Raw genomic sequence first — 144,179 nt, 5'->3', positions numbered from 1 at the left:
TGAACTCTACGAGGTCATGGAAAATGCTGGAAGCGTTATCAGATGCTATATGCATCGAACAAGTAATATATATATATATATATATATATATATATATATATATATATATATATATATATATATATATGGGGAGAGAGAGAGAGCAGAACCATCAATATTGTTGTCATCATTATGTGATTCTAGAACGTGACTCAAGTTCTTTAACCCATCTCTACGTGGTGGGAGAAAATATAGGGTTGCTCGTCGCCTCTACCGTACCTTTAGCCAATGCAATTTATTCTCGTTTCCCAGTGTTAACAACAAGCTGACCTTGTGCAGCTTCTATATCTTGTGCGAGCAAGAAGCCTAGCGTACAATGTTACCACAATATGGTACTTCATTCTTCCCAACCCCTTTCTCTGTCCGAGCCTCAAGCGTTATTTCTTTCGGCGTCAAGATGCTGCAGAAGACCGCACTGAACCTCGTTTCCCATGGACCACCCATGGACCTCCACCACGCCGTCACTCGACGGCCCATACATTCCTAACAGAAGAACGAGTGCTCAAGGGTGCCTCGACACGTACCACGCGCCGCACCAGCTAAACAAGGCGTATATAGCCAGGCGCGTCCGCATGCAGCCCCCCTTTTTGGACGAGGACCGTGCGCACGCGCGCCGGGCCCAGCATCAGCGGCGGGAAGCCGACGCGGCTTCAACCGCGCCGCTGGCTCCGGCGCTTCTTTCGGCGCGCCGCGCTTGGCCCCTTTTTCCCACACAAATCACTCCGAAGCGAGGGCCCTTCCGCGGCTCTGACAAATATTTCGGGCCCATCGGAGTCGAAGAGCCGAGGGCGAGGCCCCGGGGAGCGCGGGCGCAGAATGAGGTAAGAAAGAGGAGGAAACTGGGGAAGGGAAAGGATATATGGGGAAAGAGGGGGAAGGGGAGCGTTCGTGGTGCGCTGGAAACCGCGGGCGAAAATCAACGCCGCCGCAGGAGAAAGAGGAAAATGCGGGGGGTTGGAGGGGGATGAAGCTTGTAGGTGGACGCCGCGGCATCCACTCTGGAAAGAGAGCCGAGAGGTTGGGGGGGAGGCGGCGTGAGAGATAAATAATTCCGCGGAGAGGTCAAATGGTCTGCTTCGGTAACGGCTAACACACACACACACACCCGCGAACGCGGCACCGTTATGGCAATAAAAACCGGATTTATGGCGCCGTAAAGTCTCCGCGGCTGCACAAGCTGTGTGTGTGCCAAGAACAAGAAGGAGAAAAAAAGCAGGCGCGGAGCAACTCCGCGGCGATTTGTCTCCCCGGCTCCGCGCCTGTTTCTCGGCCGGTGCCCGGAGTTGCAGCCGTGTTCTGCTGCTACACGGCACGTACGTGTGCTTAGTTTCCGAGCAGCGGCTTGCCCTCTTCTTTTTACTGTGTGCTTTCCGGCCTCAAGTGGTTCCCTCTGAAGGAAAGAAAGGTATCAATACTACTGTGGCAGGGCTTGCTGTCCACTGTAAAGTCCAACTTGCATTGTTAGTGATGTCTTTTTCGAGTATGTAGATATACTGGGAGCAAAAGAAAATACTTTTCTGGTGTATTTATTACAGCGAATTCGAAAGCGTTATCGAAGACAGCTTATCATTTATCGGCCTGAAGGTGACGTTATCATTGCTGTGATTACTTGCTGTCGTATGTGTGTTCATTGTGATGTACGATACGGTCACTTGAAACTTGTGCTAACAGTGTGTGGGCGGGATCCTATGTACATTTATTTGCCTTTTATTATTATTCACTCGTTACTTTCGACCCGGCCTAAAATTAATACGCACTGTTTGACTAAGCGTAAATGAGTAATCGGATCTCAAACTCTCCTTCACATACATAAATAAAAATATCGATGATTGAACATCTTAACTCTTAAGTGGCCGCGCAGGTAAATTGGCAGAAGAATATGGTCATTGGTATGATGCGAAATGTCGAATAATGTGCACGTATACATTCAATGTACGAACTGCATGCTACATGGGGCCGCCTATACATGTATAACGTTTTTATTTGCCGCCAGGTTGTTTGGAGTGCTTGCTTTTATCCATTCTCACCATAAGAAATACGGTTTTAGGCCATAACGGCATTATTTTGCTTTATTATTCCTGTTGCTGTACTGCGATTATTCTTGAAACCATTCAGATCAGCCGAGAGTACCAACTTTCAAACGTATGCATATGCTTAGATAAGCAAGCGCTGTGCCTTCGAATGCTAATTAATGTTATAGCGCTTAATAGTATGCCGCAAGCGGTATTTTGCTTTAATGCTATGTGGACTCGCACATCGAAGCCACTTAAGTTCATTTATAGCTAACCCTTATCCTCCCCTATACTCGTTTTGTTGGACTGCCTACATTTGCAACAAGATCTTGGGCCACTTGTTAGAAGACGTCGTGTGACGCTCAGGTTGTAGCAGTGTACTGCTGAGTAAGCGTGATTGTACAGGCGTGCACAGCGTAAACCATACACCTGTCGGAACCCTTATTACAACAATAACCTGTGTATGCAACAGAAGTCACGCAGTAATGCAGAGGTGTGTGTGTATGTTCAAGGACAGTCGCTGCGCCCGCTATTCGTCTCTCTCCTTATATATCTTTCTTTCTCCCTTCCCATGCGTGTACCCTAGTCTTTCGTATATAGAGTTGTCAGACACGGCACGCGACGACGGAAACAAAAATGCAGCTCCGTTCTGCTTTTGTTCTCCTACATGGCCCATGGGGGAGCGATGTTGCGCGCCAATGACGCGTATGCGTTATGTTCTGTGGTGTTATTTCTCCCTTTTCTTTCTTTTTCTTTTTTTTCTTTTTGCTCCCTTCCTTTTATGTAAAGCAAGTGACTTGCGCGGTGGGGCAGGAAGGCGAGCCTGCGTGCTCGCGCTGCAGCTAAATGGAGCGTGCCTCATGAGCCGCGGTGAACGGTGGCGATGCTCGCGATATGTTCTGCGTCTCTTGCCTGGATTGTTGCCTGCCGCCCGCGCGATCCTCACATTGTGATGTGTTTGTCTCCGCTGCTGCGGCTGGCTGTACGCTGTGGCGCTGTGGCGCTGTGCACGCCTATTGCCGTGTGCTCTACGTGGCAGTCTCTGTCCCCCGGTGGTGCGGCGTGGGCTCGCAAGTGGCACGGTTGACAACCCTTGAAGATTACCTTGAGGCAATCTATAGATTGCCTGTGGATCTCGTAGACGTCTTGCTTCGCTTACGAGCAAGCGTCATTACACGTACTGAGAGGAACACTTGTACTGTTTAGACAGTACAAGCTCAAGCCCTCAGAACATACTTGGTATTCCAAGGAGAGCGCCTTCTAATGCGACTGTCGGAGATTACTCTATCGAAGCCTATATGCAGTGCTGCTGTTGCACTGAGAGCGCACATTCGGGCACCTTAAACGGTTTCCCCCCCACACCATCTTGCCTGCCTGCAAGCGACAAACTTGCATAGGACATCAGCCAGGATAATTTATGAAAAGCATGCATATTTGCCGTTCCAGCGCAAGCCTGCTACACGATCATTGTAGCAACTTTGTAGCACCTCATGTGTAAGGAAAAATCCTGGGGTGCCTAGCCAACCACCAAAGCAAGCTAGTCCACAACGTTTCCACGACGTGCACCAAGTTCATGAACATAATTACACATGCGAATTTGTGATAAACATGCAGCTGCCATCATCATTCCAGTGACGTCGTCTGAGATCAAGTCGACATCTTGATCTTGCGTTGCTGTATACGTAGATTACAGTTATGAACTCACTGCACTCCGTGCTGTATTTAGGTCATCCGTCAGGAGCTGCCTCAAATATATGCCGTTTCCCGCAACCCTTAATTTAACGAATCATTTAAAAACCTACGGGCTGTGCGCCGCTGACCCATTGAACAGCTTGTGTCGGATGTTTCAGATTTACTGCGGCACAAACGAAAAAGGACATCAGTATTATGACGCATTCTTTCACCGGCTTCCAATAGTATCAACGCTATCAGTGGGAATGATAATGCCGATCAAGCTTCCGGATATGCACGCAAGAGCTGCCGGTGCGTTATGATTCGGCATGATTTCGCTAAATAACGGGGGAGGGCGAACGTAGGGGGCACATAAAATTTGTTTGAATGACTTTCTACGATAATTTCCTTTCCCTTCTCTACCGTGCACGCCCACAAAGATTTATATGCACCAACAAGCACTGCCGCAAAAAATTTACAGGCGCCACGTCGTGCAAGCTCTGGGCACCGGCGGCGACGAGAAACTATAGCATCGAGACTCACATCCATGTAGCGTGGTCCACGCTCGCAGGCATGTTTGCCCAGCGCGCCCTGGGAATCGCGACGATGGCCGCAGCATTGAACGAGTGAACGCGAGAGGCGAACGGGCAGAGGGAGAACGCGATCGGCGTCCAGCCTCCTTTTGTGCCCATCTGGCAGGCCGCGCCGTCCCGCCGTGGCCGTTATTAATGGTCCCGGCTCGCAGTAGGAGGCCCGGGGTCGGAAACGGCAAATAAAACGCCGCCGCTCTATCTTTCCCGCGGACGAAACGCGCTGCCGGGCGGCAACTCTTCGCTCGAGGCCGCGTATATTGTACACACAGAATCCGCCCACGGTGTACCGCTCGAAAGGCTTCGCGGAAAGAGCGCTGAAAGAGACGTTTCGAAGAATTTCAAGTTTAGCATCAGGGGCTCTTAAGTGCGGGTACCCGGAATTCGGAAGGCTGGCGAGTGGGACATGTATCAGCATCTGTCGGCAAGTGCACGTCTTTCCAGAGGTTGGATTTCTTTCACTGCACTATGTAGTACAACAATCTTGCTCACGGTGCTTACCGTACATACAGGGAAAGAAATGAAGAAATACTCTGTTTGGCGCATTGTGGGCATATCGGGGTCTCTGGCAATGCGAGCAGTGTATAGTGCGCCTAGGATTGATACCACCGAACACTTGTAACAACACACGAATTGTTTGTTTGCAAGGAGATGGATGTAATGGATGGATGGTTGGCTTGAGGACCAACTGCAGACGCACGTATACACTGGTTTTCCATCCCCTATTTTTTACACGTCATTCTAAAAGTTAATCGTCAATCTCCTTGAATTCGTTTCACATTCCTCACATGGCCTACGTCACTGAAGGTGTTCTCTCCTATCAGTCACAAGCTTGCTCCTTCGCGCAGCACAGAAGGGACGCCCACCTCCTTTGCCAGCACCAAAATTGACAACGCCGCCTCTCACTATTTACGCCATGTTTACTGGAAAGCCCCATTGCTTTGGCTGCAGGTTGTTACGAACATGAAGCTGACAGCTCATTTATCTTTCTGCAAGCATAGTATGAATATGCTGTTACTGTTTCAAGTTCACGAACTGCGTTCTATTACACAACACGATACAGTGCAGCATTGACAAAAAATTTCCTATAATCTAAAAACAAGTCCGCAAATTAGGTGGGAATATCGGACAACGTTTATGACGTCAGAAACAGGAATCGCTTATCTTACTGCTCCCAAATGACGCCGGCAGTCTGCAGCAAGATGCCCGCTCAGTAGTGGGGGCTTTGATAGGAACTGTGGACAGCGCAGTTTCGCGCTACCTGCAGCTTCTGGTGGCGATGATAGCGTGGCTATCTTAATTTTCACTTCGTTAATTATTGTAATAATCTCTCCAGCAGCACTAGCGCGTCATTATAGTGAACCTACCTTTATAGTGAAATGAAAATGATGACGGGTTGTCCTCCCGCCTGAGTCCCCCAACTTGACACTTGAAGCTTGCGGACTACGTGGATTCGGCATAAGCGATGCCGAGTGTGGCAAATCAGTTCAGCAGAAACCCGCAGCACGGTGGATAAACTTATGTAAGCGGGAAAAAACTTGGCCGTCCCTTTGGCATACGCCAAAGAGGGTGCAGGCGAAAGCCCGCGCGTTCAAGAGACATTCACTAAATTACTTGACACTTGTTTATTACTTGTTTTCTCCCACCATAGTACGTAGGTTCGAGTGCCTTAATTGACAATAGCCTAATCAACTATCTTAATTAACTTTGCCCTAATTAACACCAAAGGTCGTGGGTTCGACACCCACCAAATGTCGAGGGTGCGACTCCCACTAAAAGCCGTGGGTTCGAGTGCCTTAATTAACGTTATATTAATTAACACTGCCTTTATTAACTTCGCCTTAATGCCAAACTTCGTTGGTTCGACTCCAACCGAAGGTCGTGGGTTCAAGTGCCTGAATTAAGTCTATCTTAATTAACTTCGCTTTTCTTCTTTTTTTATGCGCGGCATCGGAGCCATCTATGGAAGAAGACAACGAACGCGCGAACTGGGGCACGAGCGCGTGTCCGGGCGAGGTGAACTCACATGACTTTCTGTACTGCACGCCTCATTTTCCAGACCATCGGAGGCATGAGTCACTTAAGGCTTTAGCCTTAACAAAAACGGCCCGTATTCCAAAAAAAAAGGCCTCACGTTGTAATTTTTTGCGAGAGAAAATGCTAGCCAATCCTGATGCTGGAAATATTATTAGCGAAGGCAACCAGCCAATGGCCGAGCCCCCTTACGAGCGAACAGCTTTATAGTTTTGTGTTATGCTCTCACCCTTTAACAATTGAAACGAGTATGAATCCCTGATAATTCATGTAGTTCCAGCTATTTTCTGTTCACCGTTCCTTATCTGTGAACTACCGATGGAGCGAAATGATCGATAGAGCGATGTGATCGATGGAGCGATGTGATGCCGATAGAGGGAAATGAATAGCCCTCCTGTATATGCATGCTTAGCTTTGGGTGCACGTTATGAAGTCGGGTAACTAATTTATTACTGAGGAGCAACTTCACCTATGCCCTCCCTCCCCCCGTTTCCTTGCACCATCCCCATGTCCCTCACTGGTATCTCTCATAGCCCCTCTGCTTCTTTAGGTCATTGAACTCCATCAATTCAATCCTGCACTACATATGAAGCAAGAACTGATGAATAGATGAAGCAAAAACCCCAAGTGGGCTATTTGAGGTACAAATAAATAAAGGGATACACTTAGCTGAAAATTAATTCAGAAGGCTCAAGCTATGCTTAACACTTAACCAGATGTATACAGCACCACATTATTTAGGCTTAGGTGAAGAACAAAATACTCATTCTGCTGAACTGATGTTCTCACTTTATCCTTCTGTCTTTTTTTTTTTTTAATGCAGAAATTTGGTGTCCTGGCGGTAATTATTCTTCAAGCTGACAATTTACGTGATATGCGGTCCATGTTACTTGATACGAGCCTCCGAAGCTGTCCGTTCGGGCGAATCTGAGTGTTCGGCGACGGTTCGTCACAGCTAGCTTCCCCACAATAAGCGACTTAGAGAGGAGAAGCCCACTTAGTGATTCGCTTCTTTTGGAATGCAATCACGGTCGGAAAGTCGACAGTATTTACTGAGTGTGCGTGTGAACAAAGGCGTTATCACGAGAACGGTAAGCTTCGCTACGGATAAATTGATAATGTCGGTGCACGTCTTCCCAACAAAAGCCACTGCGGCACCGTCAGTGGATGCAAACTAGCGTCTATTCTTCCTGCCGTTACGTGTACCGTAAATCGCTTCCCCTCGCACTTTCTTTTAATATATGGTATTTAGGAGATGTCGCCTTTAATTGGTGCCGGCTACTCTATTTGAAATAGGGATTTAAAAAAAGAATAAATCATAATACAAGATAACGAAATCATAATAACCCGAAGACTAGTCACATAAGTACCCTAATGCCACACTAAAACTGAAAGTGAACTCGGAAACACAGCAACACAAAGTCCAGTCAGACATGTGAACTAAAGTGAACACAAAGTCCGGTCGCATAACCAGACTAAAATCAGGGCCGATAAAGAAAGCACGGATAGATCATATGAAGGTATATAAAACCAGGCATTGAATTGGCCTAAGTCGGGATAAAAAAAGATAGAATGCGCTTATCACATTTAAACGCTGTACTCAATAGTTTCCGAGAATATTAATCGGTTCTACAAATCTTTGAAGGGCCAGTAACACTCGTCTTTGCAATCAGTATGTTGGCCAAGGACCTCTCTCATTTAACCAGTGCACACATACCTTGATACTGCTTCTGTAGCGAGACTTCAACTTATTCCTTTTCTTTTGCGTTCATTTCTGTTGGTGCTCATAGCCTGTCGTGAATGTGTTTAGTACGCGTTTATGACAGGCAGACGGCGCCGTACGATGGCACGAAGAGACATTCGATTTTAGCAATAACGTTGGCAATCTGTTCTGCGGGACGCCGCAAGGTGGAGAAAGGTTCGTGACCCTCGTATGAATGACAATTTTCCCTTTCATGAACCTTTCTCGACCATGCGGAATTCCTCAGAACTGAATGCTAATTTAAGTGTCTCTGCGCTTCATATTGTCGATCAATTAGCCCTCGCACTGCGATTTGTGAGCCTCCTGGTTAGCTAAGACGGCAGAACGACCGCCCGGGAAAGGCGTTGGTACCGGGTTCGAATCCCGGACGAGGACGAACTTGTCTTCAGCGCCGATCCTTTCGTTCCGACAAACCCGTATGGGTTTCCTATGCAGCTTCGTGCTACCCCCGAGTGGATGACAATTTTTCTCTTTCATGTATCTTAGCAAATGCGTCTTCTCGATGTCCAAGTCGCACAGTCAGAGCGCCAGGTTTTGCATCATTGAGCGGTTGATTGATTGATTCGTTGATTTACCTAGTGATCGAAAACATTTAACTTCTAAAACCGAAACAGAGGCTTACGGAATGCCGTATAAAACGCTTCGAATTATTCTGTCCTCATGGGGTTCATTACAAGCACTGAAAACTCGGTACATGAGTGTGTTTGCATACTATATGCGCCACATCAAGAAACTGATGTGGCGGGGATGCGAAACAAAGGAAAGCTCCGCTTTAAAACTGGATCTCGCCTTCAACGCACCACTATCACGGAATGCCAGCAAAATAAAACGGTCAGGATAAGTGTCACCCATTATTGCGAGAGGAGGAGGAGGAGGAGGAGGAGGAGGAGGAATGAATGTTTATTGTAAGAAACAGCGAGAAAGTGTTCTTTCTTCGCCCTTGGTGGGTGGCTCTCTTATTCCAGAAAGCCGTTGGCTAATGCCGCAGCCCGGGCCCGGTCCATCAGACTTCGAGAAAAAAAAATAATAAATCGGACAAGGCTATGCTACCAAAGCACCGAACAAAGAAAAATTTAGTGACACAAAATATGTCCGTGGGAACGCGCCCGACAGGACGGAGTTCACATATATAGTCCATGCGAATAACCAATGGAAGAATTGACGCGCTTCGTATCGTCACACAGTCGTCTCACTTCTTCAAGCCAAACACTGCTGCTATTTCGACACCGGGTTTCGTCTCCTCGGCACTTTATTTTATTCCTTGGACACCTATTTTGCGCCGAGACAGCCCCTAACGGTGCGATCCAGCCGTGCCCATAGCACGCTTTTGCGGGTGGTACGCAAGCAAAAAGTAAAAGCTTGGACATACCAGCCTAGCCAAAATGTAAGTTCTGTCGATTTCACCTTCGGAATATCGGGTCTCGAGAGTATCTAATGCCTCAAGACATAACACAAGCTAGCTAGGGGCCTCGCGTGCCGAACGCAGGCGGCCACATGCAGGGTCTAGTGTGGAAGAGAGAGAGATGCTGATTGTGATTAAAAACTGGCGCTGTTATGGCTTTACAGACCTTAACGAAGCCTTGTGAATAGTTTTATCGTGTATGTCTATGTCGTATGTGCTGTTTGTATGCTTGCGGGACCACTGCGTCTACCACGCCGCACCTGCAGAAACATGCGAGGCGCGAACAGCCAGAGTCTAGAGCATGGGTAGTACTCTAAAAAATGCGTTGCTGCGACAGCGCTGACAGGGAGAGCACGGGTGCAACCACTCACGACTATGAATCGCCGGCAGAAGTTCACTTCCTGTTACAGTATACATGTTTGAGATAATTCTCCAAATTAAAATTTACATTTCCTTCGGCCATTTCATAGGGCGTCTTTGTTCGATCTCGGCAATAGTCACATGCTCAGGAGCGATAAATTGTGACTGTGCACAGTGTGGCGTTTTATGTCTCAGTGGGACACTGACATTGCGTGTGAAGGCGCTGCCTTCACACACCGTATGGCAGCTCCTAGACAGACATTTCTATATCGCTCATTCTTTTTCTTTCTTTCGTTTCCTCTTTCATAGCCATTTGTGCCCTTCCCCACTACAGGGTATACAACCAGAGATATTCTCTGGTTAACTTCCCTGTCTTTCCTGTACATTTACCTCTCTCTCCGTCTTGGCACTGGAAGCGAATAATTTTATTTGTTGCCCAAGCAAACTGCTACGTAAATTATTGCAGTATCTCGCGCTTACTTCGTAGTATTGCGGCTTGGTCATTGACCGCCGCAAACTGCATGACGTTGCGTGGTGCTAGCCATTGTTACATACTTCAGTCCTGACACTCGAGGACAAGATGCGAACTCGGCCCACACCACGCTGGTCTTACGTAAGTTACCGCAATAATAATGTACCCCCACACCAATTATGCGTGCCCAATTTTCTCTCCGGCCATTATTTCTTTCCTGTTGCTGTTACACGCGCTCTGTTCTCCCTTCATGGCATCAACCATGGCGCATAGGTTTCTTATTCCTTTACTTCCTTTAGCGGAACGCATCGTTTTGTTCGGACGTTCGGTACAGCACCTTCTTCGTAGCAGACCACTATTTGCGTTTCCGCCCAAACAAAGTAACACTCCAAGCGTACAACGACTTGCACACCGTCTGTCCGCAAAGACAACGCTGGCAACAATAGTATCGAAGCGAAGGTGGCCCGAGCAGCGCACTTCAAAGCGATTTCGTCTAAGTGCTCAATATGCAAACAGCGGTCATTGTTGTCGCCGTTTCGCGACATTGAAACCAAGCGGCCGCGACGGAAGGAGAGCTGCTTCTGCTCGCAAGGATGGCTCGGCGGCTAACCGGGGCGCGCGTGCTTGCATACACACGCACAGACGCATCTGCTGCTCGTTAACCGCCCGCGTAATTGGCCCAGCTTGCCGCTGTGAACCGGGTCCCATGCGCGGTTTAAGTTGGACGCCCATTTGGAAAGCTCAAAGAAAAGCGCGCACGTGTTTCGAATACGATTAGAACGACCCCTTTCTCTCCGCTTCGTCCGACCCCCCATCTCCCCTTTTTGTTGTGCGTCTAAAAGAAGACTCTTCGCCGTTCCTTCACGACACGGCATCGGGGGGGCTCTTGTTCCCCTCATTTGCCACTTGTCAAAAGCTGACGAACGGCTCCGCTCGTTTCTGACGGAGGAGAAGAGGAACCACGTGTGCACGTTCTTGGCACGGCTTCGACGCGGCCCCCACGGTGTCGCCTTTTTCACGGACAATCCTTCCGTTCCCCCATTTGTTCGTTGCACGCTGCTGCTTTGACCACAACAGGGTTGTGCGCCTATGGCAAGGAGCACAGCACCACGCTCTGTAGGGAGCTTGCGCTCGTAATTTGAGCGATATCTGCAACGAAAACAAACCGTAGTACACAAACAGATGGAATGCTCGGTGCCGACGGGACTTGCGTTTGTGTTGCAGCGACGGGACTTACGTTCTGTTACGCTTCGTCTGTGTGTTACCTTCACTTTGTCTATTGCGCTAAAGTACATCACATTTTGGAACTCGCGTGTTCCCTTACTTTCTATGCTCTTTCTTTTCCTTTGTTTGAAGTCTGCCGCGTCATCGGTTTTCGCTACCAAAGCGTAAGCCTTAGAATAAGTTTGACCAGCCCCGCTTCAGTACAAAGCTACAAGCGAGAGTTTCATCAGCGCACTTTATACTAATCAGGTGCCGCGTGCTTCGAAAATCTGACAAAGCGTTGCTTCGCGACGGTGTAAATGACGCGAGAACCTCGTCGTTGAATCGCCCACTAAAAGTGGGACGTCTGGCTATTGTTCCCTCATTTGCCACATGCATGTCCGAAAATGACGAACGGTCTGGCTTGTTTTGACTAGCGTCGTGGAACAGAAGGCGAACCATGTGTTTTCGCCCTTGCCACTACTTCTACGTGACCCCGGGTGTCGTCTTCCCGATGACAACCGTCGTTTGGCCGTTCGTCGGTATTGCTTTGAATGCGACAGTTGTAAACATCGGGGGGTGAGTCATGGCACTGCTATAGATCACCCGCTTTCGCCCTACTTCTCTCTCGCGTATCTTTTGTCAAAATAAACACGTAAAACCAAGAGAGAGCGTCCACAGAGTGGAGTGCCTGTTTTTTAAAGCGAAGCTTTGTTTGCCTACCCTTCCGGATTTGACATGGCTTGGTTGGTCATTATTCCTGCGAATATATATTTGTGCATATACGGCACATCGTGCAGGCACAAATATATATATATATATATATATATATATATATACACACACACGCACACACACACGAAGATTACATGCATGTCGAATGCAAGTACCAGTGAAGGGGCTCCTATCACGCCAATGTCCTGACCGACGACGTGGTGCCAATAAGCGCACCTATCTTCTGCGCACTAGAAAAATAAATTCTCAAATAATACTTGCACATATAATGTCGACTCGTAGGTATCTTTAAAACACACCGATCTCTTAATGCAGTAGCCCAATATATTCAACGGATTCTTTAACTTATTTCCACTGGAGATGTGCCCTGGAGGATATGTGTCATTGGAGATGTGCCAGTCCTCCAGAATAGATATGTTCCACTGGAACGCAAGAAGTACAGAGTCGCTAAACGATACGGGTTGTACTTTTCTGTGCACACATGCACTTTTCAACTCCGTTCTTTCCTCCACAGGCATCCTATATCGCCTTCGTCCTCGCCACATTGCTCAGTCTCACATTGTCCATCCGCCTGATTTGATATGTGCATTTAGTGAGAGCTTGAGAGAGGTGTAGTGGATAAACATAAAGCATGCATGAGAAAGAAGTTTTGACCTTTGTGGCAGATAAACATAAATATTACAAGAGGTTTCAAGCTGCATAAGATGAAAGTAAGCCGAATTGTACGCATCGCCGTTAGTTGTACAAGATTTAAAACACACCACTTGACTGATGCATCGTTTCACATAGATTTCAACATCTGCTTTGGATCTGCACCATTTTGATCCACTTTATTATGTTGTTGGCCACAACGCGTTTCTAGCAAAATAATAGATGGCTGTTTTGATCTGTAGTATAAATGCTGTTCAGAAATTCTTGCAACAGCTGCCGATTCTGCTTCTTCCGTCAGAGCATTATTGCATTAGGAAACAACAAAATAATGAGACTTATGGGTTAAAACATAGGTACGTCACCGGCGACGATGGCGTGATCATTGCGCAATATTGCTAAAGAAAGAACACATGCAGGCGATATGTAAGGGTATGACTATGTAAAAGGATTTTCAATTTGAAAAGTCGCAATGCCGTTTGAAGCCAGAAGAACAAACTTGAGGTCGTTTACTGTCCATCATTTCCATGCCGACGAAACCTAAAAAAAATTAAAATTAATTCTTGGATTTTGCGTGCCAGAACCACGACCTAATATGAGGTACGTCATGTCGTCTTCGCTACCAGTGTCCGCACTTGTGGGCACGTGTAATAATGCCAAGTACTACTGAGCGAAAAGTTGCGAGTCATTGAAATCATGCGAATTTGTCAACCTGCGTTATGGTTACCCTGCTTTCAAAGAAGGGTGCCATATCTCGTCTCAGACGGTGGCTTAAAAGAATTGTGGCTGCCGACTGCTCACGAGATGATTCGGTAACTTGCGCCCACATTTGTGGTCGCTGCTTCTTGGTTTCAAATTTGCTTTTTATGTCAGACGTTCTTTTTTGTGAGCTCCTGAAATAGCGTGAAATAAAGTTTTAAAGACAGTTACTTATTTCCTTGGCTGCCTTCTTTTTTCGGTAGCGAGAAAGGTGCGGGGAATCCGGATTAATTCTGGCGACCTGCATGGGGTTCTTCTAGTTTACATCTAAATTTAGGCACACAAGCATTCTTTTTTATTAATTTCCCCCACATTGAAGTGTGACCGCAGTGCTTGCAGCTCTTGAATACACTAGCGTCAGAGATCCCTCCAGATTTGTTTTTTGTTTTTTTGTTTTTTTTAAGGGACACTATACTTTATGAGGGCGGGGTAAGTTTAGTGAGCGATTGAAGTTCACGAGCGCTCCGAAACGCCATCCTGCCTTTGCGGTATTCCAGCTAGTAACACGCCACTTGAAGTTCACACGCCACCCGAAGTTCAGACGCCATTCGAAGTTCAAACGCTACTTGAAGTTCATCGAACGACGACGACGACGTCGAACGCGCGTCTAGCAGACCTCTGCATGCAGGCTTCCCTATGCGCGCGTCCGGAGCTCACCGCGGCGCGCAGAGTCCGCGAGAAGGAAAGGAGCGCCGCATCGTCGGCCGCGCCGGAGCTGCCAGCTGCCTTAATTAATTCAGCGTCGGCCGCCCCCATTCATCTCCCGCGAGTCGACATTCGAGTCGATTTCCACTTTCTGAATCGCGGGGCGTCTTGCAAGTTGGGCACCGGGCGTCGCGGGGCAACTCTTCCGCTGAGCAGGGTGGAAGGGCGCCTGGAAAACGCGACTATTCAAGCGATTGTCGGCACTCCATCCGGCATTCTCGAAGTTTAATTAGCGCGCTCGCCGCGCTGTGCTCCGCGGCCCAGCGGGGCGCTTGCTTATCGGTGCCGCCGCCGCCGCAAATTCATTCGCTGGAGTCCGGGGCGGAGGCGCGCATCGTCTTGCACCTCGCAGGGCGCGATGCAAGGAATTGGCAATCACGAACAAAGTGTTGTATCCTGCGCTGTGTCGTCCTGCTCTTATAGTTCTTTACTTCGTAAACTTGGAGTGTGCTGTTGCCTTTTAATTGTGTTATTCCTGTTATTCCTGTAAATCCTTTGCGATATCTTTAGTAATAGAAAGTCCGGTGCAGCTCGCAAGTCGCCGACATATACGCCGTGAATATGTTCAAATCAACAAACGAGTGATTGACACTCACTCACTCACTCACTCATTCTCTCTCTCACACACGCACGCACACACGCACACACTAGCTGATATCTATCGCTACAATAGCGAGTGCGAAATTACGCCTGGATAAATTGAAGCACACGCTGAAGTGCAATAGCTTTCTTTAAACAAATTCTTCCTCTGTCTCACTGCGCATGCCCATCGTAATCGGTGTTGCCTACCTTGCCGCGACGGAATCTTATCAATCACGGTCTTCATTTCCTACCACGTGCGGAGAACCACTTCTTCCTCCTTTCTGGCCGCCATTGTGATCATCACAATTATCATATCTTTTGTGCTGCTGGTAAATTCAACCATTGCTACCTTCTTCACTCAATCTATCTTTATTATTATTAATGAAAATAAAGGGAAACGCTTTTCTCGCTCATGACGGTGAAGGCTATTCCCTTTCATGTAATAGTAATAATTGTAAAGAAAAAAAGAACTTGCAGGACGGTTTCGGGTGTGCGACTCGCCCGAATGTTTAAGCGTTAGCTGCATTGCGGGCTAAGCGTTCTCGCTCTTGATCTCGAGCAAGCAGATTTAGGTCTTGATGTCCTGCTTCTTTATGACATGTCAGTGTATAGCATGTTTTATAGCGTTCTCGATTAAACTACTACGCTCCTCTTGGGTGCTCACGTGATCGCCGGCTTTCTAAGCGTACACACGGGTACCGGCTGCGCATCAGCGCGACGAGCGAGACACTGCCGCTGGCGCTCCCGACGCCGTATAATGTTAAGCGTCATCTGGTTAAAGCAACGCGGCGTCAAACGCCCGCGCCGCCAGCGATCGACTCACGGAGGAAGCGGCTATAGGCGTTATCGCGATGCGGCAGAACTTGCCCGATACCTGAGCGCAATCGGAGCGTTTAGCCGCCCGTGATGCGCGAAAGTCGAGATACAGGAAACGGGGCTCCGCGTCATTTCAGTGAACATTCCTCTCTCATTGGTGGAAACGCGTTCTGACGCCTCTCTGACCTCTCTCGCTTACCTATCTGGCCTGGGGGTGGGGCCAACGGCCCTAAGCGGAGCAACGAGCTAGGAAAAGCTAACGTTTTAAGATATAGCAAATTCAGATGGAACGTCGTAGGTTCGAGAAATCTAGGGTGGAGATGGATAATATTGTAAATAAAGTCCACATCATGCAAATCGCCAATTTGTTTCTCTTTTTCTTTTTTAATGTTGCCATGACCCGCAATTTTTGTTTAAATCGGGAGAGTTTCCATTACAGCCGATATCAGCAGACAGCAGGAATATATTGCGTGTCTTAGCTAGTACGGAGTCACGTCTTGACCTGCTATGAAATTGAACAAGGACGTACAGGCAGCCGTCTTTTGTAGGCACATGAAGGCAGATGTCATAATCATGTTTCCAGATGGGTTGTTTCTCCCCTCTGCATACGCAATACGTGTTGCAAGCACCGCAATAGCCCTGTAAGGGCCGGATTGATGCAACAGCATTAAGGGCACCCTGCCGCAGAAAACTTTAAGCGGGCGTCCCGCGTCTAACGTAGTCATGAATTACTTTGAACCACGTATACCCAACAACGCAGACCCTCCATGGAGCGCAAGGAAGTTACTGAACTAATTGAATTTCTCAAGGTAAACCATGACAGAAAAATCGTAAAGTACAGTTTACACACAACCTACAGACATTATAGCGTCGAATTGTAATGTGAATATACAAGAAACCCCAATTTTGCTACGCGGAAACTCAAAACACGAACCCCTTTTGCAAATCTCAAAGGCCATAAAGCGGTGCGCCCGGTTCCTTGCAACAGATTCAGATGGCGCTCGCCTCCACCGCATCGCGGCCCACGAAAGAGGCCACCTTTGTACCAGAAAACTCGCCTTCGTGTATAGCGTTCTCCGCCAGCCTTTCCCGGTAAAGATTACGGTTACATTAGCTGCAGTTGCCGGGAAGCGTGAGAAGCAGTCGGGAATCTTTGAATGTTATCGCGTTCAACTCTTAAAGGCGAAGCTTAAGCGTCCTCCAAACTCTTATTGTTGTTTTCGTACAGTTTTGTTCACTGCTTTATTATCCGTCTCACCGAGTATTCAATCTCTGCTATATGGGGACGCGGCTTCGTGCGAACTAATGGCGAAAGGCCAAGAAATGGCAAATAAAAATAACCCTTACATTTTTGCTGAGAAAACCTATGTTGGCGTTATTAAATATTCCTTTAAGAACACATTCGGGTACCATGTAAAAACCTGTATGTCCCTACGTATCGTATGAGGCGTGTCTCATATTATACCAAAATTAATACATGGGTGCCCCATAAAAAACCCCGTATGTTCCCATATATTATTTCGTATGTTCCCATACGGAGTTTTATATCGGTTCCCCATACTTTCATATAGTCATACCGGTCTTGACCCATATAATATGGGAACACGCGGGTTTTTATGGGACCCTCATATGGAAATAATGGATATAGGGATTATGGGGGTTTTCAATAGTAATAATACGGGGCCAGGGCGCACGATACCACTGACAGAGTTCATGGCCCAGTTGTCAGAGCGCTAGTGTCAAAATGCTGAGGCTGAGAGCTCGACTCCCGCGCCGAAGAGCCAGGAAATTGTGCACCGTCCCCGAAACAGATCTGAGCCACAGAAGATGCACTGTTCCACAACAGTACAGCATAAACACGACCGCTTACAAAGGTATAATTCGAACGCGTAGCGTGAACACGTATATTCGCGCATAAACGCATAAAAAATGATCCCGCGAGTCTACATTAGTGATAGACTCATGAACATCATTACTGTACACCACGAAATCCAGGGGTATACGCATTTTGCAGCACACCACACCTTTCCGTTTTGTTCTGTGGTATCTCGTGACGTTTCCGCTTGACCCTGCATGCTTGAAGCCTGACGTCTAATCTCCGCAGCAAAGATGGGGATTTCTGAATGGCGTCTTTGTGAAGGACGGCGGCGTCGTGCTTTATCTAGCCATTGTTTCGTTCCCATGCACAAAATGGGCACGAAGAAAGGACACAATGGCGGGATGGAGTACGCACCACCATACACGAGAATGGCAACAAGACTGCGTCTATTAGTTGAACCTGAATTCGCATCGCGACACAATGCCGTGATGTGCACTCCCTGGTCGCCGCAGCGTACTGCGTCACACTTGGCGGCAAGCCAGGTGCCACGCAATAAGAAGGAGAAGCAGAGGCAGCCAATCGTCGGTGATTTACGCGAAAATACAGTGATTTTTTGACACTTGCCGCTAAATGGAGGAGGCGCGCCGAGAGATATTGCCAGATTGCAGGGTGCGATACAAAGCTGGAGATGTTGCCGGCCGTTTGATTGTGACGAGGGAGGCGGGAATCCGGCTCTTCTATTCTTCGTGGCACTATATATGCGGAAGGCGTGGTCGAGCGTGAGGTGTGCACGGACGAGCCAGCTGGTCACGCTGCCTTTGGGGACACTCGCTTTCTCGAAGGACAATGCTGAAAGCCTTAAGTGAGCGAGGAAAGTGTTGCTAATCACAGCTTTTCTAGAGTTAGCTGAATGTCGTGACGCTCGAAGCGGACTAATAACACAGCGAAGGCAGGCGTGCTTCGTAGCAACGGTTTCGTATGACGCCGTCAGTTGAGCAACAGGAATGCGTCACTGTTTTGGGAAGAGTCCAGGCCCATTCGTTCAAATTTTCAGCAGCACTTCAGTTCAGTTTATTTCAGTTAATTCATTGTGAATAGATATTGTGCGAAATATATCGTGTAACTGGTGACCATTTATTCCACAATCCGTTTTTGTAACAGTCCTGTTCCTTTTACACTTCACCACTGACTCGACGATCTCTTCGCCCATATGTTAAATAGCTTACCGCAATACTCGTGCAATCAATGTGCAGAATTTAATTAATAAGAGTGGCTTGTTGGACGAGCTGGTACAATATTGCGTGAACGAAATGGGATATCGAGGTTACTCCTTTTGGGGAGTAACTAACCTGCCACAACCATTAATTCGTTATTTTGTGGGGTAACTGCGAGGGGATAGACTGTTGCTCCCCATGCTAGCGCTCCTTTAAGGACTAACAGTTGCTCTATTCCGATGCTCTTCAAAGGAGTAACGGTCATTCCTTCCGATGCTACTCAAAGACGAAATTAACAAAATTAGGCACTTATACGCTCATAAAGATTTTCAATGGAAAAAAAGAAAAAAGAGAACAAAAGGGCTCCAAAGTAGGATTCGAACTCACGTTATCACGTTCACATACTCTAACCAGTATACACCATGGCAGTTCGGTTGACGAGACAGGATACTGAAACAAGGTTAAGCACGCGAACGCAGCTGCGGCATTACAAAAGGGACTCGGCATTTTGTGTATGCTATGCCGGGAGAGTCTGACGTTGTGTGTGTACTTGCAACCGTAAGCGACTGCAAACAGAAAGCTGCCCGATTATTTTTAGGATGCTTTAAGCTGGGACATTACGTAATGCACGTACGTGTAGCGAGCGCAAACTGGGCACGTTAGGCGACAGAGAAGTCGAACTACTCTGCTGCTTAGTGTGTGCCCCGTTTGAGCTGCACATCGCTTCAATTAAGTTTCTAATCTCCTTGGAAAGGAAGGAACTTGGGGACTATTGTCCAAGAACATCTGACAAACATCTGACAAACATCTGACAAACATCTGACAAACAAGTCCCTCAAGTGGTTCCCCGCGCACGTCGGGGAGCTTGGCAGTAACAGCAACAATGACACCAACATTGCTAACGGCCGAAGACGCAACGACACTCCACCCAACCACAACGAGCGCGCCCACCTCGTCGCGAGGCAACTTACCCGCCGCGACGCGGTCACCCAGAGGGCAGCCGCTGCCGTTGTTGTGCGGGACCCCAGCGGAGGAGTGACGGCGACGGCGGCTGCCACTCCGTCTGACGCGGCCGCTGTCGTTACCAATACAACACAAATCGCGGAGGACGGAGCTGGGGATCACGCGGACGCCGACTGCGATGTCAAGGAGTTTCCGGCAACGTACCGAGAGGTGACTGGTCACTACAGGAACGAAAGAAGAAAATATCCACAACCCCACGAGCGTCTAGACAGGTCCCAGGCGGTCGACCTAAGACGGTTGCAGACGGGCACTTTCACCAACCCCTACCACCTGCACCGCCTGTGGCCCGCGCTGCACCCGTCGCCCGGCTGCCCGTGGTGCGAGCACGAACGGGCCGATATGGCCCATGTGCTTTGGGAATGCCAACGCCACGTGGAACAAGGACAACGAGGAAGGGGGAATAGAACAGCGGAACCCTCTGAAGCGGGGCGCCTCGCTGAGAGATGGCAAGCCGCCCTCCACAGCGAGGCACCCGAAGACCAGGAGTGGGCCGTCCAGCGGGCCAGGGCCGTTGCCGAGGATCTCGAAAGATCTTCCTCGGGCGATGGACCCCTGGCAGCCTAGCCCCGGGCACCAACATCAACAACCGTTGGACAAATAAAGTTTATTCCTATCCTATCTGACAATCCATCAGAAACTTGCGCGTTTAATGAGTATCGTGTAGTTATTGTGTGCACATTAAGTGCGTGGTTCTTCACTATCGAGTAGGAGTTTCTTTCAAAAACGCCTACTCATTTCTAATACTATGTGCAACGCCACAAAGGCGCTGGTGCGTTTCTTGAAATGCACCAGCCTGTATGGTCACATGTGACTGACTCAGTGGTGCACGCTTGTGTGCGCAACAGGAGAGACTGTGATCTTGTTTCTTCCTTCTCCTCTTTCAACCCCCTTTCCCGCTTCCCCAGTGCAGGGTAGCCTACCGGGCTCAGCCTGGTTAACCTCCCTACCTTTCCCTTATGACTTATCTCTCTCTATCTCTCTCTCACTATCGCCTTTTAATTTTCACGCAATTTTCTCACTAAGAGGCAAAGTGTTGCTTCGTATGTAGTTCAATATATTGACAGTGCGCGAACTTCAAACTATTCAGGATTTATAGACAATGCTGTTTTCGCCGCATCACTGCATGGCACGGACGAGAACAGCAGAGTGCAAGGGGAGTAGCTGTTGACGTTCGCCCTCCCCTTGCTCACTTTCCTCTCAGAGACTAAACACTTAATCTCCGAAATTTGCAAACGGCACGCACACTCCTGTAGTTAGTTCCTCCATGCAGGGACGGAAGGGCCCGTTTTAGGACTAACTGTCCAGTTACCCCCGTTTTCCCCGGCATTTTTCTTAGAGTATATATAGAATGCCAGCGAACGGGATGGTACGGTGAATGCCATAAAAAAAAAAAAGGCTATACATAACAAAACCATATTGAACCGCTCCTTCTATACGCTAATTAAATCGTTATTTTAGTGTCTGAATCATAAATGCCAGTAAACAAATATTTGCTCGTAGGCAACCATATCAAACCCCTCCCCCCTTCTTTCCCTTATTTGCGACGGAAAGCTTACTGACGCATCTCCACAGCCGTAGTACGAACGCTCGGAAGTATCGCACTCTTGGTACATGCAGTGTACACAGACACCGTCTACATTATATATAGAGAGATTTATGTTGTTTGGGAAGGAAAAGTGTGGTAGACGCAATGCAGTATATGTCTCTCAGGTGAGGACGCCTCAACCACACTGCACCGGGAAAGGTGAATGGTAAAGGGTGGATCTCTTTTGTTTCCTTTCCCTACTGCAGTGGTGTGGTTGAGGAGGCTATACTTACGTGAATAGATATGATTTTGCGGAAAAGAATTCCTCCATCAGTAAAATGACTGCTGTCGAGATTCTTCAACAGTGTTTTCCCCATGTTTCAAAGCATTTGTTGCTGTTTATTTTGTTGTCGTTGTCTGTTGTTGTCGTCGGCGTCAACGGCGACGTTTGTTTGTTTGTTTGTTTGTTTGTTTGTTTGCTTGTTTGTTTGCTTGTTTGTTTGTTTGTTTGTTTGTTTGTTTGTTTGTTTGCTTGTTTGTTTGTTTGTTTGTTTGTTTGTTTGTTTGTTTGTTTGTAGCCGTCTGTCTGTCTTCTTTGCATTGTATTTCTTGTGCCCTTTCATTTTGGTAGACAGTGCCTCCATATCACTGTCATGTTGTCCTGTTCAGCTTTACATGCAAGCGTGCATGTCGAATATAATTAATCATGAAATTACTTGCTTGGGACTCGTCCCTGCGTGTTGTGCGACCCCAAATACCAGAGCGTGCTTTAGTATGCTGGTGTCCGTCGTGACACTGATTGTGCGCTTGTGACTCGCATTTATGTGTACAGTGCAGCTGATGCGATGTCTCCTTTTTCTTCTTCTTCTTCTTTCTTTCTTTGGTACTTTTTCGTCGTTGTGTATTTGTATTTCTTGGATATCGCGCCCCAAAGAGCCCTATCTTCCCATTGTTATGTTTTCAATGAAAGAATAATTACAAAGCAGAGTATAGAGAACAAAAAACAGTATAAACTGAATGACAGTAAAAAGAAGATGTTACATATGATAAAACGTGAGAGATACAATAAACGTCTAAATATCTCTGGAAGAAAACAACAAAAAGAAAATCAGGGAACGGGAATTGATTAGTATTTAAAACTAATATAATAATTAGGATATATTAACTGGGAGAGTAACTGGACAGAATACGAAAATTGTTGACGGTGGAACGAACGTCCGTACTGCTCACTACAAGAGTAGAGGCTCAAGAAGGAGAGCAGTAACTGACATGTGTAAGACAAGTCTGCGGAAAACGCTCATGTATGTAAAAGCGCTCATGGACCGTGCGTTAGGAGCGCGTTAAAGAACCCCAGGTTGCCAAATTCAATCCGGAGCCCCCCACAGCGGCATGCGTCATAATCATAGCGTGGCTCCGGCACGTCAAACATCACAATTTATTTTTTAGGAACTTTACTACTGCAACTATAGCTAGCCTTCTGCGCGGAGTTCCTTTGGCAGCACAGGGACTAAAACGTTTTGTTCTGATAGTGGACGACTGTTTATAGTCTTTCAAGCGCTGTTGCCCCTCGACACTATAGCGTGGACAAAGATAAGGTGTGTGAGTGTCTGGTCACAGCTGCTTGGGTCGTCGCATGCAGCGTTATCGGCCATTCCAATGAGGAATGTTACGGGAGTTGGTAAATGCGACGCCGAACAAAAAACCGTACAACCTGGTACGTACGCATCGTATAGTAACCCAGGAGCCAATTATATGCTCCTCTTGCACCCTCTTTCTATTTAATTGCGATAGCAATTATATGGACACTCCAGTCGCATTTCCGCCGTCGCCATCGGCGTGGCCGTCGCCGTCACCTTGATGTTCCGTATAAAGTCCAAGGGCGATAACATCGTCGCCGCGCGCCGTATAGGCCAGTATAGGCTATGTGTGCGAGTGAAAGCTTGCGACCGTCAGCCGACGATGGCGGCGTGCAAGGAAGGAAAGCGGGGAGGGAGCGCGTCGTCTTCCGTCGCGCGGTAGGCACCAGGGGAAGGGCAGAGATAGGGGGTGGGGGCGTGGCGCGGACGTCCTACTCCGGCGGCTGCTGCGTATGGCGCGGCCGCGCGGGGCCTGTCTGTGTGCACTACCTGTGGTCGACATCCTCCTGTAACCCGAAGACAATTCAAACGCCTAATAGCTTTTCATTTGGGCTTTTATGACCGACTGGCATCTAACGATTGCGAAAAATCGGTTTTCGCTTAACTATATTATGCACAGTTAAATATAAAATGCAAGCATCCCCACGTACGAGTACAGTGTCACCGGCTCCTCATGTTTGCTATAGCAAAGAACCGCGTTTTTTGCCCAAACATACACATGAAGATGTAGCAGCGTATGGTGGTTTACCATGTTGATACTGCCTTCTGGATTTTCATGTGATTTCGCGGTGTTCGAAGCACCATTCACGGTTTCTTTTTGTTGTCTGTGATGAGCCTGATGACACAACATTCTAGATCAAATTAGTATCGATGACATTTGCTCAAGGTAACGGAAGGCTATGATTAAATCGCTTCCGTATGGTTCCAAGTGCATTTGACTTCATGTCTGCAGGTTGCATTTTCCCAGATAACGACGCGTTGGCTCCATTTTAAGAGGACACATGTTTCTCAGGCTTTTCGGGGTTTTATGGCTGCATGGGTAGTGCTGAAAACGTCACTTGTTTAATTTTTTTTTTTACGAAGTGGTGGTTAGCCCAGTCATAGAAACGTCCTTGATGTGCAGTATGCGCCAAAGCTTCCAGGCTGTCAAGAACCGGATCTGTAAAATCTATGTGCAGAGATGGATGTGGGGCAATTGTTTTAATCACCATTGTAGAGGAGAACGTGCATGTAGGGTGCGACCGCTTTTACAGATTTCTACATGTTTTACTAGTTATATACAAAAGTACGAGGTTAGAAAGCAAAAAGAAAAACTGCACTGTGAGTAAACAGTTGCGTTACTCATCTCTAGTTAGACAACAAAGTGTCACAAACACAAAACAACAAGAAATTGTCGCCACAGGACAAAGACAGTTTGCTGGTTTATATAGTCTCTTCAGATGCTGTCTCTTTTGTGAGATTGAGCAAGTAAGTTGAAACGCTCCTTCATGCGTACTAATGAGCGTATTTTTTTCATTTGTTTTATCAGAGCATTGCTTTCAGCCGCGTAAGACCTGCACTGAACCACTGAGTATTGTCGGTTGAGCAACTATATCCAAGTGATACGCGTCTCTGTGAGGATAAGCAAGAGAGACACCCATCACACCGACACGTTCACTCTTCGAATGAGGACCGAGCTAAGCCCTAGCTTTCAGCTAGCTCTCGACTGTTTTTACCAAATGAGACCAGCTGCAGCAACGAGCAGCAGTAATACTACCAGATACACCGACCCCTCGCCCCCGCACATCACTCGGCGGCTAGTTAGAGCCCCGGGCTTTCGGGCCACGCGAGCGCGCGAACCAGGGAGATGGATTTGGGACGGAGGGAAGGAAGTGACGAGTTCTCTCGTGACGACGGCAGGCGTACACAGACACACACACGCGCAGTCAGATCACAGACAGACATTGGGGCTGTGTCCACGCGTGCATCTGTAGCCCAACCCGGCGTGGTACACTGGGGATCCGGTCTCGCGGCGAGATCCCAGAGGCTTGCCTCGCGTGCACGCGAGCGGCGCAGACTAGCACACCGCCAGGAGACAGAGAGAGAGAGAACGGGGCGACAGCGCTGTAGGGACCGAGGCAGAAGAGCCTACAGTTCACACTAATGCATTTGGGGAAAACTCAGGGTCGGGAAAAAACACGTAGTGCTACAGAGGCGTGGAAAGGGAGGAAGCCGCCGCAAAGGGCTTCGCTCGCGTTCTGCCTGCAGTGTGTGTGTGTGTGTATGTAGAGTACGGATAGGGGGGGGGGGGGGGTACGGGAGGGCGCGTGTCTTGCCGTAGCGGCTGCGCGGGTAGGAAGCGTAGCCCGTGCCGAGTGGCGGTTCAAGCGCGTCGTCCGTGTGTGTGCGTGTCAGAGCGCGGGCGGCGCGCCTTGATAGGATTACGGCCCATGAGACACGCTGGCGGCAGCGGCGATGGCAAAGCGTTGGGGAGACCACGCCGAATCGCTGGAACCGGAATCCCAGCCCGCGGCGTCCTCTTCGTCTCTTTCACCCGCCACACTCTGTTCCCGCGTCCTGCGCCCCCGACCTCCGATGCGCGCGAGTTGGAGCCGGCGGTGGGGCGGGGTGGGAGTGCGTCTCTGACGTCGTCTCCGTAGAACGAAGCTACGCTTCGCGGGCTTCGCTACGCCGCGGGGTCGCGAGCAAGCGCTCGATGCGTATTCGACGCGGGGTCCTGTACCGAACGCCTGCTGAACAAGGAAGGCAGTCGCGTTTGAAGAGATATAAATGCGTTGCTCGCTAGGGATATCTTTCAGCCGTTGATTTACAAGCGCTGATGGGGTTGCCGGTGGCAGTGGCGAGGTGAGATGAAGACGCATCGCCGACACCGCCGTCTCTTTAGCGCTGCTGTACCTTTTGTTTTCTTTATATACGAGTTCAATATTGCTCTACTCGACAGACTCACTGCTCTCGACAACTGCGTAAGCTGCGCGTGTAACGGCCGATGAGAAATCGACGGCGAATAACTGTCCATCTGCGCAGAAAGTAGAGAGGGGAGAACTTATTTCGGGAAAAGCAGAGAGGTCGGCTTCAGGTAACAATCTTCTGGCTATCTGCTCCGCTCAGAGGGAAGAAGAAAATGAGAGAAAGAAGAGTATGGGGAGTGATGACGAGGATATACATTATGAGGCGGCTGTAGTATGAACGTTTGTGTTTGAAAGGATCGCATACAGCCTTGAATTAATAATTCAAAATAAATTGTAACAAGTGAAAATAAACTTGGTTTAATTTTAAAAATTCAACAAAGCCTTCTTAGCTCCCTTTGCAATTGATACGATGTCCGGCCAAGGACCCAGCGACAATTCCTAGCTCAACGGTTTGTTGTCAGTTGAAGGTAACGAGGAGGTCAATGCCTACCGTACACATTCCTACCGGAGAAACGAAACGACTAGGCGTTTGTTTCACTGTGTCAGGTACTTAGCACATATCACTCTCTTGGGAGTCGGCGCGTTGAAGGCAAAGCAAATATTGTCGTGCAGCATGCCCGCTCTTAGCCTGTGTAGGAGGCACACATGGAGACGCTCAATACTACATGGCATCGAATTTTCTATGAGAATCGAACCTATAAAGAACCAATGCCGAATACTATGAATGTTTTTTGCTATATCACCAATCGATGACTGCAATAAATGAACATCTTTTCACAAGTAAGCTAATGTGTACAACACATCTTTAAACTACAGTCATTCGCAAGCCACAGTGTGATGATCGCGCCTAATATCTGAAACTTTACAACAGGGCGTTATGTTATCTAACAATATTTTTAAAGGTGTTGTTAATGCGTATATTGCTACAAAATTAAATGAAAGAAAAGAAAACAAGAGCTTTCTGTATCTACTTTCGGCTTATCTTCAACGCCTTGAGTTCTCTTACTTACCAATTGTTGTGTTTTGCAGATACGTAGCAGCAGAACTTGGCATCCTTGTTTTACGTTGGCTGGATCTCCCCGCGTCTGACGCCGACCTCTGAGGAAACGGCAGATTCAAGAAATGGAACACATGCAGTTCATGCTCACATTTTGCGTTCGAAGCTCTGACAAATGTTCACTTTCATGGATTGATTCACTACCTCACGCAATTTGCACGCAGAGCACACTTTTCAGAGGAGATCTTTGGAATATGTCTGTGTTTCTCAGCACTGGCGTAACCAGAAATGTTTACGGCCGGAGGGGGGGGGGGGGGGAGGCAGTGGGAGTACGCAAGTGGCCGGGAAAAGCCACACCTGTAGGGTCACCTGTAGGAAAGCAGCTGCAGATCCACCGCCGTCAAACTCAAAGACAGTTCACGTAGAGGAGGTTGCAATATGCGTTCTGTCATGCACCAAAACAAACAGTTTCGCTATTTAAGAGCAGGAAAAAATTCCACCTGCCTTTTCTTCAACAACCTGTAGTAGCGTTGTGCCATTTCTGCCGTGTGGGAATTCTGCACCATAATTTTTTTCTTGATTGATTATGGGAATTAGCAGACAATTCGCTTTAAGTACGTTGCGTAATACGACGTATCAGTATCATTCCCATATATTAATATATCAGCGTCTTCGGGGAATGATGTGTAACTGCGCCGAGGCACGAAAAGCATGCACAGTTTGGTTCTTGCGGGAGCAGGCCTACACTTAATATGATCGAGTGTATAACCAATACCCACTTTCCCTTCATACGCAACAAAAGCTGTACCACTCGTTCGAGCGTACTGGCTTGCTTTCCGCAGAAACCTATAGTACCTCTGTTTTTTCAGTGGCAACAATGCTTAAGTAAACACCTCACTGCAAGAATAAAAAGAAAACCGGCGAGGAATACAACGAGAAACATCTTAAACGTCCCCGTTCGTATTATCGCCTCCACGCAGAGTGCGCATGGTCGCCACAGTGGTCCCCGCATGGCACAAACACTCACCCCGATTATTTGCAGGCGACCGGCGGTACAGCGGTCAGTCTGTTTCCGGGCACCCACAAATCACGGCCGGACCGCACCCGCTTTCCCCACCCGCCTCCGCCTTGACCAGCGTTGCGCCGCGCCCGGGGGGGGGGGGGGGTGAGGGGGGGGGGGAGGCTGCTCTGAAAAATGCCTCCCATTCCTCTGAAGCCGCGGAAAAAATTGCCGCTGGCCTCGATATAATTCTCGCGGCTCGCGACCGACCTCCACTGGCCCGGCCAATGCTAAATACCTGACAGGGTGATAAGCACAGCAGGATGGCTTTCCGGTCACCTGCTTTGTTGTGTTTCTTCAGCCTACGTGCAGACTGTAGGATAACGGTTTTCTTCTTCTGTTCGTTATTTGAGCCGTTAGCCTACGCACCATCTCTTGAGTTGTCTTTTTACGCGCACACATGTGATGGCATACAGAAGCGGCTCGTTACCTTCAGTCGCATGTAATACTGACTTGCGTGACCATATTCCCAGATGCAACGTTGCTAATATTGCAGAAAGGAAGCTAAAAAAAAGTAGAAAAACATCAGGGAGTAGGCTAATCAGCGGCTCACGTTAAAGTGGCACATATATACTCAGCTGTACAGTTTGCCAAAAATTAGACATGCACGGTCAAAGTGGCGGACGACCGATCAAGCTTATACGCAAACTGTACACAGCCACTGAAAGAATTGGCACGCTTCAAGTAGCGTTACAGACTGCATGCCCGCCGTGCAGGGCGAGGCTCCAATGTCCATGGCTGCAGATACGAAGCCATCACGCAGCCGTCCGAGAGCCGTGTCATATATCGCCTCCGCGCATATGCTGCCTGCATTCTTTCTGAGTGCCTGTGTTCGCCGGTCTGTACATTGTTATTGCGGGGTTGATCGTGCATTGTTTAGTATTTGCAACGTCACTGACACAACAGAGAATGGTAACTGCAACCTTGAGGGGCAAGAAGAAAGCAGTGCGGACGTAGACAGCAAATGGACACGTAGTTTATTCCCTATACTTAAGATTAAGTAGAAGAACTGCGACTGGGTAAATTCCATAATGCGAATATAAAGCAGTCGCTTATTTTCGTGCCACAAAATGGTTAACAAAGTAAGCTAAACCTAGTCGATAACGACAGAGAATCCCGTGTTGTGAAGCAAACAGGAAATTCACATGCATAACGAGGACTCCGCTGATGGTGTACAAGGGTAATTAGAGGTCGCTCGGAGAGGCCTTCTTTTCGCAGTAGGGAAGATGGCTGATGACGGTGGTGACATTATTATTGGCGACCTCCCAGAAAACGCACGCGTGTGCATTTCAGCAGAGCGTGTTTGTTCGCACATCTAAAGGAGGTCACGGCGCGATGACTCCCGACACGTAGACGCAGGTGTCCACGCTACCGCAACAAAACACGCGCTGTGACTGCAGCCACTCTGAGAGAGTGAGTACCAAGGGTGTACGCGAGTCCAGCGGGGCTTTTCTCCGGCGACTCTCGGCAGGCCGCAGCGGGAGCACGCTAGCCGGGGGTGTTGCCAATTAGGGCCCGAACGCGTCGCTTCTTGCTCGTTATAAATCTCCCAGCGCTTCCAGCAGCGTGGGGTGGTGGGCGAGTAGGGGGGTGCTAGGGAGGAACAATCCCCCCCCCCCCCACCTCCTACCCGAACAAGGACGAGCTCAATAGGTTCGGTCATAAATCCTTCATTTGGACAGCGGAAGGGCGCGCGGGGAGACACCGATAGGGATGCGAAGGGGTTGCCGCTCTTTCACGCCTCGAGCACCTCGCGCGTGCGAGTAGTCTCCAGAGGATCGACACTTTCGGGCAATGCATCGCAAGCCCGCCGCGCTTGCACACTCGGCACATGTGTGTGCGTGTGTGAGCGCGCGCGTGTGTGTGGAAGAAGGGAGAAGGGACTCCCCGAGCAGGGCTTCCCTCGGTGAGGGAGGCATCTCGGAATGTCAGCGAGCGCCGCTCTGTGTCTCGGGTAAAACGGGGAGAACCGCGGCGCCATCGCAGTGCGGCCGAGAGAGTCGACTCCTCTTCGAACTCGGTGGTGGCAATGGAGGGAAGGACGAAAGGGTTCGAGCGTGCTCGCGCGCCCTGCGGTTCTATACGAACGACTCGTGCTCGCAGGGCACCGAGTCACCTTCGTCGTCGCCGTCCTCGCTGCGGTAGCGCCCAGCGTGGGTGCACCGCACACGCACGCACACACAGAGGCACACAAAGACGGCGCACCCGTGTGGTCTGTTATTAACGAGCGCTGTATCTGCAGGAGACCGCCCCGGCAGCTGCCGAGTCCCGTGTGTTGGCTGGCTGGCTGGTTGGTGGTCGCGCGAGATTTGGGTCTCCGCTCGAGGTGCTTGTGTGTGTCTGTGTGAGTTGTTCTTTCATATCGTTCTTTGTCGCATTTCTTTTACCCTTTTGCACGTGTCGCTCTCTCTCTCTCTCTCTCTCTCTCTCTCGCTTTTCGCGACTTGTAACCGAATCTGGGAAAGAAAACTTTTTCGCGGCTGGTTTCCCCGGGTCGAGTTAGGAGTTCCCGTTCTCTCGCTCGAGTTGAGCCCGCGAGTCCGACGCGCACTGCGCCGAGCAGCGCGACTTCTCCCCAAGAGTTCCGTGCGGCCGTGCCACGCTGGTGCGGCCGCGACGAGTTGTCTGGGCGCGCCCAGCTCAGTAGGCGTCGTTCTTCCTGCCCCCATTTTGTTCTTGCTTCGGTGCCCCACCTCCAGTCAATGCCACTCCGCGATTTCGGCGATCGACGATGTGCGCTTTCTTGCTGTGTGGATATAACGGATTCTCTTAGCGTAAGTCCATTCACGCCCTTCCTCACATTCTTTTTGTTATTTTTCCATAAGGGAGTGGTGCTCCTTGGTTTGCGTGTTTGAGCATATATATTGTATACGCGGAGGCACGCCGGACTGGTTCCTTTAATACCACATCTCTTTACATTCCATTGCTGATTTTCGTGATGCTCCGTAGTGTTGCAGCTGTGTTCGTCGAACGTACCTGCTTCGTGTGAGGCAGTTGCTTGTTTTTACACGTAATGGCGATAATAGTGATGACGTCATCTGGTTCAGAGTTGGCACATTGGTTTCAGGAGATAACGGTGTATTGGATGCACTAGGATGTTGTCAGTGGAAGCAGCTATCTAGAAACACCATATCATTTCCATAAGAAGTGGCAGTGTACCAACCAGGATAAATATTGGTGTCATTGGGCCTATGTGATATTCGGCACTGTCACATGTCATGGTGCTTTCATTGGACGGAAGGCTCATCTAAGTCTGTGGATTCAAAAATAATTCAGGCTAACCGTACTTGCTAAATGGTACATTTCCTGCGTGTCGCGCCCTCGAATCTGCCAAAATTTATGGAAAATTACTTCAAGGCTGAGACTGCATTCTTAATCGATCCCTTTCGGAGATATCTCTGAAAGGAGTCGACTCTAAACACTCTAAAGCACCCTAAAACAATGTACGCCCCGCGGGACACATCTTGTCCCCAAACAATAATCGTCATCCGTCTTGCTTCCTTTTTTTCGTTATTTTTTTTTCGTAAATATATATGAGCTCGCTATTCACCTGTCAAGAATACTATGCCACGCTGATAATGCAATGCCATCCGGTGGCAAGAAGTAACTGATGCAGAGAGTTAAAGAAAGGAAAGGCATGCAAGACTGATTACGGTTATTCCTTGGGGGCAGGATAAACCCCAAAACCGTGCAAACTTTTCTTCGAGTGTACTTTTAACTAGAAACTGCGAAATACTGGGCCGAATGCGCGGTCGCTCTAGAGCTACGGCATCTACGCAATCGAGAACTATGCAACATGAGGCTATCGCTGATAAGAGAGAGAGAGAGAGAGAGAGAACAGGATGCATAGAAAGGCAGGGAGGTTAACCAGAGGTAGTTCCGGTAGTTCAGCTAAAGCTTTTCAAATGATTTGCATTCTTCTTCAATTGCTTACGAAATATCAGTGACTTCTTCAGAATTTTCACTGGCATTACACGGCTGTGGCTCTTGAAGAGGTGTGTCGTACTTAAAGTGTCTTCGTTCGATAATCGTTTTCTTCAATCTTCTTCTGCATCTTTTTCAATTCATCTACGAGGTTCAATAAGGGTGAAAATTGGAGTGAACGCCTCAAAAATGCATTAACCGCCTAACATATTCAGCCACGCAACCGCATACCACATTCGCGAATTATGCTCAGAACTCTCTCTAGCTATTTGTCACGTGAAATGAAAGCCGCGATTTTCAATGCTCAAAGGAATCAAGACGTACCCTTCGCTTCGTGTAGCCTCGAATTACAGTTTTGTGACTCCATTTCGTTCGCAGGCAAAAAGCTCAACAATTTTTGTGTTTCCTCTGTTCTATAATAACATGTGCATTTCTTGTTCACAACTTTCACATCCAAATGGCCGATGGAATTTGCCAAAATCCCCGTCCATGTTTTCGTGTTTTTATTCTGCTTCTGCAAGTTTACTCACTGTATACTAGGGTTGGAAGCAACGCAACAACATTGAGGTAAATGTATTACAAGTCAGCGGCAATTCGCGGAACCATTGCTCCTCCCCCCCCCCCCCCCACCCCCGTCGCCCCCAAAGATGGACCACGCCAGGGGCACCATCGCAACCAAGCGGGCCACTCCCGTCACCGCTGACTCATCAGTGACAGAGACTCGCGCACTCAGAAATGGGCAGGAAAGCCTTCCTCGCAACACTGTTTGTCCATTGTATTCCTCGCTTGCCCCCGGCTCCGCCGCATACATCCCGAGCGAGATGATCTCTCTGTAAACAAGCATAGTTGATTGCCAGCTTCGTGCAACATCTCTTCCCGTTCGGTCAATCGCCTAGGCCGAGGGTGCTCGCCGCTCGCGCACGCATCGGGCATCCGCGTGGCCGCCATCTCTCTTGCGACTCCATTGCTCTTTTCCATATCATTGATTTTCGATCTTAAGGCGGCGGTTGCAGCCGCACCGACTGCAATCTTCATCCCGGCGCGCGCCTCGCTTCCTCGTACACTCAGGGATCGCAGGCGCACATCCCCCCCTTGCCCGCTTCCCCTCGAGCGATCCTCTTTTCCCCCCGCGTTCGCCCCTCCTTTTTCCCCTCCAGCATCACGCCGCAGACGCCATCGGCCGTGCCAGAGTCCCTCTCATTCGATTTTTCTCCTTCAAAACGGTTACAAATTGTTGAAATCGTTTCGCACTTTGTCCCCCTCTATCTTTTGTCTTCTTCGCGCGCTGATCCTTCGTTCTTCGCGTCGTTTCTCTGTCCCCATCTCTCCTCTTCTTGCTCTGTCTCCGAGGACTGCGTCAAGATACACGCAGTTAAATAACACAACGATTCTACTGTCTGCCCTGTCTCCGTGCTCGTCGGTTAATCTCTAAGCTCTCTCTCACTTCCTCCTCACTCTCTTTCACTCAGTTGCTGCTTCTCCTTTCTTCCTCTTCGCGTTTCTCGCCCTTCGCTCGCCGACTGCTGGGTAAGCGCGTGCGTGTGTGTCGCTGTGCGTTATGTCATTCCTATACAGACAAGCTCGCGTCTCCGCCGCTCCTAGGCGCACGAGCGTCTTCCTCCCTTGCCTCGCCAGCTCGCTCGGCATATACCCACCCTCCTCAGCAGATCCGCGAGTGCCACGCGTTGCCTCGTTGTCAGAGGTTCTTCCTCGTGGCCCATCAATCATGCGTCCACTGCGGCCGAGTATCGCGCGGCCAGAGTGTACTGCCGCGTGTATTATATATATATATATATATATATATATATATATATATATATATATATATATATATATACGGGACCGCTGCTTGCGCATTGCCATTCTTGCCGCGCCGTTCTTTTCTTCCTCCCGCGCAGCAGCCACCGATGCACCGCTTGATTCGGCCGCGCGCTCTCCACAGGCCACCGCGGGCGCTTTCTGCACGGCTACGCAGCCGCGGGCCTTCCCGACACTGCGAGCAGCTTCCGATCAGGCTTCGCTCTTATTCAAGAGCAAGCGGTTTCCCCTGCACAACACAACCCTGCTGCTTCCTTTTTCTTTCCTTTCTTTTTTTTTTTTCTTTCTGCATCGGCAGTGCCCCCCACGTTTGCCGCTGTGCCGTTGTGCCACCGACCGATCTCTCTCTCTCTCACCCCTCTCGGCATTCAGACCAATGATCGTCCGCTCTGCTGAACCTGCGTCGGCGCTGACAAAAAACTTCTGCCATTGGTTGTCGCTCCCTCACTTTTTTCTTTCTTCCCCCCCCCCCCCCTTCGTTTGGCCACAGTCTCAGGACCTCAAGCAATGCCACCGCTCGCGAGCTGTACTGATCCCGCGCAGCTAGGGTTCTCTGATGCAGCTGTATACAGCTCGATCTTCAAGTTCGCTTACGCCGCTCTTTTGTTCCATTCATAGTGTGTATTGCGTCTTTCAAGGTTGGCTTGACTAGACACTACGGCCTCTCTCTATAGACTTTCTCCTGTCCTCGTACTACTTTCATCTCACAAACTGTTTTGTTTCTTTCAATGTTTGTTTATTTGCGGCTGCTTAGACTACATAGTCTTCCTCTATAGACTTTTCCGCTTTCTCAAAATAGCCAGTCTACATCCACTGTAGACTGCACGGACCTTCTCTCTTTCTGGTACTTCTTTTATTGTGTGAGTGATATTTAGGAAGGGTGAAGAGATCTCTCGCAATTGCTTTGCCTTTTTCAAAGTTTGCTTCTCAGTGTCTTTACTAGTTTACACTGACTTCTTTCTTTTTTTCTGCTGACATTCTCCCGTCCGTTACAGTGCATAACTCACCTTCTTTTCGGTCATCCTTGCATATTCACTGTCAACCTTCGATCGCATACCACGTGTTTGCATGCACGCGCTCTCCTTGCCGACACCGTCCTTCTCGAGGTCCCCTCCTCCCGGCTCTCGCCTTACTCTCCAAGCTCCGTTTTATCTCGCCTTGTCTTGTCTCGACTTCGCGCCTCGGTTGCCCGCTAATTTTTCTTCTCGTGACCGGAGGCGCCTCGAATTCGCTTTGTTCTCTTTTGCGGCGCACTGCAGGCGTGTCTCTGCCGGGACGCGCAATTTCTGTCCCGCACACCCCTTCCTCCTCGTTCCGGTCTCCTTCTCTCCCTACTCATCTTCTCCTTTATCTCAATCTAGTTTCTCTCTTCTTTCATTCGCTCGCGACGAGAGAGGGGTGATAAATGAGCTCGTCTTTGATTAATTCGAACGCAGCCTATCGCGCTTGAGTCTTTCGGCATTTGCGCGTAGATGTCTGTAGGCAAATGCGTGTCCCCCTTTCTTTCCTGTCCCCCCCCCTCTATTTTCGTTCTTTTTTTAATCAGGGCATAGTTTCCTTGGCAGCGTCTCTCTGCGCGTATCGTGATGCTAACGCTGGGCTTTTTCTTCTTTGTGTTTTCGACCAATCTGACACGCCGTCGTGATGAAGCGTTCCAAACCACTCACTCTCATCTGCGGCTCGTTGGAGTAACGAAGCGGTAGAAGCGGCGCTGATAAGTCCCGATGACTTCACCCTCCCAGCGCTGCTTGATGCGTCTGAAATAAGCATAAATACTGCGGTTTCATTTTATGTGCATAAAAAAGACGAGACATACAAATGAGAGCTGTTAATATACAATTAGCTGATGACTTTTCGTCGTCCAGTGTACGATTGCAAAGTTAATCCCGCATTTTCAGCCTGGTACTGCTATCTACTCACGTGTGCTTACATTGCTTTACACTGTAAGCACACGCTGCTTTTTACACTGCTTTATAGTGTAAAAGATTTGAATATTAGGGTAGCGACGCAATCAACGTTTGAAAACGTGTTTAACGCGAGCCTGCATAAAACCACGAAAGCAGCACGGTTCTGTTGGTTTATATATATCACTGCTTTCGCATAGGTGACGACATTGCGTCACTGTATTGCGACGCCAGGGCAGTGAACTTCAAGCTGGCTTTTAAAGGCATTTCCCTTTTATGCCTTTGTCAGGTCATCTCACAGAATTTCCTACTCAATGGATAGGTGGTCTTCAACCTGAAATAGCAAGTTAGGCTACACGGTACTCGTAAAGTTCATCCTGCAGAATCCAGCCTGGGTTATTCTGCAATTCACTCCAGGAGTGAATTGATAAATAATCTCGAGGAGGGAGGAGGAGGGAAAGAGATAAGTAGAAGGCAGGGAGGTTAACCAGAATAACGTCCGGTTGGCTACCCTACACCGGGGGAATGGGAAAGGGGCAAAACAAAGATAACAGGGAGAGAGAGGAGGGAAGGAGCGGCCGAAGCTGCTATAGGCACTACAGTGTTAAGGATTGCCGCAGCAGTGCGAATAGCGAAGGGGCGCTTTCTCAAACGCGAGCCTTGCTTGAAACAACAGAAGCGAACCCACTTCGGCTCCTGGAGCGGGAAAGGCACTGCGTCCTCTCCGCCCTTCTTGTCGGTCTCGTCTGAGCGCAAGTCCATTAATCCGCACGATTCACGGCCCGCAGCTATTTATCAAACACAGCACCGTGGTCTCGCACTGATGGTGCGGTACGAAAAAGAAAATACGCAGACAGCCCAAATTGAGGCTGGGCGCGTCAGGTGTATGCAGCGGTTCACGCAGAAAACAAAATATATAAATCAACGAGCACTTACCTCTCAAGCGGAGAGGCAGCACCCTTTTTCTCAGTGCACAGGCCGTGTACTATGTCGGACGCTCACGCCTCTTTATTTCATCGGTGCCACGGTTGTTAGCACACTTCGGCCGAGTCCGAAGGCCTCAAGATTGCGCTGTTTCCAGCGAGCTTGGCCTGAGGCAACATTATGGTTTTGTTTTGTTTTTTTTTCCTTGCTGAAGGTGAAAGGGCAGGAACTTCGTTCCTTCCGGCTCCCATACACACTGTGAAGAGGCATACGGCAGGGCAATAAAATTATTTTTGTGGTGTTCCGAGAACGAGAAAGAGAGAAGGAGAAAAATAAAGGAGGCGAAGAAACACTTTAGAGAAGCCATGGAAACGCAGCGCTGTTCGAAGTACTCGTCATTAGCTGGGATACCGAGTTGCACACAAACGAAAATACTGATGCCATAGAGGTAGAAGTAGAAAAAGTAGAAACTCAGCTCAGAGCAGCCGTCCAGAATCTACTCGCGTATAACATATTCAAATTCTTCCTCCATCGCAGTCTTCTTGTGCCTTATATAGTGTAGAAGGTGCAAGCAACAACGTCGGAACATTTCTTTCTCAGTCTCCCATTTTCGCTCAAAATCTTTCTCTTCGCAGCAGACATGCAGCTCTTTACGGGGAGAGAAAGTGGGTGATTCTCCCCCCAAGCCGCCAGCGATGTAGCTGGGTCGGCGAATGCACTATAAATGCTGCGACGAGGCTAAAACGAAGCAGTTCGGGTGCGTTAAAGGGGGCGAAGGGAAGCGCGGACGCCGGGGGGGGGGGGGGGGGGGGGGGGGCGGGAGGCAAGAAAAAAAAAAAAGAAACCTCAGCATGATGAATTACGTCGGTAGCCGAACGCTGGAAAATGGTGTGCCGCCGCGGAAGGCTTAATGGACGCTCCCCGGTGGCGAGCTACATGAAGGTGAGCATTGTTGAGGCGCGCACTCGAGGGCAGGGCAGACAGTGCGCGAACAGGAGCAAAGATGCGAAGCTCCATCTATAATAACGGCCCCGGACGGCGCGATGGGGCCGTGGAGATTTTTTGAACGTATAGCCACCTGCATGAAACAAGGCAAATTGTGTAATTGAGTTTAACACAAGGCATGCATATACATGGTGTTTGCTTGTCGCATGCCGCTCGAGGCCGTTAGCGCTCATGTGTCAGTGAACGAGTAAATTCCTTTGCGATATGTGCGCATGTGCTTTTCAGGTATTGTAGCTGTTGTAGCGGGTGACAGAGTGACGGAGACGATCCAAGGGCACGTACCGCACTGCTTTATTTCAGTGACGGCAAACTATACATATAGGCTGCTTGCCTATGACGTAACATAAAAGAACGAATCATGTTTGACACGTGTGGCACAGCACTTCATATCAGTAGCATTGCCGCTTCTTCGAGAAATGTGGAAATCTGATTTCAGTAACTTTCGCGCTGATTTCTAAATCTGTAAGCAAATGACGCTCACTTCAGGATGACGAACGAAATGAAACGCATCTCACCGCTGGCTACGCAAACCGGAAGGTTTACTACATGGAAATGTGTCTGTATATACAAACCATAAAGAAAGCAAACATGCTCTTTTAAAATTTATACACCAATTTCCATGTAGTAAACCAATCGGTTAGCTATGCTGCAGTGTAAGCTTCACGAAAGAAAAACACAACCTTTCAGTTAGTAGTAAATAACGCAGCTTGCCTTATCTGGTTCTTTGTGATGGGTTTACAATGCAGTTGTTTCCATCCATCCATTCTTTGTGCTGAGCTTAGCATTTCATGCTGCCGAATCCGTGCCAACCACTTTAGCTAGTCGCGTTGTTGCTTTAGAAAGACCGCAAAGAAAATACAGTGTGATTAATTTCGGAGACAGTATTGCTCTGTATTGGTCATACAACAGCCATCACCAGTTTACGTGAATGGATACTACATTGTCACAGCACTTGAACGCCACAGTGAAAGAGCAATGCGATATTGCATCTCAAGATAAGCGCGGTCACGTATCTGCCACTCGTGGGCTAACTCCACAAGACACCGGTGTACTTCAGTGAAGTAGTATACACGCAAATGATCACGCCTCAGGCACACAAAAATACCCTCCGCTGTAAACTTTCGCGCTAAAGCAAGAGAGAGCGAGAGACAGTCACGAACATAAAGAACCCGGGAGTGTCAGAGTTCAACTAGATCAAACAATTTACTCGCGTATAGAATTGTAATCATAAAAAAAAACGTACTGAAAGTTTAGCCCGTGTCACCGTTCATAAATTAGGAAACGATACGCATAAGTGCACACGGGGACACCTCAGTTTCGTTAAGGCAGAACTTCAGCTGAATATATTATTCTAAGTTGAGTTTGTGTTTGCTCAACGCCGTCCGAGTGGCTTACGGGCTCGCCACAAGTTGTCGACGACGCGGGAGCATTTAAGAGGCTCCCGTGTCCTTCGTAAAGCTGAATAAGCGGATTCGACAGCATACGTACCGAAACTGCTGCATAAAGACTTTCCAACGGCGGTATAGTGTGATATAGTGAGCCGACAGAGATGTCATTCACGTAGGCTAAATACTTGTCTTCAGCCCCTGGTGGTTTCTTCTGTGCGTCTTGCACTAATGAAATTCACATAAGCATAATTTTTTCAGCAACCTGAACCCCTTTCAAAGCAAGCAAATGTACGGCAGTGCAGTGCCCCTCATTGAGCAATCTATTTATCACGAATTTGCATTCTACATGGTTCCGTTCATTAGCGTCAGCACTGGATCAAAATTCGGAACAAACGGGCGCTTCAAAATTTTGTTGGGTTATGAAGACCAGGGATAGAGCAAGATACAAAGAGATTCTGGGAGGTTACCTGTTTCTTTTTTTTTACTCGACGATAAAATAATAGCGTAAGTTTACATACCCTTCCACGACTTCTACATCCAGCTTGTACATGCAGTACTACCCGGCTAACCTCGTGCCCCGGTACTTGAAGCAAGTCACCGCGCCTTCCGCGCAAACACCTTCCATCCTCACAGGTGGTGGCTCGAACTAGCTTCGAATCGAGCAAGCACCGGTGCCGATCTTTTGGGCAGAGACACTTTCCAGCGCCTCTCACCATGAAAAATGGCCGGCAGTGGGACGGAGAAAGGCGAGCCAGCAAGGCACAAAGTATGAGGCACAAAGTGCGAAAGAAAACAGTGTTCGAGCACTTCATCTTTCTTTCTTTCTTCTTTTTTCCCCCTCAAGGCTTGAGTTAGAAGGTGATAAATGAAAGCCGCTGATGGCACGAATTAATGAACTGGGTTTCGTCGAACAGGTGGAACGCACGGAGCTCTCATGTGAGACGAGAGGCGACAGAAACGGAGAAAGAGGGAGAGAGAGAGAAATTCGCGCGAGATCGCGCCACTGACTAACCACGGAGGAAAGCCGCAAAGGTGCGCGCTTCAAGTGCTTATTCGACAGGGGGCTCCGACCTACGGCTGTCTTTCCTTTTTTTTTCCCATTTTCCCTGTATCGTTTTTATTTTTATTTTTTGGCAACGCAGGCCTATTTTGTTTCGCTGCCCCCGTCGTCAATGGCCCGGAAACGATAATGATAGTTCGGAGCGGAACGCTTCTGCGGCGACTCGAAGTTTGTTTCAGAAGATGCATTAGCACTTACTCGAGCTTCTCGTCTATAGCGACTGAGACGCAGCTCAGTTTGAGTTATTCCCATGTATAGAAAAGAGCGCGATTGCTTTCTGGCGCGAGTGAGCGTACAGTTTTTCGGCGAAATCTCTGCAAGGCTTTTGCGACAGACGCACACTTCGCCGGTGTCAAAATATCCTTGCCTCGCAATGTAGGACTGTCGTTAACTTGACGTTGCCATTTGTTACGTGGTGGAAGCTCTAAGCTTATCTCAATCACTCATGCATTAGTTCAGTCTGTCTATCTGATAGAAAAAGAAACAAGAAATGAATTAAGGCACAGAACTATATTACGCGGCAGATAGCCCTTGTAAACTATAGAAGTCCAAGCCATCGTATATCCATGAGTGACATGTTGTTGGTTATTGTATACTGCGTAGTTGAAATTAAAGTTGTATCTTATCTTGAAACCTTGTAAGTTTCGTGACAATCCCTTATCGAATTCTTGGGTGCATTGTATACGATTTTGTTTAAATATTTATGGTGCGGGCGCCCATTAGAGTTTACAAATATCGAAGAATTTACCCCTCCCGCATAGGAAGATCTCGTCTCATTTCAGGAAAATGATATTTGATACATTAGATGGTACCGAGCTTTGTTCCATGTAACGTAGTAACAACAACATAATTCGCAAATGTATAGTACTGATGACTAGTAAAGATATCTGCGAAGTACAAATTAGAAAAGCACATAAGTGTGTGCACTGTGTCTGAAATTATAATTGGTGTTTAGTGATGTTTTTAAGAGCCTTGAATAAGTTAAATAGCCCTGGTTCATCGGCACGTAACCATCAAAAGTAAAATTAGGACTTTATCCAAGTCCGAATACGATAACGTGTTAATAGATAACATGTTAATAAATACTAAAGCATTATAAGACGCACTAGCTCAGCGACAACTTTAACTTTCAATTCCGTTCGCCGTGTCATTCTGTACTGACCGTTTTCGCAGCTGGACTTACGCTTAACCAAAACGTGATCCTTACACGTCATCGCAATAAATATCCCGTATATGCGTACGTAAAACGATTAACGATGTAAAGGGCCAATTTCTCTCGTCGCAAAGCACGTTCGATCTGTCATTTAAACGGGAGAAAATTAAAGGCGTCTGTGTTTGTCATTGATTCTGTGTGGTATTTGAAAGTATATCGCGAAGCTTCATGTGCCATTACTTTGTAGAGCGATTAGTAATCTGTAATGTTCGGTCGCAGCACTCTAAGCTGCACCGAATTGGCCTCTTATTTATACGTGCGCCCTAATTGCTATAGTGTCTTGCCCTAAAGAAGAGCGCAAGTGTCCACATTGCCGCACGTATAGAGAAGAAGTGGCACGCAATGTACTTAGATGGACTATTTAGAGGAAGACGGCGCAACTGCAGTGGACGTGGTTTCGAGATGTGCATGTATAGTTGGCGTGCATGAAGAATGTGCCGAGTAAACTCTATTAGCATATTGGTTTCAAGGTGACAGTGTCATCGATCGATTACGAAGTTGTTTGTACGGGCTCCCCAAGGGCTCCCCAAGAAGAAGAAAAAAAAAACGCGCTCGTGATTTAGACTGAATGAGCGTTCTAAGCGAATGAAGCCAATTATCTGCGTCCATTTAATTCATATTATATAACTGTAAAAGTATTATACACCTTATACTATTTTATTTTGCTTCAAGCTAATTTGTTTGGGAAGCCCCTTAAGGCTTACTCAAGATTTCCATTCAGATTAAATTGAAAAAAAAAAGGAAGGAAGGAAGGAAGGAAGGAAGGAAGGAAGGAAGGAAGCGTCCAGTGGGAGGGAGCGAATCCTATGGAAAATACGAGGTCCTGCTTTCATCGGTGCAACGCCTTATGTCATTGAACTGTGCGAAACAGCGCGCGTGCTCATAACTTCAAGCTGGAGGCGGAGCTGCGAACGTAAACGTGAACATAAAGTGAGAATTACATTTCAGGCTAGACAGAATTTATAGGCGATGTAAAAGACGAGCATGGTTTTCCATTTAAAATACACGGAATACAAGAACATTACCGCATAATATATTGCGAAAGAAACCCGGTACACTGTCGCAACATACGCTTACGGTATCCCTTCGCTGCATCTCATAACCGTTTCCGTGAACCCTACCTACGCATAGCCGGTGCCTCCGAGCACACACTCTTGAGAGGCACCTGAAGCTTTAGCCCATGGAGCGCGTTTTCCGACCCATTCTAGTCGCGCAAACTAATGGAGTTGTTATAATAGGATATTATCGTGGAAGGCGTGTATATGCCATGAATTTTTAATTCAACCGACAACCCCACGATGTACGTTTCCGCACGAATTGACGAGCGTAGGCGCGACCACGCTACACTCTTCGAAGACACTCCAAAAATGGATTCCAGAAGGTTTGCCGGTTAACCGCCACTGTGCTTCCAGTCATCCGTAATCGCGTAACCCTCAAATGAAGGAAAATTTCTCAACGCCGGATGCGCGTGCAGTAACTCGAAGATTAATATCGGCCTCTTTTTTTCTTCCTCTATTTTCTCTTCTCTCTCTCTCTCTCTCTCTCTCTCTCTCTCTCTCTCTCTCTCTCTCTCTCTCTCTCTCATACGGGTGCATGTTCGATAGCATCGCCTCGACTTTCGTTCGTTCGTTCTTCCCCAGGCGCGAGAAACAAGCTCGGCCTCAGCCCAAAAGAGTCCGGCGCAACAACCGCGGGTGCCGCCGCTTCTGGGAAGCGGGCGCATATCCACCGACGCGAGGCGCGGCAGTCACGGCGTGATCACCCCGCGGCGATGGCAGCGCGGCGACCATCACGCAGCGGGGTCCTCTGTGCGCGCGCGGGCCCAGGCGGCCGCGACAACGCCGCAGGAATGCGCCGGGCCACCTCGGGCCTCGTAAAGCCGCGAGCCCAGCAGAGGACAGCGCCGCTCGGAGGAGCGCGCGCACCCGGCAGCTACCGCGGAATCCGCGGCCTGCGATCCATCATAAACGGCGGCGGCGAAGGACTCGCTTCCCGCAAGGAAAAAGAAAAAGAAAGCCGAGTGACCGGCCGCATCTCGGCGGAGCCGTCGCGCTGACTACGGCCGAGCTTTGTTCGCGGTCGGCCTGCAGGCATCCAGGTGAAGGATCTTATCACTAGAGCTGGCGCACACGTGCAGCGGGCGCGAGAGGTGTTGCGTCCACTGCGTTTTCCATACAAAAATTACGTGAAGGAAATCTGGCACTAGCGGATCCACGCGAGCAGCAAGTGCGGCTTCCTGTCCAGCCTGAATGGGAATGGTGAGAGAGAAGAAAAGAAGGGGGCGGAGGACAGGGGTATGACATGGACTTGCCTAAACTGCGCCCTTTTCGCTTTCAAGCGATGTTGTGCATTTGCCAATCGACCACTTTAAACAAAATATTCCGCTGCAGATGTAGCGATACGAAACGATTACTCGTATGCGCGGAAACTTGTTCCCTTCTTTGGTTTCTTAAGAAAACATTTAGAAAAACAAAACAAAGACAGAGCGTAATAAATAACGCCTGACAAGAACGTCTCAAGCCACCAGCACGAAGATACAACAAATCCATCTGCTACGCCCATCGTTCCCGCGGTAGCCAGACGAATGCAGCACCAGAGTTCTCTGTCGTGTTAGCGCGATAGCGTTGAGGGCCCCGTGTCGCAGAATATCCGATGTCGGCCGTCGTTTCGGCAAAAAGGTTTTCGAACCACCCGTACCCTGGCCCTCCATGCATGTGACGCAAGGAAGCTACTGAAGTAATTGAATTTCTCAAAATAACATACCTAGAAAAATCGTAAAGTACGGCTTACACACAACCTACACACATTATAGCGTCGGATCTTAATTTGACTATACGAGAAAACATGATGTTACGCGAAAACTCAAAGAAACTCCTTTTCCATCGTTTCCACCATGCATACACCGGCCACGGCGTCACCATCTGCGCGCGCCGGCGCGTGAGTATCTCGGGGGCCACGGAGCGGTGCGCCGAATCATTCCAATACCTCCAGATGGCGCTTGCCTACGTGGCAGCGCGGCCCACGCAAGATCACCCGTTTCTACTGGAAAGCCCACCTCCAGTGTAAAATAATTTACACCCTTAAAAGTAAAAACATGTGTAAATGTGTCTATAACTCACACCCTTAGGGTGTCCGCTATATAGATCACACCATAAGGATGTGAGATATAGATGCATTTACACACTTTTTTTCATTTTTAAGGGTGTAAATTATTTGACAGTATTCGTGCATGGCGTCCGCGGCCACCGTTTCCCAGTAAACTTTACGGTTACATACGCTCCACTTGCCGGAAAGCGTGAGAAGCAGTCAGGGTTCTTTGAATGCTGTCGCGTTCCACTATTAAAGGCGAAGCTTAAGCGTTCTCTGTCTTTTTTCAGTAGCAAACTGATTGCGTCCATGCTAAAGCGGTTGCACAATATATAACCGCAAGGACTTTCGAGCGCGAGCTTCGTTGGAAGTGGTTTCCTCTAGAAGCAAATGCATCGTGCCCGTTTACTGACTCTTGTAACGTCTGCACGATTTGCTTGCAAAGTTGCTGACTTTACAGGTAACTGTTTCCAGCTTCGGCATTCGCAAGTCGAGAAAATAAAGAAAAAGTCGCCAGACTTCGGCAATTTCTCTGGATCTCCGGAAAGCAGGCTCTCCAAGAGGACACCGTAATACACATACACTCAAGGACAAATCCTTATCTGCGATGAGAACAGCGTAGTCTCCATCAGATACAGTTACGGCCTGCTGTGCATGGCCTTGAATATACGTCCGTGGACGCCGGCACTCTCGGTTCCTTGCGCGTCGGACAAGAAGCGGTGCAGATTGCCAGGTACGAATGTGGCGCCATACTTGCAATGTTGGAAGTCGTATTGCCGCAGGACACGAGTTTCCCAGAGGCCGTGGCGGGCAGAGTTTTGCTAATCTTGGCGATATGACAAGAATGAAACTGCGTGTATGTGACGAGGTGGGCTGACGACGTCGATACGATAACGACTACACCGTAACAGGAAACAACGAATGGACGAAGGGACGGACATTGTAAACGACGTGTCGCGTTCTTAACTGCTGTTCCGGTAAAATTACGCTGATAATGCTCCTTAGGCAAAATTTAGCAGACCCGAACGCCACGAGTTCTTGATTCTGGTGAGAGAGAACACAGAATACTTTCTGCAACTGAAAAAAAAAAAAAGAGAGAAAAGAGACGAAAAAAAAAGAGAGACAGGAAATAAAAGAAACGTTGGAGGAGACACGTCATTCAGTAAGTCTGCCGAACTCTGTGGAATCGAACTGAATATTTATTGATGTGCCAAGGAAGGCGAGCAGAACCCTAATTGTGGCTCTTCAAGGGGGGGCACGATCGAGTTACTGTGGCAGACTATGTTCAGCGGCAGCACTCCTGAATGTCTATCGCCCTGGCTTGTTTATAAACCAGTTTTATTAAAATTCGTTTTCCTGCCCTAACCTGTATTTTGCCTATTCTCTTTGTGAAGAAACTCACCCAACAACGCCGTACTGTGGAATACGAAATTTCTTGCACCTTCCCACGACGCACGACGGGGAGGCATTTGCTACTTGGCTATAGTTCGCAATTGACACATGGTATGTGGCACATTTGACCTTCGTTGACCCTACGCAGCACATATGACCATTCCATTTGGGGGTGAAGGAACGAAAATACGTGTGACGCTTTCATATCTTCGTTTCGGTCTGTTTAGCGTTGAATAACTACATACAAGGCGCAAACACCACGTCGAGCTGAAGAAGTACTACTTGGGTTTTAAAAAGCAAACTGCGCACATCGCTCGCTTTTCCAGGGGACCTCCCATAGCTACTTCACGGGTGCAGTATTTCGCTTCTCCCTCGTGCGACTCGCACCCCGGGCCAACGTGGAATGACAGCAGGAATCAAATTTAGCGGTGTTGTCAACCCAGCTGATACAAGGGTCAGCCATGCAACACACGAAGCTTACGGCCTTCGTGCCACTGGTGCGGCGGTGCCGCATAGCGCCGGCCACCGCACGCACCAGGGAGGCCCGCGGGGCCACAGGCGCGCGCGACCCGCGAACCAATCCGTAAAACCGGCGGAAAAACGAACGAGCGACGCCCGCTGCCAGTGGAGAACAAGGAAGACGTCAATGGAGGCCTTCTTCTCCCCGCCCCGGGAGAGAGAGTGGAGCCGACGCCGGACGGGACGCCGACGACGGTGCTCGGCCGGTTCGTGGGATCCGCGTCTCCTGCCCGCGGCGGGGTCTCGTCCACCCCCCCCCCCCCCCCCCCCCCCGTCCTCTTCTACCGATGCCGTGAGCGGACTCCGCGCGTACGTTTATCCGCGGCGGTGCGCGCCCGGCGTCTTTCAGAATGAGCCGTGCCTTATATGATGAATCACCTCCGGGGGCCTCGCTGCTTTGCTCCCACAGCGTGCCGTCTCCCTTCGCTTTGGCAGTTTGCTGCCGGGAACGAGACACCGCCGCTGCGGACTGCGTGTGCGCGCGTGTTTGTTGCCCGTAGCTCGTCCGCTTGTGGCAACCAGCGGCCCAGTTGTCCCTGGGATTCTTCTTCCTCTTCTTCTCCTTCGTCTTGCAAACTGGCCGCGTCCAAGGAGCAAAGAACGGCGCAAAAGCGCCAGAATGCACACCGGCACAGATGGGCCACTGTGTGAAAGTTGTTTGGGAAAAGAGGTGGCAAGAAGAGGGGAGGTTGAAGGGTGGGGGGGGGGGGGGGGATACGCGTATTTCCGTGCCTGTTAGATCCGGTCGTTTTCTCCCGATTAAGCGCTGCGCGCAGAAGTCTGCCTCGCTCGGCCTCCGATTTTCGCCGCGCCATTCTGACTCAGGTGTCCGTGCATAAGCGATTCCGCTAGTAAAGAGTGGGCACACGGCGCTTCTGTACAGCACGTCATGCTAATGCGTCGACAAAAAGGGGGAATGGGTGTCCAAACTGCACACGTTAAGCCATGCGGATTTGAGACGATTGTTGGGAAAGCTTTGTTTATACTCTCGATTTCCCGCTTCTATTCATCTCGTCCATTATCGCTTTCTCTTTAGGCCGATAAGAAAAGAAAAAGAGAGAAAGAATGGATAGGCTGAACGATGCACTTAGTCTAAAATCACACCAGTGTGAACGGTATATTAATGTAAGTTGCGTGAAATTTGTAATGACTAAGCCCTTCCTTTCGAGTTTTATATTCTTTTTTTTTTCAATTTCCGAAAGTCATCAGCCTACGAATATTCAGGTCTCTTTTGGGTTACCTTTACCGGCGAAAGGATTGGGCAATAGGAAACAATAGACTTTTGCGCCATATAATGCATAACACATCCGGTATACAAGAGCCAAGGCAATAACACTCGGTTGTTTATTTGTGCAAAATGCTGTCAGTTTTTCACACCTCACTAACTGATGCTGAGGTTCATATTCGCCTCTTAGACAAAGGTTTCCAATGGAACAAGGTTCACGAAACCCTTCCTACATTTATCCACAACTAATTTTTTTCCATTGTGCCCATTCCAATTCCGATGCATATACAATTAAGATGTCTAAAGCTGCATTAATTGATTCAATTTCGCTTTCGTTGCGTAACTGGGAAGCTGCCACAACGTTCCATATATGGTGAAGCTGTGTTTTCGGGAAGAAATATATAGGGTTTAGCCATGTTCTTACAAAAAATTGAATTTGCGTCAAGTTCCGGTGTAGAACGAAAACCGACGCGACCACTCCAGAGACCACTTCCGGAGATGATCCGAGTGCTCTGTATTTTGTCTGCTGGAAAGTGTTCAAAGTATGACGATGTAGCCAAGAGTTTGACGGAAGACCGACTGATCAGCTCAAGTCATAGTACAGCAATTATAAAATATTGTCACTGACCAACGCAACGAGGAATTTGACAATTTAATGTGAATGAATGTAAACCCTGTTTACAACACAGACTTTCTGATTTATGAACAAGGTTCCCCGTATTTACTATATATATGTTATTCTGAACACCTCGGAAAGCAGACGCCACACAGAGAACACCGATCACACAAGCGCCACTACCAAGGGTTTTATTAACGGAAGGATTCAGAAGAACGAATAGCTTTTCGCGCATAGGCAGGAAGAATGCACAGTGACCGACACGAACTTTCCCAGCCTTTTCCAGTCCTTTTTAAGGTTACGGTAGTCGCCCCAAAACGTCTAATTGGTCAATGTGTTGGTCAGTGACAAGATGTATGCTAGCTGTACCATGAAGTATTAAGATGTACAATTGGCAGTGGCCGTTGATCACATCGAATAACAAATTCCAGAAAGGTAGGTGCTCGGGCTAGTTGGCGGCATCATTAAAAACATTAAACTGGCACGAAACACACGGTGCACCTGTGTTAGCGCTCGTGTTCCGTATGCTTTGCTGTAGTTTACCTTTGTTAATAAATCATTAATGGAAGGAGCAAACAGAGAGAAAGACGGATACGCACAGAACACACCACGGACACATAGTATGCGCAAAACAAACCACAACACTCGACGTCCAAAACCAGTTAAAGTACTTCTGTGAGACTACACAGCGTCTCGCAGGACGATTGAAAGCGTTATTCCCCATATAGTGCTGGATACACGGGGGTCACGTGTTCTATAGTACACTCATATTCCTCGCAGATCAAGGCATCTGGTAGTTGCAGTCACTCTGAATAAATCGATCTTGATCACTCCGAAAACCTCACCTTACCTTGTCGTCATTTTGTTATACAAGCGAGAAGATCATTTAGGTGTATAGGGTGAGCACACCAAATCCACTTTAAGTTCGTTAAAACAATAAGACCTTTGATTTATGTGAAACCATAGGTAACCCGAAGCATTTTTTTCCTTCAATAGTCACTAATATTTTTTTTCTGGTAAAAATCTTCAACTGGAACAGACTTCACTGAATAATTCTTGTTCAACATATTTCATCATTGCGTGTCCACACTGTACTGTCACGGAAATGTGGCTGCACTTCGGAAACGCGGGAGAGCTCAGTGAAACCGCAAATCCCCAGGTTCCGTTTTCTCCTCTAATAATTCTTTTATTTTGCCAAAAATTAAAACTACGTTGGTCGTTTTGCCTCGTTTCTCTCATTTCCCTTTCAATTTCGAATGAACGCGTGCGTTGCGGGCAATAAATAAGCACAAAATAAAAAGAAAGTCTTCATAGAACGACACGCTGGACGAATCGACGTGAGTGATCATGTGTCTTGCAACCACGTAGTCTTTAGCGAGCTTAACATGTCGGAATCCGGACCCGTATTTACATAAAAGTTCTTATGCTAGCACCACCCACAAGAGCAGGCGCCAACCATTCGTGGACGTTGGTAATTATAAAAAGGGGGGCCGGCCTTTAACGAATAGTACTTACGATAGAAGAGAAGAACAAAAGAGAATAGCTGATAGTATGTCTGGTTAAATGTAAGCCGCCCCCAATTATCCCCCACTCTACTTCCTTTATTCTATACAAAATAAAAGCAAACCGGAAGTGCACGATACAAGAACTTGAGTTATCGAACCCCTGAATGTATGAAGGCAGTCTCGAGTAGTGCCTCCGGCTGTCACAAGTGGTCGCCGCAGTTCATTTACCCCTTTCCGTCAAGTTTCGTCGTGCAGGTCAGCTGATCTTGCTATGCTCTATTCCCTTCAGCAATCTGTAGAAACGTTTGTTCTATACATTTCATGTAGAGCATCTATAGAACAAACGGCCTAGAAAGCCAGTCGAATGTTTACAGAAGCATCCAATTCTTGATGCCGTGAGTCGAGACAAAGGAAGCAGACTGTGCAGCTTCTGCTTGTGTTCTGAAACCATTGAAATACTCCCGACGCCTTTCGATCGAGAGGTTCCCCCGCAAAGCGCGCTCCGAAACAAAAAAAAAACACACACTAGGGACGAAAAGCTCCCGAAAGAGGAGGTGCCTGCGAGTCATGTTGTGGAGCACACCCGGCGCCTTGCCGCGCCCCCTGCGCATTTTCTGTTCTCTCTTCTTTGATTTTTTCGTCCAGAAATCTGATCCCGCACTGGGACGAGCCGTGTGGAGCGTCTCATCTTCCCGCTCCCGCGCTCGCTCGCTCGCGCAACTCCGCCGCCTTCTTTCCTCGACGCGCCGGCACAAGAAGTGTTTGTGAAATCGCCGGAACATCCTTTATTCCTCCTCCGGGACAGAGCCTCCGGAAATCCAAGCCGGGGACGACGTCGAGCACAGAGGAGCGCTGAAAAGCGCACAAAACAGTCGGTGCCACACTCTCCCCGCATTCACAACGCGATTGTCGAAAGAAAAACAAATAAATAACGAAGGGGAAAAAAGGAAAGAGGGCAGGGGAGTGTTAGAGAGTGGTTGTGCGCTCGTGGCGAAGGGGGGGGGGAGGTGAATAAAATGCCAACTTGAATGCGCGCGCCGAATAAAACCTCGAAAGCATAAGCATGCTGGCACGCAACGGCCGGGGAGATATACATATCCTCGCAGAACGGGGCATCGGATGCCGCTTGCGGGCATCAACGCGACGGCTGAGTGAAGAAGATGGAAAACGTATAACCTCCCTGCCTTCCCTTTACTTATCTCTCTCTCTCTCTCTCACACGCTCTTTCTCTCTAGAAAACGCTGATCCTGGGGTTGGGGAAGGTGGCGATGCAAAGACGACCGCCGCGCTGCACACAGAGAAAGCTCCGCGAGGTGTTTCAAAACGGCTGGACAGAGCGCGCGGCACGGTTCGCGTCGTCGTCGACGCCACCGCCGCCACGGCCACGTGATGGATGCAGTCGCGATAGCGAGTTGATCGTGCATATCATTATCGCCGCGCATATCGATTTTCCAAAAGCGATATGAGAGGCGTCGTCATCCTTATTTGGACGACGTTCTGCGGAGTGGGAAGGCGGAGGGGGGGGGGGGGGGGGGCAGCGCGGACAGCGACCGCGGATATGGTTCAGCCGCTCGGAAAATGAGTCCCCTGCTCCCCGGGAAGCGGGAGCTACCTTTTATTAATCCCTCTCTCGCCACTTTCGTTGCATAACTATGCGCTTCCTGCTACGTTCAATCTGTTTTGTTTGAGTGTGGCAAAAATAATTTTCTTTTCGTCGTAAGCAAACACACGTGCGCCACATAGCCGTGAGACAACGCCTTTCGCCGCGAGGAATATTCAACGATCTTTTCGAAGTCTTTTTTTTTTTTCGTTACCTATTAGGCATTTATTTTTGATCGTCACGGGGGTAGACACACATCACGTCCTCTTTCTTCTTTTTTTTTCTTTCTTCCGCCTTGCGTGCTCTTCGATATTGCATGCAAGGTCTTTCTTTCTCCTTTCTGATTTTCGTTTCTCTTTCTTTTCTCCCCTTCGGCACGGTGTGCGTCTTCGTTATTTTCCCTTTAGGCTAAGCCGAGGATAATCCCTCCTTTCAATAACCGATCCCCGGGGGCTTTATGGTAATTTCGTGCATCGCTCTCAGACCGGGAACAGCGGCAGCAGCACGAGCGGCTTCCGGACATCGCGTGTCGCTCGCTCGAGACGCGAATTCGTCGCCGCGTATACGCCGGCGGCGCCCACGAGCGCGAGGGATGCGCTGCATGTGGTTCGATTTGCCGATGTCGCTCTGCGTCTGCGGAGAAAAAAAAGAAAAGAAGAAGCGAAGGGGGCACGACAGGAAAGAGATAGCCCACTCACGCAACGTAGTCCTGCTTTTTGTTCTTTATTATTATTATATACATTTCTTTTTTCGATCGTGCTCGGCGAGGTTGATTTATTACCAACCGGGGGTTTTGATTCTGTCTCCGTTTGCTTTCCGCTCCTCTCGCGCATCTTTCCATTTCCTTTTTTTTTTCGTGAAGGTTATTACTTATTGTTTCTTCTTTTTTTTTTTTCATTCGTACAGTTTCGAGAGGGATTAGAAACAAAGCCTCGATCTGGGCCGCCCTTGTCTCGCTCCCGACCCCTCTTTGTTATCGATACGCTTCAGATCGACCCGCATATAGTGGGAGGGAATTAGTTGCGTCTTGTGAGACAAGTGGACCGCGGTTCATTGTTTGTTGTTCACATAAGGCGGTGGCTGCGTGCTAAATCCACCGTATTATCCGACTAGTGCTTCGGTCGCTTTATTCCGTTCTCCTTCTATCTTTTTTTTCCTCTCGTCTGAGGAACGTACCTGAGTATATACACTGCTTGCGTAACTTGAAACTCATACAGTGCAGTGAAAGGAGGACTTTTACGCAGCGTATAGATACATGCCGGAATGTGGAAAGACGTGTAAACGTTAATACCTCTGGCTGTCACACGATCGTGTTTGAAATCGTTCTGCATACGCGTGTTTAAATTGGGGTTTTACCCATGCTGAATTACACTACGGAAAAGCGCCGGATCTGGTATGGCAAATAATTTTTGTCAGGTGAAACAGCAAGTGATGACGATATATACTTTACTATATAATAGTACGACTAACACCGAAACAATCGACAGCTAGATCTTGCTAACGAGGGTTGCCGTGTATACAAATACACTGGTTTGCATTACGTAATTGAAACCAGCGTGTTTGTGCGTATATGACACGCATTTTAAGGAACTTTGCCCTGAAAACACACCTTTTCGGCCCCATACGTATGTACGCGCTTTATTACTAATTCAACTTCAGACGCAGCGCGCAAGGAGAAACAAATAACAGAGACTGACAAGAAAGCGTTGTCCTTTCATCCCACTGACCTTATCAGCGACTCTGCAGTTGCCGATTTCGCCTGCTCCAGGAACTATACTAAATAGGCTTGCTCAAAAGAGAGAGAGAGGGAGGGAAATGTAGGGAGGTTAACCAGGCTGAGCCCAGTAAGCTACCCTGCACTGGGGAAGGGGATTGAAAGAGAAGGAAGAAAGAGAGAGAGAGAGATAGGATAATGCAGAGAAAGGCAGGGAGGTTAGGTAATGAAGAAAGACGTTCATAGTTCGCACTGTTACGCACACAAGCCTTCATCATTGAGTAAATAGTGGGGTGCTCAAAGTCCCCCTCTACAGTATACGGCGTCTTGCACTGTCTGAGGAAGACGGCGCAAGTACCACATATCTTTTCTGCATGAATTTTTTTTTTTTTGGCAACCTTGTATCACCCAATCCCTCAAGAGCTTAACTTTTTTTTTTTTTGCTGACGGAACTTATTTTTCGTAAAACGGGGCGCAACATTCGTAAAATTGTTCAACGAGCACGGAAAAATACGAACAAATTCGGGCAAGTCGGCCGGTATGCTAAATATAGGCTGACCAGTGAAGGTCGCTTGAGCTCCTTCAGCTTCATCGACAACTTCAACCTCCTCCTTCACCAACCCCACATCGAAGCCGTATACGTACTAAGGAATAGTGCTGCCCTTTCCTCGAAACAAACGCTTTCATCGCCGCCTCCAGTCTTTAGTAAAAGCCGCAAGTGTCACTCCTTTCTCCGCCCCTGCAGGGCGTACCAGTTCAGTGGCACATGCGTTGACTTCGTTCGGCACGTTCGCGCCTTCTCAGCTACGATGTTCCCGAGCTGGTAGACTTTGGTGACGACAGCGGGTAATTTACACTTCGGCTACTGGCCGGTCGACGCCCGCGTGGCAGACACGATCATGCTCGGTCTAACTAACAAAGCGGGAGGAAAATGGGCCTCAAAGCTTCCGATGTTTACGAAGGTTAACGAATGAATGCGAGGCACGCTAACTCGCAACCTCTTTGATCTTTGCTCAGTCAGAGCATTGTTTTTCACCGGATGAAAATGCTACGCGCTTCACGCGCGTTTTGCTAAGCGGCGAGAGAAAGCGGCCTCCTTCTTCGTCGCATTGTTGTCGGCGTCGCGTGATCATCTACTCGCCCGAGAAACCAGAACTCCCTCTCGCAAGGCTCGCGTCGCTTTGACCAACACGGTGTCGAGCAGTCCCGGCGCACCCTCGTCTGTAATACCGGCGCAGAGACACCGAGAGAGAAAGGGAGGCGAACGAGCGGCCGACGGCGTCTGATTAATGGCGCCTCTCCCGACGCCGCGGTTCTCTTCCACGCAAGACGACTCCGCGCCGACGAGTTCTCGAGCGCCCGCCGCCGCGAACTGCATGCGAGCGCGATTGAAACCCGATTCATGCACGCAGCGCCCTGCGAGGACGCGCTGGCGCGTTCTCCGCTCTTTCGCAGCGGTCCGAGCGCCGACGCAAGCGCGTAGCTTCAAATCTCCGCCGGAGGGCCCAGTTGTGTCGATCTATCGCAGACTGCGCTGCTCAAAACATTCTGTGCGAGCACGCGGATTATCAGAGTAGAGAAGGCCGAGCGGAGCCTCTCACTCTCTCTCCGTCACCTCCTAACGATCTTAAAATGTCTAATCCGACGCACGCGCGATCGCCTATGACAAGGCCGCCTCGGCGCCGTGAGCGAGCGACAAGACTCACCGTGCACGCAAAAAGAAAACGCAAGTGCGTAGGCCGGAGAACATGTAAACACATGGTCGCCTAGGACACACGTGTCGTTCTTCTCTTCTGCCTTGCGTGCTCGAACGATATGCGCGGAGGCGCCCACGCTCAATGCGACGCAGATCCCTTTCGCTCCTCGGTAATGGCGATTCTGCTCGCGCACATATAAGCGCGCGCCTGACATCCAATGCCAGCGGCACGGCGGTTCGAACGATGCGGAGTCCAGATATGGCAAGCGCAGCTCGAAAGCGAGTCGGGTCGCCCCCGGTCCGACGTCCGTCGCTTCGTTCGTGCGTTCGTTCGCCGCGGGCAAGCCGGCGGCCACGTATTCGCGCGGTTTCCTGCGCTTCCTTTTGATCTCTCTCGCTCGTACCACGGGAGAGAGCGTCGCGCGACTTATCGCCGATTGCCTGCGACTCGCGTTTCGGCTTTCCGCGGCGCTCGCCGCCTCGCCTCGCGCAAGAACACATCGCCGAGCGAGCGAGCGAGCGAGCGTTGGTGGTGGTCCTCCGCGGACGAACGCCGAGCTGTGTGTTTTACGGGATAGTGATATATGTCCCTCGGCGGGCCGCGCAAAACGTCGTCGTCGTCTTGCTCGCAGTTTTCGCCCTCCCGGCGGCGTCCTTATCGCTTTGGCCTCGCGACCAAACGCGTACCGAGGTAGCGGCGGCCGCACGTCCCCGCTTCTTTAAAAAAAGAAAGAAAAAGGGAAAAAGTGCGCGCAGGTTTGTAACGGGAGCGGGCTGCCGACAAGAATCGCTTCTGATGCCTTTCTGTGTATGGAGAGTTTGAAAGCGATTCGCATCGGCTGACAACGGCCGCTTTCCTGGCAGTTCTAGAGGCCTTTACGATTTTTCGTTGAGACTGGACATTCTAAACTTCTGACAATGGTGTTTCGGCAAGGGCGCGTACAAGTGGGGGATGTGTATCGATAAGCGGCGCGCAAACAGTGACTCGCGTGTTTCTATATCTGTACTCAGGCGACCTGGCTTGTTCGAAAAATGGTTTCCGTTATGCGAAAATTGTTTTTCTTGTTTTTTTCTTTCTGCGTGGATGTCGTTGCGGTTTGTTTAAGCGCTCTTTAGATTAGGCAATACGTTCCGCATGAAGAGACACTCTGCAGGCTAACCATGGTCTAGCCGCGCCTATTCTGCAGGCCACCACGCGAACGTTTAAGAAGCAATTGACGCTTTCAGGCAAGCACGCTATCTCGATCGCAATGCAAATTATTTGCGGACGTTTGATGATGGGGGGAGGGATGCAAGACTTCTGTCTCGAACCACAATATTTTTGCAATGGGTAAAACGGTTGTTCAAATACCGCATTGATCATTCAAATAAATAAATGCAAATTCGTTATACACCTCCAGACTCGTATGCCATAATTTATAAGCTCAATTACAGTTCCAGAATTTATAAACAAAAAGTTATATTCGCTGTGTTGTGTGAGGATGTACATACGGGACGACACAACTAAACTTGTTTCTTGTAATGTCGTAGTCAGCAGCTGATCGAAAAAAAAAAAAAAGGAAACACGAGGATGTTTAAACTATCTTGCTACTGTACATGGAGAATACGAAACGGCGTTTGAACATGGATAGGAGAGAGGTCGATTGTATCATTGATGCCGAGTAGTATATGCAGAAGGCTATAGAACGCGCGAAACAAAACAATATCGACTGAAATCGGGGCGACTTGCAATAAACACAGAATCAAACGGCCAAGCAACAAGGAGAGAGAGAGAAAGAGAGGGAGAGCTGGATCCCGAAAATGCAGCCGAGTGCGTGCAGCGGCACAGCGAACGGCAGCGGCCAAAAGAAAGAAAGAAAAGCGTGGCCGCACAAAAGGCGATGCACATAATATGCCCTTGCACTTTCAGGTTTTTGCGACGGCGACGTCCTGCGCCGGGCGCGCTGCGGCGCAGCGCGTTTCGCATGCAGCTAGGCACACACGTACAGACACACACCCGCATCGACGCACGCACACACAGGGCGGCAGCCGCACACGGCCCGCTCACGAACGCACACAGGCGCACAGACACGCGCTGCGGCAGCAGCAAAGCCCACACGCACGGGCACAATGTCTGCCGAAGCTCCGCCTCCGAAAAACCATTTATCATCCGCGAGACACTCTCCGACAGCGCCCGGGAGGAGAGCGCTCCGCTGCCGAGGGCGAGAGAGGGAGCCCAGCGGCGGCCCCGAAGCAGGCCCAGCAGCCGACGCTTTTGTTTGTATCCAGGGTTTCCTCAGCGGCTGCTGCCTGCTGCTGCCATCGGGCCAGCCAGCAGTGCGCGGCCCCGAGCAGCGAGAGATTCCTGCCAAGGGTTGCACATCTCTCCCTGGCCACTGGGGGAGCTGCCTGTCCGCCTGCCTTGCCCGGCCGGATGGCGTGCAAGGGCCGGCGTATACATGCCCGCTGGCGCGACTCCTATACCCGGAGAAGGCAATGCACGCGGTCGACGAGCTTTTTCGCCTTGGGCCTTGCCTGCCGAATGCACCGAGTTTGGCCGCCGCAGTGTGAGGCCATGGCCGATTTCAGGTTTGGTGAACCGAAATGGGCGTCCATGCAGTATTGAGCTTTGTTCACAAAAATGCCCTTTAAGCTGGAGTCGTTTGTGAGCGCCAATTCCAGCCAATTAATCCTGATCCTGGGCATATCATTATCGAAGGCGGCCGACTGCCTTCGACAACCTTTACATCGTTTAGGAATTCGGCCCCTGGTGAAGTCCAAGATTCTACTGGACTAACATGGGACTAAGACTTTCAAAAGCTTCTAGGCCTTGAAAAGAATGCACAGAGGGGTCCACTGTTGAAAGGAACACTTGAGTGAATAGCATGTCCGGATTTCCCTCTCTCGCAAGAGTACAATCGCCTAAATTTGCAGCAGATAAGTTTCGGATGGTAGTTCTGACTGCTACTGACACACTTGTGCAGTGCACTACCGTTGCTTCCATGGCCACTTGCAGCTTGGGCGCCAGCGAAGTGAGGAATACACATTTGTGTGTTCCCTCTAACAGTGGTGCGCACTGTACACCCGTAAGCAAAAGTACACGGCCCACAGGATCAGCATATAAACTTAATTTCTTCGTAATGCAGACCCACAAACTGAAATTCTTAAGCGCACTGGACAGTTCGCAATGCCAAGTTTGGATTGCAACCCACATTTTAAAGTTACATTCATAGGCAGAGAAGAAAATCGCCTTTATCGCGGAATCCCTGGCCCCTATACTTTTACTCAGGGGTGTACACCCTTTGAGGCTTGTCTGATCCCCAAACAAGAGCACCAGAACCCTGGTCCACTTGTTGGGCTCCAGGTTATCTGGTCCCCAAACAAGTCAGGAACGTTATGTCAAGCCAGTACGCGCATGCCATTCGTAACCTGATGCCGGATTCACAAAGCTTCACGTTCGGAAGTTGTCTTTCCCATTGGTCGGCCGTTTGCGCTAATGATATGTCCAGCATCAGGGCTGGCTGGAAATTTCTCTTACAAATAGTTTCAGCGACATTGCTTTTTGTGAATACGCTTCTTGAAAGTACCGGTACGCAGCGTTAAAAAAAAAAGAAGTGCAGATAAGACAGGTGAAAATTAATTGGACAAGATAAGCTACAAAGGGTGAAAATTTTTCTTACACTCTTATAGCTCACGAAACTGTTCGTACGCAAGAACAAATCGTAATCAATGTTGCCGACGTATAGGTCTTTTGCACCAGCTTCTGAACTTGACAGCCGAGTAGCAAAACATTGTTCCTCTCCTATACCAAATGGTATACGTCAACCTTTCTTTCGCATCCTTCGTGTCTAAGCAGGCTTGATGTTTATTGGCGCCTATGAATAAATACATGGTGATTGCAGGTCCAGACAAGCGCCAGAAATAAAGGGCTCATTACTTCAAGCTTGTGAGTTTGTTGTCCACAGGCTCTACCATCGCGCCTCGCTTATTTAACGTTTTTGGTTCTTCACCTGATGCTCGCATGACCTGTGCACGCAGAGATTTGCGCAAGTGCATTTTGCACTAAGGAGTGGGGGGGGGGGGGGGGGGGGGGAGGGAGATGCTGTATGATATATACGAAGAACAGTGGTGGCCATTGCAGCGACCAAAAAGGCATAGTTCTTACGGACGAAGATCTGTGCGGTATATCCTAGTGTTGAATCCGAGCTGATAGCGTTTGTGACTACAGAATCGAGCTGTTGTAGCACGGATATATATATATGAGCGTCCTCCTACTCCTTCCTGTTGACTAAAAGGAAAGTGGAAAGAGCGAGCGCTCCTGCGCAAGTGCAGCTGGAAACGAAGTTTACCTCTTCGTTCTTGGAGCGGAGTATATATACAGTAATGGCGGACGCTGACACCATGCTTGTCATCACGATAACAACTGTTGCCCAAAGTAACTTTCTTATGAAGTGCCGGGGCAGCGGTCAATCTGTATATGAGAACATTAAAAACAGCTAAAGAAAGCTGTCGCATAACAAGGAGCGTTCTAAGGGTGAGAAATCTTGACAGGAAGGGGCACCCCGAGAAGATTATTGTTCGCATCCAAGGCTTATGCATGTGGTCTAGTGAAGATGTCGAAAGCATACAGATACGGTTTGTACCCATAACGCTATGAACGGCTCTCACACGCCGTACCAATCACGATTTGCCTTTCCTTATTGACACGAATTGCGTATGTTGACCATCAAAGTGCCCGAGTACGTCGAAGACACAATTCGCTAGTTTCGCAGAGTTGCCCTTAATCCTTGCCTTTTACGAAGCACCGACGAAACGCGGGCGTTCATTTTTTTATTTAATCTAGAAAAAAGCTACATTTCGGCACGATGTTATCCTACTCCAAGTGAAAACGCAGGATAAGCAAGCAAGCAGCCAACCACATCAAGACACCTCAACTTTGCCCAAAATATACACCGTAAGCTGCAAATTTGCCGACACCATCCGCCTTGCAAAAGCGCACTCTTTCACTTCTTGTTTAGTCTCTGCGTTAACGTTTATCTTTTTCTTTGTGTGTGTATTGCGAATCGATGCAATTTTCGTTCAAGTATAGTTAAACACCAGAGCTATGTATTACAACACGCTGTATAATTATTAAAACGACCATGTGATGGCCCTGTCAACGCTCGTTACACAGCAACTTTATTTCAGTTATTATGTTGCTGGGCTAACCTTTAGGCCACTCTTTCGAAGCCCGTGGAGAGAATCCGCACAGCCTTAAAAAAAAAAAGAAAGAAAGAAAGTAAACTCGGGTGCACCCATTTCGAAGATTCCGGACGGCGTTGTATTCAAGCCACCGAAACGACCAAGGTATCCAATGTAACAAATTGCGTTCTGGCCTTCCTTATTCACCTTCAACAAGTTATTTTTAGAATGATACGACCGACTTATTTTGGTCATTATTCTCCCAGTGTTTTATTATTTTTTTTTCCTCTCGTCGATCCCCCCCTTTTTTTTTCGGTCCGACAGGTTCAGTTCGCGTAGCCTGTGTGATCGCACGCGCGTGTGGCTATATTTCAAGTGCGCAGATGCGGCTCAGGCCAGCGTGGTGCTCCGGCGCTGCTATAGTTTTTGACACTAGATAGTTGATAAGCTCCTCAACGTACGGGGGAAAGCAAAATGGCCCTGCAGCAACACGGAGCCAGCTGTGTATGTGTGTGCGCGCGCAGCCAACGATGCACGCATGCCGAATAGCACCCTTTTGCTAATTAAAAATACCTGCACCACGGCCGTGTCGACGCGGCGCAGCCGCCTTCGCTATACGTTATGCGAAAGCATACGCGTGTTACCCACTTTCGGCGCTCGCTGTGTGTATGCCTCTCTCTCCCACACGTAATCATGCATATGCATGCAGCGCTCGCAAGAAGCGTTCGAGTCTGCACGCATGCGAAGCTTGAGTTCTTGCTTCGGTGAAGCCCGCGGCGACCTCCACTCGCGCTTCTTTTGCGCTGCTCGCTTATTTGCTGATATTTCTTTTGTATCCGAGTCTATACGAGCATCTTTTAATTTGCAGTCCCTGTCGTACACGGCCGCCGTACAGGCATTTTCCACGCGCTCGCGCGAAAGAGATTTTCATGAGTGCGCGAATGCGGGTGTGGTGCGCTTATGGTCGTAGCGGAAGCAGAACACGTTTCAAGTTTGAGCAAGATTGTTATATTTTCTTCGCTTTATTAGTATTATTTGTTGCGTGGTGAATCACTTGCTTCGTGTTCTTATTTTCGTCTCCGCTAACGTTAGCTACCCGGTTAAGCTGACGCACGGGCACACCGCCATTGTTTGCGTCCCTGTCCCGCTGGCACTATTTGCAACTAACTCTCTCCCGTCCTCTTTATTTTTTTTTTCTGTGACCTCGACCAATATATATAGAAAGGCTGCACGCCAAGAATAAGTAGGCGCCTCAGCCGTGTGACGGATGATGTGGCGGATCCCTTCAAAAGCAACACAGTCTCTGTTCCAACATGAGGTACTCGTTCAAACTCTCCCATGGCGTTCTCACTGTGTTTGAGTGCGTCGTCTGTAAGGCCCGTCGAGAAGATTGAACACGCATAAAACGAGCAGGAAGAATTAACACAAGCTTGGCTTGTTATTAAAGTTTTTCGCAAGTCATTAAAATATTCAGCAGTCAGGTCGAGGACAAGCTATTTAAGCTGCAGAGTGAATACCCACTCTCGGTCTAATACTGCGCATTGCGTTTCAGTTTCCCAACTTCGCTCTTTGTTGTCTTCTGTGGACACTTTCTAGGTAATTGCATATTTCTTTTTTTTTTTTTTTTTACGTACGTAACGCACTCCTGTTCAGAACACGCCTCAGGCGCACATTGGGCCGACGTTCACTTCCTCTTCGTTTGTTTTTGTTTACCTTCTACAAAATGAGAAATTTGTTATTTTGTCACACAATGAGAAAGTGTTGCCCCGCGGGCATACGCACTTCTAAATATTTTGGCGAAATATGCCGCTTTTAATACCATAACGTAACCTGCTATATAAGCACCTCCAGCTGGTTTGAACAACAGTTATTCAGACACACACAATGAGAGGGCTATTTCATATCTATATATGCCCAAATGTTTGTTGGGCATACTGTTTCGTAACGATTTCCCTCACCGAAAACGATAAAGGCATTTCATACACAATGTCTTCGACGGTCGACCGCAAGTGCGCGTGAATATGGGTTTCATTCGTACGCGCGAAACGCAATACGCAGTGCCGTTACTTTTATAATGTACGACATACGACAATATGCCATGCAGTAATGACAAACAAAGCGAAAAAAGAAAGAATGACAACAGAAGACAAAGTCGGTATAGTGTTGCTACGTTTACCCACACAACGCCATCGTCTTTTTGTTTTCTTTTTACTAATCAAAATCTGCAACTTTCTGCTAGCTATTAGTCGCTGCAACTTATTAACGGACATATGCTCAGATTTCCAGCGTGCACGTCTGAGACCTCCGCAAAAACCTACATTTGCGCGTTTTGCATATTGCACATTCATTCAGCTCCCGAACACTCACTTGGTCATTACTGCCAATTCCGTAACAATATATTACTTCATCGCGACGTTATATTCAAATACCTACTGTTGAACTACGCACAAATAAAAATTTAAAAAAAGGACGCGTTGTATGGAGACGCAAAACCGTTGCGCAAAGGAAATTGTTCAAAGAGAACACGCTCTTTCTTGCTTTCTTCTCATGTCTCAGATTAAAGATGAGAGAAGCTGCGAGAGAGAGTTACATTCGCAGACACATATACATTTCCGCGCAATCAAGCTTCGACTGCCGTGCTCCACACCTTGTCGTGTGCGCGCTGAAGTGTGACTATACCCGTTCCCATCACTCGAGATAAGATTTTCTCCCGATGAGAAATTCGCTATACCGTCATTAAAATCGCATCAGCACGTTCTCCGCCGCTAATGGAACGTAAGATATCATTTATTTGGGGCCCTCGATGACGCGGGCCATTCAATCTAGTTGCGCGGGCGAGGAGGAAAAAAAAATAAAGGGAGGAAACCTGAACGCGGTTCGCCGCTCACCGCCACGGTTCCAGTCGAGCTTTATGAGCGCGGGCTCTCGCGTTACGCTTTCTTTTTTTCATCTTTCTTTTTCTGTAGACGGGGTTGTACTTGTCCCGTCTCCGTAAAGTGTGGCAAAAACGCGTGTATTGACTCTAAGAGGGCGATGCTTCTGGTGAACTCACGAGAGATGGCGTGTCTGAGGACACAGTGGCATCGTGTCCAAGCGGCATGCATGGCCGAGTCTCTTTCAACAGGTGTACCCTTTCTGAACCTTCATCGCGGAAAGGGCCCCAGCAACGCGTTCTATATGGTTAAACCTCGTTGGCAGATGGGCAGTTAACCTTTATAGCAATAGCTGTTGATGGTGTACCACATCTGGCTGCTGTAGCCTCTGACGCAGATGCACAATGCATGATAGTTATCACAGAAATGATTTCTCGGCAGCCGTCTTGAATAAATTATTTGTCACCATTTAAGAATAAAGAAGCCAGGCGCGTGATCCCTCGGGCCGTCTTGATGTCCTCATCGCCGTCCTGGTTGCCATTGTCGTCGTTTGCGTCGTACACGTGACTTTGTCGCTGTCCATGTCGTTGTCGTCGTCCTCCAGCCGGCTACTGCATTTCTGTGCGGCCTGTGACATCACTCTTTTTTGTGTGTGTGATTTGCTTCCAGGAGCCAGCTGAAGCACAAGCAGTAATTACCACTTCTGTGCTGCTTCTAAGCCGTAGAGATTATTCAAGTATACGCTACAAAACGATTGGTTTAATATGCTTTTTCCGGACTGTGAAATGAAATTCTGCGTGCTGCTTTGTAGTTCGGTTATGCGGGCAGTGCTTAAAGTTCGCGAAGTTGTTGAGCAGTGATTTTTCACCACTGATATACGACGGCAGACGAGAAGACATGTTTCGTGCAATCTTTGCATTAATCAGGCTCTAAGGAATACGCTACGCTCAACGATGAAAAGAGTGCTAGAAATAAGGACGTGCACTCAACAAACGCACCAGCCTTGTTGACTACAGATTGGACCTGCACCACAGCGACGTATTCTACCACATAAACTTTCAAAATGCGGTCACAAACAGTACAACATATTGAATTTATACATATACCAGTTGTGCTGCTACCTAAACTAATCTAACAGCTGTATTGTTTGCAATGTTTTCACGCGCGTGAAGATACAAGCGAAAAAGTTGCATTTACCTATAGTAGCAATCTATAGTTACCTCAGGCTGCCAAGCGCCACGGTAAACATGTAAAACACAAGGCCTGAAGCGTAAATCACTCTTCTAAGCTTACTCCCATCAGTGAATAACAAAGGTATGAAAAACAACAGTTGGTTGTCTAATTTAAGGCAACGTCATGGCTGTTGGTAACATTAGTGTGAAAATGTGCACCTCATAGAAATTACCGCGTCTTTGCTGTGTAGTTCACTGGCACTCGTTTAAGCATTCGTGTACACCTGTGTGGTGCGGTCACGTGTATTCCGACGATTCAATTTCCGCCACGGCAACGGTGATCCTGCGACTTCGAAAACTCGCTGCCTCTTCTCTGGTAGAGCACGGGTCGAATCGGCGGTAGCCTTCGCTAATGAGATGTCCGTTATACCGATTGGCTCGCACCTGCTCTTAAGAACAGCTCTATAAGGAGAGGCACGCATACTTTAAGAGAAGGTGGAGATTGTTGCTCACACGGTTGTTACTCCAACTTAAAACAACATGATGCATATTGCTGCATTTAATAGTGTAAATGCGCACCTCGTAAAGATTACTGCTTGGTTGCCGTGTATAGTGAGCACCCTTTTAAAAGACCGTCTACAGCTGCCTGGCGAGGTCACGGTCTATTATACGATACTTTGATCCCTACCTGACTGATCGCAGTCCATACTACTCCAAATGTTGGGTGATAATTATTGTACGCACAGTGATCGTACAAGCACGCAAACTCACAGGCAACGCCCATAAACATAGATGAGGGCGAAATGCAAGAACTCCCGTGCACTGTTGACTTGGGTTCACGTTAGAGAACCCAGTTGGTCAAAATTACTCCCGAGACCCTCACTACGGCGTGCCTCATAGTCATATCCTTCCCTTACTGCCCGTAAGACTACAGAATGCCATTTGACTTAATTAACATAAACAAATCACAGTTTCGTTAAAGCGTGCGTGTACCTTGTTTAGAAATACCAGTAACGCTTTTGTTTCAGCATGAGTACGTTTTTCTGAACACAGACAACGTTTTCAAGAGCGCAGTTACGTTGCCACACGTATCGTGTTGCGTTCAAACGTGAAACGCACGCCATGCACCGCAAGATCGCGCATATTCCTTGAGAAAACCGTGTTCGGTAGCCACGCAAAAGCAACAGCGGGTGCTGCGTCCGATTGCGTCGGACTGTTGGGTTCTGGCATACTTTTTTCCTACGCATTAAATTTGGAGCGCTATCTCATCAGGCGAAACCGGAATTCTGGGGTTTCTAATTTCGCTTCTCCTTGAGCGGAAGCAGACAAGGACGCGTTCTCAGTTTCACTTTCTCGGGTGATGTTATTCTGCGATCCCACAGAGCGATTCTGTGAAACGAGTCGTGGCTGATCATTTTGGCCCAAACGTAGCTCGCTATCACGATGTCTCTGATGGAGCACGTGAGATGAGACCATACGCAGCAGTGTTACTATTCTACTACAGCCAACGATGACACCCATGCACTTTGTCCAAACCTGCTGCATGCATTTATGTATGTCACTTTCACAAGAAAAAAAAATCCAATACAATGCAGGAACTTCGCTGAATTCCTTGTCACGCCCTAACAACCAAATTTACCAATATCTACGCAACTTCGCATGAACTCATTTGAATACTTATGGATTCAGCTGCCGCCCGGGTTGGATCTTGCTGAGAAACAACGTTACTGGGTCGCATGCGACAGGAGGTACAGTCAAGGCTCATTCATTTTTTAAACTGCTTTACTGGTGTTGATGCACGCAATTCTTGTGGTTGCGCGAAAAACATTGAATATATTTTCTATCGGTGTCGGTCCATTGGTGACCAAACTTAATTATCTGCATCAAAAAGTGGGCAGTTGGTTCGCACATATTCATCTTGTGCTTTATGCGACGTTTGTCCTCTGCACGCCTTTTTCTATTGTCCCATGTTTACGTGAGCGCTGCGCATGCCCCAATAGGTAACACACCTCCGCAGCGAGTGCTGCGACTATAGTCACATCACTGCGTATCGCGGCCATTCCGCGACAACCCGCTACTTATACAGTCTATTTACTAGCAAGCAATGACGCGCTCCTGCCGAGCTTCACACCAGCAAGCACAACCCACAAGTCACCATCCCCAAGGCACTCGTTCTGAACAAAAAGTTCTTGCGGTTGTTCTTTTAGTGCTCCAGTCTTAATCCGCGTGCTAAACAAGGTTGGGTCTTCTTGCACCGGGTGTTGAAGCCCACCGTCAGGAGAGTGGTTCGATTCTTTTTTCCTCTATCCGGTTCTTGGATTGTTATATTACTGCTCCATTTACTTTTTCTCGCTGCATCTTGTGATTTCCATCTGTGAATGTTTTCGCGTGTAATTGTGCCCTCGTTTTAAAACTAAGTTACGCTGGTAGCAGTTATCTGCGCGTCTCTTCTGTGTGCCTAGTTCTGCGGTACAGTGATAAATATGCCATATGAATAAGCTCAAATCTGAACGCTTTCGAATTACTGTTAACTGAAAGACGATCACATGAACGCCTCTGGTCTTACGCGAATGCCTAATGCGAACTATGTGCGGAGTGCATGGAAATAATCAAGGTAAATCCAAGAGCACAGCGCATGCACCAAGGCATACATCGTGCAAGCCCGAAGAAAACACGCACCTCAGCCAAGCAAGATATACAGGGACGAGCAGCTTTTTTTTTTATTGGCGCTTCTTTCAAATGAACTCAGTTTTTTACAACATTCACAGCGAAAAGTGAAAGAAACAGTCATTTCTAATAACATGGCTACAACACTTACAGTGATACATAATAGCACAAGCACTCGATGCCGGCCGATAGGGGTGTTTCTCTCTCTCTCTCTCTTCTTGTAGTTGTTTGCATTTGTTTCCATTCACTCAAAGAACGTTACAAAAATGTCCAGCCAGACAAAATATACATTCCACATCCAAAATCACTGTGCTTGGCATGGCAGCCGTCAGATGCGGGCGACCGTGTGCCGCATCGCCCCAACTTCGCTATACATTCGTGCCGTGACACGTGACGTGACATGCACATACCGCGAACATGCTGTTGGTTCTCGAGAGGAACACTTCCCTCCCAGTGTTACACAAGTCTGAGAACTGTTTTCACGATTACTGTGCGTCGCTCTCCGTCATACACACTTGCGGTCTACCTACTCACAAGTCACACTTGTTTCGCTGTGTTTAGAGACGGTGTCTGGTGTGACTCAAATAAAACGAAGTATGTTCGGAGAAGATACTTCCCGTACCCGCAATCAGTATCGTGATTCATCTCGGTATTTTAATAAACATTTCGACACATTCTGCGAGAGACATTATTTTGATACACGAGACACCGAATTCGCGAAGGTTTGCTGTTCGTCGAAAGATGGCCGCCTTCGCTAATAATATGCTACCTGTCCCGATTGGCAGGAACCGGTGAAAGCGAAGCGGTTCGCCTGCCCTCACGTGATTGGTCCGAATCACGCTATTGTCGGCAAAAGCACGATTCTGACCAATCACGCAACGGCAACCGAGCGGTTCGTTTGCCGAGCCGTTACAACATCGCGTCCAGCAGCTCTCGCCTGCGGGGTGTGTTGGGAATACAGGCCCAGATGCAGCGGCGCTCTTGAGTTACTAGTGTTTACATTGCACAAGGGGATCGCGAATACTTTTCTCATAATCTCATTTGAATTCGTTCCAAAATAGAAGACCAGCGCGGATATGTGTATCATTATTTAAAGAATTCTGTACGGACGCGAATGGCTTCTCGTTTGAGATTAAAGGGAAGCCAACCTTGGGAAAGCAGATGAAGTTGGATACCCTCTTGAAAAACCCCACGCACTCCGCAACTTCCATCTCCAATAATCCGATATGAAAAGTACAGGTAACTATATAAAAACTCGTTTTTTTTTTTCATACGTCATATGATATTACCGGATACGGGAGCTATGGTGAAGCGCTTTTTTAGTAGGGTAGTACGGCGAATTCAAGGGCTTCATTTTACATTTCACGTCATTGTGGAAAATTTCACGAAACGTTGCTTTTAAGCGCCAACACAGCTAGAAATGACGCTTTAATAGAAAGAAACTGTTGTGACAGGAAACCTAAGAAGAGGGCGATATTCCAGAACACTCGAGACCATACTATAGTGCCACTTGCTTCATTTTTTCGGCAAGGGAATCACGGCGACCGGGCAGGATCCCTCTACTCTAGCACTCTCGCTTCGTACTATAGTCACTTCAATTGTAAACGACACATTCAGCTGTAATTAATTTCGCATTGGACATTTTACTTCCAGACTGTTTGTTTTTTTTGTTTATCTTATGCTTTCGGCAAATGCAATAAAAATGCCGTTTCCAGCTCTGGAAAGCATGCACAAACCGAGCATAACAAGCTTAAAACTACGAAATCAATCGAATACAGCTTATCACCAGGGGAAAAGAAGAAAGAAAGAAGGAAGGCGAGCTCTGCTTAAAAGTACCACAACTGCTACCCAATGCCGGCCTGCAAGTGTATGGTTGGCGCTTAAAATGTTTCAGAGAGCTTTCACCAATCTCGCGGTACTGTTAATCCAGTGGAGGCTCGACTGCATCGCTTTCAAGATTTGATACTGAAGCATTCTGTAGTTATGCTTTTGCGGGACAACCATTCAGTGGATCTGCAATGTGAGGTGATAAAAACGTGCTCCAAAGAACCTCTGCACGTCTCCTCTGGGTCTCTTCCCGGGTGAGAACACGCAGCTGCTCGAAGGGCTGATATCCAATGGCGCAGTAAAAAGCAAATACCAGTAATTTAACGTTTAATGGACCAACGCCGATAAGGGCCAATTTGGGCCAGCTTAGCTCAATCGTTTTAATAACAGGTGTAGGTATGAGGCTAATGCACTCTTAGGAGCGTTGGCTTCAACATCAGAATATTTTAGCTTGGGGTTACCGTTCTGTCTTTACCGATTCCCTCCAACTCAGCAGGCACAGTAACAACCGCGCATGCCCAAATGGCGTGATCGGCAATCGTGACGGCAGAACGGTAACGCTCTGCGAGAATATTCGGTTGTCAGAGGCAATGAAATGGGACGGTCACACGCATCATAAAGTAGTTCTTGCTCTGTCAGGCGCTGTTCGTCTTACCTTGCCTAAATGTGTCAGAATTGAGACGAAAAAGCACTGTGAGTAAACGCGAGAACATCTGCCAGGCGGGGCGCTCTGTGAAGTAGAGCTTGACGCCAAGCAGGGTTTCAACAAACCGTGCGAGGCTATCCACATTTGGCAGATATGCATCGCGTTTTGAATGCAAATTCTTATAGATTCGTAACTGAATGGGACTGAAGATTAAAAGTTAAGTAAAACGCCGTAGCAGAGGTTTGTAAGACCAGCAGCTGGACACTACCAAAATCTACGCCTGTGAACAGCAGCTGGCCGTAATTTTTCACCCTTGCCTTCCGCACGCGACATCGCTGCCCACGGATACTGGTCGCCACCCACGATGCGCAAACATAGTTGCTTAATGTTACCTCACCAAAACGGACGATACGGGTCGTAAAGTTAGAGTAACCATATATAACGGGACCGTTACACCTGGACCTACCGTCATACGCTTAAGGAAAGTTTCGCTGGCCCAACGAAATTCAAGAATCTACCTAAAGCACAACGATGCACACTGAGGGAAAGAAAAGCAAGACAACAATAAACACGATGCAAAAATATCACAGATCTCCCGCTGGTGGCTTACATACGGCGAAATTTCAAGCGCGTCTGTCCTTGTACTTCGCTGTCGAACTTGTTTTGACATCTGGACCATCGAATTCCTGGTGCACAGCGCAGAAGTTATCACAGACCGCAACAAAAAGCACTGACTGTCCTCGATCATTTTTCTCGTCCACTGCTTTTCTGCAAGGATGCGGAACGGCACTGAAGAAGATACGCGTGACAGTTTCCAATCTTTTCAACACCGGACGCACAAACTGAACTAACGCGAGTATAAATTAGGCCTACCACCAGGACACTTAGGACAGTGAGAATACCTCTAGCGTCGCTGAAGTATTTTCGCTCGTGATCGGGCTCACGCTATAGGCTTTATAACTTAAGGCAAAACACATGGAAGAGAGAAGAACTGTACAAAAGATATATCTGCTATGCACATCATCGTGTGTAGACATCGTACTTTAATTTTGCTTTTAGCATCTCAACTGGCACATCATCTCGGTCTTGAGTAAGGTTGAGAGGACTCAACGCAGATGTTCGATGAGCTCTCCACCTCTACCTGCTCTTTCCTCGAACTGAACGCATATATTTCGTGTTTTCTGACGCGTCACGGCCACCGGACTAAAGCAAAAGGACGCGAAATTTATCAAGCAAGAAAAACGGAACGCTGCCGGCACAAACCGACGTAGGAAAACGGCCACAGTGTATGCCACAAGACGATCTCATCGTGCGACCAAGCGCGTGGTTAAATAACACTTTGACCACAATCGCGCAACATGCGAGATCATTAATGCTGTTGATCGGATTACTTTTTGCTCCGATTCGCAGTCCATTGTTTCTTTTTTTTGTATTCCTCATGAGTATTTCTGCAAGATCTTACGGAGCACCTTCGAGTGAAATGCGTAACTCTTATTTAGCCTGAGCACAGTGATAGCACTCTTTCGTGAGAGAAATGCCCCTGAGTATCAAGTAGCTGTCCATCCCTTGAATGCAAGGACCTACGCACACAGCAAAGCTCCTGTCGTCCCCCGGCCTGCCATGAGTTACATCTCCATGTGAGGTAGTTTCGGCGCAGAAGTGCGTTGTACACGGACTGCATAGTCCCCTTGCACGTGTCAAACGCAGAAGTACACGACGTGTGGTCCCAAATGTAGCATTAGTGCAGCCAAATGTAGAATTAATGCAGTTCTTTTGTCATCGAGATATCACTCGGCTTATAAAGCTTTGAAACGATGCTCAGTGTTGATGACTGAGCGTCAGCATTGAGGCAGAGTCGCCTGCATTCGTGCTTGCTTTCTATCACTTAAAATTTGACAAGAACGTTTCATAATGCGTTAAACAGATTGCGCACACGGGCAGTCTTAGAGTTCGTACAGTCAAGTTACCTCGCGCCAAGAGCGCTCCTTTCTGTGGCTGAGCGGTTCTTTGCGTTCCGGATATGTTGAAACGTTCAAGTTTATTCCAAAGGCTCAGAGCACTGCTACGAGTAGATGCTTTCATTTGGACTTACGGCGTAAGTAGATGCCCCAAAGTGTGTTCGCCAGGGTTTTTGTGTCTGACTGGACATGCGAATCCACAGAACGTACCAGGAAGACACCGCACGCCCAAAACTTCTACACACTAGATCTAAACCAAGATCCCTTCAGTTATTCGAATTGGTCGTTGTTTAACTTAATCTCAAATAAAGCAAGAGCAGCTGCCCGTTCCAAGATGTACCTTGGACAACCTGCCACTAACCTCATATGTACGAACTGATTAACATAATCCGAGATTCATGCAGCTGTGGAAGCGACAGGAGCTTTTCCGGGTAACAGAGAGGGAAAAATAATAATAATTCCGCAGCACCGAGTGCTCAGGCATTGTGGCGGGAACTCCCGGACATCGCGAAAGGCATTTCCTTGGGTGCTCGGGAAAGGTTCCGAGCATACGCGACCAAATGTGCGGACCACCTCTCGGCTCCCCCAGATTTTTTCCCGTCTACCTCATTTAGTTTTTTCCTTCGTAAACGTGACAGCTATACACACAGCACTGCAAAAAGCCACACGGCGCGGACGTCTCGTGAAACCTGAGTTGTATTTACAAGAGAACAGCATGACAACACACCTGCACTAACTCGTCGAAGGATGTGGTCCACGCGCACACGCACACGCACACACGACGAACCCGGGGGCAGCACCGCCAGGAGTCGGCCGCCACCACGCTTTCTTTCTTTGCTGGCACATATATGTGGCTGCACAACCGTGTTCGCAAAAGAAAGGGGCAGCTTCTGCGGCGGTGACGACGGTGCCGCCCCACACACTGAGAATGGAGGACGCGTCCGGGTTCTCCTGAGAGAGGAACTTTTGTTTTGTGTCTTGTAGATCGCTTCCGTGCAGCAGTCTTGGCCCGCGGCTAAGCTCAAGTGTTCGGCTTTAGCGCGCACTTATTGACGGCCCCCCCGGAGTCCTTCCGCGAGTGGCAGAGGTAAAAGGGGGGGCAGTGCACTCTCACAAAGCACGTCACGCGGCACTAAGCGAACACGCGGTTCACAGTTCCGTGAGTCCGTAGTCCGCCTTCGTGTCCACGGGGGGAGGCGGCGGAAGCGGCGACATGATGTGCGTCTGGGCCGGGTGGCCCAGCGGGTGGCTGTTCAGCAGGTGCGCGTGCTGGTGCGGTGCCAACGCGAGCGGATTGGGCATCTGCAGCGTCGGCGACGGCTGCTGCTGGTGCGGCGGTGGGTGCGGCTCCTGAGACGACGTGTTCTGCTGGTGCTGTTGTGGTTGCTGCTGTTGTTGCTGCTGCTGCTGCTGCTGGGCGGCCCGGTTGGGGTTGTTCTTCTTGACGTTCTTCGTGTTGGGCAGCTTGTTGTCCTTCTTCCACTTCATGCGCCGGTTCTGGAACCAGATCTTGATCTGGCGCTCGGACAGGCAGAGCGAGTGGGCGATCTCGATGCGCCGCCGCCGCGTCAGGTAGCGGTTGAAGTGGAACTCCTTCTCCAGCTCGAGTATCTGGTGCCGCGTGTAGGCCGTGCGTTGCCGCTTGGGCTCCATGCCCGTGAACGTGCCGTTCGTCGGGTCCGAGGCGAACAGGAACGACCGACCTGCGTCGGTGCCAAGACAGAAACATCGCAAGGGGTTAAAATGTCGCGGCTGTGTCGAAAACAAAGTCGTTCCTCGCAATGCGTTGCGCCATCAGCTAGCACGTCACGGGAATCGCGTCAGTTGCTACGAAGTTTTTTGTTTTTTTTTTTCATTTTTTCCTAGAGCCGAACTCCAAGGAAGCGCGGCTTATTTTCAGCAAGGATTCAGTCTACAAATTGTCTAGACAAGCCAACATCAAACATTCGTTATCGATCAGTTTAATAACTGACGGATCAATGATATTGTAGACGAGAGTTGCCGTGTATAAAGCGTAACGGCTTTAAAATTGTCTCACAAACACTTACGCAGACCGTCCACAGAATGTCTACAGATGTTTTGTTTTTGATTCTAAGTGTATAGTTTGGCTCTAGACAATTAACCTGTACACTTTCCGAAAATAAAAAAGAAAGAAAAAAACCCAATATACCGAAAGACCGTAACATACCAAAATTGTAAGGGCTTTACCTACAGCCGAAGTACCTAGGTATACATTGAGCAAAGCGGGCAAATACGGTTTTGTCCCTTTCAGGCGCTGGGTACACATTTGTGTAGGCGAAGTGGTGCATAAACAGCAAAAGCATCATGAAAGCAATAATAGTTAAAATGTGTGGCATACATCTTCAAACTTTTCTGATTGGAATTCTGCTGCGAGTTTGAGTAACGGGTGCAAATCTTATCGTAGAACGAATGGGAAGGTAGACGGTTTTGTTTTATCTTGTTGCGAGTATGTCAGCTTGCTCTCTCCCTGTTTCCTTTGTGTGCTTGTACGTTTCCGTATTTTATTATAATAATAATAATAATAATAATAATAATAATAATAATAATAATAATAATAATAATAATAATAATAATAATAATAATGCCTTTGTATGTAGTGGATTCACTACTTCCATTGTTCTTCAGTGTGTTGCACCAGGCATAATTTTGAAGAACTTCGATAGGTGCTTTTCAAGCCTGCTTGACTTGAAATAGCTGATTTAATGTTCCTATAGTGAGTTTTTTCCTGGAGTAAACATTCTGTAAACTTGACAAAAGCCACTAATAAGCTGAAAATTCTTTTTTTTTCTTTGCAGCTGTACGCTTTTTGTGATTCCGAAGACACAATAAATGCAGTAAATGTAAGTTCTTAATCAACAGAATTAATTTGCGCGTGAAATGGTTATACGAATGCAAAGCGCTCTACAAGACGTTTATTATTAATGTTTGAATGTCTAAATTCATTTATCACAGATAATTTGCATTTGTTACTCCAATACTAGCGCATTATTCATACAGTCACGCATAGGTGCTCAGTAAATATTGTTACAGTTGCGTGTTTCTGATTTGTGCACTCGATGGAACACATCGAAGCCATGCGCTTTTAAAGTCATGCTCGTCCACAGCAAACTGTCTTACGAAATTACCAGGAGCATTTGCGTATGCTTCCTTCGCTCTTGTGAGTGCCGTTTATTCGGTCAGATAACGTACGTCTTTTTGGTAATCTGTAACCGTTAATTGTTGTCACACTTTGAAATTAGAGATTAACACGGTGAAAACATAATGTCAGCTAGTGATCACCTAAACTAAAGAAAAACAGGGAGCTTCTCAGGGCACTACACTACAATCTATAACGCTAAAGCACTGAGCGTTTTGTCGAAGCATGTTCGCCGATAATACGGACACGATCACGGAATTGCCAACAACACAGCGATGAGAAAATCCTCACATCAAGGAAAAAAGAAAGAACAAGTGACACTGCAATAATGCACCACCCTTTATTAAAGCTGTTTGTCTCCTTTTAATCTTCTCTAAAATTTCCAAGTCGCGCTAAACCAGTATGAAACGCTTTATCAAGAACAATCTCCGCGCTGAAAAATCTTCAATGCTCCAGCGCTCTGGTTTTATTGCACTTTTGTTTAAATCTGATACCGGCTGCGCATACTAAGTGGAACACATTTTTTTTTTTTACTCGCTTCTCGCAGGAGCAACGACACGCATTCTGCCATGTGCTGCTCTAAATGTCAAAAAAACTTTTAACCCAGCAGCACGCACAAAGCCCGAGCAGAAGGGTGTCGTGCGCATACAAGACAACGCACAAGCAACACCTTAACGCCGCGGCGTCGAAATTACGCAACAGCGGCGCACGGGAGCGAGGCCTGTTCCCCTTGCATTCTTTATTCCGTGTGCGCGCCTCCGCAGTAGCGCAGCAACCAGTGTCTGAACAGCCTTGCGCTTTTGTTCATCACGCCAAGGCCGCGCATTGAAAGTTAATTATCTGCCGCATTGTCTGAGCCGCTAGCTCTGACGGCGGCCGGTTGCTACACTGGCGTCCCAGCCCCGTCCTGCTGCGGCTCCCCCAAGGTTAATCTATATAGCCTACTCGGTGAGAAAGAGATGTGCCTGCACAGCCATGAAAATCGAGAAAGACGATAACGGGGCATATAGTGTAGAAACGGTGCAGCTCCTGCAAGTTTACGGTCTTGGCGCGTTTGCTGTGCGTTCCTCACGGTAACCTATGATCCATCTGTCGTATTCATGAGATCAGTTTGCGATTGCCGCCTTCCCGAGGACTGGAAAATAGCCAAGGTAATACCGGTGCACAAGTCCGGCGACCATATCAGCCCCGTCAAACTACAGACCAATGCCTCTCATTTGTAGTAGTTAAAGTTCTTAAGCACATTATCTTAAGAATAATAACAAAATATACGGAAGAAAACAACCTAATCTCCCGTTCTCAGCGTGGCTTCAGAAGTGGTTTATCCACAGTCACCCAACTTGTCGAGACAAGGCATGGCTTTGCACTGGCCATTAATGACCACTCACAAATTTAAATACATATATATTTTAGACTTTTCAAAGGCTTTTGACCGTATGTGACATGCTAAACTCATTTCTAAGCTTACAGATAACAGATAAACTTGGAAATAGCCGGATGGTGGACTGGATTAGAAATTACCTATCAGATCGCTACCATTTCGTGCAATACAATTGACACTTTTCTGACACTGTCAAGGGCCTTTCTCGTGTCCCGCAGGGACCTGTTTTGGCTCCACGCTTGTTTCTGTTATTGAGAGACGACATTTTAGAAACCGCGGATGTTAAAATTCGGTTATTCGCGGGAAATTGCATGCTCTACAGTGAAGTTAAAGACCGTAATGATCAAGTGGCCCTCAGTAAATATCTGAACGAAGTAGCCCAGTGCTGTCGAGACTGGCAGATGGTACCTAATATTAAAAAAAACAAAAAAAAAACAGTCACAATGACTGTAACAAAGCAGAAATGTACACTTTCATTATCATACTCATTTGACGGCGTCCCTTCGAGCGGTAACTACTGTTCATTAGCTAAAATGAGGCGCGTACAGGTAATTACAAACGTACGTACTATTCTACGTACCTTACAATATTTTTCCACATAGTCCCCACGCCGGTTGAGACCCCCCATTTCTTCCATCGCAGCACTAAATTTGTCCTCCCCGAACGCTGATTGTTATGCAAGTCTTCACAGCTTTTTGCGATCTCACAACACCACCACCTCACACTTCTCAAAACAAGACACCTTTCCCCATATGTGGACTGTATTTCCCTGTGCATTTCGATGGGCGTTCGTTCCCTTGCTCCATACAAAACGAATCACATTTCGTTGCACGCACGCCGTGGGCTTGTGAAGCACAGCCGCCACTTCAACAACTGACAGCAGCGCCGTGCCGCGTATTTACCATCAGATAAGGCCGAGCCGGTCGGTACAAGAAAGGTCCACCACTGGGAATGGATATGTTGACTTCGCATTTACAGCCATAATTTGGCTAACAATAAAGGGGGGGGGGGGGCAATAACTTTCTTATTCACCCTCTTGTGAGTATATATGTATATAAATACATACACATAAATTTTCCAGCACGAAGAACAGTTGCAGACATCAGAAACAATAATAAAAAATCTTATTTGTTCTGCCATTCCTTTTGTGTACATGCCGCGATCGGGGCAATAATAACACCTGTGGTGCACCCTGTGTCTCTTTATTCTGCCTCGTGTCATCACGTTGTTATTTTGTTTGTTTGTTTGTTTGCTTGTTTGTTTGTTGGCGCTATTAGGCTTTCTTTGACATATCGCTTTATTTATCTGAACTATTTTTAATTATCTTGAATTATCTTTAATATTAAGAACACAAAACAACCTGGATACAATTCCGCCATTACGCACAGAACTTTTCCAGCGACAGTGATTGAGAAACCGTTCGAGTATCATCACGTGACTTCGCCATTACGGTTAGTGTTCAAAATCATATAGCCGCAGTTACACTATTGTTCTTTCGACAAGTCATAGATCCCAGACACCTGTGTCGCGCGCGACACACACACACACACACACACACACACACACACACACACACACACACACACACACACACACACACACACACACACACACACACACACACACACACACACACACACACACACACACGCGCGCACACACACACGCACGCACGCACGCACACGCACACACACACACACACACACACACACACACACACACACACACACACACACACACGTTGCGCTGGCAATCACGAGGCCACGGGCTCAAATCCCGTGCGCGGCGGCCGCATTTCGGTGGGGACGAAATGCAAAAACGCCCGTATACCGTTAAAGAACACCCGGTGGTCAAAATTCATCCGGAATCTCTCACTACAGCGCATGCCTTATAATCGGATTGTGCTTCTCGCACGTAAAACGCCAGAATATAAATTTTCTGCTGTCGATTATTCAGTCGTGTTTTTAGAGTAACGTGTGTGTGTGTCGACGAGAAATATTGCCGTGAGTCTGCAATTTGGGAAGCTTTGCAAAGGCACAAATAAGGCAAGCGATTCGTTAAGCATATTGGAGCATTTTCTGCACAGCGCCAGCGCACCATTCATGATAACGCGTGTGGCCGTCGACGCATGCGCATCGAATCTTAACTTGGCCCCGGAAAGGCAAGGGCGAGAAGTCCGAGACTGCGTACAATTTGCAACCTCCTACATAAACATGAAGGAATTTTCAAATACAAGCGGGGCATAAGAGATGGCATTGGTTATGTATAGAGTGATTGTGAAGCGCGAGGAAAGTGCACGTGCACATAACTAGAGCTTTAGTTTTGCGTAGCGCGTTACCGCGATGCGTGATACGTTAGGCCCACTGCGCATGCTCCATTCGTCCTCTTTAGCACGGTTGAAATGCCGAGGTCAACGCACCGTCGTATAAGCACGTATTATTTATACTGTCATCGCGTTCCGCGCTAAAGTATGGTATTGAATTAATGGTGCCATGAAGAATTGCGCTTTCAGAGCGTTCCGAATTGCCAACGCACCGCCAACGCTAATGTTCTTGCGCCATTTGCTTGGCGGAAATCAAAACACTATTCCGGCTCCTTGCCGTCTCTCTATAGGCCTAGGAGCGTCAAAACAAATGATCTCCGTAATAACGACAAAATTTGTCCTCGCCATCAGATGAAACTAAGTGAACCCATGTTTTACCATTTATTACTATAGCTGTTATCACGAGGAACAAGTATCACGGGCGAATTCGGATCGAAGCGGGCGGTCTGGGCTCTGCTATGTTCTTACTTACAGTCATGGCGACCTGCAAAAGTAGTCAGTGGTACGACGCGCATGCGTAGACGGCCTATAACGCATCACCTATCCCGGTAACGTTGCATGTGTCCCGCACGGCTGAAGCTTTCTACACTTTCGACTCAGGTGGACTTTCCGTATTTGCTCTGGTAAGACCCGATACATTTACCACAAGAGTCCAGGCCTCACATGAGTCAGGTTTACGGCTGCTAACTAAGTGAGTGGCGCTTACCGAAGCATTTCCTTTTCGAAATGTCGCTCTTTAACAGTTCGGGTGCCAGAAATCAATGCGGGAGGTTGCTGCACGGGTAACATAGCGTAATGCGCTCACGTAGTTGGCAGGGCCAACTTTTGAGAAAGCAAACCTGATGAAAATTCTCCAGAACCCAAAATTAGTCTGGGTGAAAAGTGCACCTAAAGCATTCCTTACAAATAAAGCGCGATGCTTGAGTGCGTTCGCGCGCAGCCAGTATTTCATTCTTTTTTTTCACGTATGCTGTTGAACGCCCCAAATTGTCTTTTATTCATCTCGTAAAAGTAAACCTAAAGTTTGAGATATTGATAGAGAAATCCTTGAATGGCACTTCGTGAAAAGCAGCTGCTCGCTAATTTTCGTTTAATGCAGTTCTTAATGACGTGTAGCTCATCCTTGAAAGCTGTGTTAACGCGTGCGGGCCTGTATATTGAAAAGCAAGGAAACAGCATTGTACGTGTGCGTTTACTTTCGACGATGCGAAATGAACCGGTTTCGCTGATAAAAACAGAAGAATGTGGGTTCATCTACCTGCATCAAATATAGAAAAGGCTCGCATTTCAGTTAACGCGTATATACATATTGGTAATATTAAGTATAGGCGCTGAATATGTAGTTATCTATGACGTCAGAATGTCCTGCACACGGTGTTCCATAACTGCCACGTGGAAAGGTCGCTAATGCGGTGGTGTTATGATGCTTGTTTGCGGTTCGTTTCAGATATAACGGTAGTGGCTTTTATGTCAAAGTGCTGTATTTATTTCAGCGAATTTCATCCAGGAACACGTTGCTATATGGTTGACTGCTCTAAGCATTGGAACGCAAGCACCATTAGTTAAGTTTAAAGCAGGTCAGCAGAGATACTCGGTTCTAACAGATTGGGCGTGATTAATAATTGAATTCTACGTTAATGATGTATTTTCACTATTAGCGCATTTCATGACGTTAATGTTCTCACTTCCTCAGGCCAATGTTTTCTTTTATTAGGGCTTACACTATTTTTACTTTTTTTTCTTCTGTTGCTTAAGAGCGCCCACCTTGTCGTATTTATTAATTTTGTACAGAATTTATTTTTTACGGTCATAAAATATGACGGATACTTGTGCTCCTAATTGTTCCTAAATGGTAGCAGTATACAATGAAAACATACTTCGGTATATATGATTTCATTATGAGGTCTATGCTAGTCGGATACCCGCTATAGGCACGCATTTGGAATGATTTTAAATATTGGTCCCCAGACTTTACCAATTAGTCGCGTCGTAATTACGGAATATACCAAGTGTGAGTAACCGTTGCATTAAAGTTCTTTAAACGAATTTAAACGTTCGTGTCGTAGGCACGGTTTCACTCAGCGATGAGCAGAGGAAACGAATGATATCACTGTAATTTCGTGCTTTTCTAATACACATGAGTATAAATATTGCGACAACTACGAGGGCGAATCAGAAAGACATTGCCCCTATTTTTTTTTTAGCCAAATTAAGGCTGTAAAAGCGACATTGAGCATGTCCATTACCAGCGGTGGACCTCTCTTGGACCGACGCGGCCTTATCGGCCGGTAGCTCCGCGGACCGGCGCTGCTGTCAGTTGTTGAAGATGGTGGTTGTGCTTCGCACGTCCACGCCATACGAGCAACGTAGTGTGGCTCGTTTTCTATGGAGCAAGGGACGAACGCCCATCGAATTCCACAGGGAAATGCAACCCAAGTATGGGGAAAGGTCTCTCGCTTTGAGAAGTGTGAGGTGGTGGTGTTGTTGTGAGTTCGCAAAAGGCCGTGAAGGTATGGTAATGGGCGTTCGTGGAGGCCGCGTGTGTCGCATTCTACCACAAGAGCATCTCAAATATATAGTGTTTCGATGGGACAAATGTCTGCAATGGTGCGGGGACTATCTAGAAAACTAGCGTAAGGTACGTAGAATAGTACGTATGTTTGTAATTGCCCGTATGTACTTTATTTTGCCTAATAAAAGATAGGGGCGAAGACTTTCTGATTGGCCCTTGTATTTACTTCTCTGTGATAAAATCAGATTTCAAATAAAATTCTCTAGGTGGTCTAGCTCTGCAATGCCCGAAACATATTGACACTTATGAGGCCTAAATATTTCTTTTCTTCAAAAGTAAATTCGGCAAACAATCCCCGTATTTTTTTATTTTTTTGCTATCGTTAGGAAAGCCGCGGGACATAATATCGACAAAACGGGTGTGCACGCCATCGCACTTTGCATTATAACAGAACCTGTCTGTGTCTACAAAATCCTAAAGAACTGAATTTTAAACATGCATTTCAGATCACTGCTTCGATGAACGTCACACTGAAAATTGCGATTTCACAACGAGCTCGTTGCTTCAAGTGAGTCTATCATCATGCCGGCTTTTAATGACATTAAATGAGCACTTTCAACATCTGTTCATAAACAGTGATAGTTACGTAACGCACTGACAGCTCGATGCCACCGGACTTCCCGTCTGGCAAGTGCAGAATTTTGAATTACATGTAAGTGGCCCGGAAAATCAAGCGATATTGCGAAGCGCATGGACACTGACCTGTGAACCCCTAGAAGCGTCAACTACCGAACTAAATTCCTTAGTTATTATTGTAGGAAATACAATTATCGCATGACATGACTTCGTGAAAACTTTTCGCAAGGAAATGTTGCCTTGTGCGGACCAAGGAATGACGTTGGACCACCGCTCTTTTCGTACACAATCGCAACATAGGTGCATGAAGTATGCGCTTTTGAAAAAGCCGCTATTTCCGGCACTGAATAAAAGCGAAGTTATTTACTTGTTCAGTTCCACCGCATGCAGTCCTGCAGCCTGCAACTCTGCTGGACTTGACTGAACAGGAAGCTGTCGATCGGGCGAACTCGTATTTCCGATTTAAATATTTGTGACATGAAAAAGCGCTGTTATTAGACAACTGTCAAGTGGACTTCAATGAGAGTGGTTGCATTTGGGACTGAGAGGGAAATTTTACCTATTTCAGGAAAAAAGAATATTTATTTAAGAGCAACGTTTTCTTGACATTGCCGAAAGCCAGCAAATATTTTAATAATTTGAAGTTTACAACACCTTAACCCCACGCTAACAACAAATACAATTGCATGAACTGTGTTTCTGAGAGAATCTGGAGCGGACAACTATGGTGCATTGTTTATCAAGTTATACGGGAAATCGTTACACTGGTTACGGGGGTGTTGCAAATTTGCTTATATGTTTGACGAGAGCGTATACCATAGCAATTTTTTCCGCTTTAAATGTCCCCATAGATTCAGTTTACATAATCTTGATATCATGTTATTGCGCTGCTACGGAGTTGAACTTGGCGCTTCAGCTATTCCTGTCTTCAGCAATTCGCATGAAATACAAGCCTAAATACAAAATCCGGCGCCGAATTCATAAAGCTTTCCGTTCGTAAGTTGAATTTGTTATTGGCCGAATGTCTTTGCTAAGAATATGTCTAGCATCAGGATTGGCTGATTTTTCCTCTTGCAAACAATTCTAGCGTACGAGCTTTTTGTGAATACGGGCCACACTTCGGCAGCAAATTGCACGAAAGCCACATCTTCTCCATTTGTCAAAAGCTATTCGTAACTGTCAAAGTGAAAGCATTACGAAAGCTGCAAGGTCAACTGGACCCTAATGATAAGACATACTTTACCTAAAACAAGTCATATGTGAAGATCACCTAATCACGCCACGTCAGTACCTAGCGTTTCTGAAGTGGTAAATACAACGCTAGACTAACTATTACTGTTGACAGCTACGTGAGCATGCATGGTAACGGCAACGTAATAAGTCTAGCTTGTGGGGAACAGAAAAAAAGAAAGAAACTGCCGGCGGTGACATGATCTCACTGACACACACCTATTGTTGAAGGAACCTTTCTATATCAATTATCTAATAATAATGTGCACATTCGAAAAATATACGCCGGTAAATTTTTAGGCATCTTTTGCGAAGGGATACATTGCATGCAGGTACTTAGTTCTTTCGAGAAAGAGCAAGCATCGCGTGTTTAGAAGCGTGCGATTGATGTAACTGGCGTCTGTAACCTATAGAGAGTGTGCACCACCAAGCAGGCAATCGTTCGATAATATAACATTATAAAACATTATTATCTTCTACACAACAGTATAACGGCGGTGGCGGCATGAGCTGCAATACCGAAATGCGCGTCCCTCTGCGCCGACAGCGAAATTATTTCAGCTTCGTGCACTGCTGTCATCGCCAGCTGTATGGCGCAGCCAGAAAGCAACGAAAATGACAGCAACGAACGAAGGCAATTTGAGCTGCTGCCTTTACCCTACAGCTGTTCTATCCACTGATGTCATGGGCGGTCAGCACCTCGAGCCTACTGTCAACGCCTCGACTGATCCGCTACATATATGCCTTCTCCCCCCCCCCTCCTCGTAAAGCTGGTATCTACTTCAGTGCAAGCATGCATACTGCGTCCATCAGTACTACATAACTTCGCACCAATAATAATATAGACTCCGCGCCATAGCAATAGATGCACTACAGTGCTTTAGTGTCTATGTGGGCCGCCTTTGTGGTTGTATACCACTGGCATGGACAGCGAACTCTTTTATTAACCTTCCTCAAGCTAACTTTTTATTCAAAATTTGTTGTTTGCCGAAAGTTCGTTGCATTTTTCTTCTCATAAACTGTTGAATTATATGATGGAAAATTAAGTAAGGGTTTGCTGGAACTGCTTCTAGAGTTTTCTAAACCAAAAACCATGTAATTCTAAAAGCCACTGATGATTTTTAGAATATTACGGGATAATATAACTTTCGAACACAAACTATATTCAGGCATATTAAATGCTATACTTATGCTTGCTTGCTAAACATGACCTAGAATTTACGGCACGCCTACTCATTAATGTGGTGATTCGTTCATGCGTTTTCATATCAAGCGATGATGTGAAATAAATATGTACACCCGAAAACTAATTGGCCCTAAAGAAATGTTGAGATTCCTTAATTCGGCATACTTGAACCCCCCCCCCCCCCCCCGCACACACACACACACGCAAAATAAAAAGGAAACTGCAATATGCTTTGCGAATAAATTCGTTCCAAGTCGTAAGAAAATTTATGTACCGTTCATGATTCTCATTATGACTGAACGGTGGCACCGCTTTATCTCCCACCATTGACGTTTGTACAGAATTCTACGCTCAGTGCAGCAGAAACGCTCGTTGCCTTCACGATTAGGGGCATTTATTGAAAACACGAAATGAAGACCCTCATGGCTAAACTAGGCAGGAAAGGCTACTATACACATAATATCCTTTCCGAGCTCCTTAAGCATTCGGTCGACCAGAAACTGTGGCATATTAGCAGTAAAAACGAAGAATACCTTTATTTCGCGTCCGAACGCCGAGGCGAAAGGCGTCAAACTGAAGACACAGATCTCGCTGTACATTTGCCCTCCTGCGTGTTTATTCCCCAGAACAAGCCAACAATGATTTCTGAATTCTTTTCTTCCTTGTCATTTTTTTCCATTTAGTATAATGATTATAAGCTGTAGAGCGCTTCGGAAGCACGATCTCATTAACAGTGGTGGAACAGTCATCGCACCTTTCGGCGCAGGTCCTGGAGGCAAAATGCCGATTTTCCGCACCAGCAAGCACTTCTGGCGCATGCTCCAACGCTAGCGTGCTTACCACATACCATGCAAAATTTAACTCATATAGCATATATGTTGTGGAGACGGGCTTGTGCGAGGCTTACCCTGCAAGCGCGATCAGAAAAGGACGCGACGCTCCTCCACACCGCGACGAACAAAGGGCACTACGGCCGGGTTAATCGATAATGCGCAGAGAAGGCACCAAAGAAAAATCGTCAACAAACGCGTGTTTATTAACCCAGGATGCAACGCAGTGCGACAGTCACGGCTTGTGGGAAAAGGCTCACCGCGAGAACGATCGCGACTACGCGCGCCGGCACTGAACATGAGGTCGTACAATGTATACTCATGCCTTGCCATGTCATGCACATTAGGGACTTTTCGAATAGAGGCCGCAAAAGTTTTGCAGCTGCAAAAACTAATAATAAATGAATAAAACATTCCGCCAGCGCCACTACACATGCGCGAGACGCAAACAGAGTTTTGTGTTTGCGTCCGCGACGCTATTTTACCGAAATAGCGCAGCGACCCAAACCTGACGCAAAAGTTTTGCGTCAACGAACATGGCGCCTCCCACCTAAGTGGCGGCTCTCGCCGTTTATCAGATTCGGCCTCGTTCGCTAAGACCATTCTTAACTATGCACCACGTGCGATTCTGAACGAACCCGTCTTTTTTTTTTTTTTTTTTTTTTTTTTGCAAAGCCCCGCTATCTCTCATAAACATCCAATGGCTTAGTGTTAATCCCAGAACCTCTGCGGTTCCACGCGGGTTCGATGAACACCGAAATAACGTGCCAGCAAGACGGTACAGCGGTACTACAGTGTACGTCTGTCAGAGAAAAATGCGCGAATGATGAAACGGACGATTGCGAAGGACCCAGGGTTTCTAACTATATAGTGAGAAACTCTCAGGACAGGCCTCCGCTTACGTCTATGATGATGATGATAGCGTGCTGTTGATATTAGGTTTTGATAGCGGCGCAGCTGGAAGGAGGGCTTCGCTCTTTTGCATGCTTTGGCTCAGGCTCAGCGCAATTTTTCGCTAAAATGGCGTTTTGGCGCAGGATGGCGCGAGGCAGCGCTCTTGGCACAATTTGGCGCAATTGGCGCGGCTCTTCCACCGCTGCATTAATCAAGAAAGGATTGAAAAATCAGACAGCGACTTTTTCACCCGCTCTGCCAACCTGCAAATTTCGGCACTCATAGTGATGACTATAAACGTAAATATAACAATAAGTGGCATGCTCACGCCTTCCAAAAGCGCCGGTTGTTTCCATACTAGGTGCTGTATATTACCGAGAAAACAGAGAGAAAGTAGACCAGAGGCAACTTTTATGGGCATTGTATAGCCTTGTACCGTTCATCTCTTCCATTTGATTTCATCCGGCAGCCTTAAGTGCGGCTTTCCATTCCTGAGCCGGAAAGAAGTCCAACTTGCCAACTTGTGCCTTGAATCAAGTCGCTCTACATATACTGCATGATTCATACTTCAATCGAGTACACATTTATACAGATAGCTCTTCGGATCTAACCAGCTCTATTGGCGCGGCAGTCATTCCGTCGATATCATTATGCAAGAAGTTCAAGATCAGCCACGCACGTCACAGCATCGACAGGATCCGAACTTTCCCCCCTTCATAGTGCAGTGCTATATGTGCAGCAACAATCACTAAATAAATGGGCTACAACAATCACCTAATAACTGTGACTCGAAGGCAGCCCTGCAATCAATCTTGTCAGCTCGGCGCCGCGCAGCCCTCATGAACAATTGGTATAGATACGATTACGCTGCCATCAAGAGGTGGACGGAGGCCACGACATTGTATTTCAGTGGCTACCTGGGCACTGCAACATTACCGGCAATGAAAGTGCCGACAAAGCTGCCCATGAGACACATGATGAATGTGAAAGAAGCTCGATACCATTGTCGAAAATGAATGCAGCGTGGCACCTCATTACTCTAAACAAATGGAACACACCGGAGTTCACCAACCGGCGACTATATATGCCATGGACTCGCATATGAGATTGCAACTTTTACCTGGTTTTAACCGAAGGGAAGAAACGATACTGTGCCGCTTGCGAGATAGGAGTTTATTTCACAAACGTCTACTCATTCCTAACTGGAATGGCGGACAGTCCAAATTGCTGCACATGTGGTGTCGAACAAACTATCAAACATTTACGAAGTCGACGAGGAAGACGAGAGGAGTGCCCTACGGGCAGCTTTGGGGCACTTAGACGACCGTCCTTTTACAGAGAAGATCATGGCCTGTGGCCTCGTGCGTCTTCTATGTGCAAGGCCACAAAGGCGATGTTGCGTTTCTTGAAATGCACCAGCCTGTATGACCGCCTGTGTGTGGCTCACTCAGCGATGAACGCTTGTGTGTGCAACAGTGCATACTGAGAGATTATTTCTTCCTACTCCTCTTTCAATCCCCTTTCCCCTTCCCAAGTACAGGGTAGCCAACCGGGCTCAGCTTAGCTGACCTCCCTGCCTTTCCCTTATAATTGATTATTGCGGTGATTATTGCGCAAATAATTGTTACTTGTCATGTCGCTTTTGCGCATAAGCTGTCAGAGTGATTTTCAGTTTGACGCTTCTTCACTAAACATTGGTTTGATAGTCAGCTCTCTTCGTGCGCACTTTTTTTTTTCGCGTTGACATCTATCGCGCAGTCAACGTGCTATTGCTTAGATTTAGTGGCCGCATACAGTCGTGCCCACTAATAGGTGTCCAATTTTCATGTAAAGCCGCACTTTTGTTTTCTCGTTAAAGCAAAAAGCAAAAACGAAGAAAAAGAAAAAGAAACGTTGCGTTCAAGAGCAGCGTTAGGCCATTTCTTCGCTTCCTAAAGCACCTGTCCTCGTACGCGATTGCGTGATAATCAGTGAAGCATAAGGCTTTGATTGACCTCCCCTAACATGGGAAGGGGGGGGGGGAGGGGGCTATATGAATTCTGTCGCCAAGCTTATACTCACTGCATTTATCCCAGTGAGCGAGGATTCGGGGCATGTTCATTTCTGAATTCATTTGTTTTACATGTACAATATACCTGCGCTACCGAAGCACCCATTATCTTTTCGGAATTTGCATCATTATGCCCCGACACAACACTGCCTCAGACTGCCATTCGGCAGGCTTGATGCGGCAGTCGAAAATAGTCGAAATTTCCTGTCTGCCCAATAATATGAATTTCTTCAATATATGTACTGCTTCTTTAATTATTTCCAGATGATATATCACTTTGAAGTCAGAAACGGGTGTACATTCATCTTCTCACTAACCAATTGTTTCCTAGTATGAAGTGTTAAAAAGATTATGCACATCCAACGCGAATGTTGAAATCTATGTGAAGCGAAGCTTTCAGAAAGAGGTAATTAAATACTTTACAACTAACAGCGGTGCGTACAATTTTGCTTACTTTCGAGTAATTTCATGGAATGTTGTTATTAACCCGCCACGAAGGTTACAACTTCATTGCCATGCAATCTTGATGTTTATGCACCTAATCACTGACAAGCTGTGTCGGAACGCAAGCTCCAATCAAGCCCTCGAGACATTAATGTAAATGCGTTTGTGTATCACATCTGTAGCAGCCTAGCTTGACAAATCTTTGTGACCATGGTGTTGGAGATATGCAACGAATCACATTTAAAGATATCTCTGTATATCTAGCCCACGCTTAAAGAGACTGTGCATGCACCATAATTTTCTATACATTCTGTAACATGAGCACATGTATTTCTACACCTTGAGCATACACAGAGGCATCACAGTTGATTTAGACGACCATTCTGAGCAGCTCTCGGACGCACTGAATGTCGCGGTGCTTTGAGTATTCTAACAGAACATTGCGCTTGGACGAACGGAATCTGACTCACTCGGGTATTTAAGACTCAGATGTTTGTGAGAAATGCGCAACTTTTTCTTGGGAAAAAATACTTCAATGCTTTTATGCTTTAACGATTGAAACAATAAACACTACGCTGGACCATGCAGAGGAGGAGTGCTCCGTGGCTCCAATATTCGTTTAGCGCTCCAGTGACCAAGCTTGTTATAACACGTCGATCTCCCAAAATAGGTGGTAAGCTTCTCATTAGACAAAGTGGAATTTACACCTCGGCTTGAGCCTGTAAAAAGCAGTCGTATCGTTTGCTCTCCGCCCACCTATAAATCAACAATGGTGACAGCAGCCATCTGGTGTTTTATACACACACTTAAAAAACCTTAATTCTTCTTATATTTCTTTTCTGCGCCTCTCAGATTTGGGGAGCGCGCACTCAATCTTGGCACTGTCTCTAGCTCCCAAACCCATACCCTGTTGCCCGTGCAAGAGTGAGTAAAATGACCGGATGCAGGACTATAAAACTAGGAGAGGCCGCGCACACCATTCGCGCTTCCCAAGAAAACCACTTGTTTAACGTTTATTCAGTTAGCATCCTTTTGTTCATCGCAGCACACGCGCGGGCACGTCCGCAGTTAACCAGCCGACAGGGTCCTCGGAAATCCATCTCTCGACATTAACTGCAGTAACCAGCACGTGTTAACATGCTGCGCTAAATGCGATCTGCCAAACTTCCTAAACTTCAGAAAAATCAAATCATCAGGATGTTACTCGGCCATATCGTTTCTTAAGCTTTCAGAAGCCGTTACCTACCACAGTTGGAACAACCTCTTGACACAGCAACGTGCAGTGCTGTGACAACAATTACACACATTTTGCTTATGAAAGTAAAAAATAATTTGTGTCCAGAGTCATGACATTAAACACAGACACCGCAATGGCAACTAGCAACAACTTAATGACGTTTCAGTTCTCCAAGGCTGCATAGCGCTTGTGGAGCTTTTAACCTAAAATTACTTTGACTGATCAAATACTTTGTATAGCAAGACCACTTCTTTTTGAACGCCAATTCACATACGCGGTTGAACATCATCATCGTCGATTGAGAAATTTGTATGCGATGGCGGGTTTTCAAATATGCACTTACGCTTGAAAAGCATTATTATTAATACTGACATGCCTACTACGACGGCTTCTACTGATTTCGCACGCATTTTTACCTTTTTAGTCTCTCCGAATCAGCTCTTGATCGTAACATTTGCATCTTCCTCACCGACATCGTGACCTCGAAATGCAATAACGACAAATGTGCAACGCGAAACGAATGCAGGTATCGCTGTACCTTCATATTTGCTATACGATAGTAATGAGTTAGTTATGCGTGACAAGGCGCCATTAACCATGCAGCAGTGCTACCCGCCTTAACGTACAAACACGCGATTTTTACTGATGTCGACAGACTCGTCCGGCCATTATGCAGCTGGGCTTGCGTGGCAAGACGTTCGAAACTTGCCCAATGCGTTTTCCCAACGAAAAAAAAAAAAAAAATCACCTCTGCGTATGAGTCCCACACCACAGACCTATTGCGTCCTGGATAGAAGACGTTATGTTGTGCAGATGCAAGGATAGTCGCGCCGAAAAAGGCTCTTACGTCCACTACGGCTGAACTGCCTAAGTTATGCATGACTGGCACCACGGCAAGCTGGGTGACGGACACGACAGGCGTGTACGCCAGGCGGCTGTGCCCCCCCATTATTCCAAGACGAGCGACAAAAGTCACCGCCCCCAAGTCACCGAAAGCGCTGTAGACCGAAACGATTGGCTGACAGCGCGAGATCGCTCTGGAAGCATGCCCAAAATGCTGAAGCGTGGGAGGTTACATTGCATTTTTCTTCGGGCAGTGTTCTACACACATCAGGCCAAAGAACAACCCCGATTCGAACAGCGCCGTGCGATTGTAATGTCCTGACTCCAGAATGGACGTCTCACCGTGGTACTTAACCAAGGTGGTTCTCACAATTGGATAAAAAAGCAGCGCGACTGAGATAAGGACAAGAAGAAACACAAAGCTACACCACAGTGCTTGTGATGTAGCTTTATGTTGCTTCTTGTCTTTGTCCCAGACGGGCTGCGTTTTTATACATTTACGAGCCAACTACTCTCAAATTAGTTTTACTAAAGGTTCTTACAACTCGTGCTTCTAGCGACAGTTACGCTCGTCACCTAAATCTGGCTTTCCTTTTCAGTGAACTTGTTGACGCAAACATATTACGTAATTCTGAATGGGTAAATCACCCTGACGCTGTCTGTCGCATGATTATCATAAATGTTTTACTCTATAGCTTTTCTGGGCACCGTCACAAATGTTGCATACATTCATAAGCCTTGTGTTCCTACACTAAGAGACAACGACGCGGTGTCTCTTTTTTGTTTAAGCGCTTCGTCTTCTTTCGCAGTCTCGATTATGCGTCAGGATGAGAGATACTGCGGAAGTTATTGTGAAAGCTATCACTAACAAATGTTGCACAGCTGAGCACAAGAGCATGTTCACTGGCTGATCAGCAAAAAGCAAATATAGTTAACGGCGTTGTGCATGACGAATTATATAGGATACACGAATGAAGAGGGCGACAGCTGCTGTGATGTCACCTTCTTCATCATTATTCATTACTTCGTATAACGCTGGATGGTATTTAGGAATCGAAATCAACCAGTTCGCTTCTCAAGAGAGGTGATTCCACGGCACGAATAAAATTGTGCTCACATGGTTGATTATTACTACAAATACACCTTCATAGAATTATAAAAGCAACGTGAAATATCACATGTACATAGCAGCTTTTTCAACCTATGTGTCTCTTACCGGTCGGAGATTAACATCAGGTTGATTTCCAATCAAACTCTGATTTCGCTATTCATAATGAAGGTGAAATCATGAACGCTGTATAAACTCTTCGAAACCTTTTCGATGGAAAGACTTCCAGTTAAAGACAAAATAGCTTCGAGGCATTTCACCATTGGAGGGAGTAGTGCGTTACAAAATAAACAACAGATCGAAATAAAATGTGAGGTTATACACAGTAACTGATAAATATACCTACGTTAAATAAAGGTCTGTTGTATACAGCATTGCAACAGTGCAAAATCAGTGGCATGAAAACAACTCTTTTATGTAACTGCTTTTTTCGGCTCCACAACAGCCAAATTCACAGTTTCTTTCATTCCTAAAACAATGTCATAGCCTGGTATATACCCTTCACTACTACAGCACGCGCCACAATTTGCCGGCGCCTGCTGCTACTAACCACTAAACAGTAAGAATTGCTTTGTTAACACATGTCGATACCTAGAACCAATGTCCACCTATTCAGAATGTATTCAATGAGAGCGTTTCTACGACGAGTATCACCAAGCATAAGGGTAGAAAATGAGGTAAGTTGCTAAATCATAATGGAATAAGCACAAGACAGAATATTACTAAACTGTTCCCCTTCGCTTTTGCAGCAATATGCCCCGCGCATTCGGCAAGAGAAGTGATATAATTTAAGCCTATCCTGCAAGTTTTGTGGCGTGTAAAGAACGTTATTCGTCATATAAGTGCAGGCATGTGCTCGCGCGCACTCGACATCAGGTGAAATATTTCGTAGTGTACGTTTACGTGTGCTTAACGAAAACAAGTAAACTACAAGTAAACTAGAAATAAGTACAGAAACACAAGGAGGCAAATTCACAAAGCTTCTCATACGCAAGCGCTCCTGATCATTCGACTTTTTGTTAATACTGGTCGAGGGGAGTCAGAACGATGTCAGGGAAGGTATTCAGACGAACCTCTTACGCTAGAATTTTTCGTAAGAGCATATACCGGCCAATCCTGATGCTGGACATATTATTAGTGAATGCAACCAGCCAGTAGCAGACTACTTACGAACATAAAGCTTCGAGAAGTCAGTCCCTGTTCAGTGCGAGAAAAAAAAAAGGGTGCTCGCTTCTGTTTCCAGTCAGCACTATAGTATACTATATAACCGAGACTTGTGTTTTACATTCAAGTGTTCGCACGTTTGCAACCATTTATTCACTGCTATTCAAACGCCCGCTAACATTTTCCCTCTAACAGCACGTCCGATTTGCATCCGCGCACGCAAACGCAATCGCAGCGCCTGGCGTCCAACATTTCACTTCACAGGCAATCGTACGTGAATTTTCTAAGTTCGCGTAGCGAGCTCTGAACCAGGACTTGCTGCAAATGTTATTTACTGTTTTACAGTGTTCAACTGAACTTTCCAAAAGAAGAAAAAGCTTTGCATGGACTCGCCATGTCTGTTTCCATTCATCGTTTTATTGATAGAACCTCGCTGTCTGCTGTGCCGAAGGCACCTGCTGTGGTTGCTTAGTGGCTATGGTGTTGGGCTGCTAAGCACGATGGCGCGGTATCGAATCCTGGCCACGGCGGCCGCATTTCAATGGGGGCGAAATGCGAAAAACATGCCTGTACTTAGATTTAGGTGCACGTTAAAGAACCCTAGGTGGTCAAAATTATGCCGGAGTCCCCCAACTACGGCGTGCCTCATAATCCGATGGTGGTTTGGACATGTAATCCCTCCCTTTCTTTTTTGCCATGCGAAGGCATCCTTGTATGGTCAGTTGTCGCGTAGTATCAAACATATCTAAATACCCCTGCTCAGTGGCTGCTTTGCGTTTCACAGTCCAAACATAACTTCGCGAAGGTATGCTTTCGGCGATATATGGTCTTGCATACCTAATAAGAATCAAATGCACAAGCTCAGCTATACAGAACCAGTTAGAGTTTTAATCCGATGACAAGTGTATATGTTTTCGCAAACGTCGCTGTTTGAAAACTGCGCGTCCTCTATAGGCTCGACAGTTCAGTCATTTTCCTGCACGGCACAGTCGCACCCTGCGTGCTTGTCAACATGTGCTGTCATGCAAGAAGTCGTATATGTGAGCACCTACGATGTGCCTTAGACAGAACGTCGGCGTCACGTGGAGTCAACTTCAATTCTTATATACACAGCACGAGTCTGGATCCAAAGCAGTGTGAACAAACAGGTGCATCGATTAAGCACCTGCATCAGCAAACCCTGTGCCTTCACTTTATGTACTCATTTTCCCACGTCACGATCGTTTCCTTCTCTTGATCGCAGAGTACAGCTGGCTGAAGCAACTCCGGCGTATCGCAGTAAACAATTGTGTTATGTGTGATGTTGTAAGTACAGCTCCTGTGCATTTCAGCATGCGTCGGCAGATTTCTGTGGGGAATCAGCGCTGGCTAGGAGGCGCTGCGGCAGTTTAAGTGCACATAAAATTCTGACGCCGTCCGGCATAGCGAGGCCTAAAAAATGGCACGACCTGTTGAACGATAAGATACGCGCTCCTGTATCAACGTTTGCGTTCGCCCGATGCCTCCAGCCAATCTCTGTGTCCATGACCATGCACGTTACGAGAAGCGCATTCGCTCCTGCATTCCAGCACGCCGGTGATTGGTCAGGTCAGAAGCTGGAAACACGGGTCTCGATATGAACGGCAAGTTTGCCGAGGCGATATAGCTGCACGTGCTATACAGGGTGTTTCAGTGAACACTTTCAAAAATGATCAAAGTTGCCTGTGGCAGATAGGAGAATTCTAGTTCATGAGGTGGTCTACTCGGAGCGGCAGACACCACTTGCAAAAAAAAAATATGCAAATGCACAATCGACTAATCAACAAAAATAACTAATTAACTTTTAAACTAATTACATTATGACCCATATTGCAAATTTACAAATTTGAGCCCTGGAGTTCGCAAGGTGGGTCCACTTGGAAGGTATTCTCAGGATGACAACAGTTTCGAGATATTCCCTCACTTCGCGGATAAATGTATTGGCATTCCAGTTACTGTTGTGCATGAATTCATAAAACGACGTTTTGTTAATAAAGCAGATGGAACGCCAGTGCATTTCTCCGCAAAGTTCGGGAATTAATATCTCGAAACTGGTGTCATCCTGAGAATTCGTTCCAAGTGGATCCGCCTTGCGAACTCCACCGCTGGAATATCTAAATTATAGTATGGGTCAAAATGTAATTAGTTTAAAAGTTAATTAGTAAAGTTTGTTAATTAGCCGATTACGCATTTCCGTTTTTTGTGCAAGTAGTGTCCGCCGCTTCGAGTATAGACCACCTCACGAACTAGAATTGAGCTATCTGCCACAGGCAACCTTTAAAAATTTTTGAAAGTGTTCGCTGAAACATGCTGTATACTGAACACTGTTTTCTCCACTTGCTAGTCGTGTTATGCGTCGCTGCTGTCGGCAGACGAAATTTCAGCGTTTGTTGCTCATAGTGCATTACAGCCGCGGACGCTTTAAAGCGTGTGCCTTGCATACAGACAGCGCTGAACAGTGGTCGAACTAGGGATGCCTGGAGCTAGAGTTCGCTGTAGCCAACCTTGTCGAAACGTGGGCTCCAGTGACGTTCCCTTGTCACTTCAAATATACATATTTATGGAGTCCTCTGCCTTCTGCCCGCCATTACAGTATTTGTTACTCTGCTAGCACATCCGGGTTGGACCCGCGCACGCAAACTCAATGGCAGTGCTGGGTATCCAACATTTCACTCCACAGGCAATCGTACGCAATTTTTTTTAAGTTCGCACGGCGAGCTCTTAACCAGGACTTGCTGCTAATCTCATGTACTGTTTCACGATGTTCAACAGCACTTCCTTTAAAAAGAACTTTGTGTAGGCGCGCCATGTTTGTTCCCGTTCGCCGTTTCTTGTACAGTATTTCATACTTTTAGTGCTCAAGGCATGCATTTACAGAGCCTTTTTCTTATCAGTGGTGGAACAGCCATTTTACTTTTCGGCGCAGGTCCTGGCGCAGGTAAAAAGACGATCTGGCGCAACAGCAAACACTTTTGGCGCAGGGTCCAACGCACCTGTGCTTACCACACACCACGAAAATATTGACTGGTGTAGCCAACATGTTGTGGATACGGGTTTGCGCGAAGCTTGCCCTGCAAGCGCGGTCAGGAAAGAGTACTGTACTCCTCCACACCGTGACGAACAAAGGGCGCTACGGCCGGGTTCGTCGATATGGCGCAGAGAAGACGCCACAGACAGATCGTCAACAAAAGCGTGTTTATTAACCCAGACTGCACCACAGCGCGACAGTCACCATTTGTGGGCAAAGGCTCACCGCATGACCGATCGAGTACACGCGTGCCTCCACTGAACGTGACATGATGCAATATGTTCATGTCATGCCATGCACATTAGAAAACTTTCGAATAGGGGCCGCAAGGGTTTTAAAAGAGTGGCAGCGCCACTGCGCATTCGCGAGACGCAAATCCGTTTTTGCGTTTGTGTCAGCGACGCTATTTCACCGAAATAGCGCAGCGACAGGAGCTCGACGCAAAAGCTTTACGTCAACGAACATGGCGGCGCCCATCGAAGTGGCGTCTTTTGCCGTGTACCACATTCGTTAATATCGTTCTTAACTATGGACCACGTGCGATTCTGATCTCAGCAACTCCTTTGCAAAGCCACGTTATCACCTATAAACATCGAGAAAGTTGACCTTTAATATTAAAATGTGACATCCTCCTCCGGCAAACTTCAGCGTAGCGCGAGGGTTGGATGAACACCGAAATAAAGCGCCAGCAAAACGGTACAGCTCCACAATATTGTACCGCCGTCAGAGAAGAATTCGCGAATGACGAACCGGACGGCTCCGACGGGCCCACTGTACAGACGGGCCTCCGTTTCCTTCTATGGTGATGATGATAGCGTGCTACTGGTTTTGATTTCAGTTTTGATAACTGCGAAGCATCGACGGAAGGAAGCTCTTATGCATGCTTTGGCGCAGGCACAGCGCAATTTTCTGCTAAACTGCCGTTTTGGCACTGGATGGCGCAAAGGGTCGCTCTCAGCGCAGTTTGGCGCATTTGTCGCAGCTGCTCCCCCACTGTATTATGCGACGTTATTAGGACGGCGTTATTAGGACCACTCGGTCACCTGGTCACTCGACCTTGGTAATCGCAACATGCCGCATTTCTTAATTAGCTATTACAACTTATAATCACGCTCTTCCTGTCGGTACTTCATTTTTGCTTGTGTCTTAATTGCGCTCCTCTTCTAATGGTGAAGTTTCACCGACTAGCCCGATAAGAAATGCTCTTGCATTTTGTTAAGCGCGTGTGGCGATAATTGAGATCATTTCTCGTTGATCTGCGCTGAATACTACGAACAGGCGCAACATAAAGTCTGTAATGTAGCAAGGAAGATTCCGATGTTAGAAGTTGGAAGAGTTCATTAAGGAGTGACCAGCATGCATACCACCTGTTTGAAAAACAACCAGCCCACTGAGATTGTGGATGGTGCGAGGATGACTCCTTCTCGTAACGCGACAGTGTACGGAACTGACCTGATTTGACGCTGGACGAACTCTAGAGGACTTATATTGCCTTCATAAGCAAAAATCCAAAAGCCAAATGCGAGCGTTTAGTCTATATTCACACATGCACCACAATGTCAACAATGGGCAACAGCTTGTCCGAACTTACGGTAGGTTCTTGGAATTTGTGCGCATGACGAAGGTCACCTCAATGAATTACGAGAGTATAACCCCCCGTGTTCGTGCGGACGGAATTAGGGGATAAAGCTTCTGCATGAATGCTAATTCTCTGCGATACAGACGGGATAGCACCATAAACGTATATAGTGCGAGCTGCGCGCACACCTAGGCACTTCGAGTAGCGGAAGCATACAGTCATTTTTCTTGAGTCAACCTTCGACATTTTTTCTACGTGTGCAGTACACCTGCCACATTTACAAGACGCGACAGCTACTTCTGCCCAAATTACTTGGCAGTCTTTAGTTCTCGATTCCAGACCATCCTCAGTGGCTTGCCATTCACATTGGCAATGCCATTGGAATGGCAATGCCATTCACATTGTCCACCGTGTCTTTTTCCTCCATTTAAGTTTCAATTCCGACATTGCCGAACTGGGCACAAGAAATGCTGTTTTTGCTAAAATGTTAACTCTGTGTCCCATACACGATCATCGCAGTAGGTTTGCAAGTCCGTTACTCGGAACCGGTCGAAGTTGTCGCATTTCACCTGCCATCAAGGTGGCAGAGCTCCATGCAATTGACCACTGAAATCATTGAAGCACAGGAGGTAAAACTGACTGTGCGGTCTACTTCAACAGACTCTTAGTTTGTTTTTCAATACTTGCAGCGCTTTGGCACGCGTGATCTAAACGAAGTGATGATTTATCAGATTTACTTTAACGTAGCTACAGCTGCATCTTCAGGCCATCAAACGAAGCTGCAATAGATTCCTGTAATTGTCAGTATTGCCTGAAACACTTAAGCCGACGAAATCGCTGTATACACACATCATTCCGTTCCTGTTACACTAACTTAATGCACGACGACTGATTCTAACGTTACAACGAAACAATTGTGAACGCCCATAACACACGTTTATCGATTTCATGCCAATTCTGTGAACGCTCTTCTTTGACCCCCATCTGCATACTTTCCTATCTCTGCTGCTACTGGCCGTGACGTAGACTGTATATATGGTTCATCCACTCAGGTTGGAAGTGGCGTATACAACTATCTTTATGTATCGTATACGTCGTTCAGCTATGCCTAGTTGCACGTGAGGCCTTTCATGGAATAACGTAGAAAACATTCTGATAAGTTGTCCTATGTTCGAACAGGAAAAAAAAAGAGTGCTTTGAGGGCAACTTCGACGACCCTTGATAATCGTCCATTCAGCCTAGCCTAGCATCTTGAACAGTTGTCTGGGCCGTGGGATAACGCATCATTACAGCGATCACCTCTGAAGGCTTTGATAACTTTCTTTACGGAAAGTGACATTAAATATATCTATATTATTACTTCGTATCTCGCTGTGTGTTACTGTTATGTCTCAGCATTCTATGTGCGTAACAGATAGGTTTGTGCTTACTTGTACAAAATGCAGAACGTGCTGTCTATTCTTTCTATGTATTGACTGTTTAGGCATGTTTACAAAATGTGCTTTATCGCTGGAAAGCTTGTTTGTTTCCTTTTTCATCTATCACCACATCTCGTCATCATTTGCTCATTGGACAATCTTTTGTTTCTGGAGAAGCCGGCGACACAAAATTTACCAACACTTCAAATTTTATCACAATAAGTCGCATCACATCACTTCCGACAGGCCGTTTGACATTATGGTTTGACATTGGTTTGCATTTGCCATTAAAAAAAGACGACAGAAAGTGGAAGGATGGCGTCGGAGGAAGTAGCGTATAGGGTGTTTAATCGGAGAAGAAATTTCATCAGCAACCCTCCCTCCGTTCCGAAACTTGGAATGGGTTTGTAGGTTATTTGACGCTTTCCAACGTTAGCAAGGATTGTGAATAGCCAACCATTAAACAGAAACGCATAGTGCCACCTCGATGCAAAGGATTCCTTCTCTCTCAATGAAAAATAAAAAGGAGAAAACGACAGCACTAATGCGATACTACGCCTAAACCAAGTCTACCATTAACTCCACCTAAGCGCATCTGCTGATAGACCGTCTTCACCAACATATACATTTAGCTAACGCCTTTGAACGTATTTAAAGAAACGAACAGTGCGCGAATAATCACTTACGGAACCAACTAGTCTGAAGCGTTAATCTCGACGAGCACGTTTCAATGCGGAGTTATAAATGGCCGCGCTCACCGCAATACGAAGTGTCATGCCTCTCGTTCGCAGCGAGGTCCTGCGCGATGCATACTGCGCCCCGCTCAGCAAGCGCTAGAAATAGCTCATCAGAGTGGCGCGGTGTTAATGAGAAGCCGCGGCACCGCTCCCTGCGCGACGCCACTCAATAACCTCGCCGTCGCCGCGACACACGCGTGCACCGCGTATCGCGCACGCAACACCGACACGTTTCCCACAGAAACAGGCCCACTGCACCGTCGTTGCAGGGCCGTTATACACACACAACGCACACGCAACACGAGCGACAACCTGCCGGCATATCCGGCGAAATCGTGCGTCGTCCAAAACTGCGACACTCGCCAACAGCTGCTGGCAGCAACACAAGCTCTGTGCGAGAACGCACTTACAGCCTGCTACACAGGGGCGGCGCGCTTCTATGGCGAAGAGACTGATCGGTCGCCCACGGCCGATAACAAGGGGCCACACGGGGTCCCCCTCTGCATGTCCGTGTGTGGCGCTGGAAGGAGGGGAGGGGGGTCGGAAGGAGAGAGTAGCCGAGAAAGAGAGAGAGCGATAAAACAGCCATTTGCCACTGAGGCACGTGGCTCGGCGGGACAGCGAGCAAACAGACACGATTCCTAACCATTACACGTGTCGGCGAAAGGGAGGACAGACAGACATACACGCCGCGCGGGCAGGCAAGCGATCAGTGGCACCACGGCGGCCGCCGCCAAACGGGCCCATAAATATCCGAGGGCGCCCAAAGGAGAACCACGCACGCTGCCGACGAGCGCGCGAGCGAGCGTTCGCGCGGCGGCGGCGGCAGCACCGTGAAAGAAAAAGCAGGGCGCGTGCGCGACCTCCTCCTCGCCTGACTGAAAGAAAACCGTTTTAGAACCCCGGGGCTCGCCGCCGACTATGACCTTCCTTTTGAGCCTTTCCTCTCTCTCTCTCCTCGCTCGAGAACTCCATAAGAACCTCCTCGTCAAGCGATCTCTCTCTTCTTTTTTTCACACGGCCATATACTAGACGAGAGCATGATTCTTCTCTCGCTGCGAGCCGTATTACTGCGGTCTCGCACAAGTGGGGAGCCTCCCTCAATGCCTTCGCTCTCCGCATCCTCCTCCGAGCAAATGGACAGTGCTTGCCACGCAGGCGACACACATACAGACAGACGCGCCGCCACCACCGGACCGCAATAATTTGTGTCACCCCCGGGCCGAAAACGAGTGTTTACGGCCGTTCTTTATGGCGTGCCAAGTGATTGCCGATTTCGCCGACGGGGGAGGTGGAGGGGGGAACCGCCGCGGCCAATTCCCCCTCCTCTCTTCTCATCGCCTGTACTTTGCTTTCTCCCTCCGCCAGTCGCGTTTCTTTTTCACTTTCAATACGCGACTTTTGTTAAAAAGAAAGAAAGCCCAGTGGCACGCGCGATTCGATGAACAGGTGTATACATGGAAGCACCTATACACGCGTGTGTATAGTGTTACGCGGGTCCCCTCCGAGAATGGTCTCTGGCGTGGGATCGGGCCTTGTGCTTGAGCGCCTCCGGCTCATTAATCCGCCGGGAGATGGCGCGCGTATCCTCGCCACAGCGATAAGGCTGATCGAGATTCGTTCTTTCGTTCTTTCTTGTTTAGGGGGGGGGGGGGGGGCAGAGGGTCCCGGTAAGCGGTCCCCCCGCTCCGCTTACGCTGATGGGAAGTTGCGGGAAGTACTCGTAGCGCTCTATATTTGCTCTTAATACAAACGTGCGTGCAATTTAAGCAAGAAGGAGAGAGAGAGAGAGCGATAAAAGAATAAAGCGGCTTTACGACGGGAGCAGGGGCTCACGTGTTTCAATAAGCCATTCAAGTACGTGTGTTCGTTCTCACCGGAGCCATTACTCTTTCTACCACTTTCATCTTGTTACGCTAAAGAAGAGCGCGCGGGCTGGCGTATAGCTACCAAGCAACGCGCGTCGCTCGTCCGTGCGTGTACACGTAACGGCCGCGCGCGATGTTTAAATAGACGTGTAATGGAGGCGCGAAATCGTCGCGTGCCGCAGAGTTCTTCACGCCATTTTAGTGACGCCGGGCGCGAGGAAATCACTCCAGAACACGCGAATGTCACGATTTTTTCTCCCGCGCGCTCCCGCACCTTCTCCCGTCGAATGCATCTCCTTCGCAGCGGAACGCGCTTGGGTCATCACAACGCGTGAATACAATCCGCGGTTGGCACGCGTCAATGAAACGTCTTAGAGCTGGTATACCTTTCGTTCGTTTACCGATAAAGGAGTCGAATTCACACATCTTTGCGTTCATGAGTGCTATCTACGATTGGCTGGCCGCCTTCGCTAATAATATGTCCAGCATCCGGATTTGCTGTAATTCACACTTACACGAACAACCGTATAGCGTAAGTGGCTTTTGTGAATACGGATCACCATTCTTGGAAGGTGTGCGAGAAATCCCGATTGACGACATTTTTATGGGTGCTTGAAGCTCTTGCTCGGTGTTTACCTTGCTGGAAATACTGGGCCCGTATTCCTGAAAACCTCGTACGCTAAAATTATTCGTACCAGAAAATTTAAGCCACTCGTCATGTTGGACATATCATTAGCGAAGGTGGGTGGCCAATGGCAAATAGCATTTACGAAATAATAGCTTTGTGAATTCCGCCCCCAGATACCGTTGCCTTTTTACTGGTGCGCGTACACCTTGTTGCCGTCTTCACGTGTTTGCATGGCCTAAATTGTCGTTATGCGTCGAGATCGGACTTCATATGCGGTAAAGCAAGCACAGCACCCGCGAAAGATGAAATACTTAAGCACAAAACGCTGTAGTTCTTTTTCTATTTGTGCAACGTGTCTTTTCTCGACTGCGTATTTGCTTTTAAATAACGTCAAAAGCTGGACTCGCCGTTAAATACCCACACAAATTCACGCCAGGCGGAGCGAAGTTTACAGCAAGATGTTCAGCTGGGTATTAGCACATGAAATAGAAATGGTTGTATAATGAGTGGATGTAAGTCTACATTCTTGCAATGTGTCCCCTATGTCAGTGTGTCCGTGTTCACAAACAGTTCATAAGCTGTCGTTCTTACAAACAAAAATATTTGCGAATTCAACCTAACGTAAATACATATAAGCGGAGCTGAGACACTCTAGCGCGGTGAGTTACTGGAAGTTCAATGTATTACACAGGCAGGGCACGAAAGCGTTCATTTAAGTTATATGGGTAGTCGTATAAAGTAGCAAGCTGTTAGCCCAGTGCTATAATGGCCACTCAAGTATCTCTGTCAAATTTGTGCATTCCAACGCGAACGAAAAATGCCAGATAACGTCAAGCTGCGCTGCCGCATTCGAGTCTTCCGCACCCTTATTTATCCCAGTTCGGTGAAGCATGAACAGTTATTGACACATATATTCGGTGGTTTTACTGAAAAAAACACCGCGTAGCTTCGGTAAACATTATGCTGGGACGCAGTCAAATATCATCAATGATTTTTTGGAGAAGTGAGGTGTCGCACATGAGAAGAAAAATAACTTTTGTGGGCCTACATAAGTGTGGAATAGTTCATTTGAGCTATCATGCATGACATAACAATGTGAATAAAAAGTGCAAAGACGGACCTTAGTAAAATGTTATTTACAATCACTCTGCTGCTGACCCCTTTGCTGCTGAATAAAACAACTGCAGCTGAAAGAAGTCTGTCAGTTGATATCGCGTCCAACTCTATAATAAGTGGTTATACACCATAAGGACGTCATCTTGTGCAGCCACAACTTTCATGGAATAACGACTATACTCCATAATATTTGTAGGTAAAAGTTCGTTACAAATTACTCGTACGCAAAATAGTTGGCTGCGTTTGCAATTGCGCGCAAACGCCAGTGCAGGCTCAAGAATATACGGACTTGCCACTGCATAATACTGGGACGTCATGTACACTCAACCTCATATATCGGTGCGACTGCCCTGTACTCGCAAGATACTTAAAGCCAGCAGTGTTTTCGAAGCAGTCAGGTACCTAATGTAACTTCATGCGCCGTATTCCACTACGGCGGTCTGTGCATATATATACGTTACAGATGCTGCTTAGAGGCAGAACATTATACACGCCTCTGATTGACACTTTTGGCGTACACCCCACTGGAACTGCAGAAATCGCGCTACTAAAGCCTCGAAGCAGAATGACACCCGGGTGCGCACAATGGAAACAGCTGCGTAGGTGACGCGTCATCGCCACATGTTGCGCGGTTAATAGAGCGAGGATGCTGTCGCACTTGTTACGGAATCAGTGTATATACAGCTTTTGGAAACGGCAAGCACTCGGCATGCGGCATCCTATAACCTCGCGCGGAAGACACGTGAACGGCTTTATATACCATTCTAAAAGAGTTCTGCGCAAGCCTGCAATAAGGAGGAGGGTTCATGAAAAGGAAAATTGTCATCCATCCGACTGTACAGCTTCGGAGATTTGTGGCGCAGCGGACTATTGCCTGAAAAGAAGCTGCACCCGAGTATTCCCAAAAAGCTCTGACGCTACTTAAGACTTCTTTTTTTTTTCGCAAGAGAAAAATTCTAACCAATCGCGATGCTGCACATCCGCGAAGGCGGTCGGGAATGGAAAAGAGCAGTTACGAACAAGAAGCTTTGTGAGGTGCATGGACTCCTGCACTCCATGGCAGCTTGACTTCTCGTGTCGTTAAACTGTTTTAAAGAGATTTAAATAGACTTATATTTAGACTTCAGAGATGCGTATTTAAAAACGCTCCAAATCCGCGTAGACTTCATAGCCCAAGTAAAACTTTGTTTGGGGCTTAGAAAAGACGATCGAACGCCCAGCCTACACATACTATATACTACAGCAAGCAGCCTTCGTCGCCTCGTTTAGGCCGTGCACGTGGAAGAAGCTCTCGGTTGACGCGCAACTTTCGACTCATTGCCTGCACGCCTCTTCTGACAAGCGTGGACGCGCAGCCCGGGCGGGCTTTTTCGTTTCGAAGCCCGCGTTGAAAACTCGAGCACCTGACGGACGGCGGGCCTCATACGTGCGTGTTCGGTTGGGCGCGAGGCTGTTTGTTGCTGTTGTGCCAGTTGGCCAACGCCGCTAAAAGGAACTAACGCGCGCCTCGCTCGCGCAGGTTCTAAATCGGGACGCCGCTGCTTCTGCGCGGCAACGGCAAGAAGAGGGCATCGGCGGCCTGTTCTCTCGGCCAGGCGCTGAAAACGCGCGAGCATGCCCGACGGTATATACATACACCGCGGCTATACGGCAGCGCAGACCGTGGTCGTCTCCCGACAGAGTCGGGTGGCCCGTTTTAGCGATGACTTCAAATTTAGATGGTGCTGGAGTGAGTAAGGAGTTTGAGGGGAAAGGGGAAGGGGGGAGGGGGTCTGCAGAAGAGAACGGGCGGGAGGTCCATTCCAAAGAACGCTACCCGGCTGCGTGCGCTGAGGAGCTCGGAGGGGAGTTTTCTTTTCCTCGTCTATTCGCGCTATATGAGACTGGCCGAACTACGGGAGCGCGGCACGCGAAGGATTTTGCAGGAAGGAAGCAACACGCGACCGGGTATGCGCCTCTCTTTCTTTTTTTATTTCTCATTTTGTTCTTTTCATTTCGTTCGAAAAAAGTGAACGACGAAACTTCTCCAGCGTTCAGGGGTTCGCTTTTGGCATTTCCGGCGTATATAAAGCGTCTGCATGCACCCTTCGAGCAAGGCATTGCCAGCATGGATATTACGTGACGAACAACACGCAGGGTCACTGAAGCATGCGTGCTACTTGCTTTGGTTTGCTTGCGAGCAGAAGTACTAAGCCGTACATGCGTAATCGAATTACATCTTTCGTATGAGAAAAAGAAAAGAAAAAACATTCGCATTCGTATGCCAGTTTGAGCAACCTGTACATCAAAGACAGCGAAGCCCTACAGGCGAGTTCTCACACTATCGGGAAGTGGCATATTCTAGTTTCATATATAGCAGGCAACGCTGCGGAAGCAACGCTAGTTTAGTGAGCCCGGCCACGCACTCCTCACTCCGCGCGTTTCCCAGTGCAGTTGTTTTTCGTCTGCTACGCTTTCTACGGAATAAGCTTCTACTCGATAAGTTTGAACCACGAGTTGTGGACGCAAGTTTAAGCCAAATGACTTGAAAGATGAATGAATTGCGTGCCTTTGTGCTTCCAGTATAGGTGGCGCACTATTTCTTGGTCGCGAGAGCAGGCGGTGCGCTGTGGCCGCTGGTTGGAGAAACGTGTCACTCCGCTCGTTTGGTTTCAATACACACCGAAACTTCGACGCCTTTCATGTAGTAAGCACGTCGTATTGTGCGATATAAAAGCGCGAGACTTAATTTTACAGTGAATCACGTTACGCGCACCTAATGTCTTTTTTATAACATACAATTTTCTTGCTCGCGGACGCGAGCAGTGAGAGAAGTATAGCGATGTATGCTATGTACGAAACGGAGTACATATAAAGGCCTATTCGCGGATGTTCTTATAGTCGGTAACAACCTAAAAATTACAAACAAGCCCCTCCTACAAAATGCGCAGTGCACCTGGAGACGTATTCTCGGACGATCACTCTCGGCGATACTATTGCCCTCGCGTGACATGGTGCTCGACCAGCCAATCAGCTGATCCGGTTTTGCTCAATGAGCCAATAAGTGTGCACTGAAAGCGATATCGCTGAAATCCTGCTGGAATCCACCAACAGCTTATCATTCTGTTCTGCTAATGAAAACTCTAGGTCAATGGCAACCGAAAAGCTAGTTGTTTCAAGCAAAAATATTAGCTATGACCGAGCAGTGATTCAAGATTGCCTAACAATATTGCCCTAGACAATCAGGTTTCACCTTGAAACCAGTGACACAAAGGCTGATTTCAACTGGTGGGCGCATCTATGCAAACTGTGTTTCAGTTAGACAGCGTACTCATTCGCAACTTCATAAGTAGATTGTCACCAACGCCGCTGCGCGCTGTCACTGTAGCCCTGCTTATGCGGCCGTTTACCCGCCGTGGTGGCTCAGTGGCTATGGTGTTGGGCTGCTGAGCACGAGGTCACGGGATCGAATCCCGGCCACGACGGCCGCATTTCGATGGGGGCGAAATGCGAAAACACCCGTGTACTTAGATTTAGGCGCACGTTAAAGAACCCCAAGTGGTCGAAATTTCCGGAGTCCTCCACTGTACGGCGTGCCTCATAATCATAAAGTGGTTTTGGCACGTAAAACCCCATAATTTAATTTTATGCGGCCGTTTCGGGGCTCACACGCGCACTGTGTTACTGCAGCACTTCACCACCGCTGCCACACAAAACTCCTGGCGTACTTCCAGCGTGGGAACGGCAAAAACACGACAAACATGAGAAATAAAAATGCGGATTACTGGCTTTAAAATGACAATAATATTAATAATAAACGCGCGACGAAGGCTGCCAACTATCCGTGTGAGGCGCGCTCAAGGCAACTTTTATTTTGCAACCGTTGATAACTATGTCTAAACGCGACAGTCAGGGACTCCGACGAAAGCGGCGTTGCTGATTGATATTACGATACGCATGCCGTTCTTTGCCGTACGAAAACGGTTGCGAAACTCCCCTTAACATGTTTATTGGCTGTAAATGTATGTATGGTATAACTTATTCAATAACTGAAGCTAGATACAGTGTACTTTCCAAAACCGGTAGGAAGCGATTTCTGGACGTCATGAAGGGAATACGTTGAGCGCACATGCATGTGCATGTGAAAGCTAGCCAAGTTCAACGAAATTCACTCTCCACAGTATGAGTGATGATGTTAATGGGGATCGGTATCCGGCGCTGATGTTACCTCGTTACAGTAAAAACAAAATGAATGGCGTTAGCCCTGCACACATTCCCATGCCCTTTCAACATTATGGTTAATGATCGCGCCGAAAGCAATGATTCCGGCTAATGTGTTATAATATGCCGATTGTGTGTCATAACATAGCTTTTTCCTGTGTCATAACATAGCTTTTTCCTGGCTCAATATTTTTAATCAGTGTTCCTTTGCGGTTTCTTTTTCTTTTCGTTTAGGTATAGGGAAAAGTACAATCACTGTCGCGATAAGCTGCCAATTTATACTGAACTACGGTGTACATTTTACCAACGCGCTTGCGAAATTTTGCGGGTTCATTGAAGCGAGTGAGTGATGATGCTTGTATTGAAGAAAGATAATGATCGGTCCAACGGTTAGCTAGGAATTCTTGCGGTATTTCGCGTCTATTTGTACGCAATGAAGCGTTAAATTATTAGAAGTAGGAAGGTGATTGGGACAAATAAGGAAAGAGATTGAATTAAAAAAAAAAAAAAGAGAGGAATGCTGCTGAATAAGTATAGAGTAAACAGGCAATGCAACATGCTTAACGTATGCCCTCTACGCCAGCTTACTTTCAGGTGTCCGGAGAAGCCGTGGCGGGTCGTAATGCAACAGATGTCAAAATATTTCCGTTATTTCCCAAAACGAATGACGCTTATCCATAAAAGCTTTAAATATATTTTTTTAAGCACTTTCAGTACTTTCACGACATTTCGCATTGAGACGGAGAAAATTGAAAAGCAAATTCGATGAAAAATAATTAATCCATCCTTTTCGAATCGTAACAATGGTCGACGCTAAATATACACTTACACGTATAGTGTGCAGCCACTCCAGCTCTGAAAACTCGCAGGAGAGAGGAAAGAGCGAAAAACCCAACCATTTTGCTGAGGCAGAGAACGTAAACTCTAACTTGACCTGCAGACTATCGTCGCTTTTCGTATGACCCCACCAATCAAACATCACCTGGCATTGGCTTGCAAACATCTACTTTCTCGTTCTTTGTATAGTTGAGTTGGGATGGTCAGCGACCGAGAGCTACTTCTAAATGCCATGTGCATGGTTTTCCAAGTAACAGTTACCTGCAGTGTTTTTACATGCAGTGTTCTTACTAGATTACCAATAAACTTCTCTTAGTAGCTCGTCGTCATTTTTCTTTTTCTAAACACGCTGGTTTCATGAGTGAGCGTGGTAATCGTTTTCTTGTTAATTTAAGAGGCCAGTAACCACTGTGTTACTTAATCCGTTGTCACACCAGACACTAAATGACCTTTGCTGATTGTAAGTACCATAAAATTTGATGCCGCGGAGCAATGAAGAGCAACCGCGGTTCATCGTAACATTCAGCATGTATGGAAAACATGGAATCCTAGCACGGGTTGCTGAGAAAACTTTTCAACGCAGAATTGTCTTTGTGGTTGGGGCGGCTAGGCCACATACCAACCTAACATCAAGGCCTGTAACTGAAATTGATTTGTCTCGATTGCACGAATTTCCGTCTTTGTTCTCTTTTAGCATCACCTAGTTATTAATTACCTGAAGGTGTCGAAACATTGGTAATCCCGCTCGCAACTCCTGCGTTTTCAGAGTATCAGCAACTTCAAAACGTGAAATGTTTTTTCTTATGTTCATAAATAAGTGTGCAGCAATATTTTTCCTTTGGTTTACAAAAAAGTGCGCAACTCCTTTGATAGTTTGATGGCGTGCAAGTATAATTTGGAACCGTCATCCTGCCTACGTCACTCTAATACCAGATGCATATAGCTTTAGCACTGTTCTACACAACTATCATCGTTATTATTTACTGCATATACGCGTATTCTTATCCTACCATTCCCCCCCCCCTCCCCCCCTTTTTTTTGTAATCGTAGAAAACTGCCTTTTCTCACACTGTTTACGGCTCTTCAGATTTTGTGCACACTCTTATCACGTGATTTTGCTTATTATGTCCAAGGAATTTTTTCTTACGTAATTACATCTCCCGTTCTCGATGCAATTCTTTTTTCTATAGGTTCGGGCATCATTAATGTTTAATACCCATCTCTAGTATAGTCAGCAAATATGCATGCACTGGTATTGCTAACATACGTTCTATAAGCAGGCAAATTTCCAAAGCTTGCGAAACGACGTCATGCTCAAGTGTCTTCTTTTATAAAGACATATGGAATCAGAAAGACGACTGATTTCTCGACTACTTCTTCATTTGACATGAAATCCACTGTCTCCGCACTTCTTTCATTTATAATACTTCATTTCCGCAGGCTTCCTTGCTGAAACATGTTTTTTCTACTTAACTCGGGTGTACGAGACGTCTTAATTGCGTAGCCAAAGTTATGATTTAGACGGTTAGTATATCTATCGGCCTTGTGTACAAACAGAATTGAGCTGCGTTCGTCCGCTGGTTTGTCGTTCCAAGTAATGCAAGCGTCCTTTCTTTCAATTACAGCATTCTCGGCATAACGTAGACGCCGCGGAGACAGTATTCGAAAACTACTTAATTAGCGTTTAATTCAGTAGCATCACTATTTCGCTCCTATTTGGTTCATAAAAGAAGAAAGCGCTAATCACACACGTCCCCTCTTTTTTTCTATCGTAAATGTCTATATAGGCTAATACGTACTTTAAATTTATAATGTTTCAAGAAGTAAATGTGCTAAATTCAGACCAAGGCATAAAATCTACGAAAACTAAATTCGTGGTTTTTTTGCGTAAGTGTAAAATCAGCAGCGCGTTGCAGGTTGTTCAGCTGCAAAGCAGGCGTGTGATTGTTCACACAAAAGCCTTCGCTTTTCCTCCGGTGATTACACGGGACATTTGATGCTCGATTAGGGGGCTCACGACCCTGGCTTAATGGTGAAACGCACGTGAGCTGGCTGATGTCGTAGCCGGAGCTATGTGGCAATGAAATGAATATACTATGAATTTCTACAACAGCAGTCTATAGGTACCGGCGAGAGCAACAATATGTATACGTTACGGCTTCGCGGTGCGAAAATGATTTGCCCGATCCCATTTGTAAAAAAGGAATTATCAAAGCAGTACGATCGCATACATGTTTAGCGGTAACATGCCTACGTCTGCATTCGCGACAAAATTGCGCTGTCCTCTACGATAGTAATCCGTTTCAGCCTTTTTTCTTTCTTTTTTTTCGTCGCTACACCATATAATGTTTACCCTATTTAGCTGGCTCATTCGGGACAGTGCCGATTGCTTTTGGAATTGCAAAATTTGTAAACAATGAAAAGTCTATCTTACGCGTTCTGCGCGCTGAAATACGATTATCTGAAAATTCCTGTATGTTGTGTATTTACTGAATGACATCTTCCTGTTGAATATATTGTTCTCGGTAACAAGGGCAGCGTGACAGATATTTTAATACAACTTTCTCCTTTACTTGTAAATTACCGCGCGCTTTCAGAAACACTCATGTTGTCGCGATTACAACGCAGTCGGCAGACGTCCATAACGCACTTCTGCAGGCGTGTAGCAGCACGGACAGCGGGACATCTAATAAACTATGTGACACAACTGTTTGCCCAGAGTACGCGCTCGCGGTGTCAGCATGGAAAGTTGAACAAATTGCTCTCAGTAAATTTACAGGCTACATACATCCTTCGTCTAAGTGGCGTACGAAAGACGCAGTATATTTTGTGCGCGACTCACAACGAGTAACTGCGCTGGTTTGGTGAACTTACACGGCTACTATATGTTTTGTGAGCTTCGTCAATCATTTCCCGATATCTGGTAATGCATAACATTTCTCCCGTGTTCAGCCGACGCGCATCCAAAAGAGAAACACGTTCGGTACAAAGTGAAGCACGGTGGCCATAGCAGTTTCGCTTTCTCTAAGATCACATTTCGCACTCGACGGCGCGTGTCACGTGAAGGTTAGCAAACATAATTTGCGCGTACGATATATATGACAGTTGCCCCGGGTGTTAAATGTCGCGCACTTGGATGGCACTAGCAGAAACTAAAACTCCGCCGCGTTTCACGTCGCACGTGTTGCGTTGTGTATACGACGGCGCATGCTGTGGTGACTGACTCCTCACCTGCGTTGACGTGCGCCTTCTTCATCCAGGGATAGATGACGGGCTGTCCGGCCTGATTGCAGTCGCCGCCGGCTACCGAAGTCGGCGCCGTGGCGGTGGCCCCGGGGCTGTGCATCGGTGGCGCTGCCCCGACGTGCGGCGATTGCGGCGAAGGCCTGAGCATGGACGCCGGCGGCGGGGGCGACGGCGACCGCTGCAGCGGCGCGGGAGGCCCCGAGTACGGCGGGCTGTGTCCGCCGCCCGCGCCGGCATGGTCGAGCGTAGCTACGCTGGGCCGCGACAGCGGGCTCAGCGTGGTCTGTGTCATGGAACATGAGTGCTGGTAGTAGTGCGGCGAGGCGCTGGACACGTAGCCGCCGTTCTCGGCACCGTACGGCGGGGCCGCCGCGCCTCCGAACGAGGCGTACGGGTGCGCGGCCGCGTGGTGGTGGTGGTGCGGCGGGGCGCCCGCGTAGTAGTCACCGGCCCCATGGCTCGGTATGTAGTTGCCCTGCGAGTACTCCTCGGGCGGCGGAAACTTGGGGTCCACGTAGGACGGCGAGTTCATCAAAAACGAACTCATGGTCATTAATTTTTGCCGGCTGAATTGGATGATGGAGATAGTTTTGCTTCGGTCTCGTCGCCGAGCAGCGCCATGGCTCCGCCCCGCCGCCGGAGATTAGCATATCACGTGACGGACGCCATCCAATGACGGAGGCGGCGCGCGCGGCGCTGAACCCGGCGGCGCTCCGGCGTCGGCGGCGGCGGCGACGATGATGGATGGCGATCGCGTTGCCCGCTGCCGGTCCACGCACATGCGACGGACTCTCCGGAGAACGCCGGTCGCCTAGCTGTCCGGTGCACGACGGTGGCCACGCGGCGCGGATTCGGTCGGCGAGTTTCACCACGCACTGAGTCGACAGCGGCGGCGCGTCCACAAAACACGCACGGGTTGTATAATCCAAGCACGGGCGGACCGATGCGGCCCGCGCGAGCAGTCGCGATCGAGTGGGCGCTCTCTCACGTGGCAGGGCGGACGCGCCAAACTTGCCGACTATAGCGCTGCCGCCGGCGACCGGAGTGTTTGTTGGGGAAAGGGGCGGGCGGTGGAGGGGGCGCCGCACGGGGGAGGAGGGCTCGTGGGAGGGCGCTCGGCCGAGCGGCGGCCGCCGGAGCGGCGCGCGCGGGCAACAAGTTTGGCAACTCCACTCGGCCGCGGAGCAGCGCTGCGGGCGCAAGCGACTCTGGTGCTCGCCGGAGGCAGCGAGCTTTCTTTTTCTCGCTCTGTGGAGAGAGGGCAGTTATTCTCTCTGCCTGAATACCCCCTGCGCTCTATAGCTCGGATTCCTTCGAACACTTCAACTCGAAGGTGTGAACCCGCAAAGGTATCGCGTCTCATGTTTACACGAGTGGCTTTCACCATACTTCGTTGAGTGGCGAAGTTGTGATTCAGTCCATTTTTCACCTCCTTCGCGCAGCATGTCGACTATTGTAATAATCAGTACCTACGCTATCGTCGTGCTGTGGTTAGCTTCTTACTAGTTACAGACAAAAGTGGTTCTGTGTGAGGAAAGGCAAGGTTGGGGCACAGAACGGACGGTTCTGCCCCACCGCGTCACTCTTCCCTTTCTCTCTATGCGCCTTGAGAATATGTTTAAGCAACGGTTATAGGTGTGACTGAACCGTAAAACTGCCCTGCAAAAGCGCACGCTTTCGTTTTTATTTAATCTTCATCAATTTATGTTTTCCTACCTTTAAGAGTGGCAATGTCGAGTTAAAATTGTGCACTATGCCCTGCTTGTTTTCTCTCTCTCTCTCTCTCTCTCTATATATATATATATATATATATATATATATATGCACACACGAACTCACATTAGTCATTTCACTATTTTTCAGTAATAAGTTTGGCTTAATTGTCGAGCAGTTTCGACAGTGGATACAGCAAATGACCAGTAAGTAACATTATTTAGCAACACTGTGAGACAGAGAAAGAGAGAGTGAGAGAGAGCAACGAAAAGGGAAAGGTATGGAGGTTAACCATGAATGTGCACGGTTGGCTACTCTACACTTGGGGAGGGGAAGGAGAAGAAATATAATGAAGAGTCAGTCATTCACATAGTGAGTCGCAGAGGAATTGCCACTGTCACATGCGCTCGTACATGTACATTGTACAATCCAGTAACCTTCAAGAAGTGCAGAAAAGCTTTTGTGTGCTTTTCGCATGCAAGAATGCATTGGTCATGGTCCCAGAAACTTTTCCTCCTAGAGCACTCTATTATCTAGCAGGCTGAGTTTAGCTTTTAGAGTACGTCGTTGAACTTCAAACGATAGCCAGTAAGGCGCTCTAGAGCGTTTGTATGCCTGGTGGCCGTTCAGAGCGGGGGGATGCCCCACCAGCGGCATGCAGTTGTCACGGTTGATGTTCACACCTCATCATTCACTTCGTTTGAAGACAGCAACGATGCCTCTAATGACCTTCACGAAGAGGTCATTGATTGATGACAAGGTCATCGGCGTGAACTCCCGGGTAAAAGCGTGGTTGCCTCCTATTGTGCTACGTTGGAGACAGGTGCACCACGTCGGAGACCAGTGCGTGGTGATATAGGTGGCGAACGATTCGGCGTTTGTGATTGGCCAGTGAATTGCCTCAACGAGGGAATAAAATAGCATAAAAAGCAGATCCGTACGGCTGTGAAAAAAGGCAACGCTTGGACATTCAAAGACGCTAGCATGCAGTTTGCTCCGGTAGTTGGAGCCGCATTGTAAAACTGACCCATATACGTTTTTCTTTTTTTATATATATGTATATATATAATCCTTTTTCATTCTCTTCAACGTGGCTCGGAACGCTTCTTTCTCCCAGCACCTGACACGGTACCATCCATGGCACCTTCGTTGGCCGCACGGACCCTCGAAATTCACGACAGTGGCAGGCAGTGGTGAGGTTGCAACCTCGCGGAACTTGGGACTTGCCGATTTCACAACGAGAGTCTCATCGCATCCGCACAAATTGCACGCCGCACTGTTGGTAATTACTATTAGGAATGAATAGGAATTTGTAAATGCGACGTCCAACCACACGTGACACAGTAAAGTTGTTTCGCGGTGGTAGAGTTCAGGTGGCAGGCGAAGTCGCAAGTTAGGGCCGAGAGAGTTCAAGTGTGAGTTGGTGAAACCCGGTGAATTCCATCACAGAATTGGGATGCGACGAGCAACACTGTGAGCCTTCAGCATGCCCTTGCAGGCAAGGCGACGACAGACCAAATTTTGGAAAATAAGTTGATTAAAGAGCTATAGATAAGAAATACAGATTATTAAATAACGTGTCGCAATGAGTATATATCTCACCATACGTAACTATCATCCAAACAAGACAAATTAATAATGGGCGACTACAGGTACAGGAAAATAGTACTGTAACAGAAATAGTCGAAAATAATTGAGCATTATACAAACGTTATTGCGCGCTTAACTCACCTGTGAAACCACTAACACTGTCAGGATTAAAAATTACACTATGAGTAAGCTGTTCAATGTCCATAAGTATATTGGGAAAAGCGAACCGGAAGGACAACTTTCAACACGAAATTAATGACTGACCCAAAGTTGTGCATGCTATGGCTGGTTCTAGATCAGTGGCTTCCAGGGATACTCAGAGAGAAAATTTCCGAATCGTATAATACAGCAATATTTAAAGAAAACAAAGGGAAAGATGACATTTGTACATATTGAAAGAGCAAAGAAGATTTTCTCATTTCTAAACAAAGTAAAATCAGAGCCTCGACCCTCCGGCAAGCCGAAGATGCCGCCCGAGTCCAATGACTTCGAGCCACTACTTGAGGCTACCACAACCAAAACTGCCAGACCATTCTATTTAATCAAGTTTATTTTCTTCTTTTGATAACGTTTCTTTATCAAAGGACTCTAGTACACGAAAGGCTGAAGGGAAATCGATTTGATAAAAGGCAGGCTTATGTATGTTGTTTGATATATATGTAATGCCGCTCGGGACTATACACCTGGTCAAGTGAATAGCCATGTAGTCAGAAACAATTGAAAGGTGATCACATCTATAACACAGCGTGGCAGTTATGCAACAACGTAACAATGTTTCACCAGACGCAAGCAGGCACAGTCTTGCGTTAGTTACCTTAGCGCGATTCCCGTCCAGTAACCCCCCAAATTAAAAATGAAATTATGGGGTTTTACGTGCCAAAACCACTTTCTGATTATGAGGCACGCTGTAGTGGAGGTCTCCGGAAATTTTGACCACCTGGGGTTATTTAACGTGCACCTAAATCTAAGTACACGGGTGTTTTCGCATTTCGCCCCCATCGAAATGCTGCCGCCTCGGTCGGGATTTGATCGCCTCCCAAATTGCAGTCGCAAATGAATCTACGTAGAGTTAGTGATTCACAGATAGATAGATAGATAGATAGATAGATAGATAGATAGATAGATAGATAGATAGATAGATAGATAGATAGATAGATAGATATAGATAGATATAGATAGATAGATAGATAGATAGATAGATAGATAGATAGATAGATAGATAGATAGATAGATAGATAGATAGATAGATAGATAGATAGATAGATAGATAGAGTTAGGGAGAGAGAGAGACTTTAATGGCATGCTTTAGATGTTAGCCTGGCTGTTCGCCTGACTTGCTGCTTCAGGTTCTGGGTGACGATTAAGACACACACTGCGAGAAACACTTCACAGCACGTACAGTCGCACACACGCACACACACTATGGAGATATTTACAAGGTTTCGTTAAGCTTCGTGGGCCGCAAGAAGGTAAGCAGCGCCTTTGTGGCGCGTAACGCACAAGTGGTGCTTTACCATGGACACAGCGGTAGCAGTCGCACAGAGCGTGTCGCAGCTCTTCAGACGTTACATTCAGAGCAAGCATACTGGTGAGTCCGTGAGTTGAATCTTACGCCTGAAGCAGTTTGTGTAAGTCACGTTGAGTCTTATGCGGTGAAGGCATGCGTGGTCTTGTCTGTTGAGGTCTCGCTGCATGTGAAAGTCGCACGATGGATCTATTTTATATAGGGGTCCACATTGGTAACTGGCATCTGTCCAGAGGAATCACTGGCGACGCCAAGCGTGTCGCCACGTCTTTTCTCGAGAAAGGTATCTGGACCATTTCTATCGAAGTGTCATGTCCAGCTTTGGTAGCATGGTCAGCCTGGGCGTTGCCTTGTATTCTGCAATGGGCTGGTAACCACTGCAGCAAACAACGCTGAAATGCAGTTCGAAGGCTGTATTGCACAGGCGTCTGATGTCCATCACGAGTTGTTCCTGCAAGCGTGGCGACTTTAGGGACTGCAGGGCCGCTCTTGAGTCGGTGAAGATGACCCAAGGCTCAGTTGTCTACTCTATGATGTAAATAAAAGCTGTCCTCTGTGCAGCTAGTTCAGCGACTGTAGCTGAAGTGCGGTGCCTGAGAGTGGCAGAGATGGCAACACTCGCAGACGGAATCCACACACCAATAGCAGATAATGCGAGCGTAACGGAGCGGTCAGTATATATGAATATGACAGTGAGCCCTGTAGCTGGTGTTAACGTGCTCTAGAGCAAAATGTGTCAGCGCTGGACCATGAGTATTTATTTATCTTGTTCTTGAACCCAGGCATGAAAGTGACAATGGACCACGAAGGAATTTTACACGGTGGTTCCGTCGGTGTAGAATGGATGTGATAGTTCAGCGGGCGCAAGCTCCGCAACACAGGACCGCTGTCCGAAGCAAGTGGATTACCAGGCACTCTGGCGACAACGCGCATGTGTACTCGAAGAAACGCGTGCTGCGGAAGCACTGGAACCGACAGGCGTCTGCTTTCTGCAAGGGTTCCTACACTTGATGTGTTTTCGGTATGCCAAGGTACACCCTCAGGAATTTTGCTTGCGCACATGTGAGTGTTATTATGTTCGTTTGGGAAATGTCCTGTAACGCAGGAAGGCTGTATTGCAGAAGACCTTCACAGAGAGCCGTATACATGAGTAGAACTGAATTTTCGGAGCAGCCCCCAGTGCTGATCGGTATCATACTGAAGATGCTCAGCGTAGGGCCCAATTTTTTCTTTCAGTATTCGAATATGGGGCGTCCACGTCATTAATCTGTCGAGTGCGGAAACTTCTGACTTAACACGTACCCAGTGGGAGAGTCTGCAACCTTTAACGTGTATAGCGTGAGGCATCACGCCTAGTGAAAGCAGTGACGGCACAATTTTCTGGTGACATCGTTAGACCTCATGCAAATAGGAAATTTTCAATAGAATTGATAGCTTTGCGCAATCTTGCTCGTGGGACACGTGCGTTGCTACCACAGCTCCATATACAGATGTCATCTGCATATAAAAAGATTTCAGCCGACGTGGGAATGCACTTCTCCAGTCCAATAAGAGAGATCTTAAATAAGGTCGGGCTTAAAATACCACCCTGGGGAACTCCTCGATACACTGTGTGCGGAGCTGTGTCACCTATCAGTGAAGTAGTCTGAGTTCCAGTCGTACATACCACCACCAACTCCAACGGACTTCAGAGCGTGCAAAATACCCTCGTGAGTCACGTTATCGAAGCACCTTTGATAGAAGTACGCCGACAGTGACGTTGCGTGCAGAGTTGTTGAGTTTTACGCAGTTGACAAGGCTGACCACGTTGTCTATGCTGCTGCGGCCCTTTTTGAACCCTGACATTTGCGGAGGGAAGATATTAATGTTTATCAGCAACCAGCCCAGGCTCGTCAATACCATCTTCGCCCTAAGCTTTCCCACGCTACTGAGAAGAGCAATGGGACGATAGGAGTTTGTCTGCTGGAGACTTACCAGGCTTGAGGACAGGGATAACAGGTGCTCGTTTCCAGCAAGGTTCAAGACGGCCACTCTCCCAGCTGGCATTGAATATGATAAGCATGGCACATTTTTGCCTTGTCGCTTAAGTGTATGAACTCGGCGTAACTGACGTGGCAGGACCAGGAGATGACGCCTTGTTCACCAACGCCAACGCACCAAGAGCTCCGTGATCTAAAAACATTCCTCTGCTTCAATAGTGGCCACTGTTGCTGAAACCCCCTGTGCTGCTTGCTCAGAGCAAAGCGGCGAGCGCCGCTTCAGCAGTGATCTCGGAGCAGAAAGTTTACGTCACGCCCAACTCGTTGCTGTTACGGGATAGTGCAATAGAACTGAAAGGATGCAGTTGAGTCAGCGGGGCTTTCAGGCTGCGCACAATGTTCCATATTCTTGACAGCGGTTTTCTGGCGTCAAGTTTGGAACAAAAGGTCCGCCATAGCCTCCTGTCTAGCTTATCCAGGTGAAGTTAAATATGCCTTTGTATTCACCTAGCTTCGAGCATGTCATCTACAGACAGTGTCCTACGAGCACATCTCTCAACTCTACGGTGCATTGCCCGGAGCCTCTCCTACTCAACGTCAGCCGTTACATGTGTTCGAGGTGGCTTCAGAGGTTTCAGATGTTTAGTGATGCTTTGTTTTGCTCGATTTAGCGCACCAACAAACTCCTCGTACGTCAATACAGACAGGTCTGACTCCTCGATCGTAGCGTTGTAGACATTCCAGTTAGTGCAACGAACCGCCCTTCGTTGTTGGTCTACAGCCCAAAGAAATGTAGGTTGGTACCTGGTCACTGCCATGACTTTCGATGTCTGCGAACGAGGTCGCCGTAGACGTGAGGAGCGCGGAGATCATATGGTGGCGTGGATTGCGCTGTATCGGTCATTCTTGAAGAAGTTTGGCTACCCGTCGTTAATAATTGCTAGGTTATTTCGATATGCAATGTAAGTAAGGCGTCGACCGCGGACTGAAGACCTCCTACCACCCCAGGCTGGGTGGTGCGCGTCAAGTCCTCAGTTAGAATGCGCGGACCAGGTGTTCCATTTATAGTGTCCTGCAGCCTATCCCCAGCAAATCTATCTTGATGTGGCATGTACGCCGCTGTCATCGTAAACGTAAAATTGTGCCATTTCACTGTCAGTGCAGCATGCTCGTCGGATGCATCGGCTGGTATGGCATGAGCAATGAAAGTTAAATCCTTGCGAACAGCCAAGAGAACACTGCTGACATCGGGTCCTGTCTGTGAAAGTGTGATGGTATATCGAGAAAGGCGAATGCCGGTGCGCACACGGGACTCTGAGATAGCAATCACCGGAAAGCGGCGCTTGTGTACAAACTGTTTGAAGTCGGAGAGACGAGAGCGGAGGCTGCACGCGTTCCCTTGAAATATGGTGGCCTTGTTTCGAATGTTCGAATGCTTCGAATGCTTCGAATGGTTGGGCCGGTAGCGCCATTTTGCCAAACCAGAAGAAAGAAAGCCAAGCAGCGCCAAGATGGCCTTCCACTGGGGAAGACATTAGGGCAAGGAAGCTGCGAGCAGCGTTGACAAGCGCAAATAGCAATGAGTTTGTGATTTCGCAGCCTTGTCGAGCGCCGCACTCTTGCGGACTACCCCAGGACACTGAGACCCGTGTCTTTTCCGACGGGCCAGCTGTGCTCTCCTGAGCAGCTCGCAAAGGAGGAGTTGGAGCTGGTAGGCGAGTTGGTATAGAGACGGGAACTCATTTTCGTCGCCAATTAGTGGCAGATTGGCAGTTCTAACTGCTGCCTTTTTAGGTGTAAATTTCTCGGCTGCAGGCGTCTTGATCGGCCACTGCCTCAAGTTTCATGTTGCTGTCGTACCGCAACCTTTGCCGATCGGTACTCAACGTTGTTTTTTTTCATCTTGTAATTATGTATATGTTTCTCTTTGCACAAAATAGCGCAGCGAGTGGACGTGTATTCATGTTTTTTCCCGCTGATTGGCACTGTGGCTCTTCATTTCTACGGCCAGATTGGCCGTAGTTGCCCCTGCAGCGTGGGCACCGTGCTTGTAACCTGCAGGCACCAGCAACGTGCCCAAAACCCTGGCACTTGGAGCACTGTCTCCGAGCGTCAATGTACTCGTAGATATATATATATATATATATGTGTATATATATATATATACTCGGTAACGTGTGTATCCTAAGATGACGTACTCAGGAGGACTCTCTGTGGCGAACACAATACGGACGTTTTCTGACGCTCCCAGTCGACGTACAGACTTGTCAGGCGCTCTTTGAATAACAACCATAAAAGATATCCGCTTGATCGAGGTCTGCAGGAACTCCCTTGATGACGCTATACTCCACAAATGCTCGGCCGTGGCACGTAGGCCTGAATAGGTATTTCAGCTATGCTTGAGATTTTCAGAAGACGTTCCGAAGCTTCTGCATTGCGTGTATCGACAGCCAGGAGGTTCAAACGCTCATTTGGTCGTACTTGCAATATTCCATCTGGAGTTACTGCTTTAGAAGCTGTCTTCAGTGTGAGTGGATTAAAGCGTGTGATAACGTGTACCGGATTTTTTGGCTTAAATATGATGGTCAAGTTCGGCTTAGGTGAGTTTTCAACTAGCAGACAGTTAACTGTCATGAGCGATCCTTTCAATCCGAAGCAGCGTTTTGGGGGCGATATTTCAGTGTGTTTTTCCGAGCTGTCGGAAGAATTCGCGGTAGCGTCCGTGTAGCTAACAGTAGCAGAGGATTCTGGCATATCAGAAAAATAATCCTGACCTTCAGGCAGGCTGACATCGAAGCAGGAGATGGTCTCAGTGGGAGGACCTTGGCCACGCGGAAGCGATAAATTCACAGAGGACGGAGTATAGTGGTGGCCTGTGGCTGTTCCAGGCTGCAATATAGCACTAGAGGGTATCTTGAGGTTGGTTACAGCCGCTTGCATCTGCAGTTGTCGGTTTGGCGTAATACCGGCTTGAATCTCGGGAGACTTGATAGGATGCGGTCCCGGGGGCGCCGGACCTGTTGCTGTAATCATGTCCGACACTCAGAAGTTCACTGTGCAAGAGGACAAGCAGCGTGAGGCACATAAACAGAAAAACTACAGGGAGACGAACGAAGCAGCACAATCACTCTGCAACGTCTTCCTTTTACCGATTCACAGAGAGAACATCTGCTATATTAGCAATGAAAAACGCGGAGCGTGTCATGATAAGGACAGTGGCAGTAATTCCTTTCTTCGCTATAACAGTGGGCTTATCAGCAGTTTTCATGTAGGAAAGAAGGAAGGAAAACAAGAGGTGAAAGGCAGAGAGGTTAACCAAGTTTTCATGTAAGTAACCGAAGAGGTTAAAAGGTAGGTAATCTTAACGAAAGGTTCATCTGAAGTTAGCCACAATGAACATAGTTGATTCGTACTGTACTCCAGATATGCGAAACATTACGCGGAATGATCACGCAAAAGAAAAACTTTAGACATATACGGGTGTTAGCTGAAAAATATATTTCAGATTCCCAAACCACCAGTTTGTTAAAAATGAGATAACAAAGGCCAAGCTAAAAACCTACTAGGAGTTGGGTATGTCTGAACATAAGCTCTTAAAGCGATATTAATTTAATTAGCGAAAATAATATGCTACCATTTCAAATACCAATTCTGCAGATCTCCGTCGTATCATCACACAGATATTACGAAGTTCCTCAATATTAAGCAAACAATACGGTCAAGATTATTTCTGGTTACCTTCAAATGTTGCCCAACACTTACCACATGTATGTCCAGTGTAGACGCTACCAAATTGCAATCTTATGTAATGTATTAGTGGAATTAAAGATATTGAGTTATCTTCAACCGGCTTTACAGGGTTTAAGCTGTTACTTTCCTAAAAAATTTTATATCTCTTGACACACACTTATACCGCGCGTTTTATCACGTGGCATTCTGGCATTCTTATCATCATTGTTTATCACGTGGCCATTATTATGTTCAGTTAATATTCCAGCTCCGATCTGGACACGCAAGTCCAGGCCGAGTGGGCCAGCCAGGTCGCCGTCAGCCATGGGCTGATGGTCATCTGGCACGGACCGTCATCATCTGCTATGGGACGAAATAAAGTTTTCTATTCCATCACACACCCAGCTCTGACAATTATGAACAAATTTGTTCTTGTCAGTGCCTACATGAAGTCATGTACAGATGATTTCATGGTGCGAATGAATGCGCTTCCCTGGTGCCTGAAGGCCTATTGCACCTAAACATAAGCATCTTAAACCTTATAGCTCCCATGTGTTCCGTAAATGAAAAATAAATGAACTCAATCGATTCAAACAAAAGGTCGTTTGGTGTAGTCAGGGTAGTTTAAGTACAAAAAGTTAAGGCAAACAATATCAAGACGTTAAAATATATCTGCTTTTGAAAGACGATGCCTTTCCAAACTATGTGCATCTGAACATATTCTGAAACTAGCGAAATACTGACATTCACGAAGATATTTCTGAGGCAACTGACATTTCATTCTAAATTTTTTGTACACCCACAATGGTCGCTTCGTGGCTACGGGATTCTGCTGCTGAGCGCCAGGTCGCGGGTTCGGTTCGCTGCCACGTGGCCCTCATAACAACGGTGCAGTTCCAAAACGCTAACAGCACCCCCCCCCCCCCCCCCTTCCCCAATTTTATGTTAGTTACTCGTAGGAACTAACAGACGAGGAAGCTAGATGAAATTTCAAACGGAAAGTTATCTGTTTCGTTTAGTTCATTTGTAGGAACAATGAGGCAAGCGAAAATGAAAGTGGACGGAAGTATAGCCTGCCACAGGCGGGAGCCGAACCCGTGACCTCGGCGTTATGCGAGCGGTGCTTCACCAATCAGGCTACCGCGGTGGCCATATGCTGTCGTCCATGTTTTACGGGTGTTTCTGTATGTGTGTGTGCGAGATTAGCCCTTGGAGTGTTATAACCCAGTCAGACAGGCAAATTTAATGACACTTTGAGAGAGTACACTTCGCCGTTAGTGTCATTCGTAGGCTGTCGGACGGAAAGGTTTATTGACACTTGCTGTGGACGGCGCATCTGCCAGCGAGTGTGTTCAATGAACTCACTTTGCTCCGCTGAAGTGTGGTATAGCCCCGATAGCAGTACTTCAAGAAGAATTAAGAAGTACGTCCATTCAAAGTCATGATTAATTTTACCATCACTTTTTTTTCTTTTTTGTGTGTGATCCAAATGTTAGGAGTATCCCCGTGACATTAGTGAAGCCAAAACAAGCGTGAAACGTTCATTTTCGGCTTCCGTCAGTCTGTCGACGGACTCCGCATTTTTTACTGTTAGCATTATTTTTGACATATGTTCCATCCTTGCATTTGCTCAAGGCGAATATATACACGTTAATGATTAGTTTATAATGTTTATATTTCTTATTGCAAGCGTTCGCATAAATAAGAATCTCTTTCGTAATAGAAGAGTAACCATTTCTAAAACTCTAAACGCAGAGAACTATATCGAGCCTTATAGCTCCATATGTCGTCATTGTTATCATTGTCAATCCCAAATGACACTTCGTTTTCCCGTCTATAGCACGCAGCCGCCAAAGTGACACTCAGGGAGGCGAAGTGCACTCCCTCGAACTGTCACTGAATCTGTCAACCTAACTGGGGCATAAACAAGTGCCGCTCAGGGTCTGGACGGCGTACGCGGGACGCCCCTTTAACCTCGGTCACATTGAGTCAGCTCTGGGGGTGTATGTGAAGGGTATACAAGACCACCTAATTCTTGCAGGTATACATTTTTTCTTCCACAAATGTAGGCATTTATCCTAGTTGGTACGTAATCAAAAGGACTAAACTATAGCGCGCCACACGTGGGACGGATAGAGGATATGTACATACAACACGAGTCCTAGTTTTCCCCTTACGTAACAGTGCTTAAATAAACAGATGAATGGGCTACTAAATTTCTAACAGCACGTAATTCAAATTTAACAGTATACGCTATAGGACTTCTTATATGATCATTTGTTACGGAACATTTCGTTCCATAGCTTCGCGAAGGCCTGTTGAATATTGTTTCTTATATCGTGTGTCCCAGCTAACATTAGCCAAGCTGTTCAACGAAAAAAAAAAGAAAGATTTAGAAAACACAGTGCAATATACAATTATAACGCTTACGTTGTTCGGTTGCCAGCGCTCTGACAACCGAACACCGTAGGCCTTAAAATTGTATCATGCATCTTGCTTTTTTAAATCCTTCTTTTTTTCTTTTTGTTGTTGTACTGCTTGGCTAACGTTAGCTGGGACACCCTATAGATTATATATTATAGGAGCCTGCGCCACCTTCCTTACCGTTCTTCAGCATTTGTTCCCTTTCCGGTAGAGCTCGCAGCAGCGCTGTAGTCGTGGTAATCACAACCTTATTGTTTGCACTGCAGCACCAGCAGCAAAAAAAAAAAAAAAAACAAAGAAAGGAAAAAGAAAAAAAAACATTAATTTGTGCTCTTAGTTATGTGAGGCACCTTGTGTACATTCGCGCATAAAAAAAAAGCTCGTAGATATTTCACCTCCACCTGAAAGCAAGTGGAAATTTAGGCCACAAGCTAAATTATTTTCATCGTCCTTACCTTTCCCATTTCTCCTTTATTCTGGGGAGGGTAGCGATACTTGCATTTCGTTTCGTTTAGTTTTGCTTCCTGCTTCTTCTTCTGATTCTTATTATTTGACTACGCATGCTCTTTCCCGAAACGTTGAGTAGCCGGAATTGCAAGATACGTAAATGTCATTATTTATTTAGGATGGAGCCCTTATACGAAGTAAAAGACATATTTTCACGAATACTTATATACCGAATAAAATCTTAATGTTAAGCACTATGGAATGTATACCAGTAACACATCCCGCATTTAGAGCGCAATTCACAAGAGAAAAGAAAAAGAGCATGGAAGCATGATGTATACAGTTTTGCACGGTACATAATACTCATAAACAAGAACGGTAGTGAGAAGAACTTTATAAGGGTTCGAACAGAAACTAATGCACAAGCCCAGGGATCAGCGAAGGTGGTGTGACGAAATATCGTGCGGCAAGCGGTTTGCACATACATACTCTTTTTGATTAAAGAAAAGGGAAAAAGTAACATGATATCTGCAAAAGTTACATGGCAACCGCATCCATGTCCTACAGAGACCATGGAGATGCATAAACAGGGGCGTCGAAAACGTGGCCCGAACACCGCAATGTGGCCTGCCAAACCCTTACACGTTCCACGATTCTTTGGCGGCTACTTCCGTACCTTCCTTACAAAATTGCCAAAGCGGTTGGGAGTACAGTTCATTTCCACCGAAGTGGTGGAGTACGGTCGGCAAGAGCACAATGTGGCAATATGGAACGGGAAAACTTAAGAATTTATCACGAATATTAAGAAAAACCACCTTCCAATATCGAATGAAGTACTGGATATTTATAGGTTTCCGATCAAAGTCAAATATCAGGTTTGTTAGGAGTCCGTCTGCCCCCCTCCCCCCGCTCGCCTCCCAACCCTGCCCCCCAAAAAAAAGAAATAAAGAAAAACGTGGGAGGGGTGGGGAGGGGTGATTTGTATATCACTTGATGCATGCAGTGCCATTCAGAACTGGACTTCCGCTCAAATAAGGAGCTTGACATTATGGCGAAATTTCTCCGACAAAAATAAGTTCGTAAACCACCTAAAGGATATGCATCCTTATGATAGCTCAAACTTCTAGAGTATATACGTTAGCTACTACAGGCGTTTGCTCAACAAGTGGTGCACGCCTCTACGCATTAACCGCGGCTCCATACGAGCATGATTCGAATAGCAAAGACTATTTTATTCCTATTCAAAGTTTTGAATATTCGCGCATCCCTTCAATATCTCGAACCTATAGCGTCTATAGACAACTTTCTGAGAACTGCAGCAAATTGGATCAGTGTCCTATACCTTTTGTTTTCTTATCAAAAATCCGTAGAACTCCGACGGATTCCTTGGAAGAAGGCAAACATATGAGAACTGGTGCAAGTCTCAGGATTCAATAAGGGAGCTATGTGCCGTTTGGAAGGAACGAAGTTCCATTGCCCGAAGAGACATGTACCCGGCCTGAGAATTAGGTAGTCTGCTCGGGCGACACGAAGCCAGCGCAGGAGCTTCTGTACAACGTCCAGGTTAAGAGTTCACAAGATGACATCATTGTTTTCGTCACGAAACGGGTCCACCGGGCGGCATATCGTGGACGCTATATATTTAAGTGCGTACCTTTAGCCACAATTGCTTTTCTAGCTGGTGACGGTCAGGATCACGAAACGGGAGAATGCAATCATGAACGTGGGGACGCGTGCACTATTGCTGTGTTCGGTCGTGACGTAAGGCGCATCTTTAAAAAACATTACGCGAGCTTGCCTTAACAACATTGCTCGACGATGCAGCGAAAAGAACAATTTTGTATGCAGTAGACGCTGCACTAAAATTCAGAATACCTATTAACTTACCGCGAGACCTGGATGCATATACTGTTTTGTTGATTCAGGCTATAGGTCTTGATTTCCCCAACCGTCTCATTAACCCTTTCAGATGCCACTTTATCCTGTTGATTGAAAACTTGCTTTCACCACATTTCTTCCCTCATCAGAACCATAGAAAGTGTACAGCTCCAGAAAAAATTAGGAATTTTCTATTCTTTAGTGAGTTTTGTCGACTTTTCAGAATGTGGACTCCATGCGAAAGGTCGTTACAGGAAAATAAAATATGAGAGCATAAACCATTTCGTGTTTTCAAAAGCTTGAAGAGCACTTATCCTGCCGCTTGTCTGGCGCATGACATTGCGAAAAACAACGAAAGAAGTGAACCCGCTACATACAACATACTCCCACCGAGTAAAACCATCCGACCGTCTACCGTCCGACTCATTTTGCTAAAACATTCTGCACGTTATTCAAAATTGCAGCACTGTTCCAGTAATAAGTGTTTCAGTATGTATGCGACACATTTTAAATATCGTTATTTTCATCAGTGCCTTTGCTGTTGATGCACTGTCTTGCTGTGCACAATCGTGTAGAAAGCGTCTGAAAGTGTTATTAAAAATGACTACGCCGAATCCTTACCATGTACTTGCAGTTAACCTGAAGAAAAAAAAAATATCGCATGCAATGTCATGCTGTCCGCATAATAAACAGCAGAGACGATAACTCTGCATCAAGCTTACAACATTATCATATCGTGCGGTTTTCTTTAGGCAAGTTCTTGAAGCGAATTTGCAAGGAGGATATTATGTTTATGTGCAACTTTCTTATTGCGTGCAACCAAGCTTCAAGGTGTTGGACCTGACGGCACGCGCAAGTTTAAACTTGCTTAACTTTTTTTCTTGTTTGCGTCATCGGAATCTGTTTCCTTTTTAATTTATTACTTCTTCTTTTGTAGGTTTCTGGTTATTTTCAATATATTTAATCACGGAAAGCGCCTTAGCTCATGTAGATACGAAACAGGGTAACAGAATGAAATCGTTTCGAACTTCACCACCTGAAACTCAGTTTATTCAATCTATCTACCTACTTGTGCCTTGGAGTAGTTAGTAAAAATTTTAAATGCTATCTTTAGGTATTTACTGAAGAATTAGCCCGTAATTACCACTCAAGTAAATATATCAATCACGCAGATAAACCTATTGCCGAGCACATAATGATTATTCTTATTGCGTCGTAACACTACAGCGTTGCAGCCTGGATGCGTGAATTGAGTGGGTATGTTTTGGTTAACACGTGCTGTACAACGCAAGAGGACCGGCAGCATTGGTTGCTACGTGTCATCATTGCATTTATTAGAACATTTCACAACAGGTTTGCTTAATCTCCACGCCCATTGTTAAGCGCTGGGCCGACAGAACAATATTAACGAAAACAGGCGAAATAGACACAGAAAGCTATTTGATTTAACGTACAGGAGGAGGTACCAAAGCTCAGTGGGCTGCAAGGGGACATCACGTACCAAGTTTAATATGCAAACAGGTGAATGGAAATTCGTATACAACAAATAACAAGTAATAACACAACTCTATCTCTTTCTCTCTTTTATGCTCACTGGCTTCTGATGACCAAGTCTTGCTAATCTGGACACCGGCTACTCGACTCATGGCTATTACGGCACTGTGACATAAGTTATTCAATGTCCTCTCCATTGCCACATTCGCAGTGAGAGTTTTCGGCCCAGCTAATGCGACATAGAAACTGCTTTGTGCAGGCGTTACGCAATCGCAATGGGTGGATAAGAGTGTTACGCACGTCAGCTCAGTTGTATCGATATTTGAAATCCAAGACAGATATCATTCTAGTAACTATCAGAAGTTCTATAGCATTTCGAACGAAGCTGTATTCTATTATTACAGGCACGCGTGTCTCTTAATATACAATAAAGCAAGAATAATTAACATCTTTACATCGTTAAACGTGCGAGTGTCAGCGATCTTCGGCTTGTCCCGGCCGTGACACACTTTCGCTCGGTGTGACATCACCGCAGCGACATTGATCTTGACTCGTCCTTCCCGCACTGCCTGCAGAAAACGTGCAAGTCACGCGCCATCTCGTGTTCCTTTCTCCGCCTATCTCCGCTTCATCCCCGCCGCTTTTGTTCAGAGGCGTCTTGTTCTTTTCCCAAAAGAGTCTGCATTATTTTATTCCTTCAGACGCCTTTCGCTATCGCGTGCTACCGCCATGGCCATCACGTGCCTTTGGCCGTCCTAATCTTTCAATTTGCTGCGCCCTTCGCGCGGCGGGCGAAAGTGTAACCGCGTAGAGAGAGAGAGAGAGAAAGCGTGGTTGTGTGTGTGCGTCGTTGCTTATTTTGTTGCGATCTTCTCATATTCTTTTTTTTTCTCTGTGACCGTCGGAAGGAGGAGCTCGAGAGAAAACCGCGATCCTCCGTCAGCCTCGGAAGCGGCAGAGCTCCTAATGTCCAAACGTGACTTTACGGTCCCGCGCGTCTTAATCGCTTCGTTTCGTAATGTCGGCTCTGTTGGGAACTTTCTGTCACGAACGTGCTCCAGAAGGGCCGCTCTCTGGAACAGCGCAAGGTATTTCACAGACTAATGGCGGCCGCGCAGGAAAGAAACATGTGGGCAGCGTTCAATGGAGTCGGCCAAGGTCAGGAAGGTGCCACCCCCCCCCCTCCCCGTATTTCACGCACATACACACACGCCTTGAGTCTCGCGTCTGAGCTCGCTGCAACACTTTAGAGTCAGTCAGGGTGAGCGGGGCTGCGCGGACTACTGGAAAAACAATGGCTCGCTTTTTCCGTGGCTTTCGCCCGATCGAGTGTCGATTTTCATCACGGGGGAGTATAGTGGAGCGGAAGAAAGTAAATCGACGCAAGCGACATTTCTGTATGGAAAAATAAAAAAAAAAAGGAGGCGACAACGCAGAAAAAGAAGGCAGGGAAAGGGAAGTAAACGTGAGAGCAATCATATGTACATATGATCAAAACGAGTAAGTGAATATAAAAATAAAACGAAGTTTACTTTGTTACTTTCTTACAGTAAGCTATATACAACATAATGGTATGGTTTGATAACAATTACATATTTGTGAACGAATAAAAGACACAGTTAATCTGGTTTCACAGCCCGTAAAAAAAAAAGTGCAGCTAAGTGAACATATATAATTGCATAGTGAGCGCTGCACTGGGTGCTGATTGCAAAGCATGCAGCATGCCACCAAAATAAAGTGCCTTGGTGTTATTTTCGATTAATCTTTCTCATTTGTAGCTAAAAGACTCCGAGCAGTATGCGAAGTCATGTACAAAAAAAGATCAGTATGTGATGTTAGGTTAAGAAAACTCACGTATAAGGCTCTAGGTGAAACTCTATTATGGCATTACATTACGATCTACGGACCTTGCTTCGCCATATGGGCTAAACGTATTAAATAGAATAATACAAAATATAACGAATAACATAACATAGGCAACAAACATCAACTCTGTTAGCCACAGTGAACTGATGGCAGAACATGGTATATTTGATGTTAACCAACTTTTTCTTTCGGTGGTATTTACGAAGAATTATTTTGGTGATCTGCGTAAGACTGATACTGGGCTAAAGCGCTCACGAACTATGGTAAGAGAACGAGATCATCTTATGTACCGTTCTATTTTAATAAAATACGAGAAGTTCCGAAAATATCGCCATTTAGGAAAGCAAAAGATGATGGACACCGCACAGTTCTGACAAATGGCTGGGAATATTTGTAGAAAACCATGTGACGGGAGTTTTTTCTAATGACGTTTCCCTAACTATTGTATAAAACAGGCTAGAGTATCGTGTTGTTTCTATTTGTGTTTGGGGATTGCTACTTTTCCAATACATTTACTACTATACGATGAAGTAGAGGGTTGTGCTGTACATATATTTTGCCTGCATTAATATGTCCTTGCTTACACTATTGTTCGTGCAGGAACAAATACTAGAAATTAGCCGAGCGATGAAAAAAAGGGAAAGATAATAATGGGGAGGAAAGAAAGAAATTGTGTACTTATACTATGCATTGTTGACGGCAATTATACAGTGGTCCGCATAAAAGCATCGATGCTTTCGTCGACTATATATATGTATACAGGTTACATGTTTTCTTCAAGCGACATATGTGAGGGGCCCTTAAGTACTATAGAGGATGGGGCCTACCTATGATATATGTCGCCTTGAATAAGACAAGTCGACTTGTCAAAACGTTGGCTCCTGCTTTTACCCTGTCCTCGTTTTGCTCATCGTCTTGAATTTCCATCTCCCGCCTTCTCCCTGTTTTCCCTAAGTTACATGCTTGTGGCGCATGTAAGAAATTTAATTTTGCTATTGTACTTTTTTCTGCCTATTGTTTCCTCTATTCTTAGAGCACAAAACTGTGTCGATCATTCGGGCCATAGCGCTGGCCAGTTCCGCTCAAACGAATAATTTCTTTGGCGGGCAGACAAAATATTTGATTTGTGTATCTTATATTCTAAAAAAGAAAGAAAGAAAGAATATATAGCGATTACGCGAGGATGCTGGATTTTTGTACGATTTGAATGCAATTTAACCAACCGAACAAACTCAGCATAAGGCACAAAATTTTCTGCTCCATCCTGGTAATTTTTAACTCAGAACGTTAGTGTGCCGAAGCTGCATGCGCCCTGGAACGGTTCCTTCGAAACAGTGACATTAATAAAGTTGAAGCAGTAATGACTCGTGCTTCTATCATATCGCATTATGAACTATAACCATATATATGCCCGTATGTATAGAATGCGCGCGTGTGTGCGCGTTTGTGTGGGTGCGTGTGCGGTAGTTCGCATAGTACGGGAGCGAAATATTGCTGAGAAAATAATCACCCGAAGAACGTGAAACGTGCATGTCGTCCAGGGAAGCACCTGGTCTTCTCATTGCGTAGTGTTCCCAGAGTCGACACACTTCAGCCGGTAGATAATGTGCTACGTATTAATATGTGCAGTCGATACGCGCGTGTAGGAAGGTGACTTGAAAGGTGTTGGCCATTATTTGGTTTTCGTGCCATCTGCAGATAAAGGCGACGCAAAGAAACTGCCAGCTATTTGTACCGAGACTACATGGCCCACCTGATTTTCCACGGATCACGGTAATCGTAGACGAAGCAGAAAGCCTGAAACGATTGTTCTTTGTCAAGGAACAACAACGAACGGCGGTATTTTTTTTTTTTTTTCAGCTGCAACGCACGCTGGTCACCAAATACAATACAATACTAGGTGTCCTCAGCCGACGAAATCAGACTATGGACACACAGGGCCGGTCCGCGTACACATACGAACATGCGCTGTGTGCCACACTTGCGGCGCGCTCTGCAGGACCGCCAGCAGCACATCTATACGGTCAGCTCCACCACGTGGTGCCGCAATAACCTATGCCGGGCGCCATTTCCGCTTCGGAACCTCGCACGGCGTTGTTGCGGAAGTGGGCACTTCCAGAGGCGTCGCTGTTTATGGTTTTCGGAAATGACATGGTGCGGAGGCGGCGATTGAGGCTGAAAAGAATCTCTCTTTCTTTTTAAGTTTTTTTTTTCTTTTCGATCTTTTTTTCCCCGCTTCTGTTGGTCACCGCAGCCCCAGCACCCACGCTCAAGTTCCGGGAAGCGAAACGCCCCGGTGGACCAAGCAACTCAACGCGCTCTACAGAGTCTGTGTCGCCGGCGGCGGTTTCTCGCCTGTGCCGACATTAAAAAGAGAGAGACCGTGGATATTTTTGCGAAGTTGCTCGCGCGGGAATCGGCCATGCGTGCGAGCGCGCGGCTTTCGGAATTATTGAACGGTCAGTGTGTGTGGAGTTGTGCGGGTTCCTCCATACACACCGCGCCATGGTCGCCTCTCGCTCTGCCTGTAGAGTGCACGAAAACAAACACTCCCGGCATCCCTCAATGCACGGAACTGGCGCCAGCCGTGTATGCACACGCACATTCATGAACTCATACCGCCTGCGGTGGGAGCACCTCTTGTGTGAGAGCGAGCACGCTTCATTATCAGCTGCGAAGCTCCGGTGTGCGGAGTCAATGGCGTGAGCGTCGGAGCGTGGTGTAACAGTGAGCGACCAAATCGTAAGGCTCACGTATCCGCGTCGAGTTTTGTGTGCTCGTCTAAATGCGCGCTCTGTATATGCGGGAGACTGGCCGCCGCCCGCCTGCTGGCGTCCGTGGCGCCTGGCTTGCGTGGCCGTCCGCCGTTTGCCGGAGCGTGTTTAGTTTAAGTGTTACGTGGTTTTCCGCTTCACAATTTCCGCGCGCGCTTTTGCGCGACCGTTCGACAGCGGCTTGCAGGTTTGTCCGAGCCAAGAGCGGCAGCGCGCGAAGCAATTTGTCGGTGTCTGTCCGTCTGTGGCCGGGCTCTTCGCTTGCGTTGCGTTTTCGCTTTCGGTGGGCCTGACCACGGTTCGAGCGTGGCAAAGCACACGCATTTCAGGTGAACCAATGTTTTGCTTCTTTTTTGTGTGTGTGTTATGCCCTATAGCGCATGCTCGCAGCTGCGCGGTAAACATTATGCATCTGGAGGTAAATTCACAAAGCCTCTCTCTCGTAAGTGACGTTTACCATTGGCCAGCAACCTTCCTGAGTTGAATGTCTGACATCACGGTTGGCCGGCATTTGCTCTTACGAGCAGTTGGATATCGTAAGAGCTTTACTGTAAATACGGGCGCTGTTAGACAGCATAAGTTGAAATCACGATCGTATTGTATGGTGAAATAAACGATAATTTTGTTACTTTCTGCGTATACACACAAAGACAATATCTTCTTCCGGGATACTGCAATGAAACCTTCACGGTTCGAAAGCAGTTTAACGTTTTAGGCAATAAAATGTATGCGAATAGCTTATGAAATAAATACAATCCCTCTACATAGATAAAGGATACAAGAAAGCAACAACAAATGCAGTCTACGTATGCCCCGTGTACCTGGACTAAGAGTCACCATTTAGAGGTCACGGGTGTTGGCTTTCGCAATATACAGCAACTCCGCGAGTTTTGCACGAGAAGTTAGCAAAACATGCTGGATGCATACGGTAGGGCACGCTATAAATTTGTCTTCCCGGAAGCGTGCCTAAGCTCTAGGTCAGATGCGTTGACTGTTGGGCCAGTCAGTACATCATGTTGTTTCGTTGAGCGGAATAAGGGAGGAAGGAAATGATGTGAACATAACAGACACTCACTTGCAGCTGGGCTTTAATGAATGGTTTTCAAGTAAGCGGAGGGGACGCGCATGCTCCGTAAGAAGGCAGATGCCAGGCTCCTATACCGAATTGCATGCAAAAGATGAAAAAAAGAAAAATAACACCTACGGAGATGACTTATTCCTTTATCCGTCAGCGATACTGACGGTACACCAACGCAAGTGGCACATTGTGCGCATATCTGGCTAGGTTCAATAGTATCCCTTACCAGCCTGTCATCAGACTTGCTCATTGTGAGGCTATGGATGGCTGTACTTCATTAGCTGCAGGAAAAAATAAACTCGTCCGAGGGAGTTTATAATAATAATAATAATAATAATAATAATAATAATAATAATAATAATAATAATAATAATAATAATAATAATAATGTCGTTATTGACTTATGCGGACTGCGAGAACGGTCCTCCCAAACAAAGTCAGAATGGTATCTTTAAATTTATTTTTATATCAACACTAAATAACTTTACTAAGTTAAATCGTATTAGTAAATTTGGCTTCAAGCACAGCAAGACAACCACTTGTTCCGCGAGAGGATCGTACAAAACCGAAAGGGATTTGTCGACGCCGCCCTGAAGTTCACGAACCGGCTCACCAAAACTTCAAGGATCCCGACAGCATTTACTCTGATGAAGTTAATTTTTTACTGATAAATAACTACATTCCATTCTAGATGGTCAAAAAGCCGAATTTACAAGTTTCGAGCGCTGGCTGAAATGCACTAATGCGAGAAGATACTTCGAAGTTGGTGACGTCATGCCGACATACCGGCGCTCAGGTTTCGAGGTGAACTCAAGAAAAGAAAATGTCGTTTTAATTTCCTTCTCTATAGTACTCAACCGTTCACCCCTATATGAATAAAACTAGAAGTTTGAAACAAGAATTAACCGGTCTATAGTAAATAAATGGTGGCCCATTGGTGTTCTAAACACGGAAGCCCTAAGACAACCTACGCATGGATCCCAGATATTGCTGACGTAATGACGCTGCCGAAAGTTGACAGAGGTGAAGAATTCTTCGTCACGAAACCTACCACGTCAGAGGGTTTTACCGGTGCCTTAATCAAGGCTGCCTACTTGCACCGCAGCTACACAGCTGATCTCCAAGCCATCAAAGACATTGTCTGCATCACTTTCCTTTCGCGTTTACAGTCCAGCAGGGGTATGGGAAGGGGGGGGGGAGGGGGGAGGTTGTCCGAGTGGTGGCCGCTGCAGCTCGGGCTCCGATTGTGCTCGAAGAAGCCTTGGGGAAAGGTGGGGGGGAGGCGCTGGGGCTGGACAACATTGCGGCTCGCGTGGAGCTTTTGTTTCCTTCGGGCGTGCGAGCGGCGATACTTTTTCCTCGGGCACCGAAACTTCCTCGACGAGAGACTTTTCCTTCTTGCGCGAGCAGCTGACGCGCGGCAGTGGACAGCCTGTGCAAGACTGGATCCTTGAGCCACGGTGACGTATGCGTCCACGCCCCAGCGAGGTTGTGCAAGCAGTCCCCGAGAGAGCATTTCAGTGCGTGCAAGTGCGTACGGGTGTCCGCTTCTGCATGCGCGCGCACCTTCATGAAGGTACAACGGTAGGCATGCTGAAGTTGTTTGCATTCGGTTTCTGAAGCACACACAATGCATACCCATCTGAAATTGCAATATAAAGAAAGCAAAAGAGAAACGCAGTAACGCAGTAAAATCCGACTAGAGGTGAAAAAAAAGAACAGTGAAGAATGTTAACGTTAACATTCATTGAGGAAATCAAAATATGAATGTTCCATTCCCCTGAGTTCTCAGTCTTCTTTTTGACGGGAGGAGAGCTAGCCTTAATATCGCATTGAATAAATTTTGTAGGATGAAAAAGATTTGCAACGAATCTAAATGTACGTGAGATTAAAGCATTCCAAGTTAGTTTCACAGTTGCTACAGAATGAAGTTTATGTGCTTATGAAAAACAACGGAACGGGTGATAAGCTCCGAAAGAATGTCTTTTCATCCGCACATTTTTTTTTTTCAGAGTATACGCGCATCGTGTATCGTGTTGCATTTTACGGCAGTGTATAATACAGTTTGTATTGCAAAGGTGCCTCCAATTTGTGCATTTGAATATATGCACACACTATTTAAGCGCGTTAGAAAATCCGCCTGCAGAGCGCTGTTTTCAAGGAGACGATCACACGTCCACACGGTATTGTTGGACGACTACACGTGGCGTCGGGATTCGACCATCTAGCGCTTAAGTGTAAGGTTGTGGATTAGAAGTTCCGAAGCCATATTAATACGTGTGCTTGTTTATCTTCTTCCTGCGACTGCTTTTCACAGGCTAGCGAATGTTAAATGTTCCAAACTCACGAGAACCTCCTAGAGAAGCTTAAATTATGCTGCAATGTCATCAGAATTGGAGCGAATGTTGCATTATACCTAGATGGGCACATTGATAGAAATTCACATTGAAAATTTTGCGAAATGTAAATAATGTTTGTTTGATAGAGAAGGAATTTTATAGCAACAACCGCAGTCGGGTAGTTGCGGTGAAAACGGGCATACTAGTAATGGAATTTATCTAATGCACAGATTTAATAATTTATTGTCTTCTTAACCTTCAACATTTCGGATGTAAAGCTGCAACATATACGCATGGCGTGTTTGCTTCCATGTGCTGTGCTTTGGACTGCAGCGGTTAAAATTTCTACAGCTACTGTTCCTGCGGATCTGTATAATTCAGATATGGCCCGTCAAGTGTTTCCTCTTATACGTTCGTATGTATCTGAAAGAGGAATTGTTATAAAGTAATAATTAGAAAAAAAAATTTTGTGGCTGTCTCATGATGTATATCGCGTATATTGATTGATGTGCTGTACGGGTGCAATTCTAACATTAAATTTTGATCGTCCTCCTAGAGTAAGTGAAATAGGATTTTTAGAAAGTGTTGCTTCATTCTTGCTAAATTAAAAAAGAAAAAAACGTTAAGAGCAACAATATTTTAGGAGACAGAAACTGACATTTCCTTCGTCGCACTATCACTGCCGATACTTACAGCTAAACCACACCATCTTATTACTGTCACTGTCTTTCTCTCGTGAGTGCAATTTGTAGAATGACGAGACAAAGAGGTCGCACGAAATGAATTTTAGAAATGATTGATTGATTAGTAGAGTTTATTGGCGCAAGGGCCAGATGTGGCCAAAGAGCGCCAAGTCGATGATCCGTGCTTGTCAATGTTATGTGAGCGTTGATTGTGGGGAGTATATGATACACGGCTGCATAGTGGCCTAAAATATTCGCTAAAATATGGAAAATATACATATGGTGCAATGTGGCTGTAAAAGGGCCTAAAATTTATTCGCTCTGAAGTGCGTAAAATACAAGTATAAAAAAATGACAGTGACTGATGGTGTCTGCGATGAAAATAGATGTTTCGCGAGATATGGATGATCAGTAAAATATGTGATGGCTGTAGCACTAGTGCCTCAGCAAGGCCTTGAAAGCAAGGGCTGGGAGGCACGTGCTCTAGAAAATGATTTCATTGCAGCTACGACCTCCAGGTGGAGGCCGTGCTACAAGTAGCCTGGCCAAATTACACTTAAGGTGTCAGTTTCAGTTAAAAAGTTTAATACGGATTGAAAAGTAAAAAGGGGTTCATTGCTGAGAAAGAATGCTGGGTGTAATGGTATGTGTTGCAGATAAGCGGAGGGGAAGTACTTTTTCCTTTCTGCCTCTATTTCAGTGCATCGGATAAGAACATGAATAACTGTAAGCCTGGTGCCACATTTGGTACATGTCGGAGGTTCGCTTCCCGTCAAAAGGTAGGAGTGAGTGGCGTACGTATGTCCTATTCTTAATCTACACAGAAGTACTTCCTTATGTCTTGCTATTCTTTCAGTTATGCAGTTCCCTAATTTTGGTTTGATAACGTGTAGCTTATTCAATATTGCATTATCCCATTGATCTTGCCAGTACTTCCTCAGTATATGGCGTAAGAAGGGCTTAAGTTCTGTTGCTGCTATGGGTCTATTCACATCCGTTTCCTTAAAGACGACTGACGTTGCACTTTCGTCAGCAGCTACATTGCCTTTTATGCCCCTATGACCAGGTACCCAACATAGGACGATGTTTTGGTTGTACATTAATGCTAGGCATAGTTGTGTGTACAGTTCATTAAAAACAGGGTTCTTATGTTTTCGAAAACTCATTAAGGCCCTTATTACGCTTAACGAATCTGTGAAAATGATGGCCTCATTCAGATTTGTTTGTCTGATGTGCTTTACAGCTGAGAGTATTGCGTACGCTTCAGCCGTAAAAATACTTGTGTTAGGATTTAGAGTACCGGAGGTGGAAAAAACTGGCCCAAGAGCTGCATATGCGACACCAGCAGATGACTTGGAAGCATCTGTGTAAAACTCGGCGCAGCAGTACTTCGCTTGGAGTTCGAGGAAGTGTGATAGTATGTGTGCCTCAGGTGCATGTTTTGTTATTGCAACAAAAGAGATATCGCACTCCATGGTCTGCCATTCCCAAGGCGGCGGAAGGCGAGTGGGAGGCATTAGAATATTTTCTGGGAAGTGTATGTTTGTTTTTTCTGCCATTGCTTCCAAGCGCAGGCTCAAAGGAGTTCTAATAAGTGGGCGGTTACGGTAAAGTCTGGCAGCGGAAAGGTCGCTAACGATGGAATGGCATGGATGTTCGGTGTCTGATTTTACCTTAGTGTAGTATGATAAACTTAGGAATGTTCTGCGTAGATGTAAGGACCATTCGTTGGACTCAACATAAAGACTTTCAACAGGGCTTGTTCTAAAGGCGCCTGTTGCCAGTCGTATACCGAGGTTGTGGACTGGGTCAAGAATCTTTAGCGCAGTCTCTGTTGCGGAGTGGTACACCACGGCTCCGTAGTCGAGGCGTGATTGTACGAGACTCTTATACAGGCTCAGCAGACACTTCCTGTCACTTCCCCAAGTTGTTCGAGAGAGCAGCTTGAGGAGGTTCATGGTCTTCAGGCACTTTTCTTTAAGATATTTTAGGTGTGGAATGAAGTTGAGTTTTCTGTCGAGGATAACACCTAAGAATTTGTATTCAAGGCTGACAGTTAGTTTTTCTCCCTTGAGGTTAATATCTGGTTCTGGAAGTACACCTCTCTTGTTTGAGAACAGGACACATGTGCTTTTTTGAGGGTTCAATCTAAAACCATTCTCATCCGCCCACATTGAGAATCTATTCAAGCCAACTGTAGCTGTCTCTCGCAAATGCTAAGGTTACACGACCTGAACCCTATCTGAACATCGTCCACATAGACTGAGTAGAATAGCGTGCGAGGTAATATGGTGTGTAGGGAGTTCATTTTAACAATAAATAGTGTACAACTCAGTACTCCACCCTGCGGTACACCTGTCTCCTGTACGAATGGTCGAGATTGCACGTTGCCAACTCTAACACGAAATGTCCTGTCAGACAGATAGCTTTCAGTTATTCTCAGCAAGTTGCCGCGAATACCCATTGCAGAAAGATCACGAAGGATCCCGAAGCGCCACGTAGTATCATACGCCTTCTCCAAGTCAAGAAATACTGATAATACAAGCTGTTTGTGGACAAATGCATCCCTGATGTACATTTCCATGCGCACAAGCTGATCTGTCGTCGATCTGCCTTCTCTGAAACCACATTGATATGGGTCTAATTTCTTGTTTATTTCTAGATAGTGGACCAGGTGACTGTTTACCATCTTTTCAAAAACTTTGCATAAGCAGCTCGTCAATGCTATAGGCCTATAACTATCTGCTACAGAAGGGTCCTTACCCTGTTTCAAAATAGGAATTATGATGGCCTCTTTCCAAGAAGAGGGAATGTGGCCGGAGGACCATATAGAATTGTAGAGACAAAGAAGGGTTTTTTGTGATTCAGACGGCAGGTGTTTTAGCATTTCATATAGGATGCGGTCAGAACCTGGGGCAGATTTGTTGCAGCTATTTAGTGCTGCCTGAAGTTCCGCCATGGAAAAAGGTCTATTGTATGCCTCGCATTTCGTGCTTTTCCGTTCTAATGGTTGTCTTTCTATTTGCCTTTTGTATCTTTGGAATGTTTCAGAGTAGTGCGACGAGCTGGAAATCTGTTCGAAATGTGCGCCAAGAAAGTTCGCCTGATCTTCCATGCTGTCGCCTTGAGTATTTACCAGAGGCAGCGAGTAAGGCTGTCGACCGTTTATTCTCTTCACTCTATTCCAAACCTTTGTTTCATCAGTGTATGAGTTAATGCCCGATATATACTTTCTCCAACTTTCTCTTCTAGCTTGTCGCCGCGTTCTCCGACCCTGGGATTTGACTTGTTTGAAATTGACAAGATTTTCTGCCGTCGGAGAATCCCGAAGTAAAGCCCATGCCTTGTTCTGTTTCTTACGCGCTATTCGACAGTCATCGTTCCACCACGGAAGACGGCGTTTTGTGGACAATCCACTTGTTACAGGGATACATTTGGGGGAGGCGTCAAGGAGAAAAACTGTAAAATATTTAACCGCAGCTTCTATGCTTAGAGCACACATGTCATCCCAGGATAAAGAAGCAAGCTTTTTGAATTTTTCCCAGTCAGCTGAGTCAGTTCTCCAGCGAGGTAATTGTGGAAAGCATTCATTAGCCATTGGTGTGCTTAGAACTACAGGGAAATGATCACTCCCGTATGGGTTTTTAATAACTTTCCATTTAAAGTAAGGTAGAAGGGTAGGAGATGCAATGCTAAGATCTATTGAGGAGTATGTTTTGCTTGCTATGTTATAATACGTGGGCTCCTTCTCATTCAAAAGACATGCACCTGAAGAAAAAAGGAACAGCTCAATCAAGCGACCTCTTGCGTCACAGCGCGAGTCACCCCATAGGTTGCTGTGCGCATTTAAATCTCCAAGCACAAGATATGGCTCAGGCAGCTGATCTATTAATGTTTGGAATTCTTGTTTGTGAAGCTGAAAATGCGGCGGTATATACAGGGAACAGATGGTTATCAGTTTACTTAAAAGTACAGCTCGAATGGCCACTGCCTCAAGGGGCGTTTGTAGCTGTAAGTGTTGACAGGCTATAGATTTGTCTGCTATGGTGGCTACACCGCCTGATGATGCGAGAGCATCATCGCGATCCTTCCGAAAAATAACATAGTGACGAAGGAAGTGTTTATGTTTAGATTTCAAGTGAGTCTCTTGGACACACAGCACTTTTGGAGTTAGTTCATTAAGGATTTCTTGGATATCATCGAGGTTGCAAAGCAGGCCTCTGATATTCTACTGAATAATTAGTGTATCCATATTAACATAAATGTTGTGCTATGTGTCGAAGAGAATATACATCGTTTAGGTTACAGAGCCCTTTTGGGGTCCTGTAATTGGAATTTTGTCTTTCCTGGAGCGGTCGAGAAAATCGCGCCGCTCCTTAGGCGTCAGCTGCGCCTTCTGACTGGGTGTTGTGTCCATGGCCTCTTGAGAGGCACTGGACACGTGCTCTTGCGAGCGGTGTGTTTTCCGTGGAGGCCTTGTCTCGGAAGACAAGGCCTTGGAGCCCACCGTGCTGGTGGTTGATGGGCTTGTGTTGACCTCTGAGCTGTGCTGACTGGTGCCAGCACTAGCAGGGGCCTCCGCTGGGGTCAAATTCGGGAGAGGTAGGGCAGCCTTCGCTGCTCCCACCGTGGGGGCGGGTGGCGTTGCCACACGCTCGCTATGCGTCGCGCTGGCGTCCGCCAAGTGCCGTTGTGGTACTGCCCCCCGACGTACCACTTCGGCGAAAGATGTGCTCTGTGCAAATGTTGGTGCAATGCGTTGTCGTGCTTCTCTGAAAGTTATGTTTTCTTTTACCTTTATCGTAATTATTTCTTTTTCTTTTTTCCAGACCGCGCATGATCGAGAATATGCAGGGTGGCCACCGTTACAATTGCTACAATGGGGCTCAGCCTTACAGTCATCTACGGAGTGATCATTGATGCCGCATTTTGCACATGTTAGCCGCCCACGGCAGCTCTGGGAAGCGTGGCCAAACCTCTGGCATTTAAAACAGCGTCGCGGGTTGGGGATATACGGTCGTACTCTGATTTTGATGTATCCAGTTTCTATTGTCTCTGGTAACGTGCTAGAGCCAAAGGTGACTATGAGGTGTTTAGTTGGCAGCTCCTTATTGTCCCGTCTGATCTTTATTCTTTGTACGTTTATTACATTTTCATCCTTCCATCCTTCCAGGAGTTCTTCTTCGGTCAAATCCATCAAGTCAATGTCAGAAATTACGCCTTTGGCCGTATTCATGGTTCGGTGTGCTGTTACACTGACGGGGATGTCTCCAAGTTGTACAAGGTTCGTTAGCTTGTCGTGTTGTGCTTTGTCTTTCAATTCGAGTAACAAGTCGCCACTGGCCAGCTTGGTGATTTTATAGCCGCCTCCAATGGTCTCTGTGAGATACTTCGCCACAATGAATGGTGAAATCGTTCTTGCCTTCTTGTCAGGTTTTTCACTGTGTACAACGTGAAATTTCGGGAAAGTCTGAGTGGGTTTGAGAGAAAACTGAAATGTAGCATCGGTGCGCCCTCTTTTAGAGGGACGATCGGTTGAAAAAGGGTTGGAAGTTCCCATGAAATATGTTTAGTATTCAGCGACGATGTCAGTCACCCACCACCGAGCCCAACAAGGGGACAAGGCTGGGTATGTGGTGAAACAAGCCCTGCCATGCCAACTGTACGTCGTCGCCATAACCACATATGTTATAACCAAGGTAGGTCATACCACACCAGGTTAACCCTCGCCGCCAGGAATGTTGGAAGTTATCAGAAGAAAAAGAAGACAGGAAAGACTAAAAGGCAGAGGGAAAGACGAAGATGTGCGAAGAGAGACAGGAAAAGGCGACTGCCGATTTCCCCCAGGTGGGTCAGCCTGGAGGTGCCATCTATGTGAAGCCGAGGCCGAAGAGGTGTGTTGCCTCCGCCGGGGGGCCTTAATGGTCCAAACACCCAGCATCGGCTCAACCGCCAGGATCCCCTTTTCCCCAGACACGGCTAAGCCGCGCACGGCTACACGCGGGAGGGTCCAGCCCTCGTGTGCTCGGGTCCGTGGTGTCGCAACACACCAAACGCCTGCTGACGCAGACGCCCCTGCGGGGAATTTTAGAAATGACTAATATAATGAGTCAACAATGAAAGCCTCATGCAAGAGGCAATGTTTGGACAAGAATCTTTTTCTTCCTCAGGGCAAAAGCTGCGTTTTTTGGCATAGTGCACAGTTGCGACCAAACGTTCCGAGACCACGGCATCAACAGAAATGTAGTTTTTCTAGCACAGCTCCGCAACGCAGGAAGGACTTCGAAACGTTGCATTGCTAGAACACGCGCACGTAGACTGTACCACGTGCTTTCAGGCGGTATGCCGAGGCTGCGATGCCAAGTTTCCTCATATATATATATATATATATATATATATATATATATATATATATATATATATATATATATATATATATATATATCTTAGACTTTCACTCTATCATTATACTCCAAAGTATTTCGTGGCTGTTCACAGCTCCTTCCAGCCCAAGGACGAGGAAGCTAGACGGATTGGAATGAGTGAGCTAGCCAAGGCTGGGTACGGGAGGTGAAATGCTGAACAGGAGTTATTAGTTGTGTAGGGATAACATTTTGGTTAGTTGTAGTCCTCAGCGAAGAGCACCGTTGTGACATGCTACAAAGGTTCGGGCGATGAAGACACGCAGCGTCGGCTAGTCATCGCCTTCCTTCAGAAGATCCACATATCATTCTCCACGACAGCTCTTATATGCAGAGGGCAAGAGCACAGGGGTTGCAGGCACTTGTTATTTTACAGAGCGGTGGAGGAGGAAACGTTCTCGAAACACTGGCTCCTGGCTATGGCGTTCATTGCAGAGTGTCGAAACGAAAAGTTTATGGGTTCGGTTCGTGTTTGGATTCAGACTTCTGCAAAATTTCCGGTTTGATTCAGATTCAGCTCCGCAACAAAAATGTAAGGGTTAGAACCAGGTCGAACCGGTTAATACGAGTTCATAACGGTTCGGAATTAAATAAAATTCAGTGTTTCGGAAAACGTTTTCCAGCCTCACTCGCGCATTAAATTGAGCGAAAAATATGTAGCCACCGATCGATGTACGAGGCCTGCCTCAAAAGTTATTGCAGTGAGTCAGCAAGAAAATGTGCAGAAGCCATCGAAGATTATTGCCAAGGTGAGCGAATATCCCGAAAGAACGAACGAATGCACGAACGAGGGAATGAAATAGCGGGAGGGACAGGGATCGTAACAAAGAGAGCGAACGAACGAACGTCTTCCTTAAAGGGACCCTGAAAGGATTTTGACGATTTGGTACAAACGTACTGAGTGGTTAGTGTAAGTCCTTATAATCGTTAATTGACGCAGGTAAGTGCTCCGCGTAAAGCGTATAATTTATTCTAAGCTTTTAAATGTGTACATTGCTACCAATCGCAGCACGCCACTCGGCTGAGTTTTCAGCCGCCCCTGACCAAATGACGCGAGGTGACCATATGACGCCAGTTGGCGTCATATGGTCACTTATTCGATTGGCTGTCTATCATATGATCACCTATCCAGTCACCTAATCCGATTGGCTGTCTAGGGCGTGTCATCGGTAATTTTTCCAACTTTACGGTGAACAAATGCTTTTCTCAATAGTTAGAATGTTAGTTAATTTGTTTCTATAGAAAAGAAACTTACAGAAACAGAATGCACAAGACCAATTTATCACTACACTCAAGACTTTCGGCACACAGCAAGTGTCGTCTGCATGTGTTGCAACGTGCTCCCTGTTGACGAGAGCTTCGCGGTGAGTGTTGGCCTCAATCTTTCTTTTCGCGAGCACCACAGTTCACCCTTGTTGCGTTGTGGACTGCAAACATAGCGACTGCCACTATGTCAAGCTGCGATATCGTGTCCCTCTGCAAGGCAGCATACGAGCAGAGTGGCTGCAGCGCATCGGACTGCCGGTCGGCGATGATTTGCGCGTTTGCGGCCGTCATTTTACGCCGGAGGATTACTACCACAATAATGTTTATCGTGTCCGATATTCAAGCGCTATGCAAGCGCTAGCGGATTGGGCCTGTGCGTTTCACAGGATGAGCGGAGGCGCAAACGTGAACGGTCCGCACGGTGCAGCAACCTGG

The 144,179-nt window shown here is 47.1% G+C and overlaps 1 protein-coding gene across 1 annotated transcript; it reads right to left on the bottom strand.

Moving 5' to 3' along the window:
• Positions 1-66,465: 66,465 nt before the first annotated feature.
• Dfd (homeotic protein deformed) lies at positions 66,466-111,566 on the bottom strand. The gene is made up of 2 exons (XM_050178085.3): positions 110,523-111,566; positions 66,466-72,570 (listed from the first exon to the last, which is right to left on the bottom strand). The coding sequence occupies exons 1-2, from the start codon at positions 111,088-111,090 to the stop codon at positions 72,017-72,019; spliced, it is 1,122 nt and encodes a 373-aa protein (XP_050034042.2). The 5' UTR covers positions 111,091-111,566; the 3' UTR covers positions 66,466-72,016.
• Between the last annotated feature and the right edge of the window lie 32,613 nt (positions 111,567-144,179).

The sequence above is a fragment of the Dermacentor andersoni genome, chromosome 5 (genome assembly GCF_023375885.2).
Source record: "Dermacentor andersoni chromosome 5, qqDerAnde1_hic_scaffold, whole genome shotgun sequence".
Classification (NCBI taxonomy): Eukaryota; Metazoa; Arthropoda; class Arachnida; order Ixodida; family Ixodidae; genus Dermacentor; species Dermacentor andersoni.
Note: the sequence above shows the minus strand (reverse complement) of the source record. Positions and strands in the feature narration are given on the sequence as shown.

Coding starts and splice junctions, on each gene's coding strand:
- Dfd (XM_050178085.3), bottom strand. CDS start 111,090: ATGACCATGAGTTCGTTTTTGATGAACTCGCCGTCCTACGTGGACCCC. Junction 72,571..110,522: donor GAAGGCGCACGTCAACGCAG/GTGAGGAGTCAG, acceptor GCACCGACGCAG/GTCGGTCGTTCCTGTTCGCC.